The sequence below is a fragment of the Lagopus leucura genome, unplaced genomic scaffold (assembly GCF_019238085.1).
Source record: "Lagopus leucura isolate 7727_CA_CO unplaced genomic scaffold, USGS_WTPT01 Super-Scaffold_100001, whole genome shotgun sequence".
Classification (NCBI taxonomy): domain Eukaryota; kingdom Metazoa; phylum Chordata; class Aves; order Galliformes; family Phasianidae; genus Lagopus; species Lagopus leucura.
In genome coordinates, this window is record NW_024962262.1 from 5593046 (window position 1) to 5732087 (window position 139042).

At 44.0% G+C, this 139042-nt stretch overlaps 1 protein-coding gene across 1 annotated transcript; it reads right to left on the bottom strand.

The window, feature by feature from the left end:
• Positions 1 to 26224: 26224 nt before the first annotated feature.
• Positions 26225 to 83136, bottom strand: UBL3 (ubiquitin like 3). The gene is made up of 5 exons (XM_042867882.1): positions 82987 to 83136; positions 37682 to 37790; positions 33799 to 33885; positions 28377 to 28454; positions 26225 to 27990 (listed from the first exon to the last, which is right to left on the bottom strand). The coding sequence occupies exons 1-5, from the start codon at positions 83011 to 83013 to the stop codon at positions 27938 to 27940; spliced, it is 354 nt and encodes a 117-aa protein (XP_042723816.1). The 5' UTR covers positions 83014 to 83136; the 3' UTR covers positions 26225 to 27937.
• Between the last annotated feature and the right edge of the window lie 55906 nt (positions 83137 to 139042).

The following is a 139042-nucleotide window of genomic DNA, read 5'->3' on the forward strand; positions in this document are numbered from 1 at the left end:
TTTTATTTTATTTTATTTTATTTTATTTTATTTTATTTTATTTTATTATTTAATTATTTTTGCTGTGAGAAAGATCCCTGGGTGTCAGAAAGACCAAAGCTTGACACTGATTTGATGACAGGGAATGCAATTACAGCAGATACACAAGCCAAGAGCACCAAGAAGCAGCAGGAGACATGGCAGAGTCTGGCTAATCCCGTAGGCAACATCAACCATGTTATTACTTGACACCAACCATTAAAGAAACATCAATGTTAACCTGCTTCTGCAGCTTTTCCAAACAAGCTAAAAGCAGTCTGCGTGATGGCAACACAAAACCAAGCCGTTTTTTTATGCATCTGGTGGAGCAGTAGCTGCCTTATTTGGTGGCTGAGGTGGTAAAGGACATAAGAGCCATTAGACACGCATTTGCTTCTTAGAAGAGGGGGGATAAATCATAGAAGTATAGAGATTTTACACTCAGACAGGACAGTCTGTTCCAAAGCTGTGATAGAGATAGATACTCCTGAGAAACTGTACAAATCTTTTCTGGCTCAGTTCAAGCCTTTCCCTTTTGGCAGGAAAATGTATGTACCAAATAGTTCTCTGCAGCCAGGGTCAATATCCAGAGCACCAGTTCAAGATGTTGCCTGCATGGGAAGACATCTGTTGAGCTTAAAGCCTTTTAAATACAACTGCTGAGCTGTAATGTAAGTGAAGAACTGAGCTTATGATAGAGGCTTGATGAGAATCCCAGCTCCAGCTGAGAAGCTGAAGGCAAGCCATAGTTCACCAACAAACCCTGCACAGCTCCAGTTTCTGCAGCAGAGCTGAAAGAGCCTTACAGCACATCGTGCTGCTCTGCGCTGTAATGTGATGCGATTTGTCATCACGGGTCTTAAAGGAGTGGTACCCATGCAAACAGCCAAGCCTGGCAGGCTCAGAGGAACAAAGATTACACTCTTTGCTCTTTCTCCCACTTCCCACACAGGAGATGTTCTAACACCTTATTTCTTTGTAGGTTATTTACTACTGTAGCCTGATTTTCCTCAATATGAACCCTGCACTAAAAAGGACAGAAAAGGCAAGTCTATGGCATGATTCCATGGAAGCTGGTGACTTGCTCATGCAGCTTGGCTGCTGGGTGCTTTCATCGTGGTGACAGCACCTTATGGGTGTCTCTGACAACCTCGACGTCAGGGAAGGCTGGAGCACAAACCACTCACACAGACTGGCAGTTGGGCATGCACCTGGCCTGGTAAACTTGGTGCCAGCAAGATGCTAAATCCTGTGGTGCTTTGCAGGTCTCCCACTCTTATATCCAGGCTGTAGGCTAAATATACATTAGCTGCATTCAGATGTGCAGATATTAATTATTCACCTAAACACGAGTAGCGAGACAAAGCAAGGCAAGGCAAGATGTGGTGAGGAGTGTATGGTTTTCAGGTAGAAACTAAGACATGTGGGATCTTGACTTTTCACTGACTTGTCCATGAATGTACATATCAACACCAAAGACTAAATTGGCCTATCTAGTATTCAGGAGATCTCCAAAACAACCGCCATATTTTCCCTATTCTGGTTACTTTCCTATTCCTGAAGAGTATTTATGTCTACATTTTCTGTCTACATATTTATGTGTACATTTCTCCAAAAGTTGTGGTAAACTGGAATAAATGTACTGATAAGAGGGGATGGCCTTCCCTGTCACAGTAGGCCAGAATAATCATAGAATCATCTTGTAGAATCACAGAATGACAGAATGGCCTGGGTTGAAAAGGACCACAGTGATCATCTAGTTTCAACTCCCTGCTATGTGCAGGGTCACCAACCAGCAGACCAGGCTGCCCAGAGCCACATCCAGCCTGGCCTTGAATGCCTCCAGGGATGGGGCATCCAAAACATCCTTGGGCAGCCTGTTCCAGTGCATCAGAAGTCACACAGTAAGTCAATAATACTTTGTGTTATCAGTTCCCTCAAGCCAGAACCTCACAGACTTCACCACTGTCTCAGTGTGCTCTGTAAACAAGGAAGGCTCACAGTGATGTGGCTACAGCCGCATCATTTTGTGAAGTCAGCTCTCTTCTTGCATGATGCGTCTTGCAAAGGGACACTTTATGTGATTAAAAGCAATCCTAGTTGAAGCTACCCACCAAGTGTGGCTGGCTCAGAGCCATTCAGATGTGAAGGACCATTACTGACTGTTCATGTGAAACAGGTCAGCTCCTGTTCGTTGACAAAGATGTTCAAAGTGGGCTGATTGCCTGACTGCCTTGGGCTCCCCTGTTGTTTTAGATGCCTGGCATGGAAGCCTGGATAAAGCAGGGACAAGGGCTGGCCCTAATGCACTGCATGGTTATACTGCTTGTACTGAAAGTATAAGAGCTCCTCTTCCATGTCACAAGAACTGCACGTTGATGCTGGCACAGAATGGATGAAATCTAAGTAGACCTTATGATCATCTTGAAACCTAATTTATTTTGTGCTCATCCTCATTTCCGGCTCTGAACTACAGTGAAAACAAATTCAAAGACTGCAAGGTGCCAGCCATTTGGGGAATGTTTTTCCAGCAAGTTGGTTGCACTTGGACAAAAGTTCAGTTCAGTGGTGCTGACAGGTCCCACAGCCATGCAGATGGCCTCATCCTGCCAGGGGAGTATTGCATGTGTAACTGAGAGCTTTCTGTTGTGAGCCTATGTCTCGCTTCACCTAACCTCTTCCCTGCCACCCAATGTGGGTTGTAAGAAACAGGATCAGACCAGATCCTGACCCATCTGCCCTCCTCCCTCATGACAATAAGAGAGGGCTACTTCGGTTTGCAGTAACTCCCATCTTCCAGTGTGTTCATCACAGGCTCAAACACCTGCCTATGTGACCGTTTAGAATAGGGAAAATCCTGGGGTAATCCCCTACTTTGCAATGGCAGCAACTGGGAAACCACCCAGCACAGATATATCCACCCCCACCTCAGCTGTCATGTGGAGAAGAGGCACCAGTAGCCTCAGAACCTTCCCATGGGATGAGGGCTCCTAAAAAGCAGGCGTTGTCATTCCTTGGGTATGCAGTTGTCACAGGACATTATCCCTTATGGGAATATCTCTCCTACTGGATATAGTATGAACTTTTATGGCTATGCTTTCTTTTCTTGCAGCAAAATAGCAGTTCCTGTGCCCAAGCAGTTGTTTTCTTTGGTCCTTGTAGAATGGAGGAGGTTCATACAAGTATTTTCCATCCCATGTCCAAAACAGGACGATGGCAATTCTGACAAAGAGAACAGAAATTTGGAGTTTGTCATATTCTTCATCTGGCCAGTGACTCATTTGGCACTGTGCCTCAGAGCTCAGAATTCAAACTCAGATATCTTCCAGTTTGCAACCCATAGAAGGAGGCATTTTCCCCTCTCTGATCCAGGACTCTCCCAGTAGACCACAAAGTGTTCAGCAAATAGAATAATATATCTTCTGTTCTATATGTAATGAAATTATATTCACCACAGTTCCTACTGGGAGTTTTTGAACTCCAGGTTTATTTCTTAAACAGCCACCAAAGGTTTTCTGCCAGAACAAATAATTAAAGAGAGAATGGAGAACCTTGTCTAATGGATCTAAGTATCTCAAAGGAGATAAAATGTTAGATTTTACTCAGATCATTTTCTAGCAGCTCTATTACAGAGACATATGGTTATAGGGCAAATTTACACGAAGCAAAGGTTTTTAAAACTTACACCTGCTTACCCACATCAGAAATTCCTTGAACTGCTCAAAACTAGAATAATCACTCCATTAAAATAATTATCACTTACAAATGCAGCATTAGAGAAAGGTAATAGCATGTGAGCTGTCAGCCTGTAGGATATACGTATGACTTAGCGTGCTGGATCCATTTTTCAATTACAATGAAGCCTGTGCTAGAAGCAAGCCTTCTTAGACAGGCGAGGATTTTAAAAGACCGTCCAAAAATAGCTCCATTATTCACCTTTTTTTAAAAGGATTCTCTCCAGAAACTCTCTATTCTCCAGGGCGGTGACTCTGCACAGACTTCTGAGTTCTACTTGATATTTTTGGTATCTCGGAACTTGGATTCTAATTCAGAAAGAAACTTGACAACATTGGGAAAGTAAATTAAGCAAAATGAGATGGGGAATGATTCTGTAATAAGAACAAATGTAACTGCAGTCAGGAAGTCTTTCCCCTTGAGAAATAACATTCCTACAAAAAAACACAAAAGAAATCAACTCATGCAAAAGTAGAGCGATGAGCTCTTTCTCCAGCGTATAGATAAATCATTGAATCACGGAATTGTTGAAGTTGGAAGGAACCTTTAAAGGTTCTACTAAAAGGTTCTACCCCCCTGCAGTGAACTGGGACACCTACAGCTCGACCAGATTGCTCAGAGCCCAGTCTAGCCTGCCCTTGAGTGCCTGCAGGAACAGAGCATCCACCACCTCTCTGGGCAGCCTGTGCCAGTGCCTTATCACCCTTGTTAGAAACCTTTTCCTTATATCCAATCTAAATCTTCCCTCTTTTAATTTGATACCATTTCTCCTTGTTCTATCACAACAGACCCTGCTAAATAGTCTGTTCCCTTCTTTCTTACAACTCCCCTTTAGACACTGAAAGGCCGCTCTCAGGTCACTGTAGAAGACCGCTGGGTTGGTTGGGCAGTCACATGAACTATAGGTAGGTGACCTTGCTGTATCCTCACAGCTTCTGCAACTCTACATGAGGAGGAAGTACCATCTACAAGAGTCAACCATCATCTTGGACCTCTCAGTAGGAACTAAGAGTTCTGCAGGGAGTTAAGTTTTGGCCAAGCTCCTCTATCGGCATGTAATCAAGTAAGAGCTGAAAGGGGTCAGGGTACATCCACATGCCAAAATGACAAGTCACAGAATCATGGAATGGCAGAGGTTAGAAGGGACTTCTGGAAATCATCCATACTGAAAAGCCCCATTCCAAGAACTGACATGTGAAATAAGGATCACTTCCATGCGTCATCTATAATTCACTGTTTCAGAGCTCTGAACTGATCATTTAGCCTCTGTTTAATATTTTAAATGCAGAGAGGAGTCTATTTTTCTTTTTTCCTTCACACTCAGATAAGCATAATGCTGAGCAATATGCACACAGAAAATCCAGCTTGGTCTATCCATTTTCCTCCTATCAAAGTATGTTTCTGTAAGCGCCCTCAGCACTGGACCCCATGTTCAATCACGGCCTCTGCATTTCAGGTGTATTAATCAAGACACTGCAGAGGTAAGCAGCTCAATGCATATTCCCATTATTCACCTCTTTTCTCATCATCCCTTGTCACAGGAGACAAATCTGCAAAACTGTTCAAAGTTTTGCAGGGTCCTTGGGTACTCTTCTCCCTTTGCCAGAAAACGTTTATCCAATCAAGCAGTTTCTTATGTATCATTTCATGCATTTCATATGCAGCAGCAGCACCAAGGATCTGTTTGGACAAAGCCTTTTGTGTGCAAAGCTGCCACTGAAACTCATCAGCTGCAGATTTTAAAACGAGACGCTCTGTGAACTCTTTGCAGAAATAGAAGTGAATCTCACAGAAAAAGAAGAAAAAGCTCATTTTAAACAATTCCAAAAGAAACATTCCAATATCTTGACTCAGTTTGAAAATAATTAAGGTAATCTGAAAACCAACTTCAAAATGTAAGCAGGAAAGAAATGTTTCCACTCCTAAGAGAAACAGCCTTGTGGGGGGCACTGATGTATAACACAAATGATAGTGCAATGGTGAAAAATTCTGTTGTTGCTGGGCTGTTAAAGTCTGTGTTACAGTTCATAGACCAAGTCTACATTTTTAATCGTTTGCTTTCTTTTTCTCTTTCCTGGGGTCAGGGTACACATCCCAAACATCTCTGCTCTAAGTGCCTCCTAGCACACTGCTACACTTACCAACTCTTCAAGGACATTTTGTTTAAAATATTTAGAAAAAACAGTCGATTGCATCCTTCCAGAAAGAAGCATCAATCACTGGCAGTGGTTGAGCTCACGGCATCCCATCTCCAGCTGGATCCAGACCCTGAGAAGCAACAGCTGGAAAGAAAATCACAGGGAAACTTCCACAGCCACTGCACGTTATGGTTTCCCCCATGACACCACATCATGGCACCACCTCATGGCAGGGAGTCATCATTTAGCACAAGCTGCCTCCAGTCATTTGTTAGCTGGTTCCTCCCCAACTGTACCCATCCTCCTACCATGGTGTTTATCCTTTGCATCCCTTGCTCTCCCACGGTCCCCCTCTTCTGCTGCTGTTCACATCAAAAACGCACTTAGGAGAATGCATTTAAAAGTTATTACATCTGTAAATTTTCTGTGTCAGATCCTCAGCTGGTGTCATCCTTAGAGCTCTGTGCAAATTGATAGCTCTAAGGCCACTTAAGGCCCTGGAGGATATGAATCATAGAATCACAGAATTGTTAAGGTTAGAAAAGACCACTAAGATCATCTAGTCCAGCTGACAACCCATCACCATCATACATACCAACCTTGTCCCTGAATCACTGTTCTCAAGCTCATAGTGCAAGTTCTTTGAGATAGGGACTGTACTGGCAGTAATCAAAACATACATCTAGGTAGATAAAAAGGTGTTTGTGGAGTCTATCTGCAGTCTAAGTGTTCAGGACGAAAAGCTTTTAGCCTTTGAAGTATGAGGCAGATAGCTAAGGAAAGAATTAAACAGGGGCGTGTTTCAGTGGGCAACATTGGTGGTAGGTGGACAGTTGGACTGGATGATCTTAGAGTCTCTCCAAACTTAAAGATTCCATGATTCTACGAAATGCAGCCCCCAGTAATGTCGTGTGTGATTTGGGATTTTAAAAGGCTTAATGTTGGAAACACAAGGAGGCTGAACAGGCCCTGCACCTCTGTGCTCTGAAAACAGAGCCAAGATGCTCTGCCATGAGAGGGAGAGGCTCAGTGGGATAGATGGCATGGCACAGTCCTCCGAGAGGGAAGGGCTTAATGTCTGCTGCTCCTGCTGCTCAAGGCATACCTCTCACAAAACAGAAATGCAATATGGCACAGAATAAAAGCCCTTATTTGGTTTTAATCTGCTGGAACATCAGTATTTGGCAACAGCAAAGGAGAAAAAGATCAAGAAAAATATACTGTAGGCTGTGTCAGATAGCTGTGACACTACTCATTATTTCTCCACTTAAAAACAACTCAAGTATAGGGTTCAGATTTTCTTGCTTTACTCAGAAGTAATTTCCCCGATGATGAATTTTGCCTTTCCATTTACTCCCATTTGGTGTGAATCTCCTCCTGTGACAGACCAGTGCAGCCATCATTGGGATCTGAAGGCACTGAATGAAGGGCTCTCGTTGTTTCCCTTCTCTCCATCACTGTTCTCTCTCTTGCTTTGTTTCTCTTTGATTCAAAAAAGAAAAATCACACCATCAGTGATATGCCAACACGAGATTCACTTTACTGCCCACCCTCTGGAATTGCAATGAAATTGTGAAGTCGGTCTTCAATGATACTTGATTGATGGCCTTTGAAGGTGGGATAAAAAAGTCAATAAAGTCTCATTTCTTACAAATGCCTTCGCTGCTGCTTTTTCATATTTGCCCTGTGGGATATTTGGCAATTTTTCACACAGCACATAACCAAGTTGACTTATCACATGCAGTCCTTTAAAATAATACGGGAGGAATTCAAGGATTTTACTTAGCACATATTGTGAAGAAATACATCACAGCTCTGTCTGCATTAGCTGTAATCCCCTAATAACCCAATGAGTCTCTTCAGCTGTGGCAATTAAACCGAAGTTATTTAGGCAATAATTAAAGTTTTAATAATGATGGAATTTCATTTGGAATTCTTTTTGGAGGGAATCATTCTTTAAGAACCTCCTTGCAGAGCAGCACTATCTGGGGCCATGTGAACATCTCATGGAGACACTGAGAGGCACGTTGCTCCCTCTCAGTTCTGGGGCTGTTGGAGGCATTGGCTGCTGTTTACTGTGATATATGTTGGGGAAGATGAGATGGCCTGCGGGGCATCAAAGCGTGATTAGCCTCTGCCCTTTGAAATGCATGAAATCACAGCCTCCTGGCCCTCACCAGTTGCTTTCTGGCGTTATCCTAACGAAAGTAATTATCCTAATTGCTCACTTGAAGTATTCCAGGTGCTGACAATAGGTGTGTTCTATAAACAGTGGACTGTGTCCAGAGAAAAGCAGTGAAGCTGTGAGGGGTCTGGAGCACAAGTCTGATGGGGAGCATCTATAGGAGCTGGAACTTTTCATCTGGGGAAGAGAAGGCTCAGGGAAGACCTTAAGCTCTCTCAACTGCCTGAAAGGAGACTGTGGTGAGGTGGGGGTTGGCCTCTTCTCCCATGTAACAGCAATAGGACGAGAGGGAATGGCCTCAAGATGTGTCGGAGGAGGTTCAGGTGGGATATTAGGAAAAATTTCATCTCAGAAAGAGTGATGAGGCATTGCAAGGGGCTGCCCCAGAGAGGTGGTGGAGTCACCGTCCCTGGGGGTATTAAAGAACTGTGGAGACGTGGCACTGAGGGACATGGTTAGTGGGCATGGTGGGGATGGGCTGACGGTTGGACTTGATGATCTTAGAGGTCTTTTCCAATCTTCATGGTTCTGTTATTCTGTGTGCTTCATGGAGCTGGTTACAATGCAAGGGGCTATCCACATCCATTGGGGAGCACCTGGACCTGGGGGTGAGACACTGCCGGCTTGCAGACCTTGGTGATGTGCTCACTCCTCCAAATGGCTGCCTTCTGCCAAAGCTCTCAGCATGTGGGAACGACACCTGGATCCACCCTAAGATCCTAAGCAGAAGGAATGGGCATTGCACCAGCAACGGTGTGGAAGGGGTGTCTGGGCAGAGTAATAAGCAGTAGTAGGTGGGGGAAGCTGAAGGAGTGAAAAACTCCCTGCATGTATGTTGTAGTGTAGCATGGGACAGGCCCACAGCCCTCAGTTTCCCTGTGCATTTCTGCCAAGATGCACTAGGGCTCCCATCTGAATCCAGAATAGTTGCTTTGCTGCTGGTGACCAAGTAACGTGCTTCTGTCTTGCTGGGGAGTCCCTGTCTGGGACAAAATTTATCAGTTCCTAATTAAAGTCCAGAATTGTGTGACATGGGCCCTGTCAGCTTTTCCTGCTTCTTTCCATGCTATGTCACTGCCAGTGGGATCCAGTAGTATAACAATCAAGATCCTAATCTGAATTTTATTCCTTATGGAGATTTCAGGACGCTGCCTATCTTCAAGAATATATCACTTTGTATAGCTGGCAATGCTCTGATATGAGTCAGTCTGTGAATCACAGGAGATAAAATCAGAAACCAAACTAAACTGTGCTCTATTTTTCAACCGCATGGAGTTATTTTTCTGTCTGATCAAATGAATTTATTATTTTATTTCACTACTTTTCCCCTTCTGTCCACCAATTCTTAATTGTCCCTGCCTGGAGCACATCCTGCCCAGGTGTCCATGCCAGGGCCAACCCCAGATCCCCAGGTGATGCGACCCAGTGGTTCAGGACAGGAGGTGATGTGCAGAGCCAGAGGGATGCCCCCAAAACACATCACATGTTTTGCTCTCCCACATGTTGTAATGCTGTCCAAAAGGGTTTGCTCACAAGTGCTTCAAAATCTCTCTGTCCATCCTTCTCAGGAGGAGATATCTGACATACGAACAGTCCTACCCATCTGATAGATACAGGTGTCCAGGCAGAGAACCATCACAGAATCACAGGATGGTTGAGGGGGAAGGGAGCCCTGGAGGCCACCTGGCCCAGCAGGGACACCCAGAGCAGCGCGCCCGGAGCCATGTCCAGGTGGCTTTGGAAGGTGTCCAAGGAGGAAACCCCACAGCCTCTGGGCAGCCTGTGCCAGCGCTCTATCAATTGCACAAAAGTGCTTCTTGGTGTTCAGAGGGAACCCCCTGTGTTTCAGCTAATGCCCAAAGCCTCTTGTCCTGGCACTGGGCACCATTGACAGCACCTGGCCTCCTTCTCTTGGCATCCTCCTGTCAGGTATTTACACATTGATGACATCTCCTGAGCACCGCCCCCGGCTCCAGCTGAGCAGTTTCAGCTCTCAGCCTCTCCTCACGGCAGAGGTGATCCAGGCTCTTCAGCATCTCGGTGGCCCTCCATTGGGCTCCCTCCAGTATCACAAGAATCACAAGGCTGGAAACGACCTATAAGATCATCCAGTCCAACCATCTCCTCATCACCATTGCCACCACTAGTACTAAACCATATCACGCAGCACGTCATCCAGACGCGTCTTGAACACTGCCAGGGACGGCAACTCCATCACCTCCCTGGGCAGCCATTCCAGTGCCTGACTACTCTCTGAGAGAAGAAGTTCTTCCTTATGTTCAACCTGAACCTCCTCTGATATAACTTGCGGCCATTGCCCCGTGTCCTGCTCTTTGCCTGGGAGAAGAGGCCAAACCCCTCTTCACCACAACCTCCCTTCAGGTAGTTATAGAGAGAAGTAAGGTCTCCCCTGAGCCTCCTCTTCTCCAGACTGAACAATCCCAGCTCCCTCAGCCGCTCCTCATAAGACTTGTGCTCCAGACCCCTCACCAGTTTCGCTGCCCTTCTCTGGACACGCTCCAGGATCTCAACATCTTTCCTGTAGTGAGGGGCCCAAAACTGAACACAGTACTCGAGATGCGGCCTCACCAGTGCTGAGTACAGGGGGATGATCACCTCCCTGCTCCTGCTGGCCACACTATTTCTGATGCAGGCCAGTATGCCGTTGACCCTCTTGGCCACCTGAGCACACTGTCGGCTCATGTTCAGCCGAGCATCAACCAACACCCCCAGGTCCTTCTCTTCTTCACACTCATCCAGCCACTCATCCCCAAGCCTGTAACGCTGCATGGGGTTGTTATGGCCAAAATGGAGGACCCGACACTTGGCTTTGTTGAACCTCATCCCATTCACCTCAGCCCAGCGGTTCAGCCTGTCTAAATCCCTCTGAAGGGCCTCCCTACCCTCAGACAGATCAACACCACCTCCCAGCTTGGTATCATCTGCAAACTTGCTGAGGGTACACTCAATCCCCTCATCCAGGTCATCAATAAAGTTATTAAACAAGATCGGCCCCAGTACCGACCCCGGGGGGACACCACTTGAAACGGGTCTCCAGCTGGACTTCATTCACCATGACCCGCTGGGCACGGCCCTCTAGCCAGTTCCTTACCCAAAGAAGTGTATATCTGTTCAGACCATGGGCAGCCAGTTTCCCCAGAAGAAGCCTGTGAGGGACCGTGTCAAAGGCTTTGCTGAAGTCTAGGAAGACTACATCAACAGCCCTTCCCTCATCTATCAGACTAGTCACCCAGTCGTAGAAAGAGATGAGGTTGGTCAAGCACGACCTGCCTTTCACAAACCCGTGCTGGCTGGGTCTGATCCCCTGGACACTGCGTACGTGCTGTGCAATCTCATCCAAGATGATTTGCTCCATAACCTTCCCTGGTACTGAGGTCAGGCTGACAGGCCTATAGTTCCCTGGATCCTCCCTGCGGCCCTTCTTGAAGATGGGAGTCACATCAGCAAGCCTCCAATCCTCTGGGACCTCACCAGTTAACCAGGAGAGTTGACAGATGGCCGAGAGGGGCTCGGCAATCACCCCCGCCAGCTCCCTCAGCACCCGAGGGTGCAGCCCATCCGGTCCCATGGACTTGTGACAGTCCAGACAGAGGAGGAGCTCTCTGACTGTCTCCACTGGAATTGCTGGGGGCATATTCTGTGCTGTGTCCCAGACTTCCAGATCAGAGCATAAAAAGCCCAGAGGATAACTGATCTGGCTATTAAAGGCAGATGTAAAGAAGGCATTGAGGATCTCAGCCTTCTCCTTGTCCTCAGTGACCACGTTCCCTGCTGCATCAAGTATAGGATGAGAATTATCTTTGATTCTTCTTTTCCCATTGATATATTTATAAAAGGATTTTTTGTTGTCTTTTACTGCAGAGGCCAACCTGAGCTCAAGTTGGGCTTTCGCCCTCCTAACTTCTTCCCTGCATACCTTAGCTACTTCTTTGTAATCTCCCCGAGCAGCCTGTCCCTTCTTCCAGAGGATGTAGACTCTCTTTTTCTCCTTGAGTCTCAACAGTAATTCCCGGCTTGCAGTATGTGCAAGTCTCTCTGGTACTGGGGGTCCAGCACTCCAGCTGCAGCCTCACCAACACTCAGTACAGGGGAAGGATCACCTCCCTTGAACTGCTGGCCATACTTTGTCCAATGCACCCACAAATACCACTTGCCCCCTTACCAGTCAGGGCGTGCTGCTGGCTCATGTTCAGCTTGGTGTCCACCCCAGGGATATTTCTGCAGAGCCACTTCTGGCTGTCCCCATGTCCTGGTGCCTGAGGCTGCAGCTGCAGAGGAGCAGAGAAGGTGGTCACAGCCTCACATCAGGCAGTCTGGGTGAATCAGGGGTGGTGCAGCCAAGAGCCTAAAGCCAAGGTGAGAAACCAGTGCTGCGTGGGAGCTGGAATTTCCATCTTGCAGGGAATTCCCCGGTTTTGTGGCAGGCTTTTAGTCTGTGTTGGATGGAAACCAACAAGCTTTGGCAATTCCTATCAAACGAAACTTTCCAAAGATGAGCAGATCCTTTGATGTCTGTCAAAGTGTTTGTTGTCATTTCAACAACCGACAAGGGGTTTTACATAAAATGAATTTCAGAACAACGCACTGCCTCGCGAAAAACTAAGCCAAGCATTTCGCTATGGAAGGGCTGAAGCAAAGTACTTTATTACTTTGGTGCAATGCTTCCTCCCAGGCTTCCAGGATCTTATTTGAAAAATATTTTAAGATGTTCCTTTAAAAAATGTCCCATAATATGATATGTTCTCCTGGAAAAAGAGTGATCTGTCCACCGCGTTACTCTTGCTAAGAAATGGAATCAATTTTATTGCTTCTGCAGCCAGAAGCCACCCACACTACCTCCTGAATGTTCAAAAAAACACCACCATGTAACTCAAAAAAAACCCTTTTTCCTTTCTCCCAGATTCTCCTGAGTACGAAGTAAGATGAGATGATTTGCAGGACAGGGGATGCACTTCATGCTGTCACGTTTAGTCATCCAAGGTCCCACCTGGAGTGCGAGATGTGCATCCTGCACCAATGGATGCAAATTGCTGCTTTGGTCTGGCGAATGTTATACACCTGTGCTCTCTGGTGACACGTTTATTTCCATCCATTTGTTCACGATAGCTGCACCTTTCTATCTGCCTCCATGGTTATGTGGGCCCAGGAGGCAGTGCAAGACACCCTGCCAAAGGATGAGCACTCCTTCAACCACGCAAATCAAAGCTAGTTCTTTCTTTCTTGCCCAGATTTGTTTTTTCAACTAACTCAATCCCATCTGAATTCCTGAAAGCCAGCTATCCTCATCTGCATAAAGAACATGTTTTATCTGTATGAGAAGAGTGATGAGATCCCTCCTTTGTATAGCTGTGCTTTCCATTTTGTGTCTGCACTAACTGCTTCCGTTCATTTAATTATTCATTTAATATCCGCCACCCCTTTGCTGCTACCTGAAGTGTACTTCAAAGCAACAAAATATGAGCTGGCTGCATACAAATTTTAATGTAAATCAAAGCAAAGAGGAAATTCAGAATGCTATCATCAAACTGCTGCACAGTAAAGCTTCCCAAAATGTCTTCCCTCCCAGCAGGCAGCTGTGGTGCCCGTGGTTTCTCCCTCCTTCAGAGGCATGGTTTAGTTCTGGGAGAGACACAGAAGTGCCAACTTAGCGTGGGGCTCCTCAGCATGCTGACCCTTGCCTGGACCCAGCTCCTTCCTCCTGTTTCTGATGTAGGTGCCCAAAGTCACATGCATGCTGTTGGGAGGAACCTTTGGAGGCCAGCTGGTCCGACTCATGCTCAAGCAGAGACTCCTACAGCAGGTTGACCAGGACCATGCCCAGATGGGTTCTGAATGTTTCCAAGGAGAAAGACCCACAGTCTCTGTGGCTGTAGACCAGAGACACAATCAAACGAACTACAGACCTCTCCAGCTGTCACATGCTTTAACAAAATAACCCAAGCCATCCATGAATTGTATGCCCCGAGTGCACGTCATTGCGACTGCATGCTTGTGGCCTGGACAAAACTAAAAGCTGCAAGAGAATGCTGGACGCTCACTTTCCAGCCTTGCAGGACCTGACCATAGGCTGCTCCAGGTTATTTGGTCAAGTCAAGTCACAGTTTAACCCTTCAATTAATTAATAGGACCAAGGAAGTTGTAGTAGATTTCTTTGTTTTCATTCCCAGTCCATCAGCACAGTAAAGAGGCTCCTTTCTGCCCTGCTGGATTTGGAGTTGCTTCACTTGTCTCCAAACAATCTAGCTTATTTTTTCTCTTGACTCTGCCTGCCCAACACTCAGCGTTCTTCTGTTTCCAGTGCCCTGTAATCTGATGTGTGTTGCTGCGTAGGGAATCCTTGAGGGGCCATTCCTGAAATGTGTCCAACTTTTCAGTAGCAGGACACTTTCTTCTCCTAGCTGTTTCCCATCTTTTATTTTCTGCAGCTCTGGCCTTCACAGCATTCTTCCCAGCCAGCTCGCTTCCACACTTTCCATCACTGCCTTTTCTCATGCTCCAGCATGCTTACCCACTCAGCAGTGTGGTCTCACATGTGCCCATCCCTGGCATCAGCAGAACATAGGGAGCACAGAATCATAAAATCACCAAGGTTGGAAAAGACCTCCAAGATCATTCAGTCCAACCGTCCACTTACCACCAACACTTCCCCAGACCCTTAGTGCACCTAAATGATTTTTTAACACCTCCAGAGATGGTGAGCCCACCACCTCTCTGGGCAGCCCATTCCAGTACCTAACCGGTCTTTCAGAGAAGAAATTTTTCCTAACGTCCAACCTGAATCTTCACTGGTGCAACTTGAGACCATTCCCTCCTGTCCATTCACTAGTTACGTGGGAGAAGTGGCTGACCACCTCACCACAACCTCCTTTCAGGCAGTTGTAGAGAGCAGTAAGCTCTCCCCTGAGCCTCCTCTTCTCCAGATCGAATAATTCCATTTCTCTCAGCTGCTCCCCACAAGATTTGTGCTTCAGACCCCTCACCAACTTTGTTGCCTTACTGTGGACACAGTCCAGGGCTTTGATGTCTTTCTTGTAGCGATGGGCCTAAAGCTGAACACAGTACTCAAGGTGCAGCCTCACCAGAGCTGAGTACAGGGCAATAATCACTTCCCTGCTCCTGACAGCTGCACTATTTCTGATACAAGCCAGGATACCATTGGCCTTTTTGACCACCTGGGCACAATTTTGTCTCATTTTCAGCCAAGCATCACCCAATGCCCCCCGGTCTGTTTCTTCTACAGTCTTCCAGCCACTCTGCCCCAAGCCTGTAGCATCACTTGTGGTTGTTGTGACCAAAGTGCAGGATGTGGCATTTGGCCTTGTTGAACTCCATCCCATTGACCTCAGCCTAGCAATCCAGCCTGTCCAGATGTCTCTGTAGGGCCTTCCTACCCCAGGCAGATTGACACTTCCTCCCATCTTGGCGTTACCTGCAAATTTATCGAGAGTGCACTCATTTCTCATCAGGTTATCAGTGAGGGTATTAAACAGGATGGGCCTCAATACTGATCCCTGGGAAACACCACTCATGACCAGATGCTGGTTGGATTTAACTCCATTCACTGCCGCTCTCTAGGCCCGGCCCTCTAGACCTCCAGCATCCCCCAGCCTTTCAGTTTCTAGTCCAGCACTAGTTTCAAAACCCTCTTTGATCTTCAGAGCCTGCAAAATTTCAATCTGATCCTCTGGTGAGAGATGAAAAAAGAGAGAAAGATATGGAACTGAAGGGTGGACTGATCAGTGGATAAGGGATTGGCTGGAATGCCGTATCCAGTGTCATGGTCAGTGGCTCAGTGTCCAAGTGGAAATCTGTGAAAAGTGGAGTCCTGGAGGCTGTACTGGAATCCGGACTGCTTAATACCTTCATTAAAGGGAGACTGAGTGCACCCTGAGAAGGTCAGAAAGTTTGTTGATGACACCACTATGTGTGCTACAGTTGATATGACCGAAGGGAGAGGTGCCATCCAGAGGGACCTGGACAGGCTTGAAAAGATGTGAGCCACGTGAGCCCAAGGAAGTTCAACAAGACCAAGTGCAAGGTGTTCTACTTGGGCCAGGGTAATCCCAAAAATGAGTATTAGCTGGGGATATGCACTGGTTCTCTTTTCAAACATTTTGTTCTTTCACTCCCATCTCATCAGTTTTTTGCTACAGACCTTCTTTCTTCAGTGATACGAGGTCAAGATGAGAACAGAGCTGGAAAAATCATAACAAATAGTGTATCTGGCAAGCTCCTTTGTACATCACCGCATACCCGTGAACAGCTTGTCTCTCCCTGGTCTGCATCCAAGCCCTAATCACATTTAAGAAGTCTGTTAATCACATTTCATTATTTACTTACAAGGAAGTCAAACCCTGCAGTGGCCCAACCTAGGCGCCCCTAGTCTTGGGGCTGGCCAGCAGCTCCTGTGCCGATGGATACGCGATGTTCCTTGCCCTACTGGAAGGGGGATGTGAGCTGTTGACTGAGAGACAACAGCTTGCTTCCCACATGCTTGCAGAGGCAGCTTGACCATGAACAAGTACAGCAATGAAGTTCAGTCACATGAATACGTGTAGACTGCAGCTTTGGGGTATTTTGGGGGGCTGCTGGCATGCAGTTGGCAGCTGCCAGATGGCGCCCAGCACAGGCAAACTCCTTGTATAAGCTTCTCACTAAGGAGCATCGTGGGCTTGAAGGTAATTTTGAAATCTAATTTCAGCATCGGTTGAGCGAGTAGGAAGGCTGTCAGGAAGCTGAATAGCATAGGAAGGCCTCTGACTCTCAGAAATGTCAAGAATTAATCAGGGACACCTGTGCATGAGACACTGGTTTCCGAGTAATCCTTTTAATGAAAAAATGATTACGTAAAGGAATGCCAGCCCTTCCTCCACTCATAGCCCTGGTCACAATTCAAAGCCAGAGGAAGGGAGAAAATGCAAGTCGAAGAGCTCTGGTCATTGCTCATGGGTCTCCCTCCTTCCCTGCAGGGACCCCGCTATCTCACTTCTAGTTCCCCTACTGGTTGCAGTGATGACGAACAAGAGGAAGGAAACCCGCCGACCCAAACCAAAGCCCATTACAGTAAAGGGAAGTTGCCCATCAATCTCTTCAGCCCTTCTTCCCACAACATAGTGAGAGCCAACAGCAGCATGGCTGCTTAGGAAATATTTGGGTTGAGAAGGTCATCCAAGGCCACAAACCTGGATTTTTTTGGCAAATCTGCATCTCCTTTAGAGGGATGACCGAATTACAACTCAGCAACCTTTATGCCCTTGAAAACTGTTTAAACTACTAAGGGAGCTTTTCAAGGTTATTTTTGCATAAAAGTACAACTGCCCAATATTAGGCATTTCTTATGCCCATAAAACCAGTGACGTGGCAAAGCAAACCCATGGTAACACCGAGATGTGCTCCCCTCTGCAGCCTCACCATGCAGCTTATGGTGCTTGAAGAGCAAATATGTAGAGCACGTCAATTTATGAGATTGGGAATCGTTTCAGGCTATCTCAGGAAGATGCTTTTAAAGCCAGCATTCGTGTTTAAAGGACTAGAAAGACAGGATTTACTGTTAGCTGTTTAAAATAGCTAACGGTGAGCATCTCCATCTCTCACCAGGCTGGGTGCCAAATCCCAACCTGCCCACCCTATTTGGTCAGTGGCATCAGAAGGGACAGGCAGACACAGATGACTGGCTGGCAAGACAGCTTTCTCTGAAATACAGGCTAAAATTAAGATTCTGTGCTCCAGCAGCAGATTTCCATGGGGGCATAAATAGGCAGCACTAGGGTTTGCTGCAGTCCCTGGGTAACGGAGAACAAAAGGTCAAGTGCTACATGTACAAGGCACAACGTCTGCTTGTAGCACAGACTTCCTCATTTCTACAGCTGACAAAAAATCCATCCTAGAGCGCAGAAGAAGAGTCACAGACAACGGCTGGGAAAGCTTTTTCCCATAAAAGCAGCCTTATGGGTTCTGATACTGCTGCTTGTGGTGTCCTGGGAGCCTCATGGAGTCACCACCTGGGCCAGCATTACCTTCATCCATGCAATGCTAGGGCCAAGCCATTAATGCTCATTCTTTTCCAGCATCCTGAAATAAAAGAGTTTATCCTTACTTAGCTCACAGAACACCTTTCAGCTCCTTTGTCCCTGTTTGAGTGGCTCTCTGAGCAGCAGAAGCAGACAACACCCCATCCCTCCACCCCAAGGAGGACCCATCCCAACCCTTGTTTGTGCTGGACTCCTCCAGGAACCCCAGCGTTTTTTGCTCCTCAGATCTCAGCTGCAGTTCCACTGCACACACACATAAATCTCCTTAAAGGGAGCTTTAAAAATAGATGAGCAAAACCCAGAGGCAGTTCCACAGGCGGGGACAGGCTCAGCACTGGCTCAGAGCTTCCCTGCAGCTGCCACACACAGCACTGCCCGTGGCTTCTGCCCATTTCTGTTTCCTATTGCAGCCTTGTGACATGGCACTCTGTGCAGGGAGCAGCAGGGGCTGCATCCCTCCAGCCATCCCATGCAGTGGTGCAAGGTGACCGTGAGCATCCAAGGCCTGACTTGTAGCAGACTCTTCTGGTATTACATCCCCACAGAGGAACTTTATTATTATTTTTTTGCAGGTGAGCATGACACATCACAGCATGGATCTCCCCTTTCCCTTGTTTATAGCAGATGAACCCCATGCTATGCCCCCACAGCTGGTTGCTGCTCTGCCTGGCTCCACGCCTCAGCTCCCCTTTGGCCACGTTCACAGGCTGCCATTGCTACCAATGAGAAGGTGAAAGCTCCCCAAGCACAGCGGCCCTGACCACCAGCCACACACCCACCGGCAGCCAAGACATGGCTTGGGAGCTTTTGTCCTCCTCCCCAGGACACAACTCTGCTCTCCATCACAGCAGAGCCCCATGCATGGGCTTTTCTTCCCCTCTGCAAGGCTGCAGGCTGGGGACAAGGACAGACAACTGGCTTTTGTACCCGGGATTCAGCAGTGTCACTCTAGTGCTGCTTAAAACAGGGCAATTTTAAATTTTTTCTATTTTTTTTCCAGAATCAAGTAAGAATTTGGTAATACAGAGCCACACCATGATGCTGGGGCCATTGTTCGCACCAAACTCTATTTTGTAGTTCTGAGACTGGAAGGGCCTCAGGCAGCCTGTGCTCAGAGCAAGGTGAGTAGTGAGATCTGGCTGTGCTGCTCAGAATGCAGCTGGGCCATGACAACCCCTAGGGGCAGAAGGTCAGGACCACTGCCCTGGGCAGCCCTACTGAAATCGAGGTCAATAACATCCCTTGCTCTGCCTCCATCCACAAACCCAGTCATTGCCGATCAGATGAATCAGGAATGATTTTCCCTTGGTACAGCCATGCTGTTTTGTCATCTTCTCTTTCTTTGTGCACCCAGAAATGTGTTCCCAGAAAGGTCACTCTGTGCTTTTCACAGGACCAAAGTAGGGTAACCAGTGGAGAGCTGCCCAGATCATTGCTTCGGCCTGTTTTTGAGGATGCAATGCTTGCTTTCCTTCCTATGGTAGGGACATTTCACAAGTTCTATGACCTTACAAAGACCAGCACAGCTGTCACCCCCAATGTGCACCTACAGACTGAAGGTGTGTGGTGTTATACCCACCTGAGTGTGGTGAAACGTCTTCCCAACCTCTCACCTTATGGTTCCAACAGTGACAGAAAATAAATTCATGGCACTACTGCAAACAGGGTCTATATGAAATACAGTCCAAAGCAAGTCCCAGGTGAGGGGAGCAGCCAGGGCACTGTTGCTATCCTTGGGATGGAGGAGCAGGAGAGACCCAGCTTCTCCCATGGGCACAGCGAAGCAGAAGATGCTGTGGTGTCATGCATCAATGTTATGCAGGCAGATTTTTCATGGTGATGAGTTAAGGGACATCGCACAGGAAGAAGTGCATTTTGTTGAATCGTGTTCAATCACTGTGGCTGGTTTCAGTCTAGAAATAAGTAACACCTATCAGATGCTCTGCATCCTCAGTGTGTCATACAGATTGTTTTTTCTTTTGGTTTTCTGTAGAAGAATACTTCTTTCAAGCCAAAACCAAACCAAGTCAATCTACTCAAGCTGACGGCCCACCACTAGGGGGGTTCCCCAGGGCTCTGTTTTAGGGCCAGTTTTCTTTAGCATTTTCATGAATGACTTGGATGTAGGACTAGAAGGTGTTTGAGCAAGTCTGCTGACAATACTAAGCTGGGAGGAGCTGTTGACTCCACCAGGGGTGGAGAGGCCACATAGAGAGATCCAGGCAAATTATAGAGCAATCACCAACCACATGAAGCTTAACAAGAGCACGTGCCAGATTCTGCACCTGGGAAGGGGTGTGCATACAGACTGGAGGATGAGAGACTGGAGAGGAATCCCACTGAAAGGGTTTTTTGCATTCTGAGGCCAAACTGAACATGAGTGTGCCCCGGCAGCCAGGAAGGGCAACTGTATCCTGGGGTGCATCACACACAGCACTGCCAACAAGCTGAGGGAAGGGATTGCCCCACTCTGCTCTGCGCAGCCTCAACTCAAGCACTGCTCTTATTGGCTCTTGGACAGGTCAGAGAGGATCCAACACCTCTGCTGCCATCATCGGCCTCATCCACATCTCCAACAAACTTGCTCTTCTCCCTGGCAGCACTTCTTAACGTAAAGCTACCTGCAATAGCAGGAATAGCACTTTCATCAAGAAATATGCTGAAGAACTGCTCTTCTAGAGGATTATCAGACGTCAGCATTTGTCAGCTGTATTCAGGATTTAATATCACCTCAACACTACACTTTGTGTCATCCCAGTGTGGGGAGCAGCAGTATTTGCAAGCAGCCACTGCCTTCTGATCCCAGTATCCAAGCACTGCATCACCTCTCTCATCCTTTCCCCTTCCCCTGCACCCACTGTGCTACTTCCTGCATTGCAAAGAGGGATCCCACAGCAATTTTGCTTCATGGCAACAAAGTGCATGATCTTTTTACTGCTCCACTTCTGCTTAGCTTCTGCTAGAACCGCTTCTGAGATATTTGTCCAAGCAGCACAATTAGGGATTCAGCACACCTTTAGTTGTACGTATATGCAGAGAGTCTCAGACCAGGTAGCTGCTGAGTCCCAGCTGCATCTGGTTGGTTCCAGCATGTCTGGGGCTGGCGCAGGGCTAGAGGCACACCAGGGCCATCACATTTCACCATCCTGTCACTCAGCAGGCAGTAAGCCCCAGTCCATCCCTCTGCAGCTCCACTGCCTGTCCCCAGGTCTGGCAAGTCAGGGAGCATCCAAAGATACAAGGGCACACTAAGTTCTCTTGCCCTGAAATTTTCATATGAAAAAACACATTGCCTATCTTGTTCTCTCACACACATCCCAGATGTGACAACTGTGAGGTCCCAGATGCACAGGAATGGAACCACTCACATTTAAATGCCTCTCAGCAGCTGAGACAGTGCACTGTGCATCAGATGCCAATTATGCTCTGTTTTCAGGAGCTTTACGATGTCAAGACTCGTGTTTTCTCTGACCCATAAGCACAAAAATGATTTTTGTCTCCATTTTTCTACCCGTGAGAGGGGAGTAGCTCCAGGTTCTGGCACCAGAGGAACACAACAGGCTTCCAGCAGCAGCTGCCCATGGCACTAGGGTGGGTGCAAGGTTGCTCTATGCGGCTTTCTGCTGGCCAACTCATTCCAGGAGGAAGAGTGAAGAAGGTTCTTCACCATTAAGTAAAGCCCTGGAAAGCCCAAATGACCCCAAATCTCACAGGTGACAGCAGCAGTGACCTGCGTTGCTCCAGCAGTTCTCTGAGGACAGGGCTGGCTTAGAGCATCCCAGTGGCACAGCTTCACCTCCCAGCAGCCAATCAAGGAATGGTTTTGTCATCAAGATCCTCCCAAGGGTGAAAGTGCACTGGCAGCAGAGCAGCCCCTGGGGAAATCCCGGGGCTTAGATGCAGATGGTTGCAGAGTCCCACTGCATCCACACCAGTGATGTTTTCCAGCCATTGGTGTGGATTTGGATGAACAGAGCAGGTGTCCCATGGTGATCTCTGCATCCTGAAGTACCAGGCAGCAGGAAATCAGAACGACGGAAGCTGGAAAACTTTCATGGAGAAGAGATGGTCACTGCTCAGAGGATGAGAAGGCAGATTTCCCTTTGCTGGATGCCTGCTGGCTTTCCATGTCAGTATCTTAGCATGCTCGAGACCTACACACTTTAATCCCATGCCAGGGTGCACAGCCACGATGCCAGCTCCTCTTGGGGCTGGGCTGCAGGCTCCCTGCCAGCTCTGCTTCCTGCTACAGCCACAGCAGTATCAGAAATGAGCAATTCTTACTTAGGAACACGCATGAGTTGCAGAAATTAAGGAACTAAAGCCCAGTCACTCCCTCATTTAGCCAGCATAATACATGCAGTAGCACAAAGACACCAGTACACACTTCCCTGTGTCGGACTGTCCATATCAACAGATATCAACAAACGAAAGACATCATGTAAGGAAATGATTCCATGTTTCATCCTGTCTCTATCCAAACAAATTAATAATTGCAATGTAGTTTCTCGTAGAATAGTCGAAATGTTTACTACCTACAAATTCAAAGTTCTCTGGACTGGTAACAGCAGGGTGCTTTGATCTTGCTCTGCAGTCTCAGAAGAGGCATGAACTGCCTCCTTACTGCCTTTACATTCTCCACCATTTAACTACAGTAGCTTATGGCCTCAAATTTGCTCCAAGAAAGCACCAACATCACCTCAACTCTGAGGCGAGTTTGTCAAGATAAATTCCTACCACGACATAGGATACCTCCGCCTGCTACAGGCTAGGGCTCCTATTATGCTGTTGCTTGCACACGATGGAGATGGGATGTGCTGGAAGTGTTCTTCCCCCTCTAAGAGAAGAGCTCTCTCTTAAGTTAGCATAATGGCTGAAGGACAAAAATTAATACCTTGCTGAAAAAAAGGTTTATCATCGTAACTGATCGTAACTGTTCTGAAATTGCTTACTATGCTTATAATAACCCATCATTTTTAAATCCTGCTCAGCTTTGCTCAAAAGTTATTTCTGGAGAAAGTCACTTCCACTGATTTCAAGAAAAATATTCCTGTCATAATTGAATGTCACCTCTACCTTAAAGAGGAATTTATAAACTGGGCCAACAAGACTGAGGCAAAAGCAGACGCTCTCCATCCGTTTCCTCTGTGCTCATCACCAATGTAGACAGCTTAACTCCCATTCTCTTCAGTATCCCCAATACTTCTGTTGCCTGGTCATTTTTGTTACCACTTCCCAAGCCCTATGGAACGTGCAGTACAAAGCATTTGCCATGATGCCCAGAGCTCAGTTCCAGAACGATCCAGATAACTGCAGAACTACCAGTTGTGCAAGTTACTTGGCTTTCTCTAACGATGCCTTACTTTACATTCAAAACTGAACTTGACTTCTCACCGTGATCCATTTAACACAGCTGGTAACATACAGCTGAACTTTCCAGATTTCTCTTAAGCTTCATATTAAAAGCCTTCATAATTTCCTACCTCACTGCCCATTCCTTTATCATTTAAAAAAAATACTAAAAGAGAATCAGAACTACAGGAAAAAAAATAAAACAGAATAAAGTTTGATTGTTTTTTCCCCCCCAGATTTTAGTATAGCATAATAAACTGGTAAACTAATTGGTTACTGCACTGTAGGACATACACATGGCACAGGGCAGCTGTTTCTGGCAAGTATGCTACTACAACATGAGGACTTTAACCAGCTGTTATCACAAACCACGTATTATTGCCAGTCTCCTGACTCTTATTGGGCTCCGAAATGAAACTTGGTTCTCACAAATTATGGTCAAGACTCAGTATCTAGAACATAGCTATCCCAGAAGAAGGAGATAAGAGTTCTTTACTCTTTGCTCTTCAAAGATCTTGATATTTCCTCCAACTTAATTACAGAAGTTCCACCAGTTTCAATAGCACAACTGTTAATGTCTTAAACATCAATTCTGATAGGACGTGTAACCTACAATCTGCTTAAGCTTATCCATTTAATTAGTATAATATTAGTGACTTTAGAGAGGAGCGTATCCACCTTCTGCTTGGCTTCTTGAAGACAGATTTGTAAAATGGATCTTATTAGAGCACACACCGAACCACAAAGCACGTGGCATTCACATCCCCAAGGATCAGCAGCAAAAGCTCCTTCCTGACTCTCAGCCAGCCTAGGAACAGCTGCCTTTCTTCTTACCTACAAAGGAAGAGAAAAGGCTTTTCAGTGTGCCATATATTTTTCTTCTAAATTCAGTCACTGCACCTCCTGTTGTAAAGGCAGTGTGTTAAAGCAGTGCATTTAGACTGCAGAGATCACCACTGGGTTAACAGCAGCACCACCACTAGCACAACCAAACCCAACCAAGCAAAAAAACCAACCGGTGGCCATGCTTTCTCCTTCCAGCAGCTAAACAAGTCCCTAAGGCTGCAGAAACAGTTACATCACACTAACATTTAAGAAAGTGAAAGTTATAAGAGTACTTTCATTACTATCAGGCATAATTCCTCATGTGTACTAATGCTGATTTACAACCCAGAGCACACGTGGTGGTGTGGGAGACAGATGTGATCCCTCCATGACATTTCAGAATATAAAGGGTTCTGATTCATCCTCTCCTCTCATCCTTAATGCCATCTATTAACTTATCCACTGGGAGAATATCATTTCTGTTCAACAGTGAGAATCAAATGTCAAGAGCTCTAATACATTAGCGCACTGTCCAACAGCCCGGCCCTGCAAAGATTTAGCCTTAATCTTTACGGTCTGCAAGTGCTCTCTTGATTCCAATCAACAGAAAAGAGAAACACATGCACGAGCTTTAGCAAGGCAGAGCAATCTGGAATTAAGAACTGCCACTTTTGTTTTGACAAATCCACAAGACAAAGCATCCAAGGAAAACGCGCAGATCTTTCAACCAGCCTCCTCTGTAGTTTTCCATTCGTCTGTCACCACAGACAAAGCGCTGTAGAATGGTCTGTGCTCTAAGAACTTGAGTGAAAATTAAGGCAACAGTCCTGTCTGGTTTCTGCAGGAGCTGCATTTTGACAAGCTCGCATTTTAAATGTCAGGCAGTATTTAGAGATTTGCTTGGACAAGCACATATATTTTATTTGTCTCAACAAAAGGGAACTCCGCATACTTCACTATTCAAGCCTGCCAAATAATTTGACCAGAACCTACTGGACTTCTATGTATTCATACAGCATTAAAGCACCTAACTACTTTTTGAAAACATGCTTATCTTTCAAACATTTTCTAAAATCAATGCATCTTAAAGACTTCTTTAGCTAATAAAACACGTTCTGCCTCAGCCCATTTTTTTTTTCTTGTGTTGTCATAACCAATTCCCAAAATACAGAGATGGGCAACATTCTGGAAAAGGGAAGTTCTACCTTATAAATAAAGATGATAACATGCCACTAGAGGCATACTTAAGTCGATGTTTATCAAACTTTTAAATCAAAACTGGTTTCTTTATAGTTGCCTATTGAGTGACAACACTAAATTAAAAGGAATTCCCTCCCAAGTTCATCTAGGCAATGAACACAGAATGATGCTGTCACCTCAATTGCTAACACCAAGAAGGCATGCACATGCTTTGCATTAAGCCTAAAAGAACTTACAGGATGAGCACACGAAGCTTCTGAGGTACACCAGACACGACAGTACACTCACAACTGCAACTGCCCATGTTCGTATTCTTCTCCAATCAAGGAAAAAAACCAACCCTGTGCCACTTACTGCTGTTCACAAAGTACACGAAATGAAGCCGCACAAGTCACCGCGTGCTTACCGTGAGAGCACACCTAAGCCCTGCCCAGGAACTTGTCTGTGTGGTCACACGACAGGAATGTTCCCACCTTCCATTTAATTACTTGGTGCCGACAACTTCATCCTTCCCCGAGGAGCTGAAGCGCTGTCACAGCATTGGTTTGAAGCACTCAAAAATCTGAGATCACCCCGCCAGCGAAAACAAAACTGGAGAGAAAAATCCCACTTCCCGTTCTCAGCGTGCGTTTTTCTTCAAATGCCTCATTTAGCTTCCAGATTCAGTGCTATTGAAGTTAGCCATGGACCCGATCACAGCCCTTAAAGCACCACCAAAATGCACTACAATATTTTTTTATTTAGTTTACAGGGGAGTCTATCAGTACAGGTTGCAGAAAGAAAATGTTTAGTGCTATTTACAATTTGTTTTAAAACTCTGCTCTATACAAATTTAATTCTGATCAGTATGAACAATATTTTTGTAAATCTACTGCATATAAAGCATTTCATCAAAGCAATAACAATGGATAAAATAACCAGATTGCATTTGAATGATGCCAATCATTCAAAAAAAAATGATTATATAGAACATCTGTAAGAGTTGAGGACACATAAGTACAGAACACAATGTCAACCTGTGACTTTCTTTAAAGGCTAAAGCTATTTATATGGAATACTGTTCTATTATACTACACGCCAATCTATATTTAACTTCTATAGTTAAGTATTTTATAAGATTTTTATTAAATATATTCTACACATATTTGTAATTTCAGCCAGGAAGAATTCCTCCCCAGTGAAAAAAATATAAAATCTTTTATTTTTTTAATTTTTTATTTTTTAAATTTTTTTTTTACAGATTTAGATGAAACTAGCTCATGCTTTAGTGCTGTGCAAATTTCTTTAGCATATCAACGTTTAAATTATTGATATGAAATAAAAGAATGGCATCCTCTTAATTATGTACGCCTTTAAAAATCAGCTTCTGATTTTAATGCAATTGCAAGCACTAATACCAAATGCAGATTACGTAAAGAAACAAAACTAGTACTATGGCAGAGGTTTTTCTTTTTGCTTTTTAAACTTTAATAATTCTTTCTGAAGTCTCTAATGAGTAAGCATGACACTGGACACTAAGGTACAGATGAGAAAGTGACTGAAAAACACCAATTGTCAATATTCAAATACATAAAACTGATTAGTAGATGTTTTCTAACATTTATGCACAATAATAAAAGCCTATGAACTACAGGAAATTACCCCTCCCATATTAAGGCTAGGAAATGCACTCTCTGCACTTGTTTGTGCTGTCTGAATTAAGCACTCACCTAACATACGAGATAAAGAGTGCACACAGTAACGAAAAAGATTAGTTTCATCAGCCCTCTACAGAGTGCTTTTAAATTACAGGCACATCGTTTCGTTTTTGTTTTAGTGAAAATATATATAGTTAGAGTTGGTTTAGTTAGCATTCTGTGCCAGGTCGGCCACCACTCAGGTTGACTCAGGTAGAATTGACTTAAGTTTTTCCCTTGATTTGGCCATAAATGAGATTGACTTTCATTATAGATATACTATTTTCCAGTGTTGCATTATACATTGTAGGTTACTACTAGGTATTTCAAATATTGTTACAGATTGTTGATGAGAAATATGTCAACCATACTTAGTGCAAATTGCATCTAGAAAGCTTGACTAGTTAGATCTGGTTAATAGAGCTTTTTGTGGTAGCAAAATGATTCCTGCTATGGAAAAGAACACATTAAGTTTTCCAGAGATCAAATTCCTTCAAGAACTGTTGTACTGTAGGATTATTCAACAAACAAAAAGCAGGAATTAAAAAAAAAACAATGAAAGTGTTCATAGATCTTTCTCTTTAAAAAAAAAAAAAAGACTAATGAGACAGTGTTCGTGTAATATTTCAGTTCCATGGATTTACAGACAGGCTCTTCCTACAGGTGTTTGAAGCAAGGTAGGGCCTCTTCTATTCCAGCAGCATGAAAGACAAAGACTATATTACATCACACTTAGCAGGTAAAGCTAAACAGGGTTTACAGGATTACACAGCAATTGCTTTCTCCAGTTTTTTCACGGTTCCTTTGACCTGTGGAGCGAGAAGAAAGTTTTGCTTAGAAGCTGTTTCTAAAAAGATTAGATCGTTCTACTTGTGAACAGAGTATGCTTAAGAGAAGAACATACTTGCCACTTTTTTTTGTACTAAAAATAATGCATATTGTTATTATCTACATGCAAACGTGGAGTATTTTTTAACAACAAAAACTGATGTTTCAAAGGTTTGGTTAAGTCTCCACGTTTTACAAAAATGCTAAAACAGAAAGCATAATTTCTTTGTCTTCTATAAATAACACATACAAAAATATTCTGTTATTTCACAAGTCCACAAGACTTCTCTGCTGTGAAATAGTTATTAAAGCCTGAGACACGATTGCCACATATTTGAATAAGAAACATTTCTAGTGTACAGCTTACCTTGAGAATTTGGTTCTGGCAATGTCTCTCTAGCCACCAAATGCATCACTGTTGTTTTGCCAAAAGGAAGTTTTAATGCTGCAAAAGGAGAAAGGGAGATTTATAATACATTACAGTAATTTTTTATCAACTGAAACCAACATTGACCAGATTTGAATCTGTTCAGAAGCTCATATGTAAGCTTTGAGCTACTTACTATAAAAACATATTCCTGTCAAAAGTTTTGTAGATTACCATCTTAGGACGCAATAATAACAACTTAAGCCACGGTGTTCTTAGAAATCATAGAATCATGTCACATCAGAATCATAGAATGGCCTGGGTTGAAAAGGACCTCAAAGATCATCTAGTTTCAACTCCCTGCTATGTGCAGGGTTACCAACCACCAGACCAGGCTGCCCAGAGCCACATCCAGCCTGGCCTTGAATGCCTCCAGGGATGGGGCATCCACAGCCTCCTTGGGCAACCTGTTCCAGTGCGTCACCACCCTCTGTGTGAAAAACTTCCTCCTGATACCTAACCTAAACCTCCCCAGTCTCAGTTTAAAACCATTCCCCCTTATCCTATCACTATCCACCCTCATAAACAGCCATTCCCTCTCCTGTTTATACACTCTCTTCAAATATTGGAGCCACAATGAGGTCTCCCTGGAGCCTTGTCTTCTCCACGCTAAACAAGCCCAGTTCCCTCAACCTCTCCTCATAGGAGAGGTGCTCCAGCCCTCTGAAACTCTTTTAAAGAAATTTAACCATCCTCTTCTGAGCGAAAGAGGAAGGCTTAGACTCAGGCACTAAGTGCCCTTCATTCATAAAGATGGGAAAAATGGCTATTTCAGCCACTACACTGTTAGTTCTGAGACTTTCAAAATACCAGCCACCACTGCAAAACTCATTCTTCTAAAACATACTTACATCCATAATGTGGAGTTCTGAGATGCAAAGTGTCTGCATCGTACTTCTTAATATTAAAGTGTGAGGTCACTGCATGTGCAAAGCATCATATTTAGAACACAAAGTCAGATAAGCTACTCCTCGCAATGCTGTCTGTGTGGGCCTTATTAACAAGTTCCACAATTCATTCTGCTTGCTGGTGAAACATTTTTTTCCTCACTCTGATTTAAATATACCAGTGCAGTGCTGCATCAGGGATTTATCACTGCGCTACAACACTTACCATGGCTTCTATTTCCCTTGAAATCAAAATATCCACTACTGTTCATTACATTTAACAATTTCTCACTGCCAGGTTCAGTATTAAGAACTTCAACTTTTTTCTCTTTTAAAAGAATTTTTACAAGATTTTTTTACATTATTTTAGCTTTGTTTCCTCACTCCTAATCCTACGCACCTTTCTTAGTTATTTTTCTGGCAAATGCAAAGATGCACTCTCTTTAAGGTGGTTTTATTTCTGATGTATAGAAGGAGAAAAGCTGGTGACAAATAGAAGAACAACAATGGCTTCACCCTAAACATGCAAATCATTTTGATTGCAGTAGAATTTTTCCTCTGAAGTTCAATTTATTACTTCTGTTTTCACACAGAGTGCATCAAATAATTTTAAGTAAATAAATTTATGTCTCGTGAATCTGGGAATAATTGAAGACAAAATGCTTTTATTCATTTTAATCACTACCGCATAGATAGAGAACCGTGTAGTAAAAGAAACAAACATGATTTGCTCACTACTTGCTTTTGATACAAGTGTAGATACGACATTGGCAATAAAAATGATTTAGCCATGAATGTGAAGGGAAATCAAGTTCTGATCATGACAGTGATGTAACATTCGGAGGCTACAGAGATAAAAAGCAGCTGAAGGAATAGCTGTCGCTAGAAAAAAACAGGTATCTGAAAGTTGGTTAGTATACCTGAGGCCTGCAACTAGAAGCTGTTAACAGCCCGCAGTCTGACAGGATAAAGTATTTCGGGCACTCATCTCTGTGACACAACTGAGAACTCCACAAAGAGCACATTAAGAGCCTGCTAAACTCAATGTAAAGTATTTTCTTCCTTACATAAATTCCTGGGCTTAACAAAGACCAGGATTTCACAAATTAATCACATTAGGGACATCTTATATAACATGAAGACATTCAAGGAGACTTGATTAGTGAGCCATGGAGATTAATTATTTACAGTAATCAAGCAAAAAGTACGCTAATTTTTTTGTTAATTTATTTCTGCTAATAGTTTGCATAGTTCACACAAGTTCTTATTAACAATTTCCAACTGTTTGCTTTGGAGCACCATGACAGAAAGAAAGCTCCCTAAACTAAGCCCAGTAATCCTTTCTTTGCTATCATCATTGCTCTTTCATTCTTTTGCCTCACTTAAACTAAAGCTTTGTTTAATTCCTTTCTCATACGTAATTCTGCTTTTATTCCAGATTTTCTAATGTCAGATTTCCCTTCTCACTCTCTCTTTAGTACATGTACAGCACAGGGCAGGATAACTGTCCCTCTTCTGTTAAGATATTGCCTACAGCCACTAACAAAGACAAAGAGAACCATCGCTGACGTATTAACTCCCTAATTATTTCAAATATATTATTTCAAATGCAAACTGCAGACTAAACATGTAAGTAAAGGATACAATTTCCTGGAGGCTGAACAAGCAACTCTGTCTCTCTGATTCCCTCGCTCCTGGCACACGCAGGAAACAGGGTATCTGAAGCACCGTGGGTGGCAAGACAAGCTTTACAGACACTTCTCTATTTCTTTTAGCACTTGTAATGCCATAAGCTTGGCTGCTTCACAGAACTGTAGGGGTTGGAGGGGACCTCTGGAGAACATCGAGCCCAATCCCCTGCTAAAGCAGGTGCCCTGCTTTAGGTCTGTAGGTCACACAGACAGGCATCCAGCTGGGGCTTGAATGCCTCCACAGAACAAGACTCTACAACCTCTCCAGGCAGCCTGTTCCAGTGCTCTGTTACTCTTACCATAAGAGTTCTTCTGCATGTTAGTATGGAATTTCCTATGTTCAAGTTTTAAGCCATTGCTCCTTGTCCTATGGCTGTGCACCACTGAGAAGAGCCTGGCCTCATCCATTTGCCTTCCATCTCTCTTTAGATACAAACATTAATCAGATCCTCTCTTCTCATCCAGTTTTATCTTTCAGATATTGCATACAGCATTTTTAATAAAATCACAGAATTGTAGGAGGGACCTCTAGAGATCATTGACTCCAACCCCCATAATCATTTGATAATCATTTTACTAATCATTTCGACAACATACAACCCACCACCCAGATCAGCAATCCATTATGTTGTCATAGCTGTTACATTTATTCACAAGATTTAGGTGAACATATTTCTTGTGGCAGTCCATTCAGAAAAGGTGGTGAAATAAATGATTCCTTTAAAAAACACTTTTCCATTCTGAAGAGTCTTTTCTTTCAGTTTTGTTTTTTTTTTTTTTGAGGATTCTGCATTTAAAGGAGTCTCGGTTTTTATGCATCAGTGAGGCTACAGCAAGAACATTACTATGTCATCTTAAATGTGATAAAAATGGACTCCTGTTTAAAAAGCCACACCACAGTTCCCTTGGAAACTCTTGTTTCACTAGTTGATAAAGCTTCAGTACACAGTAAGTTCAAATTCCAGTCAACATTTCCTAATCACCTAAAGCAAATAAAACACTAAGTGCTATAGCAGTTACAGAGAGCTGCAGATAGAAAAGCATAATGGAATTGTATTACAGTGGCATAAGAAACTAAATATTGTATTTAACAAGAAAGCTTTTTTCCTCCTACTTTTAAAATTCACGAGTTCACTTCAGGTTATTAGTAGAAACTCTGTAATAATGAAATAACAGCCTTTTCAGGCTGCTACAGCAATTGTTGTTGCTCTTTGAGCTGTTTACCTCACTCCAGATAAATTCATTCCTACTACAGTAAGCCACTGTTTTAGATATTATTTTTTATATTTTATTTTATTAAAAACAAGACAGCAGCAAAGATCTTTGAAAAACACTACCATACATGTCAGGTATGTCAGGTGCTTAGGGTAAAAACATGATGATTCAATCTCAACGCAGGAGTGATTAACAATGAACTGAAATGCCCAGAACCAAAGCATTTAGAACACAGGGATTGAGAGAAGGTGAAAGTCAACAGCACACAGCTATTATTTTTCAGCATAGCTTGTTCAACAAATGCTCAAGTCTGCTTCAGGTTCAGACAGATATCAGTGAAGAGAACAAGCACTAGTAGTTAAAAACAACACCCACAGGTGAACGGTAAAGAAAACCCCCTGGAAAATGTAAGGCAAGATCCACGTCTGTAATTGCAGACATGATCCAAGAGTTAACACTTGTCTTTCAGCCTTTCTCCAACCACTACTAGCTACATACATTGGCACCAGCTAAACATACAAATTAAAGAGTGAATAAAAATCTCAGATTTTCCTTTAATTGACAATGATCTTTCCAGTGCATATAGCAGCATTAAAAATTGATTTATATGAGGACAAACCTATTCTAAAAGTACATCATCAGCCAATGTTAGTAATGGTAGGCAATGAATCAATGGCAGTATCGTTCCAATCACTCCATAATGGAAATACCATCACAAGCAGTCCAGAAATATTCCTTCCTGGTTCAGAGGAACTTCAGAAACATTTCATTAGTGATTTTGTATTACATTATCTTCTCCGTACAGCAATCAAGCAAACGCATGAACACCCAGAGAAGGTAAGAATGCTTATTTTTGAAATGACTTGAAGAGAATATATTCATTGCAAAAGTTGCTATTAACTCTGCCAACTTTTCAGAGATAAAGGGAAAGATCTCTGTCACAACTTCGTGCCACATCTCCACCCAAGAGAGCCATCTAAAAAAGTACATAATTGCAGAAAAAATTGCCACAAGGGGGCATAATTGAATTGCATTCTCTGAGTAGATGAAGTGGAGCCATTTACTTTTATTTTCACCTAACCATGCAATTGTATCCCTGGGAGAGCGCTGGACAGCAAGAATGCTGCCCCTCATTCTCATTCATAGGGTGTCTGTCTTCATCGCACTAAGATTTAAAGCACTGTTTACTCACTTATCATAATCTTTATCCAATATTTTAAAACACTGAAGTGTTTATGTAGTAGCTTGCCCTCAAATCAGGGTAAGAAAAATGGAAAAAATATTCCATTTGGCAAGGCAAAAAATAAAAGCAGCATTACCATTTATTTCTGCAGGAGTCTAAACTGACCAGTTGGTACATCCCAAACTGTAACAACTAGTCATAACAGAACAGAAAAACACAAGATAAGATACAACATGGCATTCCATGCCGAAGAGAAATAGTATAAAGTAAATCATACCGTGATCACGAACAGGAAAGTAGTATTTACTGCACTGGAAAAAAAAATAGTAATAATAAAAACGCTCTTTGCCTTGCTGTAGCATGGATAATGGAAATTACTTTCATACCTCCTAGTGTCACATTGCCATGAAGAAACCTCCCTTGATAAATAAGCCGCAAGATATTTGGACTGCTGACTTGTTCCTCTTCCCAATCTGAAAAGTAAGAGAATTTTCAGTTATGTTGCAGTAACACCTCGTTATTTCTCCCACCTTCTGAAAGAAAACCAGGTACAGGACTCTCCTGCATGAAGCACTGCAGAGAGCACAGACTGAAGATAGACAATTCAACTGAAATGCATTCTTAAACTTACTTGACGCTAGGCACTGAAACATTTAATTGCATGCCTGCAAGTGTAAGTAGTATTAACTTATCTCACCGACCGCATGAGACAGTTAAGATGCATATATGCAAGTCCTGAACAACATACTTCAAGGGCAAGCTGACTCCTGTTTACATTGATGCTTAATTCTGCCAAAACTGCCTCTCTCCTCCTTGCACATCTCAGGGGGTTCTCAGGCCACGCTCATCCCCCCCGCTTTGCTGTCTAACTGGAGCCTTTCTCCAGCACTGAGAAGGAGCTGCATCCAGCACTGCATGTGACCGGCCATTTGAAACAGGGCTCCCAGATCACAGAACTGAGCAGACTGTGGGCTGCTCAGCGGCGCTCCATGCCGACCAGCTTGAGCCAGTTCCATGTCCAGAGGCGGCAGGGAACTGAACAGCCCAAACAGTCACTGCGGGAGGCCGAACACAGGGCTCTCACAGAGGAGACATTTACTGGTATGTTTTAAGGAACGTCTCCAAGAACAATCTGGGGATGTTTTTATGGAGCAAATAGCAATTCGGGAAAAACAAGCATACGTTTTCCTATAATGCATTTCCCATAACTCCTAGGCCGTAATAAATCATTTATAAGCTGAGATGATCATTTCCTACTCTTTCACTGTTCCCTGTAAAAATATGAACAAATACATCTGCACTTTGCTTTTGGAATAAATATAAAAACCTTTAAATGTTGCATTTAAATGGGCTCTTTGGGAGCAGCCTCTTCTGTCTCTCAGCTGACCAGATATCTGCTAACAGCTGCTCACAAATGTGCTCTTTTGCAGCTTTTGTAGTGTTTGTATACCAGAATGAATATTCAGCAGGGGATGGTGACCGAAGACAGAGGCCAACCTGTTAACTGGGAACATACAATTAGCACACAAACAGCGGCAAGGCACCACAAAAGGAGGACTGAAAAGGGAAAGGGGGAAAGCAGTGGGCAGCCGGTGGGAGCATGAGGGTGGCCGGGTGGGTAGGCAGGGCAGCAGCTGTAGGGTCACCGGGTGCAGGCCTGGGCTACGAGCTTCGATGAAACTTGGCAACCAGAGCCATTTCAAATACTGCCACTCATCTGACTCAACTGTCTGGCAACGAAAGCACGTGCCATTTCTGCTGCGCTGGGAGAGGGGGTAAACTAAGGATTGGAATTATCACACTGCCAGGAGAAACTGCTTTTTGGAAGGTACCAGGTTTACATAATCATATTTACTCTATAGCATCTGAACTGCACAGAGACTCTGGCTGCAAAGATCAGCCAATTTACAGTACCATAGCGATACAGAACAGCATCCAGAAGACAACAGACTGTATTTTGGCAGAGGTATTTTCTCATTGTTAACCTGCCAATTTACCCATCTTTCTAATTCTTGCTTCTTGGCTTGCAATCTGAAACATTTCTGACACTATTTCAATTTTCAAATTCCAATGATGACTAAGTGAACCAAGGAAAAAATATTTACCTGTGACTTTTTAAAAAATTTCTTCTTATTAAAACTTAACAGATAATTCCTGAACAAAACATCTTTTAAAGTTATTTAGAAGAAAAGGGATGCAAGGAAACAGGAAACCTACCTATATTGTATACATGGATATTAACTTAGCATTCTCCACTATGAGCCAGGAAATCCTTAATCAACAATTGCATTACCAAAGGAGGAAGAGAAGCTTGGCTTAAGTTCGCTAGCATGTGACTAAAGATACTTCATGGTTGGTTTTTTCCCTCCCCACAAGATCATGACAAGTCACAACGACAGTAAAAACAGTGATTTCATATCCTCTCCATTTCAAACACACTTTTGTCCTCGTTCGGGTTTCTCAGTCCTATGGCACAGAGGAGTGCTCTCACTCAAAAAAAGCTGATAGGCTAATAATGTATATGAAAACCTATACACTTTCCCCAAGTCGTTTTTTCCTCAGTCTTTTAAATTGCTGCTATCCTTCTTCGTGCAGGCAATTAAATATTCATGAAGAAGATTCAGAGTGCTCCCGAGGGATACCAGGTAATCGAACTGATGCTTCCCATGCCCAGTTCTGTTTTTCATTTGCTTCAAGATGAGATTTTAAAGGCTGAGTTTCTTCTCAAATATAAACCGAGTCTGCAACTTTCCAGCTCTTCACGTGGCAGTAAGAGCAGATCATATTAGAAACGTATCTGAATAACAAAATACTATCTAACTTTCAAATGTATGTCAATATTTCAAATATATGCCAATAATTGCACCTTTGATGCTGTTCTGTTAACTTACATTATGGCTACCAAAACCAGTGCCTTTACTGGCTTTAAACATTCACTGATGTAAAGGAGAGCTGAAGCAAACCCATATCACTCAATGCTACAACTACTCAACATACTTGTTTTGCTGTAGTGGCATAAAATCACTTCAATTATTATGACTTCCCTTGTTATTCAGTATTAGTTCATATATTACTTCACATGCCTAAAGTAATGTTTGACAAAGACCTCCTAACCAACACAAGATGAAAGCAAAAAGTAACCCTTCGCTTCTGAACACTGCAACATTTTGCCATGCATCTAAAAAGGCATCATACAGGCTTTAGACTGCAAGATCCCATGTTCAGAAATAAACTTTATAGACTCACATTAAAATATGTACAGCAGCTACAAATACGTGACATCAACCAGACTTCTTAGCGTAGAAGTGTTGTGTACCTAATATTTCAGAAGACAATAAGCCTCTTCCTTCATTATTTATTTTACTAAATATATTGTGCTACAATAATGCTACATCCCAGCAAAATGAGCAACTATAAAAACTCCTGTTCTTACTGACCTCAAAGATGGCAAGCTTGAAGTCTAAAATACAGATTATCAACATTAACTTTTTGGCACAGTTTATTATCCCAATTCTGTGACAAAGACACAACAGAAACAGATATCGCAGTGTTGTACTCTTGTGCATATAATAGCCTTTTTCATCATCAAAATAGTAACCCAGACGAAATGCTGTACCAAAGGAAGCATTTTCTTTCATCATATGTAATGCTATGTCTGTGCTTTGGCTATTTTCCCATGAAATCCCGCTCAGGGAAAACAGCAGCACTTTGTCTTTATGGAACTGTTCACATATGTGAATAATACACCTTAGTCTTCAATTCCTGCACAGCACCAAATATATTCATATAAACACTCTTAGTTCCCTCTCTGTCTATTAATTCCTCTTAACATGTTCTTTTATACTTTGTTTTTCCCCTGGAAAATATTAATACAGATCTTCCCACGATAAGGCAGTAAGTGAGAAAAACTTGAGACTCAATACCACAAATGTGTTTCTGTGACACATCATGTTTTCCACTAGCTCTCCTCACGTAAGTAGCTTTGTATCCCCAGCATTTTGAGGTCTTCCACTTATCATATCCTCTACCAAAATCAACCAAGAAAAGTATCTAAAGATAAAGAAGTAACTTCAGTCTGGGAAAGTGAGTTTTAGAAACAAAGAAGAAAACAGTCAAGACATCTAAATCTAAGAAACAAACAAAGGCAAGATGACAATTTTTCTTTACATAAATCTGAATGCTGAGAACACATTTATTAGCACTTCAGTCTGGAAACAGAGGGAAACTTCAAACTTGCCATTAAAATGCCAGAGGCACACAGCTACTTACCCATCGGCCAGTTGTCATACACATGTTTTGCAATATCTGCAGCAGAGTCATTTGGTGAGAACAAGAACTCTTTCGTTTTTCCGCTTACCAAGATGAGGCGCAAATTTATCTGTAAATAAAATGCACTATTAGGAAAAGAACTGGAGAAAGCTTAATCATATATATTTTTAAACAAATTACTAAAATTTGCCATTGGTTTTGGAAAAAAAAAATCCCAAAGTGATCTGACAATATGCTCAGATGGTGTTAAAAACTGGGACAAACTAGGAAGATAAAATTTGAACAGCTGACATTTCTGATGTTGAACACCAGAAGATCGTGATAGGTAATGACCAAATTGAGGGCAACACTGGAAAACCGTTTCAGCAGAGTACGAAAGAAGTCTGCCAAGAACCACTAGCAACACATCACCTTGAATAAAAATATAAACTTGGAAAATTAACCTGTAGACATAGCACTGCAAAACTTGCATTTGAATAGTCTGTGCACTTAAGTAAAAGACCTCCAGTACAATATTTATTAGCCCAGATATTTCACCCACTGCATCTCCTACAAAACACTGTGGAATCAAACAGCATTCTTTCTTGGTCACAGCTGCCATGGAACTCTGTCTTCCAAAAGCAAAGCTTTTTTCTTCCACTGCCACATTGCTACAAGCAAAATTGTTGAGATCCACATGCAATACAGCAATACAACATATCAGAGTTGTTTCAGATTCTTAAAATCGGGTTTCCTTCAGGTATCATTTCTTTCTCTTCTATGCATATGGAATACATATGCATATGGAATACTTTTTTTTTCCATATGGCATTAAGATAACTCATATAAAGAGCCTGTTACGACACTATTTGCATTGCAAAAAAAAATTAGACTTGCGTTCCACAAGCAACTACTAGCAAGGATCACCAAAAGTATCTCCGTAAGCAGCACATGCAATGTCTAGGACAAGTAGGAATCGAATCACGTCAAGTTTTGGCCTACAAGCCTGAATTCAATCAACTTTTAGGAAGGCCTCAGCAACCAAACTGCTCAGACACCTTCTCAGATCAAACTCTCATGTTGCATCCCACGTTCACAAAAACTATACTTCTTGGAATTATTTTTTGTTGGAAATCGGGAAATTCTTCTTCTAGTTCAAACACAAAAGGAATAATTTATAGTGAAGACCAAACTCTCAAGACTTCTGCAGGGTCGAATATCTCACTGACAACCCTGCCTCATCTGTCCATTTTTCTGGTTATTTCCAAAGTCTAATCTATCTTAAATGCTTTGGCTTGGATTCATTTCACCTACCTTAGAGAATCCAGTAGAAGTAGCCAAGTTATGGTTTCCATCACAATACACACTTCATCAAGGCTATCTCACCAAGCACTGTGTGCACTACACTACTACGGGCACTACAACTTAAGAAGGACATCAAACTATTAGAGAGTGTCCAAAGGAGGGCTACTAAGATGGAGAAGGCTCTGGAGGGCAAGGAGTGTGAGAAGCAGCTGAAGCCCTGTTGTGCTCAGCCCAGAGCAGGGCAGGCTGAGGGGAGGCCTGATGGCGGCTGCAGCTCCTCACAGGGAGCAGAGGGCAGCGCTGAGCTCTGCTCTGTGTGACAGCGACAGGGAACGGCATGGAGCTGCGTCAGGGGAGGGCGGCTGGGGGTGATTAAGGAATTATCACACATTGAGTGATCAAGGAATTATTTCCAAATTGCACCAAGATTTAGTAGCAAAAGTAGACCAAGACTCACTATTCCCGTTGACTCCAAAGAATTCCAACTTCAAGTTCTATGACTGCATTTAGCAATGGTCAGGCTATGCCCACTTGTATTTTTGCTTATATCGTCTTTCAGTTGAAATAGTTCCTCCCAGCCCCTCAGCAGTCTCCACCTGTGTATTTATAGGCAACACGCAGACGATTTCTTTAGTTGGACTGCACAAGACACGCTCTCCAAGCTTACTCTGATGAGACACCATTTCCCCCATTCACCTTAGCTGCCTGTCTCTCCACACGCTTCAGTTTTTCTTCCTCTCCACAAACCAGACGACTATTTCAGAAGTGTACCAAATAACGTCTCACCAGCTGCTGCTTGTAACACCACCTGTAATTTCCTCCATCTACTGGAAACATCCTCTGTGACTGCCTCCCAAGAATACATAGACCTCCTTCATAACCGCTCCACGCCGTTAGTTCAATCCCTATGTAGTCCAATCCACCTTCATCCTTTCCATTATTTAGCCTCAGATCTTATAATTGACATTTGAACTGTAATGCCCTAGAGCTCCAAATTTCATCCCACTCTTATTGCTCCCAGGGAAAGGAGGAAGGAGCCTGGTGTTGGCAAAACCTTATTTTGCGCCACAAAAATATTTGAGATCTCCCCAGTTTCTGGGCCCGAGTCCTATGAAATCACCCACACATTTCCATGCAACCATTCTTTCTATGGAGAGAAGATTTTTTGAACTTTGAGTCATCCACAATTTTAGCAGCAACATCCTCTATGTGTACCCTTGTCATTAAAGGAGTAACATGAAGTAAGACTGGTCTAAACATTAATCCACAGAAATTCCTGTAATGAGCTCTCTTGACCCAGCTTCCCCCCTGCTCTCAGCTCCTTTATGTTAGGCCCTTATGCATTCACATTTTCTCTCTTAAATCCTAGTTTCTCCCATTTAACCAACAGTTTGCAATCTGGCATCACATCAGTTGCTATGTACGTATTCAGATCAAACTATAAAAATTTCTATTTAGAAAATCAGCTCTTTTCAACAAAAGTCAGATTGCCATCATCTGGCTTTCAGAAGTGCAGCATGCTGCCTTCCACTCCACTTTCTCTATACCTCATTATCTTTAATTATCCTTTAAGCGTTAACGCATCTCATTACAACCCCAACAGACTGCCAAAAATTTAGGAGGTTTAGACTGCGTCACAAGCTGTTATTGTACTAGGGAATGGGCTGCCTGTTTAACAAACAAACAAACCAACCAACCCCAAATATTCAGCAGTGGTGTCTGCTGTGCACACTCGTAGATAAAATGAGAAGCTTTCTTCCCTAGCAGCTTTCCTCCATCTTCACCTCCCCACAACATCTATGTCCCTTACTCTTGACCATCTTGTTCCCTCTAACCAAGCAGTCGCCCAACTCCGAGTTTATGCATATTATAAAGGATTTATATTCATTTATCAGTATGTAGTTTATCTGTGGTGGGGTTTATATGTTCTGAAAATGAGAACACCTTCCTAGGCAGTGAACATTTCTATCACCAAACTACCAGCTCCTGAGAAGTTTGGGCTCTGGATCCTACAAGGAGATGATTGAAGACGACAATATTCAAAGAATATTAGTCATAGTACTTAAAAATATTATTAGGATACAGCATTAATATAGAACTGAAGCTGTTCTTCAGCTAGCATTACATTAAGGAGACTTGTTTCTTTTTACTTTCACTGCTGAGTTTTGAAATTGCCAAGCACACTGAAGTGAATGCAGAAAGGAGAAGAACATCGTAGAGAAATAACTAAAATTGATGTTGCTTCCTATAAAGTTTGATTAAATCTTACTTCTGCAGTTAATATACAATGCAAAAAAAATAAAAAAATAAAAAAATCAATAAGCTCAACACAAGCACCAGAAGAAAAAAAAAAAACAACAATAAATATTAGCAGCTCCTTTCCCATCCCAAGATAGATTTTCTAACAGTGCTGCAGAATATTTCTTATAGCCTATCAAATACAAAAGGCACATCAAGATAAACTAATAATTCTACAGGATATACTATAAAATGAGTAAGCCAGGAGAGGAATATTTTAATTTTTAAAAAAATTACCATCAAATATTAGCAAAAGCCCAAAATAAATCTTTAAATCAGTAAAACAAATGTGCATGAAATGCAGGGAAACAGCTGCTCTAATAAAAGCTTAAAGTATTTTCTTATTTATAGTACAGCATGCCACTGACATGGAGTTTGCATGTTTGTCTATATATACACATATACACGCATAGAAGATAAATATACCTTTGTATTTCTATTTCTTAATCTTGGCTTGAAGGAATCTTAATCCTCAGTTGCACATCACGTTACCTCCAAGAGTTCGAAGCACAGAATCCCAAAACTTGCCTTGAAATTTAGAGTCTCGTTTTGATCCTCTCAGGAGCAATAGCAAAAGTTAATTGCTTGCAACTGCTGCACTTCTTATTCTATGTGTCTGAGAATTCTACTTCAAACAAACTGTAGGGGAATCTCAAACTTTTTGGCAAAATGTCACTGATGAAAGTCCACATCTAAAAAGAAATGCATGTGTGCACTTATTTAGTGGAAACAGAGAAAAGTCTTGACTCAGTAGAGAAATTTTGACATGGAAGCAGTCAATTTAAAATGTTGAAGTTACCAGATGATTCTTAATGCTTTTAGCCACAGTTCTGTTTTCTGTGTTAGAAATTTTCAAGCATCTTGTACATTTCAAGATAATATGCTTACAGCCCCTCCTTCCTAGCTGAAGGAGTTCTGGTCCTACAATACTCCCAAAGTTCTGGCCCTGACCAGTTTGCTCATTCACAGGGAGTTGACAACTGTCCTGGCTATAGTCTACCAAAGGAAATTCCAGGCTTCTGTTACAGTAAACTGAGTAAGGGTCACAGACTTCCATATCCACATTATAGCAACAACTGCTAGTGAAGACATTAGCTCAGAAGAGTGACAGTCTCAGAAGCAGGATGAAATACAACTTGTGGACGATGTCCCCTGCGTAGGGTTATATAACTGTCCATTCTGTTCGTGATCTCAAGCATGCAAACCTTGTCCTCTCCCCCTACGCACCACAACCAGCACAGATTTCATAGCTACAGCTATAGTAACCACCACACCAGTTGCATTACAGACGTAGTAAAAAAAAATCAGGATGCAAGACTTCACACTGTAAACTGGAAAACAAAAAAGAAAGAAAAAAAAAGAGGCACAGAAGATTGTAATAACAACTGCAACTTCTGGAACAAAAATTTGAGTCATGTACGTGCAGAAGCAAAGAAACCTCACAGCTAAAGTTGAAGGAATGCAAGGTCTCATCACTAAGAAATGGGAGATTTGCAGCCAGAATACTTCTTGATGATTGAGTGACTCTCACCTAAACGAGTTATTTTGTTATCAATTTTAGGCTCTAGTAGCAGCTTAAGATTCCTCCCATCTTATAAATAAAACACAGAAGAGCCTCAATATCACCATACACGAGACAACCTTGCATTAAACAGCTTTTCTTCAGCATGCAAGACTATTTTCCCCCTTTTCTTAACAGATATGAACTTTTAATTAAGTAATGGGCAGGAAAGGGAAAAATAGAGACAACAGCATTCAGAAATAGAGACAACAGCATTCAGAAATAGAGACTGATGTGTCACTTTTCAAAATCCTACTTCATATTTTTACAAGAGAAGTTTGTTCTTCCAAAGATGCATCAATGCTAGATGACTCCAAAAAAGCTTCTCCAAAAAGAGAAACCTGCTCAATTTCTATTTTACTAACTGAATTCCACCAGATTCATTTCAAAGACTAATCCAAAACTGACCAAGACCCTAAATGCAACAGCAGCATTACACAAGCCACATCTGTAGGAACCTGCAAGTTCTTGACTCCCATTCTCTCCTAAAGTAGGAATCTCATGCAATCTCCTCTTCAAATGTATCCTCCTGGATTTAACTATTTTCATTTTCTTTTTCACTGAGAGGATGCTCCAAATCCTGAGTGTCCTATGGAGTGAAACATTCTTTTAATTCTCAGACCACGTTCATTCTTGCACAGGCTATATCCACTGGTGTCAGATTTATTTGGGGCTTTAGTTATAATGGCGTGGTTTATTTCATTTCTTTCTTAACCCCCTTGAGATTTTGAGAGCTTGCTCCTCCATCTGCAGACAAGGATACCACCAAAGTAAAAAAGCAATGGTTCTCCTCATTTACAGCCTGGTCCTGGATGCCATCACTGCCTTCAAAGCACCTAAGCACATCAACAGAGGTTAAGGAACTGGCTTTGATTACCATAGAAGCACCTATGTACCTCCATGGAAATTACCAACGTGATGGTTATTTTGCTGAGGTACATGACAGAAGGTCAAGAGTCTTAAATGGGAGCAATAAGAAGAAAAAGAAATTGCCCTGAGGACATCAAAGCTGCAAAAGAGGTAACCCAGGGATGTGAGCTGTCTTGGTGGTTCTCAAGACCTGAATAACAAAGCCCTTGGCACCCCAGTCTGAATTTTGTCCAAATCTGGTGGTGACCTTGCTTCCAGCAGGAGGCTGGGCTGCAGACCCCTTACATTCCACTTCAAAGTGCATATATCTCAGTTTTGATTTACCCTTCTTAAATATGCGTGACTAGAATTGTACATGGGGTCTCAGGGAACATCGTCGTGAACTTACAAAATGATGAACTTACCATAACCCCCTTAAATCTACTACAAATGCCTTTCCATCTTCTGTATGAAGACCAAAACCATCTCATGTTTGCAATACCGTTCTCTAGCTCAATCAATTCCATGACACAAAACTTCAAACCCACATTACAGAATGTCACATTTGATAATCCATAATGTACAGGATATTTTAATATTAACACAATTAACCTTGTTATTAATTCAGCCTTCCAGATAAGTCAGTCTTTCTCATACAATGGCATGATCTGCTTCTCCACTACTAATTCCTTCAAATTTTCATCCATAAATTTCATCAGCATACTGACCCTGCTCATGTCAAGGGTGTAAATGAGGACACCATGAAGAAAGCCGGTCCCAAGATGAATCGTTAAAGAATTCCACTGAACACTACTGCCAATCTGACACCTGCACACCCACCACTCCATCTCGCATCTCCTGCGCCCAAGGCTCCCACTCTATCAATTCTTGTCTTCCCAAATGAATTCCTTCCTATGCAACATCAACCTCTGACTGAATTCCAGATAGGTTACTCCTTCTGCACTTCTGAAAAACATAAATCTACCACAAAACAAACATAAAAAACCAACAAGATAATACATCTGTTATTATGTAACTTGGGTAAACAAAAATCATGAATTTTGTTTCTTTATGTTTCTCTGCTCTTTCTCAACATCCTTATTGAGGTGGCAGTCAACTTGCAATCAATCAAATATATTAAGCCTATGAAGCCTCTGACTTGAAGAAACACCAAGCCCACAAATTCTTCAAAAATACGCTCCTTATACTAGCCTCATACACTTAATTAGCATTTACACAATTTGAATCCAAAGTCTTTATGTAGGATCCTACTTTGTTTATTCTTCCATTTGATTTAAACTACATCAGCTCATGACTGTTGGATCTAATGTCAGTATTGCTGAATAGAAATCTAGTTGTTATAGGAATTGAGATTTAGGTACATAAGGTAAAAAGAAAGTAAATGAGCAAGGATAAGTATGAATTCGTAGCCCATTGAATCAAGCATTCTCATGAAAGAGAATCAAGAGATCCTTGATTCTAGACTCCATTTCAAGGGTTTCAAGGTAAGATAACACCATATTTCTTCTTCAGCACATTTCTAAACATTTATTTTCACTAGATGCTTTATAGGAAATACAGGTAATTACTAGCTGCACTTCCTTCCTTAACTGAATGCCTAAAATGTATACCTTGTAACAGTCAGAATCCCTTCACTTAGTTTTAGATGCACAAAGGGGGCTTTGCCCTTACAATTGCCTTGCAATGGTAAAATGGACACAGGACATGAAAAGCAATAGGAATGTCCTCGTGGCATGACAAAACTCTGAAGTTTCACTGCCAGCTGGCAGGCACACCTGCATGACTCATCTGAAGCTGCACCACTTGTAAAAGCAGGATGACTCCAGCACGAGGCCACAGAAGTGTGATAACATCCTACACCACTCTGTTCAAGATTAATGGGAACTCCATTACCAGTAGCAGTTACATACTCATCTTTAGATCACTAAAGGAGAAGCAAATACACTTTTATTTGTGAATGGTTTATTCAAATACAGACCGGCTAAGACAACTTTGCACTGCTGAGAGCCATGCAAATTTCAGAGAATTCTGAAGTGAAGGGAAAGAAAACCAAAACAAAGCATGATCAAATTTTATTTGAAGGTGGAAAAAGCAAAATCCTATAACCATTTACTTTGGTAGCTGGGATAGAACAAGCTGTTTCTATAGCAACCAGGCCATTCTTGAACTTAACAGTCATACTTCATCCATTCCCTCCCTTCAGTTCAAACAGCAATGGAACAATAACAATACATTATCCAGGGTTATCTTTTAAGCAGCAGTATTTAGAAGCATCTTTCCTCAAGTTAAATTACTGTTTGGATCATCGCAAATCACAAGTAGAATGCTGCAGATTCCAGCTTCCCAAGAGAGTCCATGTGTCATTTACTACGTTCATTATAAGCATTCTAAGGAGAAGGTTTGGGGTTGTGTTTGTTTTGCCTTTTGCTTTTTTTTATTTTGTTTTTTAGTTGGTTATTATTATTATTACTTTCAGCTTTTTGTGGTTTTTTTGGAAGTGGGACCTGGAGCTAGTTAAGAATTTTAAGTGAAAATCACTTTTAACAGAAAAGCAAAACCAAAACAACATTTTCTTGCAACAGACTATACAGCAGTGAAACCTTTTTCAGTAATTGGATCAAGTAAGAGCCACAAATGCCCAGTCAAAAATAATTCATCTCCTAGTAGCTGGAGATAATGGAGACTCAGAGCAAGACCTATGCTGATAACTCATTAACTGCAGACGGGACAATTCACTATGCACATGCAAAACAGATTTCTATCACCTTTTGAAAGAACTGCCTAAATCCATTGCAATCATAAGGTGTGAATTACAAGATATGGAAGAGCATGCTTGGGAACTGTGATGTAATATAAATTGGAAGAAAAATAGGAACAGAGAGATAATTACATGGCAACCTAGGCTGGTGTTGTGAAAAAGCTCATCCTCTCAATGCAGTGCTGGAATAAACCTATTATCATTTTGAAATAATTTGACTCAAGCAAAAAACAGAGGAACAGACGCATTAAAAGCTAACATCAAATTTTGGTAGACATTACTTCAGCGATCACGTACCACACAGAGGTCGTCATTTCAAAATACAAGAGTGAATTAATAGTGAAAGTGCACCAAGTTACGATGCATACATGAGAAGCTGATGCTTGAAGACCCCTTAGCTCTGGTACTGCTTCCAGGAGAGACTCCCAGGGATCTGCCCAACGCTGGCCTTAAGCACCACGCAGAGGGGAAGCAGCAACACACGCAGGTTTGTGTGAGATTCTTCAGGATGCATACAACATGTCCTGAAGATATGAAACAGAACATCATTCCCAGCTTTGTTTTTTTATCAATTGGGAAAGACAGCGAGTAGGAACATGAAGACATCATCTGTTTCTCTTGTTTCAATCTCTGTCTCCCTAAAAATACCAGCTAGTGACACACATCCCAGCATCTGACTCCAGACTTTAAGAGCAGCATCAGTGCCATCTGTGTTCCCCTCCTGCCGTGTTTTCTCAAAGCTGACACTGGGTAAAGCACAGCAACTTATTTTCACCCTCTCGTATCAGTATATTTAAAGCTTAGAAGTTCATTGCCCATGAATAATGGTAAATCCAAAGGAGAGTAAGAGCCTAGAGTTAATTCTGACCTAATTTAACATCTGATCTGAATTGTTCTATAGAAAGAGCACTTACATGGTATTTTTAAATTTTGTTTAGGACTGTTCAGTCTCATTCTTAAGACAAGAAATGCAAGACCATCAAGTTTGTGAATGCTTTGTTTTGTGAAATGCTTAACAGCTCAGATTCGAAATAAACAGTACTGCTGCTGCTAGCAAAGGAAGAAATACAATTTCAAGGAATAGCTCCATTAATAGCTGCTTTTTCAGGTCCAAGTGGTGTATAGGTACCTCATATCCCTTCTTGATCCCCAATTATTTTTTTCCTCTTTAACCAATTTTATGGGTCTAAATTTTAATTTAACTCACGTTCCTACAAGTTCCAGATGCAGCTGTTCCATGGTTACAAAGAATAAAGAAAAATCAGTGGTGGGCTGGGGAAAGCATATTGAACGGTCTGTTTGTGCACTACGAAAACACAAAGGCAGAAATCTTTATTTCCTGCTGCATAATGGAAATTGCACAAAACGTGGCCAGTATCATGGACTCAGAGGTATTAGAATTTTATAACAGAATAGGTCAACAAGAGCATACACAAAGCTGAAAGCAATCTCTCAGTTACAGTCTGGACAAACACCGGCTTCAATTTATCCAGAAATTAAGTTCAGTAAGAAAAAAAAAAATGAATGAGAGAAATCATTTAAAAAGAAAGAAGAAGCTGAACATTTCAAGAGAAATGCTATTAACTAGAAGCAATCAAATGAGCAATGTAGCAAGCAACACATGGCCATAGGCATCATCTACTTCTGCACACTAATTTTCAGGAAAGAAAACTGAAGCTCTTCCCAGCAAATTTCATTACTTCCGAGAAGAACGCTCACTCATCTTAATTCAGCACAAAAAGACAGATTGATAAAAATTACCACAGGAGATAGACAGGCAATTTATCAGTAAAAGGCAGTACGAAGACTTCCTATAACACCCCAATGATTTTTACAACTTTAGAACCTGGTTTTGGAGTAAGGCTATGTAGAAAGAAGCTGGTTTTGCAGATATCTTCCTCCTAGATGGAATCTAAATGGTAGATTGTATAAATACTATCTGCAAACCCTGTACTTAATTGCAGTGCCTCTAACGTACTGTTAACAGCATCAAAACTCTATAATTCAATAGGTATTGTATGAGGAAATTGAATGTTCATTTTTCACTTTAAGTTATTTAAATTTTAAACATGTATTGGGTTAATCACTATTGCAGAACTCCTAGACCTTGCCCTTCTCCCTACTCCCACTTATCCCCAGGTATTATGTGAGGCAGCAACAGTAATTAAGAACAACTTCAATATTAGTGTATCAGTTTTTCAGTTTTCACCAAGACAAGTAACCAATTCAGAAAATTCCTTCAAAAAAAAAAAATCTTCTAGTATATGGAAAAAAAAAACCCTGCATTTATTTTAAAAGGGAAGTAAGGACACCACCCCTTAGTTCCTTACAACAGAACAAAGATTCCTGACGTGATGGTATTCCTTGGACACCAATCATCTCCCTGCAAAGCCTATTAAGATTTGCTAGTCTTCAGGCCCCAAAAGAGGAACGGTTACAACTAGTAGAACAATTTGGTTTGGAAAAGAAGGGAAATAACAAGGAAACAATCTTCTGAGTCCATTTTTGTTTTCTGTTGTATTTTCTCTTGCAAGACCTGTTGCTTTACATAGTTTTAATGCAGTTTTATTTGTACATAAAAGCACGCTGCAACAGAGTAAAGGGATTACAGCTGATATAAATGCTGTCTGTCATTTAAAACTAGGCACAGCTTGAAATATTGTAGGAAAAACCTGTCACTCCCTAAAGACAAATATAGAGTGACGTGGTCCCCTGAAGTCCAGTCAAATAACATTCCTGCAAAACAGCTCTAAGCTATTAGCAAGACTGATGAATAAACAAAAAAATTCCCTAGGATTTTCAGAACATACATCCCAGTAAAAATGCCAGCAACGTAAGTGGGCAGTTTATCACTCTAGAGTCATTCTGGAACCCTGCTGTCACATCCTTCACTTCATATGGTTCTCCATCTTGGTCAGCATACAACTACTAAATTTTCTAGCCTTGTGTGCGAGTATCAGAAGTAACATGGAAAAAGTCTTAAGTATCTTTTAGACGTGAAAGAGGCAAAGAATCTCACCTGGAATTAGAGGTGTATTTCTGTTCACTTGACTGGAAATACCATAAAATCAAGGTTTTATTTTTGAGCTACAGACCCCTGATTTCTCTGGGCTTATTGTGTAAGATGGCAGACAGCCAAAGTTTTGCCATTCCAAAGCACTATCTAAATCACTGAGCTGTGATAATTAAAGGCAAGAGATAGGGCATCTTTTTTTGTTGTTTGTTTGTTTCTGATCCAAAAGATAGATAGCTTAAATTTTAATCAAAATGAATGTTTCAATGACCACAGATCTTGTTTACTCTGCAAAAGCTAGATATGAATGAGAACAACTTTTTAAAATTGTTTTCCTCCTGGAGAAAACACTAAACACAGGATAAGAGATCAAGGATTGTGATGCAGATGCCAATTTCTTTGGAATAAAACTCGTCAAGAACAACCAGCTTGTCCTTGACTTATGTCTGTACTTTTCAGCACAGAATAATGAACAACTCCTTATGTAGTATTTTTTCCCTCTCCTCTATAAATTACTCTTAATGTGCTGCAAAATTGTAAAACAGGTTTATATAGGGCTTAAATATTTTTGTTCTGTTTAAGCATTGTGGCACAAATTTATTCCCAGGCTAAGCCTGCTGAAGTCAACAGGCTGAAGATAATGGAATGATACCATAAATAAGGTTTGATCCAGTTCTTCTGGTGCTGCTCTGCATTCTTTGTGAATACTAAAAAGCACAGATTACTCACCTTGCTGTGACTGCATGCTAGTCATGTGCACGTGTCCTCCCAACCAGCTGGCAATCTAATAGCAATTCTCATCTTATTTCCATCATGAAGCACACTCACCAATGCAGGCTATCTACTAATGACTAGAACAGTTAAAGCTGCCCCTTCATTTTGGCCTCCTTCTGCTGTTCTGTTAAGCTTTCTATCAAGTAAGAAGCATACAGTTTACCTGCTGATAACATACTGCTCAAGTTCTTTGGCAGATGTAGTTCCAGATGTAACACCTCTGTATGCCTTCTTTACGGTTCCAAAGTGAGCTGGACTGCCTGGCAAGGTGCCATGAAGTCATGGTTCTAACTTAACATTTTTCACCTAGGAAAAGTCCATTCCCAAAAATAGTTACATTTTACTGAGGGAAATCAGGCAAGAGCTTTTCAAATAGCACATCCTTAATACTTCTTTATTCTGTCTTATTTAGACAGAAACTACATAAAAAGGCATCTATTACATACACAAAAAACAAAAACTGGAGGGGTTGAAATGAAGTCATCAATAGACATACATCTATAAAACCAACTAAAAACTTAAGAACAAACTGGTATTTGAACACATTGTATTATTTTGGGTCTTGGATCTCACTAAACCCTTAGCATGAGGGGAAAACAGTGATGCCTTCCTGAAGAAACTAGAGTCTTAATTGGTAGCAATTATAGGCAACACCAGTCAGGGCTCTCCATTCTTACTGCATCAACAACTACGTTACAAAGAGCCATCTGCTCTGTGTCAAAGTAGTGAGTAAGGTTGGCTTCTGTGAATCTGGGGCAACATGTGTTCTAGCTTGCATCTCAATTATGGTTTGCAAAACACTATATATGGACAACTACAGAGGCACATTATTGAAAGCTCCTCAACATATATGCTTCTTACCTTTAAAAATATGGGAAAAAATAATATTGATTCCCTGAAGTAATTTGTTTGAACGTAAACACGTAAGGCAACATAAGAATAAATCATCTAGTAGGCACCTTTTCCCATACACTGTAAGAATAAAATAGTTACACACAAGTCACACTATAAACCCTTAAACCTCCCCTCTATGTTTTTAAGACTTGTGGCCAGTACAGCCAGCAGATGATACTCACCACGAGGACTGGATGCAAAACATCCAGTGCTCACCTACACCAGAAGAACATTCTCTGGCCTTTTGCCATGGCATGTCCCTTGGTCTCTACACGTCTGCATTCCCTGAGATACGGACATGACCTGTTTTTCACCTTCGTGTTTCTCACACAATTACACTGCCTGCCTTTTAAGACAGTTATTTCTTTTGCTTTACATACAACACGTCTAAGCTACAGCCCATTCACAGAGCAAATTTCAAAAACTAAGAGCATTTTAGAAACTCAGTGGTGGATTTCAAAGACCCTCTCACCCTCTTGCTTTACTAAGGTAAACAGCACTACTGTCTAGAGAGATAGCATCAAGGACTGAGCATGTTATGAACCTCACAGGTACCACTGGTTATGACTAACTATAGTTAATGGAGAATTATTCCCCCAGACAGTTACTAAACTTTCCTATCTGCTTGAAGTAAAATCTTACCTTAATGTTAAAGAGCAAACACACTTTCCCAAAACCAAACAAGTCAAATTGTCTTCTTTCTTACTGGGACTCACACATTCAATGCAAAATTTACAAAAGATGAATGTTTTGGTTATGATGACCAATCCGTAAGGAAGGACTAAAAAACAATCTAGACAAAAAAAACTATGTATTTCATTACAAAAAGAAGGATGCCATACCTTTGCAGTTGCTATGATAGAATTGTGAAAGTTGCTTCAGCTACACTGTTGGAGAGCACAGACTTTAGCAAGCTCTCTGCCAGAGACAACTCTTTACTATGACTTTTCCAGTGCTGGAGGGAAATAAGTTTGCAATTATTCGTGACTGAATGCTAACTGTGTATACAACTTGTTGACAACACTAACATAGCTTACAGCCAACTGATTTTCTTGATATGTAGTAAGTCACAAGTGCAGCACTGTAGTTGAATTGTGGATATGACTACTTTTCGCAAAGGTTCAAGCATGCATTCACAAGACAGTATAGAAAATACAGCTGCTCTCCATGAAGAGAATGGAAGTCTACACAGAACTGTTTCATTCTTCCCAACAGTTTGGGAGACGAGTCATTACACAAAGCTGAAAGGAGGATCTGGCATTTAGAAAGAAAAGTGCATTTGTCACACAAAGTAGCTATCAAGAACACTATTGTCTTAAGCTACCCACGGCTCAGGCAAGTATTCAGCTGAAGAGTCAATCTGCATCAACCTGAGACTAGCGATACTGGCACTCAGTGGTGCTAAAGGCACCAGCAGCATCATCTGCTTTTCACATTAACATTCTCACTCAAATTAGTTTACAAATAACATAATGAATTCTCATGTGCATATAACTGTATTTCATTGATTACCTCAACAGGCAAGACTGTTTACTTAAAACAAACAGCCTCTCAAATTATTCAAAGTAAGAGCTGCGTGACTACTGTGTAGCATTTGTATTACAAATTGAGGGCTTGTGTCACTGGATGAGCAAACACTGTGCCAGATATGGCCTGGAACCCAAACAACACCACGTTATGGGGAAGTGCAATCTCAAGTGCCACTTGGGACAGTTGAGTTCTGAGATAGACTAAAAAGAGTCTGTGAGGCTCTAAGTTACGAAAACGGCCACAAACAACCATGGCCAAGAGTTACAAATGAATAAAACCAAGGTACCAATTATCTCAGACTCTTAAGTTGCAGGTCTTCCACAGAAATATCAGTTAAATACACATAACATATTATGACCCATCTAAAGGCTCTCAAAATACCTGTGCCGAAAGATTTTGGAAATTTTCAAACAACTGTCAAAGATTATACTCTATCTTTGCAAAAACTGGTTTCATACTTTAAGAACAGAAGCACAGAACAGCAGAGATAATAAGTACTACTTCTTCCCAAAACCCATGGTATTTTGGACCTTTCCAATGCACGCCTCAAAGGTAGGATTAAAAACTTCAATTAGCTTTACATGCAAGTACTGAAGCAGCTGATCATCTGCATCTTCCTCCCCAATGTGTCAGCAGAATCATCAGGGCACTGTCTGCACTCTGAAGGACGGGCTATTACTGCCCTTACCTGTAGACTCTCTAATGACAAAAGTCTGTGCTGTGTTCTTATAACCACGTAGGAAAGATTGCTCGTACCCTCATATATTAAGCAGCACTGACCTCACAGTCTCACACCCACCTAAATATTGAACAGAGAACTTTCTCTATAATCCATTTCTCTTAGATGCAAAGAGAATGGACGCCACCCATATTAATTAATACTGCACAAGGATTTCAGTTCATTATTTACACTGCAATCACATACGTGGACTATAGTGGGATATGTAACAAATGTAACAGAACACTGACTATCAAAAAAAAGAACAGGCCTCTGTCAAGACATTTTACACAAGTCTGTGCAAGAGAAATTATCTGAAGTTTCAAAACCAATCAAACAGTGCTTTTAAGAAAACTGACAGTGAAAATGACATCAATGTTTCAGTTTTTACTTATTTCCCACAGAAACTACAGCAAATAAAAGAGCACAATAACACTATCTGGTAGTGCAAATTCTGAGCTACAAACCACTATTTTTCAATGTAGTCACCACCACTGGTTCTGCATTTCCACCAGCGATGAACAAGAGCCTGCATGCCACACTCAGAAATCTGCGCCAGTGGAGGTGACCACTGCCACTGTTGTCACCCCTGAAACGCATCACCCACCGCCTCACTGTGCTCACACACCCACTGGCTGGTCTCCATAAACATCCAGCCAACATCAGGGAATATCAGCGGGTGCCATTTCTTCTGCACGGTGGAACTCAGTGACACACCTCTGCTTCACCTACACTTTCATGTCAGATGCCATTGTGTCAGGCTGCCCCTCTGCTGCCATCTGTCACAAACATGAGATGCTGTAGTGGTGGGAACGTACCCACCTCTACTGCCATACCTCCAACATCCACTTCTGACACTGCAGGCCAAGACCATAAAACAGGAGGCATTGCTTTCAGAATGTTTCCTGTGTATCAAGTCAATCTGACTGCAATATAATGAAAAATAACACTTGATTCACATTCGGCATCTGTGAAAGACTTACGTACATGACCTACAGCATTCAATTTAATTAATACTTAGATTCTACCTATAACATTAAGAATTTGAAGTTTCCCAAAGAGAAAGGTAAACTGAGGCAGTAATTCAGCCCTTCATGCTGGAATGCTCGTCAGCTCTCAAGTCTGAACTTCTGAAGCTTCTGAATATTCTCTACAACTCAAGTATTACTGAAGTTCTGCAAAAAATCCCTCTACCTTTCCTCACTAAAGCCTCTGCTGAAGAAAAAAAAAAAATGAATAAAGAAAGCAGCAACATACTATCAAACCCTGCCATTATTAATTACAATATTACTTCCATCTCAAGACACTACCTGAGGTGGATGCTGTTTTAAGCAAATTTCTGCACAATGTATTTCAACACACAGTCAAACAAGTGAACCCAACACAACCTCCCCTAAAATCAGTTACTACAAATTTCAGTTTTGCAAGGTCTAACTTCTAATGGAGGATGTAAAATTACGTGAACGTGATATAGAAGAGTGCTGCACCATTGTCCAATGCAGAAATGGAGTTAAAGAAACAGAACCAAGGAGAAAATATGAAGTTTAACAAAAAGAGGAAGGAAACATTCTTAAATGAAAACAAAGTATCATCCAAGATCATTACTAGCACCTAACATCCCCAGAGTGAGACTTCAGCACAGCCTTACACTGGATACCTGAGAAATGAAATCTGTGTGGGGTGCCTCAATTCCACACTGCCATGTTTTCCTGCCTTTAACGAATGACTTTGCACTTGAAAATGAAGAGCTGTTTGATACAAGTCATGATGACTTTCACAATGATTCTTATTAAATTACATCTTTTGCTTCATTAAAACCAAGCACTAAGCTCTACTAACCACTTACCTCATGCACCCTATAAGCTTCTTCACTCTCACGACTCATCTGCCTCATTGTACAAGGAACATGTCAACTTCTACAGTGCTTTCCCATCTTTTTTCTTGTATCAACTTAAGGATTAAGCCTACTTATGTCCAAGGAAGCAGTAAGTCTGAATGTGGCTCATTTGTGTTCACTCTGTTTTGAAAGACTGTATGTAATATATAAAACAGTGTTATTTTACCACAAAGCAGTATCATCACGCTTGCATACATATATACACACACACCTGACTTTCATATTTTCCCTTGAATGATTAATTAAAAGCTACTCAGAACACATCATTTTCTATCTTAGTGTTCAACAGTAAATAATTCACCACATGAACATTTCCATTACAGGTCAAGCTGAAACCGAACACCGGAGCACCAAGTCTGGGCTGCAGGGAGTTCTGAAAGAACACAACTTCGATCTTTATTTTAGTGCTCACCATCAATACAACAAAACACAGAGAGGAAGGAGAGAAAGAGAGAGAGAAATACATTTATTCAGAACACTGCAAACTGCATCACAAAATCCAATGTCTCTTGCCTACTAATTATTTCTTTTGTGGTCTGGTAACAGCGCTTTCACAGAGGGATGGTACTTGTGGTAAGCTAAATGAGTAGCAGGACACAAACCAAGAGTATTTCAGCCTGCTTCTCTGTAAACTACACTTGCAGACACTCCTTAGTTAAAAACTTCCACGGTTTCCAAACAAAGATACAATGGTAATTAATACTTCCTCTGCATTACACTGTTTGTTTCATCAAGGAAGGAAGTATAACTGACACTGCAAACCACAAGAGTGATTTTCATTTTTTCTCTCTTCATCTGCTAGCTGTCCTCAGGATGGACACTGAGTTTCTGAGCAGCCAGCAGTCCCACAGGAGAGGATTGCAGGACAGCCCTGGCAGCATCCCTGCTTTCTAGTGGGGGCAGGCACTTGGACTGCAGGCCGCCCCAGAACCACACCCTGAGCCAGACAGGTTCTCCTATGGAGCTGCTGCTTCATCAGAAAGCATTAAACAGAGAACCAAAGAAATGTGAGTGCTAACGAGGCACTAGATGTTATCTGGACATTGCTGTCAGTTACTTCAGAAATGCCCACAATGTTCAAACCATTTCTCACCCGTTCATCTGCCGCTGGCTTCTGTACACTATTAAATATACATAGGGAAAAATATACAACCTGTAAGCAAAGCAACAAGATTAATAGGTTTCAGTGGACCATTTTTCAGCAGTGTCTTTCCGAGGCACTGGCTCCCTGCACAAAACGTGGAACTACTGAACCAACAACTTCCAAAATGAACAGATTTTCCACCAACAGTTACAAAGCAGTAACCAAACGAGTAGCATAACAAGCACTCTGTGTTCAGACACAGCCAAAGGTCTTACAGCTTCTGAGCTCAGGATGGAGACGAACCTTCAGTTACTCCAGCAGCACTCCAAGAATTGAAACAGTTTGTTGTTTTGTCGTTTCTTTTTTAATTTATATATATATTTTTTAATGTTAGAGCACATTGTTACTAATCCAAGTGTTTTTTCCCCTCTGCACACATTCACCATGAAAGCAGTACCAAATGCAGAACAAATATATAATTTCTTGGAACAACACCACTTACATACCCTTCCATAAAAGAGAGCATTAAGTGCCCATAAACAAAAAATAATTGGTATCTTTTCACAGATTAGATCTTTCTGCATACAATCAAGGGTTGCAGTTATTATTTTTTTAAAACAGTCACAATGGTTTCTGTTGCTCACAAAACACTAAGATTACATTTTTGGCATTCACTGGAGATGTACTCAAACATTTTTAGAGGAACGCAGACCCAGCTTCACTGCATTACTAATACACAGTACCACAAGGAAAGCTGCATTACAACTGACTGAGGCTTTCCCTTTAAGCCGTCTGCCATTGATCACACTCAATATTCAGACTTCTTACTGCCACAGCTGACATTTCCTACAGGGCTTCTCACTTAAAATAGCACCCGCTTTGTCAAACGGGACCTGAACAAAATAGCCTCTTTCTGGAGCAGTGAGCAGATGAAGAAAAAGGAGATCAATTTTCATGTGTTTTAGGTAGAAAGATTCAGATTTAACAAGTTCTAAACAATTGGATCAAGAGAAATAAACTAAAAGATCCAGTGATAAGGTCCATATGATAATCCACATGTTCAACTTCCGCAGGTAATGGATGCTTAGCCTTCTAGATCAGGAGGTAAGTCCATCTATTTACAACTATCTTGGCAAATGTTAGAAAATGCTGAATGCATCTTTGAATTCTTCCTAGAAGAACTGCACCTAAAGAGGAGCTTCACAAATTTCTCTTTGCAGATGGCACTTTATCTGAGAGGTTTCCAAATAATTCATTGGGAAACATCTCTGTCTATTTCAACTGACAGTTAATCAGATGTAAACTCTATAAAGGAGTGAAAATAACTCAAGAACCTATCCACCACCATACAGAGATGCACACAGAACTGAGTCAACCTTCACAGGAGCTTTGCAAATCAGATTCCTTCATGAATCATCCCATACCATTATCTTTGTTTTTTTTCTAGGTGGGTAAGTTCTCGTTCCCTTGGGAATAAAACAGTACAAATCACCAGAAAACTTATCACATTGCCCTCCTATATACTGTCTAGTGATTGGTCAGGAAGCCAGAAATTAATTATTTCCAAAAAGTGAACAAGAACTGCTAATGCAGCACTCCGACAGCCCCACTTAATCCCTTGTCTTCTCCCAGTTGCAGAGATGCTGCTTGCACTTCGCCCTCCCCACCTCTCCCAGCTCTTCAGCTTCCTATCACTGTCCTTATTTCTTTTCTAACTTCCTCTTTCAGCAATATTTCCTACTTTCCAGCACCCAGTGCTGGGTGACTCACTTGTGTTCGTACACTTATCTGGCATTATACATTGAAGCACTTTCCTCCAATTTAGTCTCCTACATACCTGACAATTCATTTCACCTGCAGGTAGCTCCGTTTAAACATAATGCACAACACACTTACATTTTCCTTTCCAACTCCTGTCCTCCCCATTTTCGCTGCTGCTGTGAGCAGCTGCTCACCACGATTTTCATGATTCACACCCATTTTACAATTTCAAGACAGCCTTGATTATCTTTCTAACCTCTGTAACCAGACAGAAGCTGGCCAAGTTTTCCTTACCAGAAATCCGAGTCTAACACAGTGAGGTTTGTCTGACAGAACAAAGAAATTGTCCTTGTAACTCAAGGCCAACAAGGAAATAAAAACACCCTACAGATAAACCACAAAAAGATAGCACTGCTGCCTATTATTACACCCAATGATCTTAGAACATCACCCATGTGTTGTTAGTTTTCTTGCAAATATCACAGAAAAAAAATCAGGAGGAAAAAAAAAGTGAATAATGTTAATTTTGCAGCTGTCATACCCAGTATTCTTTCTGAAAAGAATGGCAGCAGAGGATAAAGGTTAAATGTACACACTGCATCATTAAGTGCACATGCAGGAGCAGCTGCCAGCATGACACAAGGGTAACCAATCTTTCCATGAACTAGGAAAGGAGACAGTGAATGGATATATTAAGAATACCAGCATTCCATTTATATCTTTGCAGATCATTCTGGGAACACATAAAAGGGGCCAGAGAAAAGAATGCAGCAGTAACTAAATGATGAGACAAGAACTTGGAGAGCTTGAGCTGAAGAAACAAGCAAAGAAAACCAAAGTTGCTCAGCGTTGCTCTGAAAGAAGAAATTGCAGGGCTTTAGATAAAAAATCTCATTAAGGCCTTTCAATTGCATCCACTCAAAATTGGCACTCAGATGACAGGCCCAAATGATGGTCAGGAAACTGATGCTGCCCTACAAAAGGGAAACAGGGCTTCGGCTACACAAAAACACGTCAAAGAAGAAGTGAGATTTGAGCTGGACCAGGGAACAGGCCTGCACTAAAGAGGTTTTCACAAAGTTGGCTGTGGATTTCCCTGTCTGTGCCCAAGGAAAAGTTTGGCAAGGTCGCAGCAGAGAGTGATGGAGCAGGAACACATACACAGACGTGACTGAGGAAAGCATCAAGGATGGTGTTGGGAAATCTCTGCAAGGAAGCCGTGAGTGAAAAGGAGCTAATGAGTCATTAAAGGAGGATGCAATAAAGATGCTGCAGAAGGAACAGGAGAAAATAATAGGATAGATACCTCAAATCTGTTATCATCTCAAAGCTGTTATTTATGACCATGTCGGGTTCCAAATCTACAACCAATAGTGAGACATTTGTCTCATTTAGAGGTTAGTAACAAGTGTGCTATTTAGTGGGTGCTGGACAAAGATATAAGTTGCAGCTGAAAAGAACATTTCTCTCAAAGATTTACAGGCTTGAAAAGGCATAGAAGGAAGAACAAAAGTTTTACATTATCTTTAGTTGCTAACAGCAGGACAAAGACTTAATAGGAAACAACAGGTTACAGAACAAAATTTCCATCTTTTAGGTTAGATATTAGGAGGAAGTTTTTCACCCAGAGGGTGGTGACGCACTGGAACAGGTTGCCCAAGGAGGCTGTGGATGCCCCATCCCGGGAGGCATTCGAGGCCAGGCTGGATGTGGCTCAGGGCAGCCTGGTCTGCTGGTTGGTGACCCTGCACATAACAGGGGGTTGGAACTAGATGAGCATTGTGGTCGTTTTCAACCCAGGCCATTCAATGATCCTATGATTTAAGGAAACAATGCTTGTCTTTCACTGTGCTGACACAACTTCTTAGGATAAATTAACAAGTTTCAAGGGAAAGATTAAATATGTTCCAAGAGAAGCAACTACAGATGGAAGGCAGCACAAAAAGGCAGCATCTCCGTTAAGGTGGGTTTCCAGAAATAAAATATGGCAAACCATCTGGATACAAGAAGAGGGAAGTCATTCAGGTTCAGTCTCAATGTAGATCAATTAACTAAAACACCTCGTTTCTGCACTTATGTTCCTTATATCTTATTTTCTACTTGAAATATTACAGTATGCTTTTAAATTTCACCCAACCTACATTACATTGAAAATTATCTCAAGGTAACTTCTTTCAACTTAAGAATGTGCCAAATTTATCAGGCATCTTGACTTCCCAGCATATTCTGCTGGCTCGCCAATAAGGATAAAATACATACCCTCACAGAAGTAGTGCAGAGGAGGGGGGTGGTTTCACAATGAGTCAGCAAAAGAAAACTTTCATTTACTTGTGACTACATGATTTCTCCAATAAGCAACAAAATAAAGTAAATCAGAACACCAGAAGTGTGTTGCAAGTTTACAAAAGGGTTAAAAAAATTATATATAATGAATGCAAGAACATAATGCCACCAGCTACTGTTACAGTAATTTATCTCTTATATCGAAGTTCCTTCTTTCCTGTTTATGATCACTGCCCTCCACTCTCCCATCTTTTTATTTCAGTAAAGAGCCTTGGCCTATCGTCCAGATGACTTCCTTGTAAGTGCAATTACATTGCTGGGGCTGGCATTAGGTGTCTCCAAAGCCACCTTTTCTCCAGGCTGACCAAGCTCAGCTCCCTCAGCCCTTTCTGGCAGCGTCAGTGCTCCAGCCCAGGCTATGCAGGTGCCTTCTCCTCGCACCAGTGGACTACTGTATCTCCTGCATCAGAAAGGTATAGGAAAAGTCCTAAGCCAGGAGCCCCCTGTTTAACCAAAGTGCTCTCACGGATCCTCTCCTCACACTCCTCATTACTGGCACAGAACATCCTTGCACTCAGCAGATCTTGGAAGAAGCCCTGATGAAGGAAGCTCATTAAAAGGAAGATGCAGCAGCTTGGCAAGGAGCACAGCAGTTTCCACCTGGCACTGTGGGCTATGGTAATCAACAGAATCTCCATCATTACCTAATAAATAAATCAAAAAACAACACAAACACCTCTGTTTCTCTCTCACCACATGACAGTCTTCACAACAGCTGAATTAAAACAGCTTTTCCCATAGCTGGCCCACGGATCTTAGGATTCAAAGGGCAGGCAAAACTACAAGGAAGAAAGGCATGTTTTATCAGAATTTTGTCAATTGTTCACATATAAAACTGCCTAAAAATTATTCTCCTTTTTCTCATAATTATCTCTTGGCATGGGAAATTACATGTAAATTTAAGAAGTCGTGACTTGGATCTGTTTAGAAAGAAACATTGCAGGGAATAAATACCCACTCAGAAAATGATTTGGAGTTTGAAAGTGTTTATGTTTTCTCAAATCATTTCCTCCTGGGATTATCAAAATTACTAAAAGGCCATTTTGCAAATGCATTAAATCAGCATGACCTTCCCTTCCCATGGCTTCTATTTGAAAGAATATATGGTACCATTCTCATTAAAATGCAGAATTTCCAAAGCTTTACTTTCCCAGAATGCTACTCAAACTCCTTATTATATCTATAAAGCTTTATAGATGGTTTCTGTGTTTCATAATTCTTTATTTCCAGTACAGAAATTCTACCTTTGAGCAATAGGCATGGATGATTTTTTCTGTAAATCCACAAAGATCAAAAAAGTCACTGGTTACAGGCAGTCATTCACGTTCCCTTGATATGTAAATCCTACATGAGTGGCTTTTCTTTATTCACTCACTGCATGCTCACACTTAGTACTGGAACAGCAAAGCAAAAAGGACACATGCAAGCAGTTCTTAGTAAGAACATCACCTAAAATGCCGTCAAATCATCTGAAATACTACTTGGTAATTTCACAACCTGCCACAAGAATGACACTGATAGCACACAGATGTTGGTACTGTATATTTAATGTGACATCATCTGTATGTGAGAAGCATGGGACACAGTGCCTGACCTTGGCAAATGAATCCAGAGAATGCTAGCTGTGTTTTATCACATATCAGAAACCTTAAGTTGTTTGATAAAAATCAAAGAACAGATATTTAAATACAAGATTCCTTATTTGACAACAACAGTGAGATCCAGTGACAGCTTGGCCACTCAAGTGAAGCATCCAACACGAAGCACAAGCCAATGTTCACCCAGCCAGAGACAAAACCACCACTCACAGATGACCCTTCCCTCTTCTGTAACTAAAACAGAACACAAATATTCGTTCCAGATCTTCTTCCTTTCTAGCAATTATTACTAAACTCTGCTAAGGTGCATAATTCAGAGATGAAAACCAACCTTGTAATATCTATTCTCAGAAGTTTATCAAACAGGCAGCCTAATGGTTTAGAGAACTGAAACAGAAGTTGAACTTCTTAAATATAAGACATTTTGATGGTGTCTACACCTTTTCCTTTTTTTCAGCTCCTTTCATGAGCCTCAGTGCTTAACGTAATGTTTGGAACAACACCAACAGAAACTCATTAAACAGACTATATACAAGTTCACAATACACAGGTTAATACATACAAAAGGAATAAAAGGTTAACTTCTGACCCAAGAAGATGAAAGGAAGAACATAACATTACCCAAGCCTTATTAAACTACCTTTTTCCTGTTATGAGCATCAAAAACAAGAGGAAAAAACCCTGCCCTTTCTTATTATTTTTGCCTTATGAAGTTCTCATCATTTACCCCTATCCAACACTCCACGCATACAAGAGGTTATTTTGCATTTTGGGAGAACTATTTTCTGTCCTTGTTGAGCATTTTAACTGAAGTGCCTTGCTATTTAAGTGCTTCTTAACTTAAAAAACCCAAAAAACTAAGACGTAATACAAAGAAAAAGATATTGCCCAGCTAAGCCAAGTCTCCCAGTGAATGTATACGTAATCAAAAGTGTTCCATCTACAGTAGAATGCAGAAATGCTAGATTATATTAAAAAAATTTCACAGGTAGCTCCTCAAACTACTATTCCCAGACAAACTTGCTTGAAGAATTACAAAACATTTAATTACTTACAGACCTTAAAACATAAGGAATCCTGAAGTAGTTTGGTTGGAAGTTCTTATTCAGAGCTCTTGGTCTATCAGCGTTACGAAACATTCTAATACTCTCAGGTTGCAGCAAGGGAAATTCTGCCTGCACATACAGATGAACTCATGGTTTATGCACTGCCACAGGTTGCCCCAGGAGGCAATGGGACAGCATGCAAGACACACAGAACTCCAGCAGGTAAGGCCCGGGTAACCCAGTGGTTACTTTGAGCTGCTCTGGTAGCTTGCTCTGCTTTGGGGCACAGGACCTCCAGAGGTCACTTACACAGTACAGAGTCCATACAGCCTCCTATGGAGATACTCAAGACCTGTCTGAACACCTACCTGTGAGACCTGCTGTAGGGTTCCTGCCTTCGCAAGGGGGTTGGATTCAATCTCTTGAGGTCCTTTCCAACCCCTGCAATTCTGTGATTCTGTAAATTGCTCTCAGACTCTGTCATCTATAAATATGGATTTTCTTGATGATATCTGATGATCATTTGTATTAAATGCATTCCATGCACACCACTCAACTGTGTAGACCTTCAAAAGCCACATTTAGCAGCTCCACCACCAAGTCCAATGTAAGTTATAAAAAAATAATTTGCAGGTAGAAAACTATATCCATGTACAGCCACTACTGACTCACAAATTTTCTGACATTCCAAGAGTCAAAAAGGAGAAATCCTTAACTCTGCCTTAGTTTCTATAACTATCACACTACTATAACTGATGAGCTATAGGAATACATAGAAACAAAATATTTACAGGAATAGGTGAGCACGTCCAATGCCCTCCCTGTCACACCCCACACTGCTCATGTACGTTAATACTCACATCCTCAGGCAGACTGAAGTATTTTTATTGCTACAGATTTTTCCATGTTTCTCCCACCCCTCCATAAAGTGGCACTGGTAGGGGGACAAATGTCTGATAAACGTGGCACCAGGAATGTGAGAAAGGACCAACTGCTACATTTATGCATCGACACTACATCAAAAAGGCATTAAGATTAAACAGCTTTATTTCCTTAATTATCCTGTTGGTTATACAATTCCAGCTGAAATTCAAAACAGCAACAATTATTTTAAAATGAACACCATTGAGGTATTCACGTGCCTTTTACTATTAATATCTGATTTATGAAACAAAGCAAAAAGGAGTACTTCTGTTATGCCTGACAAGCAGTTAATCCTTTAAGCCATGCTCATTGTTACTGCCCTACTTGGACATCAGTATTGTCTCAGTACATCAGTGGTTACATAAATCCAAGCACATGTGGATCTCCAGCATTCAGCCAGCTTGTCTTGCTGATGGAGAGAGTGTACATTTTCTGGTACATCTAAACTGTGACTGCAAGCTATTGACAAAATGGACAATCCCAGACTCTCCTTGCTTCCGAGATGAGATCTAGTGACTGTATTATTGGATGAATAGTTTCAGCCTGGACACAGAAAAGCTCTGGGAGAATTCCTAGCAGATTACTTCTCCAAATCAGCCAATGACTGATTCTTTTCTTGCCAGTATGACCAATAGCTAAACCCTGCTATAAGATCATGGTGGAAACACAGCCTTGGAAGGGCAAGTGTTGCATGGCTAGTCATGTCTACACATAATGACTACACAGCAAAAAAGAAGAGGGAAAAAATGAGTGCACAGAGCATTTTTTCCACCGGTTCATTAAAATGTTTGAATGAAGGCATCTAAGTTTGCCTTGGCTGCAGACTCTCCAGGAACATATAAATGGGCTCTCCTGCAATAACACGATATAGCCAGGTTTCAGCTACAAAGCTTCCAGTGACACTTTGAAGATAGCAGCTGGGGCAAAGGAGATTTTAAAAGCATAGATTTGAGTTCCTTGATCTTCCTACAGTAAGCCTCTGGTAAGTTGGGCCAATAAAGTTAAGCCAAAGCACACCATATACAAACAGCTGAAGCTGGATGTGATTAATTCAAGTGCAGTTTATCCAACTGATACATAGATCTAAGAGCAAGCATTTTGACTATTTTGATGCTATAGCTTGATCAGTATCACAGCTGTCTTCCATACAGTAGCTTCAAATTCTTGTTCCCATTTCACATGCTTGTCTATGCTTCGGAGCCACTGTCAAACACCAGTCCATCAAGCTGCAGAGAACCGGAGTGCTGCTGATCAGAGACGGCTGGATAACAAAGCTGAACAGGACGAGGACAGGCAGGAGCGCTCCCACACGACACTGAATTCAGAGGATACATGCTTTTAAGAGGCACAGACACCTCTTGCTAACTCTGTGAGGAAGAATAAACAGACAGATTCCCACATGAAGTGATGCCAAATCCTTTGCCAGCCTAGCAGTCTCAAGCTGACCCAATGTGGAGAGCCTACAAAAGGAGATTTGCCATTCTAAGTGGGAATGCTCAGCAGCAGCCCAGAAGGTATCTGATGGAAAGCCAAATCAGAAAATGCAAGGCATTGCTTTGGGTAGTTTCCCGATCTCTGCTAGGGTTAAAATTATTCTAAATTGCTTTAATAATGCTTAAACAAACAAAACTCCTGTGGAAGTCAGAAAGATGAATTTCTAAAATTACATTTCAAATCCAGCTCTAAATTGTAGTCAACTAAGAACTGGATTCTAATTTTAATCAATTTTCTATTTATGATTTTTTTCCTGAACACAGTTTATTTTGCTGCAGACTGAACAGCAAAACAGAATGATTAACTGACCTGCAGCAATCATCTTCCCAGATTCTGGTAAATAACAAATTTTTCCTTAAGTAGCCCTTATATGAAATACAATTAGTCATAATAGCAACACAATACTACAATCTACCAGCGCAACCTAGCAGCAATTTTGAGGTTGTCTTATTTATCATAAAGACAACATCTCAAAAGGGAAGATTTCAGTAAACTCCACAAGTGTGCCATTACCATCCAAAAACACTCATCTAAGAGAAAATGAAGTCACAAAAGGCTGTATCATCTCACCGGGTCAGACAAAGTAAGAAGAATACCAGACAGATTAACTAAATGCTGCTTGGGTTAGATGTCAATAGGATTAGGGTGGGCTTTGGGTTGCAGCTAGCAAATACATCCGCACGCCTCGCTGCACGCTCACTGAGAGCACATGTCTTGTGCTGAGCAGAAGCTCCAGCCTAAGTGGGAGAAGATGAGAGCATGAACTAGAGGAAAGGAGTGCAACAGTAATACACTCCTCAGCAAGAATAGATGTGGGGAAGTGTCAGACAAGCTAAAGGAGTCAGATTAGAAAAAAAGCTTTTGTGTCGACTCACAGAAAGCCTACTGTGTTATTCTTAAATGCATGCCTCCATCCAGGCAGCAGTGCAAAATGGACAGCTGGCTAAAGCTCATCCAGAAAAAAAATAAGCTCCTCGTGCATTTAACAGATGGTGGTGCAAGTTATGAAATTGGTCTCTGCTTCACTCTGAATATAGTTTTTTAACTAAACAGATACAATATTAAAAAGACTTCTAATATTTCTCAAATTAAACAAAGCTAAGCATGTGGTATATACACTGAAGTTTAGAGTAAGCATCATGTTCCTACAGATTACATCTTAATCTACTTTTCTAACATCTGAGATAAAAATTCTCCACGCTCAGAAAAATGGGAAGTTTCACAATTACTTCCTTGTACTGCGACCCAAACATCCAAGACACGAGCATGATACTGATAATCGGGGGAGGGAAAAAAATAAACGTTAGCAACAGAAGTTCTACCTTCCTCTCATTGAGACACCCAGAAAGCTGGATTCTATACATGTTCCACTGGCAAGTAGTGCCATGCTAGCATACCCAATTTTTACAGAGAAAATATGAGTATCATTGCATTACCCTCGTTTCACATCAGAGTGCTGAGGGGAAGGAGTCTGTTTCAAATAATTATAATTCTCTTCTACCACTTTATAAAACAATGTTGTTTTTTTCACATGCTGTTAAGAAGAGCAAAGGGACCTGTGTCAGCAACAAAGCCCTCTTCAGCACTTTCCAAAGCCTTGCAAGATACTGACAAACTGTCTTCTATTTCATACTCAATGTGACAAACAAGCTGTGCAGTATCCTGGGCTGCACCCAAAGCCAGCAGGGCAAGGGAGTGATCCTGCCCCTCTGCTCTGTGCTGTGAGGCCTCACCTGGAGTACTGCATGCAGATGTGGAGCCCTCAGTACAAGAGAGACATGGAGCTGTTGGAGTGCATCCAGAGAAGGGCCACAAAAATGAGCCAAGGGATGGAACACATCCCTGTGAGGACAGGCTGAGAGAGCTGGGGCTGTTCAGCCTGGGGAAGAGAAGGCTCTAAGGTGACCTAAGAGTGGCCTTTCAGTATCTGAAGGAGGGCTGTAAGAAAGAAGGGGACAGACTCTTTAGCAGGTTCTGCTGTGATAGGATAAGGGGAAATGGTTTCAAACGAAAAGAGGGGAGATTTAGACTAGATATAAGTTTTTTTGTTTTGGTTTGGCTTTTTTTTGCTATGAGTGGTGAGGCACTGGCACAGGTTGCCAGAGAGGTGGTAGATGCCCTGTCCCTGGCCAGGCTCGAGGTCAGGCTGGACGGGGCTCTGAGCAACCTAATCTAGCTACAGGTTGTCGCTGTTCATTGCAGGCAAGTTGGACTAGATGGCCTTTAAAGGTCTGTTCCAAGTCAAACCATTCTGCATCTGAAAGTCCTCTCTATTTTCCATCACCTGAACCAGAACCATACAATTATTCAGAGCTACTTACAACAAGATGCAGCAACATTTGAAAACACACAAAAACCTTGCAGAAGCTGTGTCTCTCAGGCACAACATTCAACACGACCTTCGCTTTGGAAAACCACTTTTTATGACAACCTACATCCTCCTAAAGGTACTGATGCTGAGCTGCCACTTTGAAGCAAGACATGGCCTTGGGGAGCCCTCCCACACTGCTCAGCACCAGCAGGGACCCAGGGCAGGAAGGAACAGGGGCTGCTGACAGCTGGGCTGGCTTCCAAAGCACCACAGCCAGCTCCACAGCCCCAGCCCCAAATCCAGCTGTGTCACAGCCTCAAGCAGCTTTCACTTCACCAGCTCTTACGTAGTTTTCGTCACTATTTGACCAGCCAGAGGTGGGCAAATAGCACAGTGACTTGAGAAAAGCACATAGCAGGATTTTTTAAATAAAACCTCCTCAACCTCTGTATTGGAATTAAGGAAAAAACAAACAAACAAAAAAAACACCCTTATAACCTATATGATAATATGTCTGTAAGAATTCCCTGCTGACAGAAAGCTTTCTTCTCACATCATTCTGAATTAGTATTTTTATGTGAATTTGCAAATGAACTCCTGTCAGTCCTTGAAACTGTTACCAACATGTTTAATGCCACCAAAACAAATAAACAAATAGAAATTGAACCCAGTCTGAGGCCAGCCTACGGTACACCCAGGGCCCAGCCCCACTGTACCAAGTTAGAAGCAAAGCAAAACACAGAATGTAATTGAAACTCTTCATTCCTAGCTTCAACATTTGTAGTATCGATAGATTTTAATATTAAATTTGCTCCCTTACCAAGCTTCCACCATCATTAAAGAAAGCAGAAAACCTCACTAAATTTATAAAAACCAAACAGCCATCGTTACAGATCAGGCACAGAATTTTCCTCGTATATGCAGAGCGCTGATGCTAGAAGCATGCAGGGTACTTTGCTGAGAGCCAGCACATGGGCTGGGCAGGCTGAACTTTTCTAACATCACAGTGGGTGAAAAATTCCCCTCTCACAAAAATGAAACCCTCAAAATTAACATTGAATAGCATATCGTGCCCACTCTATTCACAGAACATGTGAGCCATCAACTAAAAATAAGTAATTAATCAATCTTCAAAAATGAGGAAAGGAATTAAAGAAATACACATGCACGGGTTTGGCAAAATAATACTTTCCAAAGCCTGGAAATCTGGAACTAGGTCACAGCTTTATCCCACAGATCGTTTTCAGCTTAGTTTGAACAATAGGAGTCTTTGGAATAAACTGCCTGCGTTCAACCACTGTGATACACTCATCCACAGATAGAAGCCGTATTAGAGGTGTAACAGCCCATGTAACACAGCAGAAAAGGGATGGAGTTGAAGGAAAGAACATAGCTGTGGGCTGCCACCTCTGCTTCGGTCTTCTAGACATAAAGAAGCATGTACAGCACTGCTTCCCACACGTACTGCATGCTGAACCTTACAGAGGAATAGTATAAATGCTTCATACTTAAAAATGATAAAGTCTTCTGACTCTTTAAGTCAAGTATTATTTCCAGAGCTCCCAATATAGCAAGTCTAATTTGCTAATTTTTGATTGATCTCTCAGTAATGAAATCTAGCCATCCAAAAGAGGTCTGCCAACAGCCCAAATGCAGAGATTAGTCTTGTCATATGGATGGAGACTATATTTAGATAGATGCCTGTATAGATAGGTGCTATATAAAGATTCCTCCACATGAAATTCCTCCAGACATTTTTCAATTTCATTATTTGCGTTGCTGCAAATAAGATATGGCCTTAAGCACCCAGAGAAATATATGTTATATTTTGAGACAATCATGGCAATTCTTTCCTTTTACAACAGTTTATGCTGGAAAGGCTTTACATATGATCATTAGGCTTCTACCATAAGGTTTTTTTGAAAACCAAAATAAAACATCTCAAAAATTGTAGAGGGCAAAGAGTAAAGCAGAAAAATGAAATACACTTGGGTGAAGTCTTTGCACTCTAAGTCAGCTATCAGAAGCTGCACTCCAAAAAAGAAATACACTTCTCAAGTACGAGGAATGATATTTACTCTGGTGTATGATAGAAATCTCACCAGAGAAGTGATACGGTATGAATACAAGGAAGTTTGTTATTTAATGCCAAAGAATCTTCATTATTTAATTACGTATGCATAAAGTCTCAGCCTGCTCATTTGTTTCTGCTCTGAGAATATGAAGTACCCTGCAAACATTTCAGGCCAAATGTCAAGAGAGGTCTGTCAAGCTCCAAAGAGTATGCTTCTTTCTTTTAACCTAGTAAAACAAAACCAAGCTGAACTTCTTTGTGAAATTTCATTACAAAAACTTCAGTATCTTTAAAAGAGAACATATGGGCAGTATTCTTCCCTTCTGCTACACAAGTGTAATCGTAATGCACCAGAAATACACTGCCAATTTAATACCACAAGTTACAAAGCTGGTAGGATAAGGCATTTTCAAGGACTTGGGATGATTTTCTGACCTCATCTGGTTGTGTGCAAGTTCTCAGTGGACAAATTACTTTTAAACTCACCTTATTAACTTGTCTCAGCTTCCAGGTTTTTTTTCTTTCCAACAGGTTGTACGTAACACTCCGACAGGATCTCACTTGGCCCTACATCTGCTATCACACAGTACCTACTTGGCCATGACAGGCACAGCACACCTGCAGCTACCCATGTTTCCATGGAGCTGTAATTAGGAGAAATTCTTCTATGTTAAAAGGAAGGAAATGTGGGTTGACTACAAGAAACCTTCCTTTCTGCTGCACTATTCACAAACATAGATGCTGAAGCTTTCTGTAGGAAATCAACTGCGTCAAACTGTGATTTAGTGTAAATGAAAACATTTAACATTTCTGAAGTACAACTTAATAAATTTAAGCTAAGAAAAGGCAGCATACCAAACAAACAACATGAAAATACTGCAAATGGGACTTTGCAGAGCCCCAACAGCTCAAACAAATTACCCAAACACAAACCTCTGGTGCTGTCTTCATGTCTTGGGAAGTATCTCCCCTCTATGTGCTGCAGCTGCTCCTCCAGAAGGACACTGATATCACTCATGGGAGCAGTCTGCCATGCAGACACCCCGGGCCATCAGCACATGCTAAATGGCACTAAAAGCCACACTGAGGCAACTTAAGTCTTGGGAAGTTTCCAGCTTTAGAACTCGATTTGGAAATGCAAGATTCAACTTTGCCAAAAGGTGTGATATCGTGTATACATACATCTCATTTTTCCACCCAGAGTAATGCACAGTGCTTTTCTACCTCTATTGAGGACCGATACCAAACATACAAATACTAATTAAGGGATGGGTTTGGGTATGTTTGCATTTGGCATACAGAGACAGGGGTAAGGATGGCCATGAGAAAACTTGCCACTGAGCATGCCCTACATCTGTTAAAAACTTCACATAATAGAATTTAATTACTTAAGAGTACAAACCTATGCGGTATGAGGAAAATCGTGCTAACTCCTTGACAGTTTGCTGCTCCCTGTATGCTTGTATGGCAAATTACTGCTCATATTCCCAAATGCTCTGACACCACTACACGTACTGCCTGTACGCTCATCGCTAGATGGTTGTGCAACCATGATTTGGCCTCTCCCTGTGCTCCTTTCAGCTGCTACCACCACCCTCTTGCAAGCTACTACAGCAGTTCAAAATGCCTACAATAAAAAAAACAAGTGCCATCTTTTCCAGAAACCTGGCCAGAACTATTTTGAAACGACTCAGAAGACTTTCTCTTCCCTCTCCCAGCAGCCCCAGGGACACTGTAGGGTTGGGCAATACAGCTCCCAGTAGAGCACAGCTAACAACTGCTGCCTTCACCCAAAAGTCAGACTGAACAAAAAACAGTGCTGCTGTATTTTAAGATTCTGGATACATTTCGTCTGCATATTAAATTTCAAACAACCACAACAAATAGATACGGTTCTTCCTGAAAACTGTACCACATTTTTTGGAACGTGTTGTCATCTGATTTTCTGAAAGAAAAACTATTATTCAATGCAAAAAGACTGCAGAAAATGCTGGGTTTATTTTGGCATTATCTGTCTCCTCCATCTCCTGCAGAACAGCACTTAGTAAAGAGAAAAACTTCAAAACTATACTATTGGTGGCAGAAGAGACCAAAAACCTAAATGATCTCCCCAGTAATTTATTTCCCTCTGGGCCTCATGTCTATATGCTGACAACAAGAAGATATAACAAAACAAGTTTCTCTTTTTTGGCAGAAGATAACAGAAACAAAATTATCTCCTAACCACATGTTCATTATAAATAAAATACATAACCTTCCACTTTAAGGCATCAAAGTCAGGACTGATGTGCAGCAACAGAACCAACTTATAAAGGCAGGAAACTATCTACCTTCACTCCACCTTATCTGGTATTACTCAGCACTCTTAATTATTCACTTTGGCAAATTTCAAACCCAGTTAAAGGAAAAAAAAAAAAGCAAGCACCAACCAGCACGTCTGCAGATAAAGGCACTGACTGATAATCATTCCGTTCCCCTTGGATAAGGCTGGTTACCTTTCCTACAATTTGCTTACTAAAAAAAGTTAAGAGAACTCAGGAGAGAACTTAAGCATAAAACTAAATCCCCACATCCTTGAACACAGGAAACTGCTGTGGATTTGTTCTTTTCTCTTAAGATCACCTCAGGTTTTAAACAGATCTTTCAGAAATGAAGGCAATTTTCTGAAGTACTTGTTAAAGAGACTGGTATCACAGGAAGACTCATGGTGAATTAAGACCTCTTCTAAACGAGGTTTGAGCAGTTCAAAGAGGCAGTGGTCCAGTCTTCGAATGACAAGTAAGTGCTGGATAAGGAAGGCGTATCGTGATAGAAAAACTCACATGCCTCTGGATAAGAGACTTAACAAGAACAGAGCTGATGCAACAAGACAAAAAATAGTTAAACATGGTGGTTTAGCAGCCAGTGGGCAGCTAAGCAACACCACACTGCTCTCACTATCTCGATCCTTTTTATTTCTGAATGCTTCTGTCTAATAGTTCCCTCAAAGTCAGTTTTTCACGTATGCCGTAAATAACACAGCAGTAGATGCACCATACTCAGTTCATTATGTATATTTTGCCATACTATTTGCTTAACACACAGATGGATACAAAAAAAGACAACCTCAGCTTAGCAGCGCCTGCCTCTGAAGAGACATTTTACACCCTTTATAGCCAACTGAGGGAAAAATGCAGCCATGGCTCTTACTTTGGGAAAAGCCCAACCTCATCAAAAATTCCAGCCTCATCACTGAGGTCTTTCTGAGTCCTGCTTGCCTCCTGCTCTAAGTATGTATGGCAGCACCAAGTCCTGCACCATGCTGGAACAAAGGGAGGAAGGGAAGGCTCAAGAGAGCCATCATCATTGCTCTCTACAGCTGCCTGAAAGGAGACTGTGGCAAAGTGGGCGTGATACAACAGCAAATGGCCTCAAGTTGCATCAGGGAGATTCAGATTGGATGTTTCTCTGAAAGAGTGGTCAGGGGCTGCAATGGGCTGCCCTGGGAGGTGGTGGAGTCACTGTCCCTGAAGGTGTTCAAGAAATGCTCGGATTTGGTACTGAGGAACATGGTTTAGTGGGAAGTACTGGCAACAGGTGGACAGCTGGACTGGATGACCTTGGAGGTCTTTTCCAACCACAGTGATTCCATGATTCTATAAGTGTTCTGCACCCACATTACAGCCCTCTTTAGGGATTTCCCTGCGTGAAGAAATGGGTACACACACAGCTCATTTTCACACCCATCAGAAGCAGAATGCATGAGGAAGCCCCAGCACCCTTGCTGAGGTAAGCAGTGAGAGCTCAGCCCAGAAGTGCATGCTTTAAGCTTTCTGTTGAGGCTTCTGAAATTGATATCACAGGCTAGCCTCCTTCGCAAGAAGAAACACAATTCAGCCAACAACCTGCAAGCTAAAACGAGTCAGCAAATACCCTCTGCCACCTTCTCATGGCCCCTCATACAACCACGCTTAGAGTTTACCTAGTATTCCACCCACTACAATGGAAATTTTAAACTACCAAATAATTCTAACCATACGTACTTAGAAATCAATCAAATAAAATCCTCATTTCCAGATTTGTATGAAACCCCAATTCTTATGAAACTATACTGGCCAGAAGCAATTAAGCAGACAGAAATCAAACGCTATCGCAGTTTGTTTAATAAGAACTTCTAGTCAGTTTGCTGTTAGAAAATGAGATCCTTAAGACTAAGTCAAATTTCTCAGTAACAAGCTGTTCTCTTGGTGCCAGGATCTGACATACTGCATCTTAAAGCTTTGCTCTTAGTGTCTAGACAGCTAGAAATACTCACTAGTGTATTTTGGAAAAATGTTTCTCTTCCTCAGTAATTTACATTGAAGCGAACTAGCAGAAATTCCCATAAAAATGCTTAACACATCTTTAAGTATAACACTGGTCTTTAAAATAGCCCTTCTTAGAAACTGGCAGCACAAGGAATATATATTACAGCATACTTTGGTACAAAACCTTTGAATGCTTGAGTCAAAGTTCATATTTTTATGGCCTAAGGTTCCATGCCTTGCAAACCTCACCTTGTGAGCATGGGGCTCCTGACCAGACAAACTAGCACGCTTCAGAGCAATATTACTGTGTCATTTGCGTACCAGAGAAAGCAGTGCACCTCCACAGCTGTTCACACGAAGGGCCAACGCACTGATCCTGCATTCTTGCCATGCTCACCAGGTTTATTGGCAGCGCAACCCATGCAGGCAGCCATGGCACACACGTGATGCTCCATCCCTGCTAGCCCTACCTGCTGCAGGGCAGTGCAGCCCAGCGTGAAAGCAAGAGGAAACTTGGGAAGCCTTCATACCAGAAGATCACCATTCCATTGGGCCAACAGCTTATTTAATTTTTCTCATAAATGTACACATTTTTTTCATAAAAGTAACACACTGCACCCGCATCGCCACTTACGTGCTATAATACAGCTAGCAACAGCTAATAACTGTGTGTGATTTTTATGTTGATTTCACTGTTATGAATCACATAGGAATAGCAAAAAGGGGATTCTCCTCCCCCTCCTTCATTAAAATCTTTTAACAAAGCTTACTGAACATTTCAAGTTCATTGCCAAAGACTGCTGTAAGTATAAAGCGCTCAAACATGCAAATCCAATAATATCTATTTCCATTGCAGATCCATAAACCGAGTTCAAGAACGAGCTAAGCTTTCATTATCACACCCCACAAGTGTTATTACCAACTTGTTTGCCCCAACTACAAGTGTGTTCATTCACAGCCAAAATGGCAGAGCTATTCAGATTTGGCATGCCCTAAGCAACGTGCCGCACGTCATCTACAAGCACAGAGCACCACTCCAAGAATTAACTTAATTCCGGTCCTTGTGAGGCTGCCCATGCTAATCAGTTATTTCAGACTTTAAAAAAAAAACTTCCACACCCTTCTAGTCCGCCACTCGCAGTATAGTAGAGATAAGCATGTCCAAAGAATGTTTGACAGGACCTTATCTTAAAAGAAATACCAAAAAAAGAGAATAGTTATGTTATAGCAGTATAGTTTAAAATAACTTTCCTGAGGCTTACTAAAATATGCCATATACATTCCCATGTAGGCTGACTCTAATCTACCTTTAAAGAGGCAATCTTAAATTCATAGCCCCAGATAAGAAAGACTTTTGATTAACACTGAACTTCTCTATTTTATCACTATTCTTTTATTTCCCTGTATTAAAAACTTGTCAGATTCCAGAGATAGACTAAGTAGTCCTATCTGGGGTATATGCTAAGCATCAGAAACAGATTATGGTGATGTGGATCTCTGCCAGACCACAAAACGTTACCATACCATAACTCCACTGCAGAGATACCAACCAATGCAATACAAGACTTTGAAGTATGATTTTTTTTTTGAGATTAGACACTTTATTTTTTTTCTTTCAGAGACTGAAAAAGAAACCCATTTCCTCATGCTTATTTTGAGATTGGTACTAAACTTCCATCAATTAATACTGCATTACAAAGACCATGGAAAAGCTTTCACAAGAGCTCAGGACCCCACTTTATGAACAATAAACAAGTATATGTGCTTATTTTTAAATCAGAATCACAGAATGGCTTGGGTTGGAAGGGACCTCAAGGACCATGAATCTCCAACATGGCCCCCCCCGCCACAGACAGGACCACCAACCTCCACATTTAATACTAGAGCAGGCTGCCCATGGCCCCATCCAACCAATCCAAAGAAACTGCCAAAAGTCTGACAGATTAAAGTCCAGATCCTGGACTGCAGCACGCTCCAGGATAAGACCACCTTTGCTTCTCAGCATCAGTCAGAGCCACTGACAAAAATGAGATGGGCCTAAACAGCAACGTGTGCCAGTCATCAATGAGAAAGTGGAACCACCACGGCAGGAAGCCACCAACACCGGCACTTGCAGACGGCGTCCCTGTGCTGTTTGGTACCCACGTCCCACTAAGCTATCCACTTCCTTTCATGGTGGAAGAACTCTGGCAAAACAAAACCAGAAATGTATGTTTTTACTCTCCTGATTTGTATGGGATACAGAAAACTCATGGAGTTTCCTGCTTATTTCTGTCTCCATAACAACAGTATTATGGAATAAAATCTCATCTGAACTCTGCCACGATGTTTCCTTTTAATTCTAAACTGAATCACACACAAAAATTTAAGTTAAACCAGCAAACTAACAAAAACACTTAAACCCACACAAGTGTAATGAGCCACTGGCAAGCTATTCTCAGATTTCTTTACCAGAAAGTAGAAAAAAAAACTTACAAGACACTGACGGTAACGCCACAATTGTGCAGCACAATGGGGATTTGGCTGAATAAGTTCCTAGTGGTGGAAAATACACACTACATTTTTAAGTCGGATTTCAACATATGTGCAGAGTCTCAATGCAAACTGTGGACGATTTACCAGCAGCAACTCATTTTGCCTCTGCGGAGGAGCCACACCATCGCAGCCAGCGCGGCAAAACACTGCATTTCCACAAACACGCAGCAATGCTCACGTGCAACAACACTGAAATGTTTCCACACAACTCTATTGCCGAGGCCCAGCAGACCCACAAGTCCGAATGTCTTCACCTTTTCTTTAAATGTTGCATTCAAAAATAAAAAGACCTCCTGTACGCTTTCAGAAAGCCCATTTAGCAACTTTTCCCCCACCTCCCACATATTTCCTTTCAGATACAAGAGCTATCGTACTGAACTGCATAAAGCTATCTGCAGAATCTCAGCTGATGCCTCCATTTATTTATTTATAATTGTTGCAGGCTGTTGATTCTTCATTCTTCTTTTCCATTAGTTTTTCCTTCCATCTGTCAATTTGTATTTGTCTGGATATATTCCCAATAAAGTGATGAAGGGATCATTTTTCAAGAAGTTCTGAAGGCTGTCCTTCTAGCTGAGTTTATAGGGTATCTTCTAAACAATAAATGAACTTCTAAAGCCATATCTTTGAATGAGGCTAAACCCAATGAAGACTTGGGGCCTTAAAGTTTAGACTTGACGTGAGAACAGCAACATTACAATTCCTCATTGACATTCTGCTCATTTCCAGCAGCTTCTAAAATGAAAGCATTGCACTCAGTCAGAGTCCTTTAATAATTATCATGAGCTGAAGTTTATGCATGCAAAATTGTGGCAGGGAAGGCTTGCCACTTTAGCAGGCTCAGTTAACTGCAAACAGACAATACTGAAAAGAGGACTGATCAGCAGCTCTGCCTTTCACTGTACTTCGAATGAGAAAGAACCAAGTCAGAGGATCCAGACCTACACAGAGCAAAGATTGAAATAAGCCGTACTATCTCTTCTGCATAAAACCACAAGAATGATTAGTCACAATCCAGATATTTCTGGATTCCTGCAAAGTAGAGTAGCACTCAGAGGCTGAGTCAGAACTGAGCTCTCCGTTCTTTTCCCTATTGCATAAGCACATGTGGGACATCAAAAGTTGACATTCTGACTTTTGCTCAGAAACAACAGTGAAGTATGTTGTTTCTGAGCCAGAAGTATAAAACCAGAAGTATAAAACAAAGCCCTCCAACTGCATACACCGTGACCAGGACTTTCAACACTCACGGAAGTTGTCCTAAGAAAGAATCCCACATTAAAAATAGAGAAGTCCATCTTTCGTCACTTCGTAGACACTCTCATGAAGCTCTGCCTACTCGGTCTGCTGTACAGGCTGTATTCAGGCAGGCTCACCTTCTATACAGCCTCAAGCCAAGACGAGGAAGAGAGAAATGGGCCTGGAATGGTCTAAAATAAAATGCTGATGGGGAAAAGTTAAGTTTAGATCCATGCAATCAGCAGCACAAGCACCGATGCACCTGAAGTTGGCACCAATTCCTTAGAGCCTCCACTCGTCCCCTTCTAGTCCTGTTCTGTCTGTATTCCTCATTTAAGTCTGGCAATTTGTTTTTAACGTGCACAGTTCAATGTCTCTGCTGTAGAGGTGATCATTTTGCTACAGTCAGACACTCGGCATTTAGTTTTTGTCTTTCCATCCTGCTGGACCCTGCCAGCAGTCACTGCTGGCTGCCCTGTGCTCCCAACAGGGGAGGAGCTGAATGTCCTTCAGTACCTATTCCCTCTCCTATTTCATGGAGTTAGAGAACAAAACTGGAGTGAAAAAAGTCAAGTATCAAGGTCAACAAGGGTGAAGGGTGAGCAAGAAAGAACGATTTGCTCAGCCAGCCTAACTTACAGTGCTGCACAAGCAACACCCACTGTCCCATCCACAAGTTACAGCTGCCTCTGCCTGAATCAATTAAGGACATACAGTCACTGTTCTGAAGTGTGTTGAATATATTAGAATGCCATGGAGTTTCCGTTAGTGCCCTGTATATAAACAGTCACTACCAAAGTGATTTTTGTGCTGCTGTTAGATCCATAGGTAAGACTTTCTTTTCTCTGTGGAACAAAAGAAAGGGGAGAAAGGAAAAAATATAAATCCTACAGAAAGATACTCCTAATACACAGATTCAGTATCAAGCTCTGGCAAGTGTATCCCTGGCGCTACCCTAGGTAACAGAGAATGTGCCTCCTGTTACAACAAACCCTGCCTTTTACCACCACGGCCGGCTCATCCCACATGGAGCCAGGAAGGAGCTTCTTCAAGCTCTGCAATTTTCAAAACAAAGGAAATGCATCTGCTGAAGAAAAAACAATTCCAACAGAACTGTTATGTGACTCCTTTCTTATATTTTGCTCCAATCCACCACAGTGCTATGAGTGTGCCAAGCATGTTCTGTGTTCCAAGCATATTATAAGGACACTTTTAGGCTGGATGAGGGACATTAAAATTCAGTTGACATTCAACCAGGTTCCCCTTTAAGCCTCTCCTGCCTGAACCTTATTCAAAGATGCAGAGATGCTCCTAGTGCTGTGGGACCAGACGTTTGCATACCCATCCTTTTCCTCTTAGCCATCACTGAAATGGATTATGGATGTTACACATACTATACACTAAGCTAATCATCACCATTCTGCACTAAACCTCCAGAACAACATGCATACAGTCTTCCTTCACTTACTGCCCTCTTCTAACACTGTACACAAGGATTTCAGACCACAAACCTCATTTTCTTGCATATCTGCAAACACCAAACATTGTTTTGTTAATAATCTCCCATGCACCACCACCATCTCTTAAGTTCAGCATACAGATTCAGTAGGTACAAGTAATACAACTGAAAACACTCAAGTTTATCAACTCTTGAGGATTTATTTAATGCCACACCCAAAAAAAAAAAAAAAAAACCCACATCAAAAAACCAAATCCTCACCATCAGCCAAATGCATTACTCTTCATTACCACTCAAATCCAAAAAGAGTTTGGAATTTGATATCCCAGAGGGCACACAAAGAGCAGCCCAGGAAGAAAAAGCTGGCAGAGCCTTTTTGTACCTAACGAAAATGCATCAATGAAGGAAACAGCAGACAGCACAATGCTTTCCAGTCATATGAAGCCATTTCTGCAATGTTCCAAAGCCCCTGAAGAATTATGCACGTAAGGGGAAGAATCGTAGGAACGTAAAAAGGAGATTCAGCTTCCCAAATTTTTCTGATAATGCCTAAAAAATAGATACTCAACTGAGTAAGAACTTCTGGACTGAACCTAATTGGTGGTGGTTTTCAGTGTGTTGTTACGCTGTGGTTTGTTGGGTTTTATTTTAAGAGTTTGTTTTGATACAGTTGGCTACGGTTTTTAAACTAATAGCAAGCCATTTTCTTTTTGTCATCTTAAAAAATAAAAAAAAGTCATTGGCTTCAAGTCCATAAAGCATCTCACAATGCTTCACTAGTAGGAAAGAAAATGCAACTTGGTAGCAGTTCCACTATCAGTCCCTCAAACTGTAGCTGCTACCAAACGGCAACAATAGGTTATCTGATGAAATTATTCAACACGTTCAAAGATGCCCTGCTGCCACCACAGTCACCAGTAATTATGGGGGGAGTTAAGACTAGAAATGCAGTACAGTGTTCAAAGACTACTCCATACACGTCTAGTCCTCATTAAGTTAATGAAACTACACAAATATAGAGGGCAATGGCAGCAGGTCTCATTCCAGGAGTAGAGTTTTAGCCTTTAAGTAGAGTGTATTCCTAAGGAATAATGCAACACAAACTTATGATGCCCGGAATGCAGTGTGTCACCAGCCAGTTTATTAGTGGAATGCAAATGATAAAATGCTATGTTAATTATTTGAGAAGTGATGCTGAAATGGTAAGCAGGTACAATCTGCTGTAATTCTGGAAAGAAGTCAACCAAGCATCATAGAAGAGAAGGCTGGATCAAACTACATCTGCACACGAGCACAAAGCTTACTGAAGGAATTTATGTACAGCAGATCCTCAGCATTTCAAAGGTAGGACAGGAAGACCACATTTTAAGAAGCATCAATTACAATAGCTTTATTATTATTATGAGAGGGTTAGTTCATGCATCTGATACTTTGAAACATAATTATAACAATACTTAAGTAATTCATAGCAGATTTAGTAAACGTGACAGAGCCTTCATAATACAACACCCCACCACAATGATGCCATCTCCTACAGAAGAATGTTGTGTTGTTTTTTTTTTTTAAAATGCAAATTACAGAGCGGGTGGATAAAGAGAAATGCAAACTGCAAAATCATACAAGTAAATAAAAACATACATAAGCAAGGTGACAGCCTGCAAGTGCTTCTCTTTAAAAAGCAATCAAATAACAATACCATTTTCTCTCCTGAACAGGCTCCTTTGAAATAAGGACAGTGATTTAAAAAACAAAAAAAAAAAGGGACTGAAAATGAGTTTTCAAGTGCTCTTTCTACAAATTATATATTAAGTTACTGACTGCATTTAGTCATCTTAATTTCTACAGCACTTTGAACTTGATGAGGGAAACTGCAGCTAAAAACGCAGCAACTGAACAGAGTGATCCTAAGACAGATCAGAATATGCCTGTTCACTTGGTTAAATTATACTGACACTGGTGACATCTTCATTCAAATGTCTTTGTAATGACTCAATATTTAAACATTGCTATGGATAACAAGCTTCTTCCTGACCTGAAGAAACAGAGCATCTCCAGGCCTACACATCACTATCCTCATTACATCATAATGACAGGAAGAAACAGTTTTAATAGAAGCTAACTATTTTTTCTCCTCTCAAGATGCGTGTATCATCATAAAATGGAGTCCTTGCATATGAAAGGTGCATCCCAGCCCCCAGGACAGAGGGGTGCCACACACTGAGGCCGGGCTGAGAGGAAATCAGCACTCCATGACACAGCCAAGAGCTCCTCTAGCTGCTCTGAGAGCTGAGCACCCAGCTCCAAGCTGGGCAGGGGCTGCAGCCGGGCCATAACATGCTGACATGTGGAAGTGGGGAAGGGGCTCAGAGCACAGACAGGGAGCCCCTAGCAAGAGATGAAGGAAAATAAACAGCTGAGAGAGTTGAAAATCAGTGATGAGAACACTCCCTATATTTCTTCCCAAAAGGCAAAATATATTTTTAGTGCTTGGGGAGGGAGGGGCTGGGAAAGCTCAGTACTGTGGTTGTATTGCACTGTTCCTGCTCTCTTGACAAAATTCACTCCTTTGGGCTGCGGTAGAAAAGCTGTGAAGGAAACAATGACATGAAGCAACCAGACAATGCCATTACTTCAACAGCCTATTTATCCTACACATGGACTGTGAGCTGAAACAAGGCTCCGTCTTTCTATTACCACCACTGCAGGTTATGCTCACAGAACAGAATTTCACCCTCAATAAAAGAAAAAGCACAGAAGAGCTCACTGCTTTCAGACTGAGTGCCTATAAACGTGAACCAACACATGGGGATAAAAGAAAATATTCTGCTGCAAGAATAAGGAGCAAGCTATCCAGTCACAGCCGTGACATTCCGTTCCCCCTCAACTGAGCGATGTACGGAAATGATGGTTGGACAAGGTGATCTCGGTGGTCTTTTTTAACCTTAACTATTTTACGATATGCGGGCACACCACCGGCAGAGCCCTCTGAACGGGCAGAGTTCCGCCATCCCTCCGTCACAGCACCGCGCAGGCTGGCGGCAGTCCGCCATCGGGAGCACCAGGAGTGCCCTTGAGAAACGTCCAGGCTGCAGCGGGTGCACAAACGCTCTCCCTGGGCAAACAGCGCACGGGGATTTCTCTTTCTGCTCCTGACCCGGCATCACGTAAGGGAGATTAACTTCACACCAGCGTCAGAAGACAGCGTCGGGAAGGAACTAGCGAAGTTTGCGTGAAGCAGGCGGCTGAGACGAAACGCGAACAGGTTTAGGAGGGGGAAAAAAAAAAAAAAAAAAACCAACACAACGAGCAGAGGCAGGAACCCTGCGGGCTCGGCTTCGCTTTTCTGTTCCCCAACTCGGGGCCCCTCCGCCCGCTGAGCCCCGTTCCGAGCCCGGCGCCGCGGAACCGCCGGGAACCGCTGGGTCCTCCAGCGGGCAGCCGGGATTTCTCTCTCGTCTTCCCACGCCCCTCTTCTTTCCACGTTCCCTGCCAAAAGGGGCCCCAGTAAATGCTATTCCACGACAACGGCACGAAGGAAGGAGCGCGGCACTCACCATGTCAGCCGGAACGCTGCTGGACATCTTGATATCCCTCTGACGCTTTAACACCAACTTTGAAAGCAGAACGAGCAGCAGCGAGCAGAGATCCCCGGCCCGAGGCCGGCGTGGGGCGGCGGGGCCCTGCGGAGCTCCGGGCCGAGGGCTGCGCCGGGGGCGGCGGCTCCGTCAGCGGCGGTGCCAGGCGGGGCGGGCAGCACTGCGCCGCGACATGGGCTGCGCGCGGCTTTTCCCCCCTCGCGCTCTTCCTTCCCGGCGAATAACGACGGGGTGATTCACGGATAATGGGGCGGCCGTCACCTCCTCATTAAGCGCCGCGCTGCCGGCCCGACTCGCTGCCCTGGGGCCGGCGGGGCCCGGGGGAGGACGCCGGGCTCGGGCCTCCCCTAGGCGGGCTGCCGCATGCAACAGGCTCCGGCGGGGACGGCCCTGCGGCTCCGGGGCTTGGCGGGGCCGTTCAGCGGCTGTCGCCTCCCGCAACCTCAACTCTCATCGCCGCCTCCTCCTCCTCCTCCTCTTCAGCCCGCCCTCGCTCCCTCCTCCCCCTACCCCCGCCGGCACGGCAGGCTCGCCCCCTCCCCTCGAGCTTTAGCGGCGCTGCCTGGTCGCGCCGCGAGCCGAGGAAAAGCCTCCGCTCAGCGCGATGCCGGCCCACAGCCGCCCCCTGTCATCTTCGCCTCAAGCCAACATGGCGTCTGCCGAGCCCGGGCAGGGGACGCGGCAGGGGAGAGACGGAGCCCCCCACCCCTCCTCCCGCCGTCACGCGCCGCCGCCCCGCGGCACCATGGGGCTTGTAGGCGGCCGGGAGGCGTGGCACCGAGGCGCGGCCCCACCCCGCCCCGCCTCTCAGCGACCGTTGCTAGGGCTGAGGGTCATCCCAAAGCGTGCCGTTTTATGGACGAAAGGGCTCCTCTGAGGTTCACGGGGGAACTTATGACTTCCGTGAGGCTAAGAGGATGAAAAACGCGTCCCACCGCTAAGGCATGCCTGCAGGTCTTTTCAGGGTGCCCCGTGATGAAATCACAGAGATGCAAGGGACCTCTGGGGATCATCGAGTCCGACCATGCCTCAAGCAGGTTCCGTACAGCAGGTGCAAGAGGCCGAGAAGCAATTAAAAGCCACTAAATTCAGACTGAACGTAAGAACATGCTGGTTTTATGTGAAGGTGGCCAAAGACTCACAGAATCGTAATCATCAAGATTGGAAAACACCACTAAGACCATCAAGTCCGAGCATCAGCCCATCCCCACCGTGCCCACTGACCACGTCCTTCAGTGCCACATCTCCATGGTTCTTGAATATCTATGGAGATGGTGACTGCACCACCTCCCTGGGCAGTCTGTGCCACGTCATTACCACTGTTTTGGACAATCATTTTTTCCTAATACCCAACCTGAACCTCCTTTGGCAAAATCTGAGGCCATTCCCTCTTGTTCTGTTGCTGTTACATGGGAGAAAAGGCCAAATCTTGCCACAATATCCTTTCAGGCAGTTGTACAGAGCGATAAGGTCTCCTCCGTGCCTCCTCTGCACTGAACAATCCCAGCTCCCTCAGCTACTCCCCATCAGTGCTCCAGACCCCTCACAGCTTCGTTGCCCTTTTCTGTACACATTCCATGGTCTCAATGTCTTACTCATAGCAAGGGGCCCAAAGGTGCAGCTTCACACATGCCAAGTACAGGAGGTGCTCTCACAAGTTTCCCGGAGATCTACCAAATAAATTAGCAAGGCTACAAAGGTCCACTAATTAGAGGAGTGTGTGCAGATGTGTTTGTATTCCAGTGCTGTCAAGCCAACAAAGAAAAAAAATCAAGAAAGCAAAACAAGTGGATGGAGCTGTGACACATGCAGTCTAGTTCCCTCAGGAGCAGTTCTCTTGTAAAACCACAGGAAATTGGGCAGGTTTGTTTCCTTTCAAAGGGAACCCCCTAGAAGTTGGGGGCTGTTGTCCCTCTTTATGACTTCCCACTGTGTGCAACAATCCCCTACAATCCCCTGCTGTCCCCTACAGAGGTTATAACTCTTTAAGAAAAACTCCAAAGCAGTATGAGAGCAGTATTGGCTTTAAAGGACATATCTGATGGCAAGTATTTTGGTTAAAGGCACAAGAAGAGTTGGGGGGTTATCAGAAGTGACCCCACATTGCTGTCCATGCTGTTGCACTGCGTGACTTTAGTCTTTATCTCCCTGGATTGCTTATACTGCGAATTTCTGCAAGGGTTCTCTGGCATTTGAAGAGGTTGAGAGCAGGGCCTTGTCAGCCTGGAGAAGAGAGGGCTCAGGAGCTCTCCATGACATGTATAAATGCCTGATGGGATGAGGGAATGAAGAGTCTGTAACCAGGTTCTTCTCAGTGGTTCCCAGCAACAGGCCAAGAAGCAATGGGCACAAATTAAAAACTAGTGAATTCAACCCAAACATAAGAAAATACTGTGAAGGTGGTCAAAAGCTAGCACAAGTTGCCCAGAGAATTTGTGGAGTCTCTGTCAGTAGAGATACTCAAAATCCATCCAGACACAGTCATAGTCACCAACTGGGCATGTTTATAGTCAACCTGATGGGGCTGACCTACAGGTAGATTTGACTATGTGACCCTTCAGAGGTTGCTTTCAACCTCAGCCCTCCTGTGTCTGTGACTGATGTTTTTGTACTGTGTATAGTCATCACCAACCTGTCGGGTCTTCAAGCCAAAGTGATAACAAGGCTTATAATTGCAGCAGTAACAGCATATTGCCAAAACATTGCTTTCTTTTTCTTGAGGGACAGAAAAAGTGAAAAGGTTCCTCTTTTTTTCCCTAACTTTTTGTAGATCTAACTAATAATATCCATAGATGAAGGCTGAAGGGGTGAGCTATGAAGGATGTCTCTTCATCTCTTCGTCCCAAATAATAAGCATTCCTGAGTATGTATGTCTTCCTGGCTAAATCAGGAAGATATACATGCTGTATAGAGATTATACTTAGAAAATTATCAATTAAAAAACAAACCAACCAAAAAAAAAAGAAACCCCAAAAAACCACAAACAACTCAAGTATTTATTTATTGTTGTATGTTGTATGCCTAACAGCTTATGTGGACTCCCAAGATCTACTTCAAAGATGTCTTACAGACCAACCCATTGCTCCAAGATTACAGCAACCTTATACGAGTTCCTTGAAGGGATCTCGGGGTGCATTAGGAGGTGCCCTGCCTATGCCCACTCATATTAGGGATGAGAGCACAGGCATCACATCTGCTTCTCAGAAACCACAGCTGGGAGCTTCCAGCTGTCTCCTCATGTAACCTGAAGTTCGTGGCAACTCAAAATGATGTCCTGACCCTGCTGTGACGGCTGGGGGGAAAGATGCATGACCCTTCCCATCTCCTCTGCTTCCAGGAGGCAAGGCATACAACAGGGCAGTCTATCCTTCTACAGCACACAGCATGAGTTGTCAAAGGCTATGTGGAAGTACCCATCAGTAGAGCAGGGAGAGGTCCATGTGCCCAAGCACAACAAGCAACCTAGAGTACCAATGAGCACAAGAAAACTGGGTGAGGGATTGGCAAGGCAAGGAGGCAGCAGTAGGACACATCCATCCATCGGCGAAGGCTCTTCTGAATTATTTAGATGCGGCACATTTGTGCTGCATTAAGATAAGCACATCCATAGGATGGAACCTGAGGACAGAATGCAGAAGACACAGAGACCAAATCAGCATGACTGTGTATTTAACGTTCTCCCACCTCTATTTTAGCAATCCATTAAAAGGAAGGATCACACCTTCAGCGCTGATGAAGCACTGCTGTACGTGAAGAGTCAGGGGCTATCATTGTCACTTCTGTTGGTACACTCAGGTCCGACAACTTTTCTGCCTTGCACTGTGCAAGTCAGTATCAGTTCCTCTCTTTGACACACAGCTGAGCTTTCCAAAAGATAGCATGAAAAAATACCTTTTTAACTCATTATTACAAATATAAATCCACAATTATAACTTCAGGCCAGGACATTTCTACCTTAGGTGCTGCACAGTATAAACAGATAAAAGAGTTTCTGTCCTGAAAGGTTGACAGTACTGTTTTTACTCCAAAGTTGACATTTGTTTCACATTTGTGTGACTTTTTTTCTCAGCTCTCAGCTATGATGATACGACACAAACGAATGGAGGACCCAGCACAGGTGATACATGCTGAAGATCATTTAAGGATGGTTGAGTGCTGGGCAAATGAATAAAAGGAGAAGCTGCACAATTATCCTCTTAGGAGTAGTGTGGGCCTGTGCCTTACACATGACAAAAGAGATAAGCTCCCACTGGATTTGTAGAGGGAGGTAATGTATTTGAAATACAGCGTGGTCGAGTATAAAACAGAAAAATATCTTTTTCTCCTTGGAACGTATTAAAAAAGGCTGTTACGATAGCATTCATTTCACATTCACACAGAGAGGAAATGAGAGTTGTGGTCAGCAGTAGTCAGCTGGAACAAGGGACCCTGAAAAAGCACAGCTACAGCCTTGCATATGGGATCAGCTTGCAGCTAAACACTGAGCAAGTGCTGCAGGCACACAGAGCTGAAAAAAAATCTTTCCCACATCCAAGGACTAAGCAAAAAGGGAAGTGCTGTTTGAAAGAAGTGCTTGTAATATGAAGAGTTCTGTTTTTGGGGCCTAATTCTGTACTCAAACACACAAATCCATTTCCATTAGCTGTCACTTGCAGAACTGGCATGTGAATTTAGACATCAGGATACAAAATTATTCATCATCATCAGCCTTTGTCAATTTATAGAAGAAAAAGATGGAGTGTACAACTCCTGTTTTTGCTCCTCATTTGAGGAATCTGACATGGCATGCATAGATGAGTTGAATCTTGCAGTGCTGTATTTATGTTGTGCCATATCTCTTTGGGTAGGCTGGGCTGTATTTTAGTGTTTAATTGCCACTGGTGCAAGTTGAAATCCAACTCTGTTTCAAGATGTGTTTAACAGGAATAAAAGATCTGCAATTCTAAATCTGATCAATAGTCCAGCTGATGTGTTATCCTGTCTGTAGCAGTGGCCAGCATCAAATACTTCAGAGGAAGACACACAAAGCCCCAAAGTGGACAATCACGTTATAATCTGCTTATTTGGTTAAGTTTCTACTGCTGCCAAGGATGCAGAAGAGTCTGGTTTGTGCCCTGAAGCACAAAACTTCATGCCCTTTATATCCTTAATGGCAGAATAACCCATCAATAACATGTAAGAATGACCACCATTTTTCAAAAGAGCAGTGCTGTCTCCTGTTGGCTGTTGTTGCTGGGGCTAGAGAACACATTGAATCCTTCCTCCTAAACTGACATTAAAAGCTTTCAGACCCATAATATACTCTGGTGTTTTTCATTTGAGGCAGGCTGCAAACAGGAGCATCTTCAGGAGAAGGAGCAGTGACAGAAAGGAAATTACTTTTAAGGCAAGAATAGCCATGGCTTCTGGTCTCTCTGCAGGTTTTTAGAGCAGCTTGGGAGGTGAAAGACTCCTTAAACAAAGGGTTTAATTCTCCCTGGTTTGGCTGAAGGACAGATCAGGATTCCTTCCCTCTCTGGCAGCCACAGAAGCAAGATACCTAGGGCAGCAAGGAACACATGGGGCTAGTCAGCAGGGTACTCAGCAGGGTACTCTTAATACCTTTATACAAACATGCAGGCATTTTTTTTAACTCCTACTGAGCCAATCTGGTGCTTCTGTAAAAACCTCAGATTTTGTGTTTGCAAATAATTTTTTTCTTACTAAATTGATTCATTTCCATTTGGAAGCACATTGATTTTTGCTTCTTTGTCTTTTCTGTGTCAAGCCAGAGCAGCATGGGTGTCCTACCACATCTGATGTCAGCAGGCTTCTGGGAATAGCATTTAGTGGCTCTCACCTGTCTCAGAGCTAGTAGGGATGCCAAAAAAAAAAGACCTTTGAGGTTTTGCAGGCTTTATAATACATGGTGATGACCATAATTGTGGCTTATTTATTTACCTTTAAGTTACTTGTTATGCTGATCTTGCTGGAAAATAAAAATCCACAGCTATTTTAACTCACACTGTACCCCAGTATACTTTAAGGATTAATTCCCCTGCCTTTTCTTTGTAGCATCTGTATACAAAAACAAGATGGTAGGAAACAAACAAGTAATACTTTGTGCCAGGGATTATTTCTGGCCTTTCTGATCCAGCCAAAGCTGGCAGGAACAGTGCTCTGACAATCTAATGGGCGTAGCTGCAGAAAAGGAGATAGGGCGTATTAGTGTTCCAGGTACCAACGTTGTAAATTGTGCTGGGAAACTCCTAAGAGGGTGTGAGGACTGACAGAAGAAGGTACAAAGGTGGAATACAGGTGAGGGAAGAATACCCTGAATAAGAACAAGAAGTCTCTGTGCCTGTATTTGAAAGGTTCAAATTGCCAGCATCTAGAGGTAGTTTAACTACTCATAGCTCTATGAACATACAGAAAAATTACTGAAAGCAAATGGAAGATATCCTGAATTCACATGGGACAGAATTAGTTTTCTTTCTAGTAGCTGATATGGTGCACTGTTTTGGATTCAGGGTGAGAACAATGTCTATAACACACTTATGTTTTAACTGTTATAAAGCATTTTGACATAGAGCCGTGCTCTTTTCAGCTCCTCCTGCTGCCTGGCCACAATGGAACTGGGGGTGTGTGAGCAGCTGTGAGTGGACAGAACCGGGGCTGCTGATTCAAACAGGCCAAAGCGATGTCTGATACCATGTGGCTCAGCAATAATGCTGGGAAATTAGCCAGGGGTTGCTTCTCACAGACTGGCTGAGCATCGATCGGTGGGTGGTGAGCAATTACATTGCGCATTCCTCATTTTGCATTTTTTTAATCATTATTATTGTTTTCCCTTCATTTTCTGTATGTTAAAACGTCTTCATCTCAGTGCACAAATTTTAACTTTTTTTTCTCTTCTCCATTTTCATTCCACTGTGATGGGGCGGAGTAAGAGAACAGCTGTGTGGTGCTGCACTGACTGCTGAGTTAAACCACAAGAGTTCCTTATTTTATCACAGATAAGGATTATAAAGTCATTAAGGTTGGAAAATATCTCTAAAATCATCTAATCCAACTGTCAACCCATCACCACCATGTCCTTCAGTGCAACATCTCCACATTGCTTGAACACCTAGGGACAGATTCTACCACCTCCCTGGGCAGCCAGTGTTTCAGTACCTTAACACTCTTTCAAAGAAGAAATTTTTCTTAATATCCAACCTGATGGGCCTTGATATCTTTCTTGTAGTGAGGGGCCCAAAACCGAACATAGCACTCAAGCTGCAGCCTCACCAGAGTAGAGTACAGAGGGACGATAGTTTCCCTGGTGCTGCTGGTTACAGCGCTACACTATCTTTGATACCAGCTAGAATGCTGTTGGCCTCCTTGACCACCTAGTCACACTGCTGGTTCATGTTCAGCCAAGCATCAACCAACATCCCAAGATTCTTTTCCTCCACGCAGCTTTCCAGCCCCTGCCTCAAACCTCAAGTGATGCATGGGGTTGTAGTGACAAAAGAGGAGGATCCAGCACTCGTTCTGGTTAAAGATCATATAACTGGTCTCCACTCAGCTATCCAGCCTGTCCAGATCCCTCTGTAATGCCTTCCCACACTCAAGCAGATTAAAGCTTCCTCTCAACTTGGTGTCATCTGCAAATTTACTGAAAGTACACTCGATCCCCTTGCCCAGATTATCAGTGAAGATATTAAACAGTGCAGGCCCAGTACCGACCCCTTGGGAACACCACTCACGACCAGACACCAGCTGGATTTAACTCCATTCACCACCACTCTCTGGGCTCAGCTCTCCAGCCAGTTCTTTACTCAGCAGAGTGTACCTGTCCAAGCCACAGACTGTCAGCTTCTCTTGAAGAATACTGTCGGTGACAGAATCAAAGGATCTGCTGAAGTCCAGGAAGACTACATCCAAAGCCTTTTCCTCATCCACCAGATGGGTCACCTGGTCACATGAAGAAGGAATTATAGCAGAGAAGCATCCTAGATCTGCTTCCCACTAGCAAAAGTATACTAAGTGAAACACTGAAATAACTCTCATGCTTTAAACTAGAAAATTGAATTTGTCAAGCGATTTACAGAACATAACAACAAAATGGTAATTCGTATCAGGAAATCAAATAAGTGGGAGTGAAAGATTCTTGTACAAATAATCAGAAGAGCAGTGGGGGCAAAAATTATCAAAATCTGCCAGACAAGGAGAGGGCAAAGCATCTCTGAAAGTGCTGTTTCAAATTAGATGACAGCTCTTCAGAGAAAGGAGAAAGAATTTGAGACTATGGGGAATGGCTCTCGTAAAAACAAACTTTGCAAAAGAATTTTTCTGGAAAATGACTAAGAAAAATACACGAAATGCACACAAGTATGTAGAGGCACTGGAGAGATTACAGTGAAAGAACATCATAAATCATGGTTGGTCCAACCAAGGATGCAGAAGGAGAACGGCTTTGTTAAAGTGTCAAGCCATGCAGCTGTGCTTGGGTTGCGTGCTGGTGCTACCAGGCTCCCAGCCCTCCCTTCATCCTGCAGAGAACGCAGCCCTTCAGCAGCACAGAGCCCAGCTCGCTGGAACGTGAAGCGCACCGCCTGTTGTTCCTGCTTCCTGCTGACTCCAGCAGCTAATTTCTTACATTAGTATCAAAAACACGAAACTGAAGTAAGAAATCATTCTTGCACGTATGCTTTCTGAGTCTGTTATCTACATTACTTTAGAACTCTTCTGGTGGTTGTTGTTTTTAATTTTAAGATCTTCATACATTCTTTATCAAAGTCTGTGAAGTATATACATGGATATACACACACAAATATATATTTGTTTATGTTTTTGTAAACATTTGTTTATACAGACTCTATATGCACACACAAGTATCAAATATCTGAACATTAAGTTAACTGTATCACTTAAATAAATTGCACTCCAATCTGATTGTTTAGCCGAAACAAAACCCAGCTCAGAATTTGTGAGGAGAACCTAATTCTTGTTTACATACATTATTCTAACACAATATAGCATTTAATCTGACTTATTTTCTAACACTCCCTAGCACACCAGAAACAGTATCTGAATGAGCCAGTGTCTTGAAGCGCTATTCTCAATTGGCTAAAGAGATTGTCTGACCTTGGGTAACTGGTCACTGCTGTTGGGGAGACTTTCCATGAGCAACATGGCACAGTGGAAACATAATGGGACAAGGGTCTCATGTCAGCTATAGGATATGGAAACACCACTGTTTTGTGCTTCTTTTGCTTTATTGTAATACATAGGAGGCACAATCAACAAAGACTTCCTGAGGATGAATGTTGTCAGTATATGAAACACTGAATAACCACTTTTTGTATTCCTGAATGGTCCCCATTCTTTCAGATTTAGAGGGGAAAACACAGGAAAAACAGCTCTGGGGAATGGAGTCTTGCATATAGGAGATTTTGTTTTTCAGTAGAAAGACTTTTGGCTACTTTGGGATCTTACACTAGTTTTATATGAGTTTAACTTAATTGACATAACCTGAATTATTCACTTTACAATAAAGTGAGAGAGGCATTGGACAAATTAATAGGAGCACAAATTCCATATTACTTACAAGGTCACAGTCATCTGGGTCCTGAATGCTGCCAGTGTTGGGATTGATTTTTTTCTCTATTTTCACTTTGTTTCATTATGACCATAAAAGCCCAAGAGGGCTTGTTTTCATTCCAGCCTCTCTTTCTCTTTTCAGTCCCCGGGCCTACATGTACAGCAATAGGTTTTTGTGTTATATAGGTGAATGCTCCCAAAATAGCCAGCACTAAAAGTTGCCTAATTGGTTTACAGTCAGCAAGAGACTTGCAAGAGAGCAGCGGAATCCAAAGACTGAGCAAACAAGTTTTCCAGCATTTGAGTTGGTCATACTTTTGGATAGTCACTTGTTTCTGTTAAAGTCACCTGCTTCATTAGTTTTTACTCATCTTAGCTTTATTAATTTATTAAAATGACTGTTGCTAGAAGGTAAAGAAAAGGAGAAATCATCTGACCCCAGTCACCACTGATAACTGTTACATCCAGTTGACAGGAGACGAGTATCTGAAATGTTAGCTACAGGCAGAAGTTACTGAAAAGTAACAGTGGAAACATTTGGCCACATGCAAATATTTAAACTGCATCTTCAGATTTTCTTTATCAGACATAAAAATAGGGGTTACATTCACATAAATTCAGCCCTTTACAAATACTGGGTATTTTATGTAAGCTACTCATCTAGCCTCCCTCAGTCATCAGTGAAACAAGGTACATCCACCACCCTGACAACTTGAGTGCTGTGCTTAAGTTCCCTCCACTCACTATTGAAAATTATTTTAGAGATGTTTAATTTTCAGCCAGATGAAATGAACCAAGATGAATCTGACTCTTATCTCTTCTATTTCTTCCCACCATGCGGTGTTTTCAGCTCCACAAATGAAATGAATCCACAAATGAACTCCACAGTGAATTATGACTTTGTGCTGCTCTGCACCAACCATCAGACTTTGGCAGTGCTCCTGTTCCGAAGCACTGAGGTCCAAAGCCAGAGATGCTGCATGCAGGACCTTCAGCACAAAAGTAGGGCTGAAGTCGGCAGGTGCAGGCTGCACGAAGTGCCTAGCACTAACCATGTGCAAACATGGGTTGAGCAAGCGCAAAACTTTGGCAAGATCAAGGCTTAAATATAATCACCCCAAGGCAAGAAAATGTTCTTCTTTTGTTTCCCTTGCAGAACAAAACTTGCTATTGTCACTTAATTAACTTGGTTTTCAAACTGGTGATTGATGAAGTAACTTTGGAAGGGTTACAGTCATGGCATCACTTAAAACACCTTAAAGCTCTTCAGGGAGAGCATTACGAGAAAGCAGTTGCCAGGCTGCTGCACTGAATGAGTGCTCCATGCTCACAGGGCAAGCACTGGGATCTGATGCATCAGTTCCTGGAGCGTCGGCCTGGCTGCTCCTAAACTGCACGGGTAGTGCCCTCTGGACAGGTGAGTGCTGCATCAAAGCTTTCATTATTCCAGAAGGGTTCTTAGCTAGAACACTGAGGGCACAGTGAAGGAATTGGTTGTGAAAGGGTTGATGAAAGAGAACAAGAACAGAAAGTGAAAGCCTGGAGAAACATGTATGGATCTTGCATCGTCACAACATTAATATGGCATTTAATGTGGCTACACTTTTCTAGCTCAATGTTGCAAATTCCTTGCAGTTGCAGCAAAAGGTAGGACTTAAACTGAGACAGACTGCATAGAATATTACAGAGGATTTTCAAGAGCATGGAGCATGCCACCAAACAGAGATCTTGTTCACTTCTCCTGCCCTTTCTGTGACAAATGACTGCAGTAAAGTTGAGCTCCTGCTTTTCCTTATTTATGAAACACCTCTTCCCTTTTGTATGAAAAACTAATTTTCCTGTGCTTTAAAAAGTGCCTAAGTGGCAGTTGAAAACACAGGAGAAAGCCTTGCACTAGAGTGGAGGAACAAGGCAAGCACTGTAAAACAAAAAGCCAATCACTGTTTCTTTCTCAGAAAGAAACGGAACGAAAACTGTCATCAGAATAAATTGTTCTATTCCTGATTATTGTATGTAACCCAATGAAACAAAAAAAGGCATTTCCATTCTCACTTTCACAGGCAATCTATGTCCTCAGAAAGAGCACATTTCTGTACTAGGTCAACAATTCAGCAGAGTTTTCACACTGCTTTGACTTTTCCAGCTCCCAGGAGTATCAGACCTTTACAATTCTTTCTAAGTTCCCAACAAATTTAATATTACGGGCAAATTTTTCCATAGATTGATTGCAGACATACAAGGCTTCTGGCACCATGTATTGCTCGCTTGCATAGATGTAGCTGATAGGCAGAATCTACGCATTGGTTTTGGATGAAATCTCATTTAGACAAAATAGATTTTACTCGCCATCCTCTCCACAGCTGAGACTGGAAATGTATCACAATTGGCCATAAACATTTCTTCAGGAAGGAACTGGTCTTGAATAAGTCAGCTTAAATAAGATCAGCAAAGCCATCTCCAGCACTACCATCTGGTGACTCTTAATCACATCCGAGAGTAGAATGCAGCAAGAATGAGTCAGGTTAAAAAAGACACGAGAAAACAGTGGGAGCGTGGAAATGTGAGAGTATTAAGTTAGAGTAGCTTGCAGCTTGCTTGAAGAAGAGCAATAAAGAGGAACCTGCAGCCAAGCGATCCGTGAACTCAGGCACTAACGCAGTACTTTCCATACACACCCATTCACAAACACCACCCTGCCCCTTCTTGCCTCTGCTTTTGGTTTTGCTCTTACGCTCCACTGCTAACACAGGTACAGCATGTTAAGATAACCATTCAGAGCACAGTTCAGCATCATGTGCTTGTCACAGCCCTCCTGGCACCAGTGTGTCGCCTCCCTGACTGGTGAGACTCGACAGCTCTCTGAGCCCTCATAACTCTGAACAGGGATGCGTGAGAGCAACACTCACCTTTTCTGTATTTTTTAACCACTGGCCATAATTTGTAGAATTTAAAATCTTCAATGCAAAGAGGAATACTTTTTCTTTTCTATGTTCATTGTTCCTTTTTCTGGAACTAGACTCCTAAATAAACAGCCTGAAATAAACTCTATCAGGAGTTACAAGCAGAAAAAGTAGGCAGCTCTGGGAACTGCACCGGTTTGAGGACAGAAACCATTTGAAAAATGTGCTTTTAAGTTCTTTTGCAAAGCTTCTGTTATTGTTGTTGTTGCTGGTGTGCATCATTAGCATTAGTTTGTTTTCACTGACTGTAAAACCATTCCCACTTTTTTAATGAGCAACTGGATGATGCATCACAGCACGACTCTATGAAATGCTGACTTCCAAATATAAGCTTTCTGGTCAATCCTCTAATCTAAAGACAGATGTTATCCTAAAATGGATTGTCATGCTAGCAAATATAAATATGCATTTAAAACACTGGTACAGTCATGATTCACAAAGAGTTGGAAATTATTAGAAAAAAAAATGAAGAAGTTGAGTGTACAAGAGATAAAGGTTGGTGCTTTGATGAGAGCAGTTTTCCCAGTTCAAAAATATCTTTCAATCAGTTTAAAAATATTTGTTGTGATGTTTTCTAGGCTTACAAACAAATAGCTGAATAGTTTGGGCAGGGCGTGTCTGATCCTGTACAAAATGCTTTTACATTAAACTTCTGGAAGAGCATGCATCTCTTCATTACCAGTCTCTATTCTCATACCTTTTCTTTCCCTCTTCTATCTCCCTCTTCAAATCTAGCCAGCAACATGGCGTTCTTCAATACCTTTATCAGTGATGAAGACAGTGAAATTGAGTGCACCCTCAGCAAGTTAGCTGACACCAAGCTGAGTTGTGCAGCTGATACAACAAGGGGAAGGAATGCCACTGAAACAGACCTGGCCAAGTTTGAAAACTGAGCTCACATTAATCTAATGAATTCCAGTAAGATCAAGCACTTTTGTGGCCTTTGCTGAGCCTACTCAGCTCCCCAGGGAATCCCATCCTCTTCAGGGAAAACCCATACTGTGTGTGCTGTGGCACTGGGTTGGTGTCCTGCATACAGTCTTGTGTATATATGTATTTGTATATATATATATTCCTACACACACATTTATATAAAAATATAGAAAGCATTTATAAGAGTATAGGTGTTTCTGCATGAGTGAAATAAGTTATGTCTTCTTCCTGAAATCCCCTGCCTGTGAGTGCTATTGTGTGGTGTGTGGCACTTTGGACATTTTGAGTTGTTGTAGAAGTAATTGGCATGTTTGGTAGAGTCTCCTAGAGAAAGGAGGGCATTTGGGGTTTTTTAGTTAGAGTCCAAAACCTGCTGGAGCCCCAGGGATGTTTTATAACTGCTCTCACTCTTTGTACAGAGTCAAATATACATTGTGCAAAATAAAGCACAGAGGTATACAGTTACTTTTATGATTGGTTCAGCTTGACGAAGTACGTTAATGGAGAGTTTCTTTGTCCTTGTACAGGACAGGTTTGTTGTTCTTCAAGCACTTTTGTGAGCAAATGAATGTGTTAAATTAGGTCCTGTAGAGACTTGTTGGCAATTTTAAAGACATGGCATAATGAGGCTTGCTTCCAGCTCTGCGGGGATAGCTTCCTTTGTTAGTCTACCAAATGAAGTATTGGATAGGCTTGTAAATGGGAGAGAAGACTTCAAGAGCCCTATTCTCTTATCCTCCTGCTTTTGGCCCTGTGACAACCCCCCTGCTCTAAATAGGAACCAAATCTGTCTTCTGAGGAGACAGTGCGAATCTTTTCCAAAATAAGAGCGCATCTCAGATCAAACAACTCCAATGGATCTTGTAGTCAATATTGGTGGTAAATGGACAGCTGGACTGGAAGATCTTAGAGATTTTTTCTAACCCTTGTAATTCTATGATTTTATGACTATGAAGAAAGAAAAGCGAGAGCAGGGAGCCAGTCATCCCATCCACGCTGCCAGTGATCACTGGAGGGATGACCCATGCTTTGGCAACCTATCTCTCCTCTGTCCAGACAAGCAGCCAATATGACCAGCTTAGATTAGATACCTAATTCCTGAAAAGCTAAATTTAGGCTCAAGGAACCCAACTTGCAATTTTAAATCTTTGGACAAAATCTACTGTTCCTTTTCAAGGAAAGAAACAAATATTTCATGTCATGACAGATGGTTTTAAAAAATGATGGTCTCTCAGCTGGGATGTAGTACCACAGAACTGCTCTGCTGAAAGGTGAATAAAGAAAATTACCCATTCCAGCAACGAGAAACCTAGAGCTGAGAACAGCAGCATGCCCAAGTGATTTTGGCCAGTGCATCTGAATAAAATAAGCTCCATTATTTTAACACAATGTACACTATGCTGTTCTTTGAACAACAAAAACAACAGCAGCAAAACGATTCTTGCTGGAACGTAGTGATATCTCAACAAGAGAGCCGTGCCCAAACTTTGCTGTGATAATCACTGGGATCGCCTGCGCTACCCTTTTATTTCTGCATTAGGAATATAGCGGTTGTATCTGTACATAGTGAATGCAATGGAAAGACAAAGGAGCACAGCCCCAGGTAGCCTGTGTACCCTGCATAGCAAAAGCTGGCAATGTCTGCTTATAAGAGCTAAAATATTCTGCAATATTCCGGCAGCAACACGCAATGTTATTTCTGGTACTCGTGCGTTTACTGCTTCTCACTTTGAAGCCAGAAAATGCTCATGCATTTTAACAACCTAAACATACATACACAGAGCAGAAAATGCAGTTGTTTAATTTTGATGTGAGATCCAGATGAGGAGCAAATCCCACATTTCACATGCAGAGCAGCCACTTCCCCAGCTTGATTTCGGCTCCTAGCACTGTCCCCAGATGCCTTCTGGCTCAGATGGGAGAAAGCCTCTAATTACCTGCAGGCTTTCCCTTGGGGCAAGGAGCAGAGAAAGGACAAATCTGTGTTAGCACTGGGGAAAAGCTGAGCATTTTGCTAGAAGTGCGAGCATCCACCTCTCTGGAGAGAATAGCAGAAAGTCCACAGCCATTCCCACACCCTTCTAGGTGTGAAGAATAGAAGGCAGCAGCGGTGGGAGCAGGTATTTCCAGAGCCATCCATCACTGCCTGTCACTGCTCTCATCCAGGTTGTAGGCCCAGTGGAAGCCTTCTAACCCTGCTCGGTGCGTGTAATGTGGGTCATGGATCTGATGGAGGGTAAGGGATGAACTAGCTCACTATCTCCATTTCAGACTGCTGTTACCTGTCTTCATGTAGACTTACAGTTGTGCCAGGCTCCAAATTTGCAGCCAGCATCCCAGACGCTCCCAGCTTCCATGCAGTTCCTCCCAACATATCAGCATCAGAGAGGGGAGAAACAACTTTCAGAAGAACTGGACTAAACCCTAAGGTTAATGCTTGCTTCATGGGGCTGATATTTCATGCAAGGTCAAGAAAATGATCCTTAGGGCTCACAAAATGCCTGGGGGCAGCAATCTGTTGCTGGAAGCCCATAGGAAGGACTCCTTGCCTTGGTCCCAGCTAAGGAAAATGATTGACTTTTTGTGTCACCAAGCCAACACCATGGAGTATCAATCTCACTCCCCTCTTACTTACCTTTACGTGTGTACAGCTTGTGCACAGAAGCAAAGGGTACAGCCGTGAGACAGAAGAGCACAGATGTGCCGAGGTGCTGAATGAGGATACCCAACATGGGGCTGCTTTAACGTGAAGCATGATCCAGGTAGAATTGCAGCTCAGATTGCAGCTCAGACAAACGTGTGCTTCAGCCACAAAATCACAGGTGAGAAACTCCATGTTCTTTTTTCAGAAGTCATTCTTCTCCTTTGGCATAGCTGAATCCTGCTGTCACCACATGCCTTGCTTGTGATGCTGAGGAAGGGAAGCTCGTGGAGGTGATTTCCTTCTGCTTTTCAGAAGCTTTCCAGTCTGAACAAAAGACGTATTGCTTCTGACACTGTAGCCCTGTATCTGATGAACCCCTGACTTTTTTACTCAAATGAGTAGTTTAATTCACAGCAGACCTGATTTCATCATGCTGAGCTGTTGTCATCACAGTATCATTCAAAACAGGATAGGAAGATGACCAGGAAAAACTGAAATTAATAGTACTTTCATACAGCTTTCCTAGGAGAGTGGGAACAAAGAAAGCCGTAACTACAGAGGAGATATTGCAGTGTCTATATGGAGTGGATTCACGCTGCCATTTGCTCTCTGGTTCATTATATTTGCTTCTCACTCTCTCCACCCTTTACTGTAAGACAGTAACTTGTCAGAAGCCTCCTCTCTGTTGGCATTTCACCTCTATTTCAGTGGTTTAGACAATCTGCAGTGACTTGGATAACATTTATTCAAAGAAAACTCTTGGATAAGATTAAAAATGCTTTTATTTGACAGAACTCTTACAGGCAAACCAACAACACTATATGTGAAATATAAGGTTGGTATCATCATACAGTCTTTGTTTCGTTAGACTCCTAAATGACAGTGATTGTAAAAGAAGATACAACAGAACCCTGTATGAACATATGGTGATTTCTTTCCTTCTGAGAAGGCAGCCTGAGCCTGTGTGATGCAGTTAATGAAATGAGCCTTGGCGCTGGAGGAGCTGTGCTTAATGGTCGTTGTCAGTCACCATGAGGTCTCGCACTCCTGTGACACCTCAGCATGGCTGCAGCAGGGAGATTAGCCACTGCTTGGAGAGGGCTGGAAGAAAGTCCTGGATGGCAGGAAATGAGGAGATGACAGCAGCAAAGAAATCACAGACAGCTTTCTCAGCTGTCTTTCTGGAGCAGATGATTCCCCTGATCAGATATGAGCCAGGCCTGGATACAATAGCCAGAGGGAAGAGCCTGAGGGCAGCCCATGCCTATAGGTGTGCCTCCCACATAGCTCCTTGCCTTTTGCCCTTGCAAATTGGCCATGCAGAAAGCAACGAGATGCAGGGGGCAGCTGAGGAACCCCTGTGCACACTGCTCTCACAAAGACGTGCTCTATACTGCTGCATGACCGGCTGCTGAGCCCGTCAGCCAGAGAAAAGGCTTTTCATGCATTTCTAGTAATAGCCACAAGGTCACTCAGCACAGGGACAGGCAGCAGGGGATGGGGTTTGGATCTTCTGCTGCAAAAGCCCTTCATCTTCGTCTGCTGAGGGTCACTCCAGCTTGCAGAGAGGGGAAGACAAATGGGATGCAGCCCCAGGAGAGCTGGAGCAGGAGCACGGAGCAGCTCCCTGCTGCCTTACTGGGATGGCGGTGGTGATTAATGATGTTGGCTCTGCCCCATAGGCTGCCCACCTTGGAGCAGCCCCTGCTCCCAGGATACTGCTGCTGCCTCCTGGTGCTCCTTCTCTGTCTGCAGCCGCACAGAATCAGAATGCCCGAGGAGAACTCACACAGTGCAACACAGCCAGCACAATGCCTGTGGTCCTGACCTTAAATGCCCAGCAAAGCAGGCATGGATATACCCCCGAACATTAAAAAACATGTAGAAAGAAAGTAAATAATTGACCTAGAATGGTGGAGGAAGTGAGAGAAAATGCAGGGTTTGAAGTTAATTAGCCCTTGAACTGTCGGGGCAAATTACTTCCAGCAGCTCTGACATTTCGAAGACTAATTAGGGAGTTGGCTGTCATGCTGCACAAAGGGCCATCATCATGCCGGAGAAGATCTACCTGTGCTCTGCACATGGTTTCTCAAAGTTTTGCAGAGAGAAATCACATCCAAAAGCTAATTAGGAAAATTTGGTAAGAGCTTTCTGATTATTATATTCATTTTGAGGAACGCACGTTGTTAAAATACAACCGTCAACTTGGAGGGACAGGTTGAATTGATAAGATGATGATTTCAAATACTTGTAGCTCTCAGGCAAATGGCCTGTATACCATCTGTTTGCTTTGCAATGCTCTCTTTGCATTCCCTATAGATTATACTACACTGCCACACTCTCTACATTTCAGCTATTCAGCATGTGCCCACTCCCAAATAGATCCAAGCATATCACCTGTGCCTGAAATCAACCCCCAGCTTGTTGGGAGTAGCAGGAGCACAGCCTCCCCCACTTGCCAGAGGGACACAAAGCAAATCCTGTGCTGAGCTGGAGCAGGGACACGCCATGTCACCACACTCTTCCCAGCAATCCATCAGCCCAGGATGGACAAAAATGCCCTCGATTCGAGAGACAAGTTGAAAAATATCCATGGGTTGTACCATCAAAAGCATTTTTTGTAAGCACCTCAGAACAGCTGAGTGTAAAGCACCACGGTAGAGGGTTGTGGAAAGGCCTCTTTATAACAAGTGGAACAAAAACAAAAGAAAGGAAAAGGAAATGGAAACCAGTTTTAGACACAAAATGGTTTCAGGCTTACAGTCGCCCAGATATTTTTAACATGTCCCTCAATACAGTCTCTGTGTGCAACAGATCTGTGAATTCGACTTTGTCCTTCTGCTTCTCTCCCAGTGACCAGAGGCTGTGTTTAATGGAATAATGCTCTGATCTGGTTTTATTTTTCTTTATCATTGGGGCATACTTTTCACAGAAAGCTGAGCCATGGGCCAGTGGGACCTCTTGGGGCAGTTCCTCCTGCAGTTCCTCTGATGTCCTTGGCAGGGGCAGACCCTCGCCCAGAGGAGGGCTGGGGCATTCAGACTGGGGCATTCACTTTCTGTGAGTATCTTGAAAAATAAAGGCATAAGACAGAAGGAGATGGTTCAAGAGTCACAGAATTCCAGGTCAGGAAGCATAGAATATCTCGAGTTGAATGGGACCCCCAAGGGCAGATTCCTGAAGCTGAAGGTAAGGCCTCACCCCAGCCATCTTCAAGAACCTCAAGATTGGACAGCAAAGACAATGCAAGAGCCTTTCTGTTCTAGAAGCCTTCCTAGCAGGTTCCCCAACAAGCAACTCATCTCCTCCCAAGCAGATGGGATGATTCACCCTGTGCTGGCTGTTAAGTCAACCTACACAGCCACCTGTGGTTTCTGTGGGGTCCAGCCCCAGAGCTCAGGGGATGAGCGTGGCTGGTGCCAGTGGTTTGCTATTTGCTATTGCTGGGAGCTGGACGTGGGCTTGCAAATGCCTTGAAACAGGAGTGATATCTTCTCCCTTTCCCCTGCTGGTGACCTGAACAAGGTCACACTGATCTGGCAACCGGAGCAGGAAGAGATGTACCTGACCACAAGCCTGCTCCTTCCCTCACAATTTTCTAACCATTTTCAAACCTACCAGGAACAAATCAGCTTTAAAAAAAAAAAAAAAAAAATGCCTGAAATTCCAGATGCCTGCTAATCTCCTGTACCATCAATACAGTAGTCATAAACACCCGCTGGAGCCAACCCAAGGCTGGTTTTCCATTTCATCTTTCAAGTTTTAAAGCCAAGAGAAAAACTAGTTCCTCTACAGACAACAGTTAATCATTAATGCTATGCACGAAACGTAACATACTTGACCCTTTGATGTGCTAAAAGAAGCATGCAAGTGGAGGTGACGGGGGGGGGCACTGGCTTACACTTCTGCCAAGCAAATCCTGCCTCGCTGTGAGAAAGAACAAGCTGAAATCCTCTTCATCACCTGAGCTCAGGAGGGATGCTGCATTCGGAATGAGTAATGGGGTACCTTAAGGCTGCTCGCTTTAGGCACGGCAGTAGCTCCGCCTAATAAACGCTAAGTCACCGATGCTCGGTCGATGCCCAGGGAAGCGCTCGGTCAGCCTTATTTTGCTGACTCACACAGCCTGGTGGAGGCACAGCCCCCGCTCCCACGGCGCCCATCGCAGCGTGCAACAGCCGGGCTGCAGCGGCCGCCCTCGGCACCTCCGGGCACGTCTCAATGGGGCTCAGCAGTCGCTGCGGGGCTCCGAGCGCCCTCAGCTCCTCGGGTTAGGTGGATGGCAGGGCGGAGCGCCCACAGCCCTGTATTTCCCAGGAGAAAATGGGGCGGCACTCCTCGCTTAGTTTTGCGTGAGCAGACCTTCCAGAGAGCATCACGTTTTATAAGCTTCCCCATCGGGCGCTTCTCAGCCCTGGCCTCACCTTTTAGGGAAAAAATAATAATAATTAATAATATGCTACTAACAACAACAACAAAAAAGCAGTTTGCTGGGGCTGGTTCCGGCGGGGCTCTGCGGTGAAGACGAGTGGCGGTGCCACCTGCTGGCGACAGCCCGCCGCGTCCCCGCGGCTATCCCATCCAATTCCATTCCATCCCATTTTTACCTGTTTCGTTCTGCTTCATTTCACTTCATTTTATTTTTAATTATTTCATTTTATTTGATGACGAGGTGCCGCGCTGGCCAGGTGTCACAGTGCTAGGCTGAGGGACTGCTGTTGTATGGATGGGAGCTGCAGTGCACTCAACTATGGCATAGGTCCTGATGATCATTTGGAAAGCTGAGTACTTACAGGCATGAATGGACATACTGTAGGACTGGTTTTAGGGTGGAAGGGGCAATGCTGGGGGAGGATGCTGTCAGCTCAGACCTGCTGGGAGAGGAATATGGGCAGCATGAGCTCAGGCCACTCAATGGGTACTCTTCCTCCAGGCCTTGAAGGCAGGAGGCACTCTACTACATGCCCATCTGATGTGCTGCGACCAGAGTCAGCCACTGTCGACATACACTTCAGCTTCATCCACAAATCCATGGCTCACTCAAACTCACACAGGGAAGCAAAGTCACAGATGGGGCTGGAATATGGCTGCCCGTTTCTTCATCTTCCTGAATTGGGAAATTGTGACCCTGTGCAGTTTGCAACACACCTCACACACAGAATCTTGCCAAAGATGACGCAATGCATGGAGTCATATCTGGCAGGTGAGGCACACTCTGGTACAGTAAATATTGCAGCTGTTATTCAGAGCAAATGGTTTTGAAAGAAATTTCAGCTGGTGAAACGCATACAGAAAATCTGCCAAGGTCCCTGTTCTCTGGCAAGACAGAAAACGCTGGAGAGTACTACAGAGTGACCGTATGGCCATGGGGGATGATGGAAAAACCCTGGCTCCTTCATTCATCCTCTCTGGAAGTGGTGCTCACTTGAGGAGCAAGAGCATTATGGCACATGGGCACGAGCTGTGTGAGCCAGGTATAGGGCTGGAGAGCAGTGACACCTTAATTTTGATGGGATAACATACAGCACAGAGTCACACGATAGAAAATAGGAATGTGGGGGTGGGTATAAAGCATTTAATGCCTTGCAAAAGGCAGCTGAGGAAGCTGCAAAGGAGAACTCACCACTCTTGACTGCTTGCCTGGGGCTGTGCGCAGCTGGGTAAAGGAGAAGTGAGAGGACAGGGGTCTGCCTGGGGCTGGAGGAGCCATGGCTTTGCTAGCAGTAAGAACTGAAGTCTGCAGTAATGAGGCAAAAAGGCACACAGCATGGCAAAGCCTGGAGCAGCCCTGCCTGATGCGGGTGGCAGGAACACACAGTGCCAGGGGCAGCTGAGTTGATCTCTCCAGGTTCTCCCTAACCTGCACGGTGACCTTGGGCAGTGCCCATCAACCTGTCCTCCTCATGCTCCTCTGTGGTCTGCTCAGAGTTCAGAATTAGCCCTCACTGATTTGATCCCTCAGTTTTTCATCAGTGGCACTCTTCTCTATCACCCTCCATGCTGTACATTTGGGTGGACGGCTGAAAGGACTCCTGCTCCCTTTTGATCACTGTCAGCTCTCCCTGCTTATTTGCTGCCCTCATCTCTCCTCCTTCCTGAGCAGCTCTGAGTTCATTTAAAAGAAAGCAGTCTTTTACTCCATTTATAAACATATCTGGTGGTACAGCATTATCACTGTGGATGCAAATAATGACTTTTACTTCACTTTTCTAACACCTGTTCCATCCTCACCCAAGATCCTGACTGCGACTGGTCCTGCCCCCATCACCCTGGGGCTGAACGACACTTACATGCGTTATTTGACTGAACACTGCATTAGATGGGAAAAACAAGCACTGGACTGAATGCTAAGTACATGGAAGAAGCTTTCCTGCTGGCAGCCTGTAGAGGTGTCACCCAGCCCATCTGAACGTCAGAGAGACACTGGTTGTCCCCTGGGGCTGGGGCTGATGTTCAGAATTGAGAGTCCATTCTTCACAGCAGAGCCTAGTGGGCTCCAGCCAACTCTCCACAGGGGATATTCAGATTCCTCCAGGGATAAAAACTGTCTGAGGAGATACTGACATGGACATACAACCTTTGCTCCTGTGAACCAGGGAATTAGCAATGTCACTACCAGAAGACCACTGAGGGGTTTCCAGCCTCCACCTTGTGAGGCTTAAGGACTTCAAGGACATCACGCTTTGATGGGAAAAAATCTTCACTCTGCAGCGTGAGTGCATGCAGAGAAGTTATAAATCTTCTTTTTCTAGTGCCAGCATTTACCTTAAATAACATTTCTGCCTTTCTACAGCAGTGACAGCTCAAATTGGCTTTTCTCTGGGTACAGTACAAACTGCAACTTTCTACTCACGACAGTCTCTGTTTCTTTGGTTGACCGTTCTGTCTGGTACTAGTATTCTTTGTGGGGCACTTTGCTTTTGTAGCTAACAACAGCGTTTATGTAGCACTCAAGCAGGCATACTGAGACATACTGTACAGCATTATCATGGAATCATAGGATGGCCTGGGTTGAAAAGGAACTCAAAGATCATCTAGTTTCAACCCCCCTGCTATGTGCAGGGTCACCAACCAGCAGACCAGGCTGCCCAGAGCCCCATCCAGCCTGGTCTTGAATGCCTCCAGGGATGGGGCATCCACAGCCTCCTTGGGCAACCTGTTCCAGTGTGTGTGAAAAACTTCCTCCTAATATCTAACCTAAACCTGAAACTCCTCCTTCCATGAACCTCTCCCCTAAATTCCCTATTTGTCGTACTTGCTTGGTTTTCTAATGGACAGGGACTCATAATCCCATAACTCAATCGTTATTATTGGCAAATGGATCCTTGTGTAGTTTTTCAGGTGAGATACTGACAACCAGATCCACTAAACCCTAAAATATTTCTCTCTCTAGGACAAGAAAATAGATTCTCCCCCCTTTCCAAATTAATTCTCTACACTTCTAAAAATACGTGAAAATAGATTTTGCTGGCCTGGTTTGTCCCCTCATGGAAATGCAACCAGCAGGTCATTCAACATCTACTCCAGGGTCACCTTTGTTCAGACATTCTGTTTATTTTGGAATACATGTGGAAATGCTTCTCTCCAGGTGTAGTGTCCTTTTCTCCACCCACTGTAGTTCCAGCTGCTTTTTGTGTTATTTTCATTTGGAGAAAGTGTTGAGGCACAACTTAGGTTTCTGGTGAACCTCTCAGGTTGACATTACACTGATGTCACAGAGAACAAGGTGAGCCTTGGGCTGAGGGACGAGGTCACTGGAACTAAGGGACAAAGAGAAGCAGTTGTTGGCACAGGGCATGGTGTGAAGGAGAGCACCTCTAATAGAAATGCACTTCCCCAACACTATCTACTGAAGAGTTGAAATAACCTCCTTTTTGTACTTCAGGGATTTCTTTTGATTACTAGGAGAAAAATACATGATTACAGGTGAGAAGTGTCTTGGGCTGAATGGAAAAGCATCACCTGGAGATGGAAAATGTGATTGTTAGAGAGAACTGTCCCAGAAATAGGTTCCTGAGAGGACAGAAGAGGAAGGTTAGAAAGAACTGATGGCTGTGGGTTGTTGTCTTGTTCTTTCACTTGTTTTAACAGATAAGACCTATGTCTTGTCCACAGTATCTAAACTTAGAGGGTACTCTTCCAGACTCAGTCCAGTGCCTGCTTCTGCTTCTCTACCTTTCATGGTGTAAGATCTTGGGAGGGTTTCATTTCATGCCAGGTGGGCAAGTTCTTGCAGTATTCGAAATTTACACTATCGAGTGGAAGAGAGCAAATCTGGATTTACTCTGTAAATTTATTTGGGATGAGAGCCTGTGTTTTCTTTAGGCACCTCAACATGCTATAAGGGCAGTGGAAGAGCAGATACTGCTGAGGTATTCCTCATAGTCTGGGCACACTGACCACTGTCAACCTGAGCATCTGAAAAAAAAGCGATTTTAGCTGGGATCCTCTTTGTGCACCATTGGCTCTTCGAATAGCTGGCATCTCCTCTGCAAGCCATCACATATTCATCTGCAGCCAGTGCAGTAAGATGGGCCCTGGAATAGGCCCTGCAGAGCAGAGGTCATGGCCCTGAGCTGCTGAAGTTCAAGGAGCATTTAGATAGCACTCTCAGACATGGAGTTTGAATTTTGGGTGGTCCCATGTGGAGCCAAGAGTTGGACTTGGTGGTTCACACAGGTCCCTTCCAACTCAGGATATTGTGTGATACCACGGAAAGCATATGGACTATTGGATAGCACATATGAAACCTAACAAGGAAAAGACACGAAAAGAACTGAATGCACCTGGCCTGGCCTTAGTTCAGCAGTCACTCCAGTGGCACCAGAAAGGCACTGCTGCCCCGCCAGCATTTGGATCAGAGGATCTCACAAATGAGCATGTTGCACTTATCATATATTGAACACCCCTGCCAAGAATGCAGGAGCTTTAGACAGGAGCCCTTGGAGATGAAGTGCCTCTTAATGTGTTTTCCTATTTAAACAGAGCCATGCACTCACACAGCAAGGAAAAGAAGAAACAGCCCCTGGCAAGCAAGCCTATCTGCAACATGTTCCCTGAGCATTTGCTCAGTGGGTCTGAGAAGTGTACAGAGCATATTGACATTGTAAGGCTGTGCTCGTCATGCATCGTTTGCAACTGGAGGGAGTACTGATGATCTAATCACAGGCCCCAGAGCTACTCAAACGAAGGACTTAGTTGTTTCTCTGCAAATAGCTGACACTTGGAGGAGCTGGATAAATCTGCAGGCAAATTTAGAATGAAATTGCATTGGGCTAGAAATCAAAGCTTCAATCCAAAGAAGAGAGGAAGGATCTTGAGGGGTGGCTCAGAAGCCCCAGCTCCGTGTAGATAGGTATCACCAGCACGGCCCAGGAGAGGCACCATCTTCAATGGGTAAACCCAAAACAGCACACAGATGTAAGTGCAGAGGCAAAATCTCATCCCGAGGCTGTACAGTCCCCTACAAAAAATGTCCTTCTGCTTTGTGGGGAATTTCAGTACCAGCAGTATGGCCAACCACCAGAACTCACCCTTCTCCTTCCTCCTACTCCTTCCTCCTACAAAGTTGACTTCAAATCCTGCCATTGGAAAGAATAATGTACTCAGTGTTCCATGCTGTGATACAGCAGTTGCACCCTTTTCACCAGCTTCAGGACTGGAGATCTCAGGCCTTCTCCCTTCACGTCTAAGAGAGAAAGAAAAAGTCAGAAAATAAAAAATAATGGCATACTGCTCAGACTGCATGACTGCAGTGCTTCAGCCATTAGCAAAAGCTTCAAACACTGGAATTCAAGAGAAAAAAAAGAATCGGATTGACAGCTTTTTATTAAAAGCACTAAATAGGGTTTTACTGTTGTTATTCTCTGTGACCATGCTTGTGATGACAAATCTTGCTGCTCAGATAAGGAACCAGGCTTTGAAGTCAGGATTTGAGTTAGGTTTGGGGTGGGTTCTTTCGGAGGGAGCTCCTCCTATTTGGTTTGCCTCTTCTCGCATTAAAAAGAAATATCCTCCAACCAGGAAAGCTCCGCTCTTCCCTCAGTTCCTTTTCAATTCCAACTCGTTTTAGCTCAGTGCCTCTTTACAACCCAACACATCACCCACAAAGAACAGAAAAAGAGAAATCCGTTCAATTTGAAAATAAAATAAAATGAAATGTGCTCTGGAGGACAGATGTCAGAACCGAGCTCAGCTCGTGGCTCTTATGAGTTTGTTAACCTCGGGGATTATTAACAGAAAAATAATTTCCTGTTCCTACATAGATTTCATCTGCAATTTGTTGTTTGTTTGTTGCTTTTTTTATTTCATTTCTGAAAATATTTCCTTTTCTCTGTGTACTGAGAAAATTCCCATTGTATCTCCCAAGAGAAAGCAATATCTCAATTAAAAGATAAGCTGTAGCGCTCCTTCCCCTCTTGGCGCAGAAGGAATTGTGTGGCCCTGCAGTGGCCACCCCTTCCAAAACACACATCACTTTCAAGGCTTTAGAGACTAGGCAATGTCTGGGTGGTTTTGCTTCTTTCTGTGAAATGACCTACATCAAAAGGGGAAAAAGAAGAAAGAAATCTTCATTTTTTGTTGTTTATCCCAGCAGAAATGAAGGCATTGCATAGTTTTACTAGACTAAGGTAGGATGGAGTCTTTAGGATGCTCTTCCTCTTATGCAGTGCCACTGCTCTCATCCCAGCTCATGGGGAAATTTGGGGAAGAGGGATTCCCATCACTGGGGATGCTCTCCATCCATCCAGCACAAAGCCTCCCTACCTGCTCTGGAGCTAAACCTGATAAAACGTCTCTCTGAGGACAGTGAATACATATGGGCATTTTTCCAAAGCTGCTTACTTCAGCGTACAGCAAATTAAATTCAGTGTCAGCTTTTGGTCTGCTTCCTGCAGGGTCCCTTTGAATGTTCCAGCTTTTATGTCGTGCCTCAGACTTGTATGCAGTTTACTGCAAAATTGGTTGGTTTTCTTTCTTTTTATCTTCTTTTTTCTTTTTTTCTCCTAACTCTTTGTCTCAGAGCACAGTCTTTGCCGTGTCCCTGAAGCGTCTGGAGCAAAAACCATGGCAATACGATGTACCCCCACAAAATGACTTAGTTGAAAGCAGAGGAAAAAGCTGGCTACTTCATCTCCCAGCTTTCTCACCCCTTTGGAATCTCCACCGAAGCCCACCAGGGACAAGCCGTGAGCCTGCAGGGCTTTAGAAGATGCCCTGAGAACGTGGGGACACATAGGAAAGCTCCGTGCATCCCCTGGGAAAGGTGAGCACCCCTCAATATATTCTCTATGGGAATGCCTGGGAAAATTCCTGCTGGGGAGAGTCGGAGTGGTGCCCGTGCCCCAAGCAGCTCTGGCTCCAGCTTTTATCTTTACGAGAGGGTTTTTATGGGCTGGGAGAATGAAGTTTCTCTGACGGCAAAAGCAGTACTGTTAAAAACAGCCAGGCGTGTGACTCGAAACTTGAAGCGGGCTGCCCATAAAATGTTGGATTCGTGCTTTAATCTGGCGAGACTGGTTCATAAAGGAACTCCAGTTTGGATTCCCTCTTTAATCTCTCTGCACAGCCAGTGCTGGAGGACTGCAAACGCTTTTCTGCAGGCTCTTTGTTTGCAGCTTCTCTCACGCAACCCTTAAAATCACAAAGCGAGTTTTTCGATATCCCATTAGTCACCTAAAAACACCACTCACACTGAAATTCAATATTTGCGGTTTAAGAAAGGGCTGCGATGCGTGGTAATTAAAGCTCTATTCAAAGTTATTTTTCCAAGGAAGGCTGCATTTTTCTAATAATATTTACGATTAACCTCTATCCACCCAAAAAAGCGCTCATTATCATCTGGATACACTCATGCTCAGGTCTGTGCACACACACACACTCATACAGTTCATGTTACCATTCATTTGAGTTGCAGCGTGCCTTGAAGGGCCAGCTTGTCCAACCTCCTTGCAATGAGAGGGGACACCTACAGCTACATCAGGTGATCAGAGCCCCATCCAGCCTGAATCATGACTGCACCAAAGCTCTGCATAGATTGCCAAACACGGATTTGTCTTAAGGTGATGTGTGGTTGTAAAGTTTGTGTTTTTTAGGAGCCTGGCCAGTTGCCTGGGCCTCACATGATGTGGAGCATCTCCTGCGGTCAGCAACAGCGGATGAGAGCAGTTCCCTGGAGGCATCTCACAGAGTGAGATCCATCTGCCGCTGCTGTAGTTTCATGCCCTTTCACGGCCACAGAAGAAAGCTCAAGCAGATATTTCAGTATACTGCAGAAATGACCTGAGTGTGCTGGATTCTGGCTGGGTTATCTAGGGTCTTTTCTGGCCGGTAATGTGTTCTCCTACAGGAGAGCCAGAAAAAGGAGGGCCAGAGCAACTTCACTTGAACCCTCCAACCCAAAGTCATTTCCAAACATGGTGAGGCTGGATTTGGAAGCCAAGTTTTGGTGTTCAGGAAGAACTGATTGTTACTCCCTTTCTTAGCCTTAAATTCAGTAAGGTGCTGAAAAAAAAAGCATAGGTATAGGAAAGTGTCAGCTGTGACTCTTAACAAATGAACTGGACTGCCTGATTACCTGTTGATGAGCCATGTAATTGGAGCTCAATTACGTGCTCCGGAAGCCTGGCTCCTCAGGATGCAGTTACCCAAATTTCCTCCCTCCAATGGTGCTTTGCCTCCCAACTCACCCCAACACCATAGGTACCCTGCCAAGGCAGGTGTCCACGAGCACCACACCAGCTTGCAGGGATGCAACACCCAGCCTCAATGACATTAATGTGATCTGGCTGGGCCTCGAAGCTCTCACAATTATGTGTGGTGGAGACGATCTGCTGTATCCGGTTTATATTTAGGCCAGGGTTGTGCAACCTGTTCTCATGCTGCCGGGCATGCACTCACTTCCTTTGACATTCATGGCAGGACTCACATGAATGAGGACTTGCTAAGGTGAGCAGAGCTGCTCCCAGCTTTGCACCACACTGTGGGATGGGGCAAAGTTGAGAAAAGCCGGGCAGTGTGGCAAAGGGTTTCCTCTTCTCAAGGGTTTTGCTCTCAGTGTTTCATATCACAGCCAGGCACAGCCCTGTTGGGTCATGGCCCTGTCTGGAAGGACACAATGCCAACTCTGGGCAGCTGCTGTAGGGTCTTTGGTAGAATGTTTTAAAAGCTATTTCCTTGCTGCAAAGCGATCTGTTCCCTGATCTCGCTCTATCAAAACAGAATGAGCAGGCATAACGCAAACATAACTGCCACGAGAGTAATTCCAGCATCACTGTCGAGCAAAGAGTAGTGTTAAGGCATACACCAAGGGCAAGGTGTTCACGTTATTGAAGGTGATTCGAGCCCGATATGGCTTTTTGCCATGGTCTACAGAAAGTGTCAAATGTATATACTTAAAGATTGTATCATGGCAAGCTATAGTGCAAACAGTATTTGTTGTGAAAGTATCTGAAAGCAGTTTTCAAGAACTGTGTGGATGTGGCTCTGAGGGACACTGTTAGTGGTCATGGTGGTGGGAGGAGGGTCAGACTTGTGATCTTAGTCATCTTTCCAACCTTAATGATTCTGTGATTCTGTCATTCCGTTCTGCTGCTACAAGCTCATGCATTTTGAGGCTGGAGAGTTGGAGCACAGTGACAGCAGGCTCTGCTCTCACTTCTGCATCCGAAACCACCACCGTGACAGCCTCGGATTTTTAGCCCAGCTCCTGGGATAGCAGGTCTGGCTCTGCAGTTTGCCTTATTTAATGCAAAAGGGAAGAAAGGGAGGAAAAAACGGCAGCTCTCCATTGTTGAAGTCAGATTCGTGTGTCCCAGATTTCCATGGCAACCATATGCAGTGCAGCACTGACACCAGCACATCCACAGCCCTCTTATCAGCACCCACCAAAACCCAGCAGCTGTGACAAGATATGTCCAGCTATCTTGAGAGCACAGGGTGGGAATTAAGAGTTTCCAGCAATGCCAGAGCAGTGCCAGTGGGAATGGAGCAGACCAGAGTAAAGAGGAGAGCCTCAAAGGTGCTGTGCTCCCAAACAAGGGAGTAAGGACCTTGCTGCCCGCAGCACCTTGCCAGCCCCAGGGAGGAGCTGCACCACCTCCTGTGCTGGGGAGGCAGCAATCTGGGCTTTGAGGCAAAAAGCAGGGGGTTCAGTACTGTCCCTCCTGAGGGCTGGACGTGTTTGTCCACTTCAGTCTTAGGAGATCTTCAGTGTGCATGGGAACTGATGATTCATGTCACCTCCAGTGAATGTTTGTCCTTATCTTGTGCTGAGGCTGAGTGCCTGTGATAGATTGTGTCCCTTCTTTCTCAATTCTCAAGTCATCCTCTTCATCTTATTCTAAGCAAATATAGGTCTTAAGCTTCCTGAGAAGACAAATATTGAAGCAGCTCTATCAGAAATGGCTTTTCCCCTCCTAACTCTGTGACTGTTCTCCGGAGAACCTCAAAACGAAGGGCTGGGCAGCCTGACCTAATGGCTCTGAAGCCATTCCCGGATTAAGGTTTTATTATTCATGTAAATAAATTACTACAAAAGTAAAAAAAAAAAAAAAAATGTTGTTTCTGTTTAAATTCTGAATGCAATCATAAATAAAACAGCAGCCTTGACCATTGCTCTGAAATTATTCAGTCCAATGAGTTCGCTGCTGTTTTTGCATGAGAATAACAAGACCTACTGAGCATTGTTTATTTTAAACCTAACAGAATGTTTTCCCTTGTTTTTTGTCTGGAGTTTCCAGGGTCACACTGCCTCCTTTGCTGTACTCATATCACACAGGAGCTTTGCTTTGCTGTATAGGAGCAGAGAGATGGCACCAAGAAGCTTGCAGTGACAGGGTGGCCATAATGTCTATTTCTGTCCTAGAAATGAAACAAATCCCTCTTTTGATATATATATATATTTTTATAGCAGACTTGTCATTACACACCTGTGCACACATGGAAAGGTTGGCAGCTGGGCCCCAGCAGTTCTTTAAAAGCTCGTGAGACCTCTTAAATCACCTAGTTTAGACCCCTGCAGTGGACAGGGACACCTACATCTCCATCAGGTTGCTCAGAGCCCCATCCAGCCTGAACTCTAGTGTCTCCAGGGATGGGGTATCCACCACCTCTCTGGTCAACTTGTGCCAGTGCCTCACTGCCCTTATTGTAAAAAACTTTCTCCTTATACCTAACCTAAATCTCCTCTCTTTTAGTTTGAAACCATTTCCCCTTATCCTATCACAATAGACCCTAAAGAGTCTGTCCCCTTCTTTCTTACAGACTCCCTTCAGATACTGAAAGGCCACTCTCAGGTCTCCCCACAGCCTTCTCTCCTCCAGCCTGAACAGCCCCATCTCTCTCAGCCTGTCCTCATAGGCGAGCTGTTCCATCCCCTGAATCGGTTTTGTGGCCCTCCTCTGGATGCACTCCAACAGCTCCATGTCTCTCCTGTACTGAGGACTCCACATCTGCATGCAGTACTCCAGGTGAGGCCTCACAGCACAGAGAAGAGTGGCAGGATCACTCCCTTGCCCTGCTGGCCACGCTGCTTTGGATGCAGCCCAGGATATGGTTGGCTTTCTGGGCTCCAAGGGAACATAGCTGTTCATGTCCAGCTTGCCAGCCACCATTACACCCAGGACTTTTTCAGCAGGGCTGTGCTTAATCCTTCCATCTCCCAGCCTGTACTGATGGTAGGAGTCACAACAACCCCACGTGCAATGTCTTACACTTTTTGCTTTGTTGAACCATGTGAGGTTCACCTGGGCCCACTGCTCAGCCTGTCTAGGTCCCTCTGGATGGCATCCCATCTCTCAGGTTTGTAGACTGCACTACACAACTTGGTGTCACCCACAAACTTTCTGAGGGTCCCACTATCGATGTCATGATGAAGATGATAAAGGGAACTGGTCCCAGCACTGACCCCTGGGGGACACCACTCATCGCTGATCTCCATCTGGACATTGAACCATTGACCATCATTCTCTGGGCATGATCATACAGCCAGTGAATCTGTGCAAAATATTACAGTCTGCAAGATCTTTGAGAGCACATTTTGGTGCCTTTCTTTTTATAATTAGCATTTAGAATCACAGAATCATTTTGGTTGGAAAAGACCACTAAGATCATCAAGTCCAACCTCAATCCATCCCCACCATGCCCACTGACCACATCCCTCAGTGCCACATCCACATGTTTTTTGAACACCTCCAGAGACAACAACTCTATCACCTGCCTGGACAGCCTGTGCCACCGATTCCAGTTTCTATTTGTCTCACAGATATCTGTTACATTGGTATCTGTTGTGACTGTCCCACAGATCAGCTGCCAGCTTCTACCAGCCATGAAGAGCTAGATCTAGTAGGATGAATCTGTTAGCTGCTGAGAGTAATCCTTCAAGTATGGCACTTCTTCATGGCAGGAAGGGAGTCACTCTCCTGATGTGTCCATCAGCAGTGACAAGAGATTAGGAAGGAAGAGAGCTATTGTGGTGATGAGCCATATTCACACAGTGTACTGCAGCACACATCCATGTGAGGATGCTGCCTCAGAAACACAGAAACAGCAATGAGATCGCCTGGCTGGCCAGAACACAATCACAAATGTGGATGGGTCATTCTGAGAGCAATTACAGGGCTCTTGGGGCAGGATGCTGGAGGGCACCAAGGCAGGTGACTGCCCCTCTCTACTCTGGCCTTGTGAGGTCCCATTTGAAGTACAGTGTCCAGATGTGAAGCTCCCAGCACAGGAAAGATGTGGAGCTGTAGGAACGGTCCCACAGGGGCAGCAGGGAGCGTGGGATGATGCAGGCAGACCCGCGGGGCTCACCCCAGCCTCTGTGTGAGGGGGATGCTCAGCCAGTCAGACAGTTCCCACATGCTCCTTTCTTTCCCTTTTACTATTTTTTACCTCTGCCAAACAAAGAACAAAGCCAGCACCAAGGAAACACAGCCCACATCTCTCCAAAGCAACGTACCAGGGAGAAATCTGTGTGGGATCCACACACCATGTGGGATACATCCCTATACATGTATCTATACATATCCTGCCCTGTGAGCTCTCTGTGTGTCACCAGCAGCCCCAGGGTGAGGTGACCACCCCACCACAGCCCTGGCCCAGCAGCCTGGCACAGGGACGTGCCTGTGCTCACTCCAGGTGTTACCTCCAGAAAGGAGGCTGTGGCGAGGTGAGGGTCGGCCTCATCTCCCACATAACTGGTGACAGGACAAAGGGGAATGGCCCCAGGTTGTGCCAGGGGAAGTTCAGGTTGGATATTAAGAAAAATTTCTTCTCTGAAAGGGTGGTCAGGCACTGGAATGGGCTGCCCATGGAGGTGGTGGAGTCACCATCCCTGGAGGCGTTCAAGAAACGTTTAGATGTTGTAGTGAGGGACATGGTTTAGTGGGGAAGCATTGGTGGTAGGCGGACGGTTGGACTGGATGATCTTGGAGGTCTTTTCCAACCTCGATGATTCTACCTATGATTCTACGAGGACACTGAATCCAGCTTGTAGGCAGCTCTTCAAAACCTCATTGCATAGGGAAAACTCTCAGCCCACCTACTCGCTATGTGTGAGCGCTGCCTCAGCATCTTAGGAGATGTTGCTGATCATTAGGCAGGTAACGAGGAGTGAAATTGCCCACCTTTCTCCTCCCCCACCTGTCTTTCACAGAATGTGCTCAGGGAGCCAACACAATGTTTTTATTTATTACCCACTTGTCTCGGACTTATACAATGAGTGATCATGGCACACAGGAAAACAGCAGGAAGAAACAAGCATGTAGGGCAGCGAGCCTGCAGTCTGTGTTAGTTAACTGCAGAGCTGTGCTTTAAGCTGGGTGTTTCACGGCTTGCTCACCACTTCATTATAAAACCTGAGGAGAGTGGAGGAGCCCAGTGACTCATCCTCACACACAGCTCCCTCCCAGCACACAGCTCCCTCCCAGCTCAGCTGTCCTGGTCCCCACAGCATGGTGCTGCTGGGACCAGCAGGGAGGGTGCTGGTGGCTTTCAGAGGCATTTTTTCTTTCCCAAGGGCTGTTTGCTCAGCCAGGTGGCTCAGCAATGCACAAAATGGATAAGGTCTCCTTCCAAGCACGTGTCAAGGATCCAAGGGCAACTCTCAGTGGGTCAGGGTCCAGATCCAGGCTCCTGCTCATGACCATGAATCAGCAGAAGGGTTATAGGTTCCACAGCCTGAAGTCAATGTGAGACCAGATTCAGGGCACAGCAGCTCAGTTATTTAATGCATGCATACACCAGAGCTCAGTTAACCACCAGCGTGTAAGGAAAAGGCACCGAACATTACCAGTTCCTCATGGAGACAAGCACAGCACACACAGTGTGTTCCTCTAAATAAATACCAAGCCCAGGGAGGGTCGTTTTATCTCTGCCTCTTCCCTGGAGTAAGTATGGCCCACAAGTGCCAACAGGCTGCAAAGGCTGCATGGTCAGATAACCGGGCTGAGAGCAGAGAAAGGCACAGGGAGGAGGGTAAAGTCACTCTGAGCACTTGCAGCTGAAGCACTTATTGCAGTGTCTGCAGGGAGGAACGATGTGCTTTAGTAAACTGCAACATCACAGAAAGGAGTCAAATTCAGCATTTTTAATTTCCCAGTTTAGACCGGATTTGGAAGAGGGCTGTCAGCCTTTCCTGACCTTCTTCTAAGGGGTAGAGTTTTCTGCTCTATGGTTCACGCACTGCTAAGGCTTCAGGCAGAGCTGCCACTATTTCTGTTAGGTTTTGTACTCAGTTGCACAGCAGCAGTCCCTGGCTGATACAGCCTGTTTAATTAGTTATTAAAATGTAGGCTCTTTTATCATCACATCTCCTACCATTCTGGAACCCATCCACTAACAGTAGACACAACTCAGATTAGCATCTATTACTAGGCTGTGAATAGAGGGAACAGTCTGGCAAGCCAAACTTTGTCTTTTGAACTTGCTAGGCATCTAACTTGTGCTAGCATGTGTTTTAGGGATGTGCAACTGCCAGCCCTCTGCATGGCCCCCCAGTACATATCCCCCAACCTTCCTGCTCCCCCAATTTGGGGCAACGGCTGTGACAAAGCACGATGATGAGCCAGAGGTGTCTCGTGGCAGGGTTTCCTGTTTATTTCGCTGCGTGCTTCATTATGAAGAGCACATGTTTCTGAAAAACGTGTCCTACCAGGGCTGCAGCTCTGGGGGAGCAGGACAGAGCTGCAGAGCACAGGGATGATGGCTCAGGTTCGAACAGGGAAAGAGAAGGAAACACCCGGGAGCAGCTGCAATATGCTGTGCAGGGAGAGACCCCAGAACACCTCTTCTCACCCACAATATCCCCTGTCAGCTTTCCATAAGTGTCCTGGGCGCAGATGAAAGCTCAACTATACCGCTTTGCTGGTAAATGCTGAGAAAGAGGAGCTGGATCCTGGCCAGGCACTGCTGGGGTGCACATGGGGAGATATGGGTACATACCTGCCAGGCCACAGCAGCAAAAGCTACTTGTAAGCTTGTAATTTCAGAAGAACTCTTCAGAAGAAGAGTTTGCAGGACATTTGACCAGCAGGCCAGCCCACAGCTGAAAGCATTGACAACAGCATCAGCCACAGCTGCTTCCTCTTTCAGCCTCTGCTCGAGGCAGGAAAATCCCTCCATATTTCATTTCTCGTTTTGATCCTTATTTTGCTTACTGTCATGACTGGCAGAGCCCTGGATCATTTCCCAACATCACCACACAGCTGTCACACTGTGCCTTGTAGCCTCGCAAAGACTGTGGTGACATTCATGCTGGATGTAGGTGGACAGACAAAACTGCCTCTGTTGCACAGGTAGAGTTGCACCCACACATAGCAACTGACCCAGCAGAAGGATCCTCTGATGCTTCAAACAGATTGCAGACAATGGAGTAAGCTTACACTGAATTTCATGACCTGAGAAGGCCACAGAACTTCAGACTCTGTGTGAGAACCCCTCGTGCTGGATTAATGTGCTGTTGAACCCTTGAGTGTTGACAGGTCAAGAGAAAAGACTGCCTTGCTGGAGGCAGTTATGGTTAAATCAGGTACTGAAAAAGTTGCTAAGGGTGCCACTCGCTTTCTAAGGACATCAGTGTTGCCAAAAATGTATTGAAGGAATATCAGAATTCGTTCCCTGCATAAGCTTGGAATCAATAATGTATGGAGAAGGAAAGGAGAGGCGTGTGTCTCCTAGGATGCCCCAGGGGTAGGTTTGCTGCTAGGGGAAGCAAAAATCCCCAAACAGCCCTTCATCCATGGCTGCAGAGCCAGTGGGAGACCCTACCACAAGGCAGTGGCGGTCCTGGATGACAGTGGAGATCCTCTGGGCTGACCCAAGGGTAGGCAAATATCCTGTTTTTAAAGCGGGTGGATTCACATGATGCCTTCACCATCTTGATAAGACTCTCAATATGTGTGTTGAGTGTATTGGCCAAGAATGCCCCACACCAGGCAGTGGGGTGTCCTCTGGCAGCACAGCACAAGCTGATGGCATTGGCAGCAGAGGGGCAGCACGTGGCCTGCCCCACAGTGCCCATCTCCATCTGGGATTGTAGCAGGGATCCATTCAGGTGCCCGCTATCAGGATGGTCTAAAGCTCTGGTTGGTTAAGCCTGCTGGCTTTCAGCAGGGGTTATCCATCAGCTTTGGAAAAGCTACATCTCCACAACCTGCCTGTGGCCATCACACCTCTGCAAGAAAGTTGTCGTGCAGAAGGACCCCTGTCACCAGGCAGGAAGCTATCATTACCCAGCCTATAATAGTCCTGCTAAATTAATGGTTTACTGAGGCGCACCATGAAATCACCACCATGGAAGAGTGGTGACAGGGCAGATGCTGCAGTGTTTCTCCCTGCTTTGTAAAGCCTGATGAAGGTTGGTATCTTTGCTCGGGCAATGAGGATCACAAAAAGTCTTTCCCCCAAAGCAGTCATGATTTTGATGAACACTTTTAAAGCCTGAGTCTCCCTGTAAGCGGTGCCTATCTGCAGTTTAAAACCTGAGGAGAAGCTAGATTTAGACAGGTCAAAGCAGACAGGAAATAACAAGAAATTGAAGTCCCCCCAAAACCTGATACATCAGCATTTTAAACCACTACTTTCATCTTTTAGAACATGTTTCTGCTATCATGGTATATGCCATAGTCTCTCTCTCCAGGCAATCACATATATCACTTAGCAGTACTGCACTGGCTCACAAGTAAAGTTGCTTGTGCAGCTTTCATCTAATCTGTGCTTTAGAAACAGTAATGACATGGTCGTACACTGGAGTTCTGCTGGGACCCTGCTCCCATCCGTGAGAGGACAAGTAGTGCTCAGGAAATGTCCCTGGGCTGCATATGGCTAAAGCTCCTGTCTGCTTGATGCAGTCAGAAAGGGAAGGAGGGGGCTGAGTGGGGCTGGAAGGGGAAGAGTGACCAAAGGGAGCCAACACCCCAAAGAAACAGCTCTAGCCCTGCTGAAGTTGTGACATTTCTAAGTGATGCCACCAGCCCATCAACCTAAAGTGACTTGGCCTCCCCATTTCTCAAACACACAGCTGCAATCACACATGCTCCTCACACCAAAAAAGTCATGCTCTGTGTGTCCCAAACTGAGCAGCAGCCACAGTCCTCTTCTTGGTGTCCAAAATCCCCATTACAGCACTGAGAGGAGCGGCTTGCGAGGGACAGGGAAGGTGGCTTCCTTAGTGGCTGCAGATTGCTCAGTTCCCACAATGACAGCATTGGAGAAACACCTGGGAGGAAATTAACCATTGTAAAGCCTGAGCAGGGATCACCTGGGGGACACACAGCCCAGAAAGTGGGCAAGCAAAGCGATGAAGGTCTCAGACACAGCCCCAAGCTGGCTAGGAACACCAGGCTAAAGCCTCCTCTCCTGCCATCTCCCTCCTCCAGGACATCCCCACCCCAACCCCACAGATGAGCTGGTGTGTCATGGCACAATTAAAGACTGTCAAAATGTGTCAGCACTGAGTGGGTGGGAATTCGGGCTCCACTGACATCTAGCATTTTTCTCATTTTTGACAGTCTGACTAATTTCAGACTAATTTGGTGTCCTCTTCTGCTCTGTCACTTAGGTTTTCTTGTTTTTTTTTTTTTTATTATCATTATTACTATAATTACATTTATGCATGTTTCTATTTGATTAAACATCAGATAGTAAATACTCGCATTTGGCAGTCATAGCAAGAAATGCTGAGATTTGCTGTCCTGTCCCCAGCTGGCCTCAGCATACCCAGCACAGGACTTGGGACTACACCTGGGAGCAGTGCATGAGATCAGGAAATGGAAATCAGAGCATCACCTCTGAAGAAGCCCAGAACAAGCCCTGGGAGTCACTGCTTTAGGTCCCCCTTTCTTTCCTCTCTGCAGTCATCTGCTGCTTGTTGTTTCACAGTTGTGTTTCAGAAGGAATTAGAATTTCCTCTTCTGTTTATTTATGCAATCTCTCAACTCTTAGGAGTTTTAGGATGCCTAAAATTATCTTTTTAAATTGTCTTTTTTTAATCTTATCACGAAGATACACGAGCACCACCAACAGAAATATTCAATAAAACATCTACATCTTGGCCATGACCAAGTCGTATCTTCTTGGACACAGTAATTCTTCTGGTTAATGGACCTAGTGAGTTTCAGACAACAGCAGCTCAACCTCAGGAGTTATTGACACACATTGGCTATTCTGTGACATCTCACTGTGGTGACAGTCACCAGATCTGCTTAAACAGTAGTATTTTCCTGGGAAAGCCAAGGTGACACATGTAGGTCAGTGCCCCAGCTCAGCCAGCGGCAGCGCACACCCATCTGTGGGCATCGCTGCAGCGTGTCCATGGTCATCAAAGGTGGGTGATGTGGGGCACTGCAGGCTGGGGGCACGAGGGAGGGCATGAAGGAAGGAAATCGTTAAGACAGGAAGTGTCATTATTGCTGCTGGGTGGAGGTTGCTCTGCAAAGCAATGAACGCAGCATGCTCATGAGCTGTCTCACAGCCCTTAGGATGGCAGGACTCTCTAGTACTGCTTCATTTTTGGTTGGTTCCCATTTCTTGTAACCACAGAGATGGCGAAACCAGAGCCCTTTGAGCAGCTGTGAGCTGGGTCTCCCCATGGCAGGAACGGACAACTTTGGCCAGCCCAGGAGACCTTCACAATGCATGGTTGCAACCTGCCATGGAGGACAAACCTGCCCAAGAACTCAGGACTCCAGTGTGTCTGAGACCAGCAGCACTGCACAGGACTTGATGAGGACCACGCGTGACCATCACCACACACACACACAGGCAGCAGAAAGAGGAACTCGCCTACGAGAAAATGTGCAGAGTCATTAAACCCTAGAGCTCTTTATCAGCCCAGTTGGACCAGTCACAGCCTGACTAATAAGAGGCCAAGCCTATATTTACTGCAATTTATATAAATCACGGAGATCTCATGGAAGACAAACAACCGACCTAATTGCTCTAGGACAAATTCCTCTGACACACACGCATCTGATAACATCAATTACCTTGCAAATAGACTGATTCAAATGCTGTGGTTGTTTTCAGAGGTGATAAACATAATGGGAAGAGGCTGGAAATACACTGGGGCAAAGGCATAGACCTGTAAGGGACCACATCCATTGGAGTTTGGCCCCTACACTCCTAGTCAACAGAAACCCCAGAAGGACTCTTTCATGTATTGCTACATATCACAGCCCAAAAAATCTTCCAGCATCTTAAAACAAATCTCAGAGCTCTAGTAAAAAAAAAACAAAACAAACAAATTCAAAGCTGAGCTGTGCTGAAGCACACTGCCAAGTGAAAAACTTCTGTAACAGCGGGGAATATGTTGAATAAACAACATTTCATAACACGTGAAGATTTCTCCTCCACAATTCTCTTTAAACAAACCATCCTGCTCTCCATCAGCATGCCTGCAGTTCAGGTGATGAAAGGTTCCTTTTATTTAGTAGGTCAACAGGAGGCCAAGAAGAGCCAGAGGAGAAGTGGATTTCTGCCTGGCGATATTATTGCGCCCATTATTATTCATGGTCGTTTACAGAGCAAACCTCCCCATTGGCAAACACCACCATGAGAACTCAGCCACACCACAGCTTTGTGAACAGAAACCTCCTCACTGTGGTTGGGTTGGTGTCGTAGGGACTATCCTCTCCCTCTTCCCATCCATATCCTGTCACTATTCCCATCCCCATCCACACGCCCACCCCCATATCCAAACATATCCCAACTCCATCAGTTGAGTACCCTCAGTAAGTTTGCAAATGATACCAAGCTGTGAGGAAGTATCAATCTTCTTGAGGGTAGAAAGGTGCTGCAGAGGGATCTGGACAGGCTGAAGCAATCTTAACAAGGCCAAGTGCCAGGTCCTGCACTTTGATCACAACAACTCCATGCATCACCAAGGGCTTGGGGCAAAGTGCCCGGAAAGCTACACAGAGGAAAAGGATCTGGGAGTGTCAGCTGACAGCAGGCTGAACACGAGCCAGCAGTGTGCCCAGATGGCCAAGGAGGCCAATGGCATCCTGGCTTGTATCAGAAATACTGCAGCCAGCAGGAGCAGGGAGGTGCCCTGTACTATGCTCTTTCTGATGCCCTGTACTATGCTCTGATGAAGCTGCAGCTTGAGCACTGTGTACATTTTTGGGCCTCTCACCACAAGAAAGACACCGAAGCCCTGAAATGTGTCCAGAGAAGGGCAAGGAAGCTGTGAGGGGTCTGGAGCACAAGTCCGATGGGGCACAGCTGAGGGAGCTGGGATTGTTCAGTATGGAGAAGAGGAGGTTCAAGAAAGACCTTATTGCTCTGACGGGAGGCTGTGGTGAGGTGGGGGTTGGCCTCTTCTCCCAGGTAAATAGAATGAGACATAATGGCCTTAAGTTGATCCAGGGGAGATTCGGGTTGGATATTAAGAAGAATTTTCCCTCTGAAAGAGTGGTGAGGCAGTGGCACAGGCTGCCCAGGGAGGTGCTGGAGTCACCATCATTGGAGGTGTTCAAGAACTCTGTGGATGTTGCATTAAGGGACGTGGTTAGTGTGCATGGTGGGGAAGGGATGATAATTGGGCTATATGACGTTGCAGGTCTTTTCCAACCTTAATGATTCTATGATTCTGTTCTATGATTCCTCATCATTCCTACGTCCATCCTTATCTCCATCCTTATCCCCATCCCATCCCCATCCCACTCCTGTGCCCATCCCCATCTCAATCTGTTCCCATAGGTGGATTTGTTAGAACTGGCCTGGGCTTGGGGCCCCACTGTGCCCCACTGCTGTTGTCTGTGGTTTTCCTGTTTCAGAGTTCCTGAAATAACAAGAGGGCTGTGTCATTCCCTGCCAGAGCAGTGCTTTCTCAAAGCATGGCACCACAGGTGTGTTTTGCATGCTTTGGGGTCCAGTAAAAGGCTTTTGGGGGGCAAAGAGTAGGGCAGGAAGAAAGTGAAGATTAAATGATTCCTAAAGGAATCTGATAAAACTTGGGGAAGAAGAAGTTGGAGCCTCTCTTTCAGCAGAAAGGAGCAGCAAGATGCCCAAGAGCACTTCTGTGTCTTTGAGAAGCGGATGCCAAAACAAACACATCACCACCCATCTCCTGCACTCAGAAACACCACAGAAAACCACGTCACCATGAGGACTGTCTGTAACTGAGGGACAGAAGGACCTGAACATCCTACAGCCCGCCCCAGGTGAAATGCAGAAACAGAAGGAGAGGCGTATGGAGCTAATTGGTCCCGATTGGAAAGAACTAAAAATAAATCCAGGGGGAAGACCTGAGCCAGCAGCACGTCCCTGGGGATGCTGACTCAGCCAGCAGCAGCACGATGCAGTGAGCAGCGAGGCAAGCCGTCCTGAGCACAAATCTCATTACAGCTGCTCAGCTATTCCTGCTAACCTGCCTGCTATTTACTGCCCCTGGGGCTTAGGCAAAGAACATTAAGAATGAAATTAAGAAAGGAGAAATGCGGGCTGAATGACTGAGAAAATTGCCCTGACACAGCAGGATGTGCCAAGTGTGTCCGCAGACAGATTTTCCAACATGCTCTGGAGCAGAACGCCCCAGGGGCTGCCCCTGCCTTCCCTGGGGGCTCCTGGTACCTGTGGGTGGGCAGCAGGAATACACGTCCCCCCTGAGCACCCCTGGGCAGGGATGCTCCTACTGGGCAGGGGGAGATGGGCTGTCAGTTCCAGGTGTGCTGGCAGAGATCCTGTTCTGTCTGTGTTGTAGCAGTGGATCTTGAGCACATGCTCACCCAGCCAAACTAACACAAACATGAGAAAATAAAAAGAAAACCACCATGGAGCAAGCCCTGGCCATAGACAGCACATCTCCTCCTGCTCCTTCAGGGCTGTGCTCTCCAGCAGCAGTACCTGCACCCAGCACCCAGGCTGTTGCTGCAATTAGAGGTTGCCATGTGCTGCCTGTCCTCTAATTTGCTAGGTTGGCACAGGCACCCGTGTTGGTAATTATGCACATAGTGGGATCTGCAGCATTACACATCACTGCTAGCATGAGCAAAGAGCCAAAAGAGTGAGGCTTTGAGAAATTGTAGCGGAGAGAAAAAACTGGTGTGGCCAGAGAACTTCATGCTATGTGTGTCAGTGCCTCCCCATGGAGGCCGGGAGAGAAATGCCTGCAGATATCCACTCCTACAAATGAGAATGCGATAGCAGATGCATAAATAATAGCATTGAGGCTGAGCCTGGCACAGATGCCCAGAGGGCTGTGGATATCCCATCCCTGGAGGTACTCAAGGCCAGGCTGGATTAGCCCTGGTGGCCTGAGCTGGTGGAGGGCAGCCAGCCCACAGCAGGGCTTGGGGATGCGTGACCTTTAAGGTTCCTTCCAGCCCAAGTCATTCTATGATTCCATGTCCATACCAGGGCACTGTGTAGCCTCCTGCCTTGCCCCTGCCACTGGCCATCCATCCCAGGGGCTACAGCACGGCTACAGCTGCTGGAGGTCCATTAGGCAGGAGATGGCAATAAGTCTTTCTTCTTAAAAGGATTCTGCCCCAAAGACCTACTCTCCACAGAGAAAAATGCTGGTATCCAATCCCTCCAACCAGACCTCAGGATCTGGTTTCCTCCCCTCAGGGGATGTCCTGCATCAGAGCCAGGGCAGAAGGGATGCACAGGGCTTGTGCTGGGGTGAGAGTAGGTCCTGCCACTGCAGCACCTCACAGCACTGGGGGCAGACTGCAATGCCCTGGTGTCAACCTGGGAGCAGGAGCACAACCCTCATCTGGGCTCTGGTGGCTGACTGTGGCTGAAACGATTCTCTTTTCCATGGCTTCTTGCCAGCCTAGACCTGAGCTAATACCTGTGTTCTCTGAAATAGAGGCTATCCCTGAATAGCTAATCCTGCTAACAGAGAAGCACAGTGATTTATAAAGGATGGGAACCTCATTTCTATCTCCTGCATGAATTGTTAAAATAATTAACTACTTCCAGGCACTTTTAATTAAAACTCTACTGCATTGCTAGTTATGTTTGACACATTTAAAGTTGAACCATTCCATCTGCAATTTCCTGAAAGCAGCACCTGCTTTTAATATATCCACTCCAAGGTGCCCCGGAAGTGTTATTTTTATTCACTCCAGTGGATAAAATTCAATGCCTCAACAACACAGCATTTTTCCCATTCCCAGAAATGACACCAAGGTGTTCATACAACTGTAGAACCATTAAAGTTGGAAAAAAGCTCTGCAACCCTCCAGTCCAACCATCACCCCAGCACTACCATGCCCACTAAACCACATCCCTAAAGATTCATAAAGGTTGCATCTGTCCAACCAAAAGACATCTGATATTAGTGAGCATAATGGGTTTGGGTTTAAGTCATTGGTTTTGGCCCAAGACGAGCAATGGAAATAAAGCTTTTATACTTCCCCAGTAGCACCCCCAGGGTTCCCTCTGGTTTTTACTGTTGATGCCCTACAGGTGGCTCCAGGTGTGGGGATGCTGCTTGGGAATGAGAAATGTTTGGAGAAGGTGTAACTTTGCCCACCCCACACCCAGCAAGCTGCTGCCTTCTCCAGTCCCAGTGTAGGATGGGGAGCAGCATCCCACAACAGCACCAAATTCAAGGCATCAGCAGAGGCAACAGGGAAGCAAAGTAGGATGGATGATATTGCCTCAGTGAGAGCTGAGCCTGCTGGGAGCCACTGCAGAGAGAAACAGAAGGGAGCCGAGTTCTGGTAGAAGTTACACACACAGAGTAATCACCACACACCATGGTGGGCCTGAGGTGGCCATTGGATTTTGTAGTGGAACATCTCACCCAGGGAGCCCTGCACACCCATCACACACCCACAGCATGGGCTTTTTTTCCTTCCAATGCCTTCCCAACATGGGCATCCTTTGGGGGTAAATGAAAACCACGTTTCCAGAGCTGTCCCTGCACAGCCTCCGCCTGGCATTGCGCACAGCGATCTGTATGCGTCCTTTTCAAAATAATTCTAGTCAGGGGACTTATTCAAGGGCTTCAAATCCCAACAAACCAGCCCTCAGCCAGCTCTCCCTGCTAAGAAGAAGGTCTGAAAGCGAGCATACAGCCACCAGCAAACCCCGAAGCACCAGCAGAATGCAGGGGCACTGAAGCACTGGGAAAGCCAGGCCAGGTGCCTCTCACCCCTCCATGCATCACAGCTCCAAATGGATTTTCTCCGTGGTCGTATGGCTGTGGCTGAGCTGGGGAGGCACCGGGCAGCAAAGTGCCATCTCCGTGTGCCTTCATGACTAGAGGAGAAGGACTGGGTTCCAAACAGCCCTGTTGGAAGCGGATCAGCGTGCCCAGGCTGGGTTTTAATCTGAGTTACAAACAGGCAGCTGTGCAGAGCAGAGACAGCAGAGGGCAGCTCCGCCCTGCCTAACACGAACGTGGGTTACATGGATGCTGTCTGCGCTGCACGCGAAGGTGAGGCAGGAGGTGATGTGCTGAGAATTGCATGGAGAAAGTCTGTGCTGCTCAGGCTAAAAATCAGCTATATGTACTGAGATCTAAAGGGAGGCCATAAGAAAGAAGAGGACAGGCTCTTCAGCACATTCTTTTGTGACAGGACAAGGGGAAATGGTTTCAAATGAAAAGAGGGGAAATTTAGATTGGAAACAAGGACGTTTTTCACCATAAGGGCAGTGAGGCATGGGCACAGGCTGCCCAGAGAGGTGCTGAATGTCCCATCCCTGGAGACACTCAAAGTTAGGCTAGATGGGGCTCTGAGCAACGTGATGGAGCCTGGTAGGTGTCCCTATTCATTGCAGGGGAGTTGGACCAGGTGACCCTTAAGGATCTCATCCAATCTGAACAATTCTATAATTCTATGATATATGATATCATATTATTATATGATAATATAATATGATAATGATAATATATATTAAAAAATAGCAATAAACACCTTCCTTCATGCAAAGGGTCTGGGCCTCAGGTGGGGGCACATTGAAGAGAGGAAGTCACAGTGACAGGACTGCCTCCTGCTCACAGAGCTACGGGAAAGGACACCCTCATTGAATATGTGTTTTCTCCAAGCATTCCTTGGTAAATAGCTCAGAGGAGCCCAAATTCTTGCCGCAGCAGCAGCAGCGAGGGGCAGCAGCAGGGATCTTAACCAGAAAGGATTTCTTTTCTTTCTCAATACACATAACTGAGACAGTTTGTTGGGTGAATGGCACCCATGGAAGACAAATAATGATAGGACAAGGGGGAATGATCTTAAACTGAGACAGGGGAGGTTTAGGTTAGACATTAGGAGGAAGTTTTTCACCCAGAGGGTGGTGACGCACTGGAACAGGTTGCCCAAGGAGGCTGTGGATGCCCCATCCCTGGAGGCATTCAAGGCCAGGCTGGATGTGGCTTTGGGCAGCCTGGTCTGGTGGTTGGTGACTCTGCACATAGCAGGGGGTTCAAACTAGGTGATCATTGTGGTCCTTTTCAACCCAGGCCATTCTATGATTCTATGAAATAGACTCAGCTCCTGCTGACTTCAGCACTAACCACATCACCTTCCCTGGAGCTAAGGTGGGCACATGCCATGGGAACCTCTTCTGCTGCAAGTGTCTTCCTTCTCTGCTCTCCTCGGGCCCCAATTCCTGCCTTTCACCACTCTTCAGCTGCAGTTGCGATGCTTCTCAGCACGGTTTGGCTGATGGCAGAAACAGACCACAACCAGCCCAGGCCTGCAGTGCTTGCAAAGCTGGAGAAGCCTCCAGGGCACCTCAGCCCTCAGCTGGCACACAGCACTGTGTGTTGCCATTCACAGGGGCTGAACTGGAAGGGAGCTCCAGAGGCTCTCTGGCCCAGCCCTGTTCCAGCAGGGACACCCAGAGCAGGGTGCCCAGGGCCACATCCGGGTGGCTTTGGAAGGTCTCCAAGGAGGAAACCCCACAGCCTCTGGGCAGCCTGTGCCAGTGCTCTGTCACCTGCACATCATAGCAGCACCCCGTCCGTCCGACTTCCACCCCAGAGGCCAACCTCTCTGGTCATGCAATTTCCACGTGGCCCCAGGTCAGAGACCCTCACATCTCTCTCCTGGCTCTATCCATAAAACACGGAGCCGTTTCCTCCATGAAGCATCACATCCGCATGAGCATCACAGCCCACAGGCTGCGTGCAGAGCGACTTTCCATGAGTCATTAAGCTGCTCTCCCAAGAGACACAGCTCGCTCTCAGTTACACGCCGGAGGTGCGCGTGCCTCCGACAGAAGGTGGGAAGAGGAAGTTTTTAGCTCTCAAGTGTAAAATGAATGTTCAATAAATAGAACCGTTTTTCAGACACGAAAATGCGGCGTCGGAGTCACTAGCGCCCCGGGGCTATTTACTTGACTGTGCAATTGGCGGTGTGCGGAAGGCAGCAGCTCCTCGGCTTTGTCATGCACGCTGCGGGTTTTTTTTGCCTGAGCATCTCTTCTTCCTTTCTGCTCGGCTTATAAATAACTGTGAGGCACAGCCCACCGCTGGGAAGCACCTCGCAGGGGGTAGCCCTCAACCGGGAGAGCAAGGTGTGCTGGGGAGGTGGGGCAGAGCAATGGCCGGGTCTGTGGGCACCACCACCTCTCTCTTGCAGTGCCCCTCTGTTCCCTTCCTCCATCCTAGGCTGCTCTTCCTCTGTGCCTGCAGCCTGCTGCAGGAGCAGCAGCAGCAGGGCCTGATTCTGTTTGGTTTGAAGGCAAAGCAGAGCTCCTTACCTGGGGTGTGGGCAGAGCCCTGCTCTTCCAGCAGTTCCTCTCAGCATCTGTGATGCCAAGGTAAATCCAGCAACTTCACATGGCTCCTGCAAACACGTATTCGCATACATCACGGCCTTCTGACAAAAGATGCACGCATGCTGGATCAAAAATTGCAATATCACTTCAAACTGTTGGCCAAATCTTTGATGAGAAATAGAACCCAAGGGAATGGCATGGAGCTGCATCAGGGGAGGGCAGCTGGGGGTGAGGGAAAGGGTCTGCACCACAGGGCAGTGGGCATGGAAAAGCCTGCCCAGGGCTGTGGGCACGGCCACGAGTACCAGAGCTCACGGAACATTTGGACAGAGTTCTCAGACACAGGGATTGGATTTGGGGTCGTGTTGTGTGAAGTAATGAGCGTAGCTTGAAAAAGAAGTAGCACAGCCAGCAGAAGAAAGGTTTAATTATCATCTCCCTGTACTCAGCACTTGTGATAACACACCTTGAGTGCTGTGTTCAGTTTTGCGTCCCTCATTACAAGTAGGACATTGAGGCCCTGAAACATGATCAGAGAAGGGCAATGAAGCTGGGATGGGTCTGGAACACAGGTCTTATGGGGAACAGCTGAAGGCACTGGAGTTGTTCAGTTTGGAGAAGAAGATGCTCGGGGGAGACCTGATTGCTCCGTACAACTGCCTGAAAGGAGGTTGTGGTGAGGTTGGGGTAGGTCTCTTCTCCTAGGTGACAGCAATACGACTAGAGGGAATGGCCTTAAGTTGCACCAGGGGAGATTAAAGTTGGATATTAGGAAAAATTTCCTCTCTGAGAGAGTGGTCAGGTGCTGGAATGAGCTGCTCAGGGAGGTGGCACTGCCCCTGGAGGTGTTCAAGAAACATTTAGATATTGTACTAAGGGACATGGTTTTGTGGGGCAACAGTGATGGTAGGTGAACAGTTGGACTGGATGATCTTGGAGGTCTTTTCCAACCTCAGTGATTCTATGATCCTTTGAACTATTACCAGTAGGCAGCTGGAGTGCAGCCACACTGTTTTGCTACCAGGCCACCCTGATCCAGCTACTACAGAGCCAATGGATGGCCCTGGGTATGTTTCCATCATAGATACAGCCACAATGTCCTGTGTCAAAAGGAGGTCCAGCATTACATATCTGTATGAATTTTTATGAAGAATTAATCTAGAAGAGCATTTTGGCTTCGTGCAACTGCAAGGTCCTGGGCTGCTGCACTGGAGGCTCTGCCAAGAGATCCCACCTTGAGTTCCAAGCCCTGACAGAAACAAGACAACTATGAAAGCACTCATCAAGCATCCTCTGGAAGCATGGCCAGATAAACAAGGTATTTTACCCCTAGATGTTGGGAAGCCCCTTGGGGAGATGGAAGAGCACTGGGTGCCTGGGCTGAAGGCCCACCTGGGGCATAGGTAGCAGTGTTGGACACTGTGCACACATCCTGAGCTCCTGGTGTCAGGATGAGACAAGTGGAGCACAGCATAGTCCACTGATTGGTGGTGAAAGCCATGTCCAGGACACCTTTGCCCACAGCTCCCCTCCTGGCCCCTTTGAGCTCACCATCAATTTCCATATCCAACTTCCTTCTTCTGTCCCTCCACTCTATGCCACAATAGCCCATCTCATTATTTTCACATAAGAGGTTATTTTGCAAGGAAGGCTGACCCATGCTGAAGACAGGTTAAGAACTGTCTGTTCGCCCTTTATAAAAATGCTGCTGTTATTTGGAAAACATGCACCAAGCTCCTAACTTTTCGTGAAAGAAGACATTGAATAAATGGAGCACAAAAAAAGATTTTAGACCAAACCTTATTATTAGTCCAAACAGAGGTTTCTTACTCTCTCATCCTAGCTGTCAGGGTTGTCAAGGACATTCAAGAAATGAAGGGGCAAGCTCCAGCTTCTGGATGGCTGTGATGCTTCATGCAAAAGGGACAAATGCTTCATGCAAAGAGACAAATGGGGAGGCATGGAGCATTGGCATCATCAACATTGGTGCTCAGATTGTAGCCATGCTGGGATGCTGCCCACCAGATGCACCTTCACCATCGTGAGAGGATGTATAAGGAAGAAGATGAACTCTGACCGGCAACTGTACACTGTGGGGTTGTAGGATATCATCAGGAAAATGCCAGGGCTCATGGGTAATATGGGGCTTTTTGAGCTTCACAATTAAATGCTGAACTCCTCATCTAATTTACTACCACATTAAGAATACAAAATGACAACTTATTGTTTTATGATTGCTCCCAGGGGAAGCTAAGTTATTACAGCATTCTGCAAGATCTTCAGTGAAGGCTGGATGTTGCTCCAGCACAGCCTGTGACCTCACTGTGAAAGCCAAAAGTGCAGCAGCACATTGCAGCCATTAGGTTTGTGCCTGCAACCATGACAGCCAAATCTCTGCCTTCGTCCAAGCATGATGGACACCTGGTCACAACATGTCTGTGGGCAGCCTCCCAGCTGCTCTGAGACAACAAAAAGTGAGCAGGTTAGAAAAAAAAAGACAAACACACATGAGCAGCAGCTGCTAAACAACACCCATCCCAAGTCAAATGAGCAACACCCATCCCAAGTCCACCAAACAACACCCATCCCAAGACAATTGAACAACACTTGTGCCAAGACTGCATTGCTGCTCGTATATGTTCACAAGATTTTCAGGATGCATCAAACAAGCCCCAGGATGCCAAACACTGAATGAGCATCACCCCAAGGCAGCTGTTTGATGGGCAAAGGAAATGGTTGGGACACCAGTCCCATTTGACACTTGTTTGTGATTGACATGTGTTGCATGATGAAACTTTGATATTGCCATGGTTTTCTGGGTTTCAAGGGGTGCTTTTACTTGGTATTGTTAGTTTTTCACAATCTGCTATCTTAATTCTTGAAATAGGTTTATCAAAAGGACTTAAAATGGGGGACACACTTGTAAAAATTCTCAAAAATTAGTGCCTGTGATGCACTGAGTGGTAGATGCTCTCAGGAGATGTCAGAAGTGAAAAGCATCTCCAAATGGCATAGATGGGGCAATGTTTTAATGTCATACTGCCTTATTCTGCAAAATTGTGCCTTCAGGAATTAAATTGCAAGCTATCTGCTTTCCCTTCCTGTGAAGTCAGGAGCCTACAAGCAGACATCTCTGCCACCTGTGTTTCTGTGAAACTGTAATACTTGTGCCTGAGAGCTCTGCAGATCCTTTGTAGGTCTTTTAGTTTCACAAATAGCAGAAAGGCTTTCCTTGCATAGGGACTCTTTGCTAACAATCTCTCTGCTCCCTTGCTCTTACCCCATAGAAATGCCTCCCATGGCTTTCACACAAGATTCAAAAGTTTCCTCTTAGGTGTTTTTTTTCCTTCAATCTAATTTTTCCAGCTATCAAGTGATGCTTAATGCAAATGTCCTCATAGGTCAAGTCACTTCAGATGCTGAGCTATTGGAGATGAGAAAAGTAACAACTTGTTGTCAAGTCTGTGCAGTTTCTATGGCAGCAGGGAGAGCTGCCATTAGGCTGCCATTAGAGCTTCCATTAGGCTCCACTTTTGAGATGCTGCCTCCAGAGCAGTTCCTATCTGACCTGAGACCTCAGGACCTGCCAGACCAACAGAGATGCTGGTGCTGGGCCTGGCTGGCAGCTCGCCGCCTGGAGCACGAGACATGCAGCTCTGCAGGCTTGCATCTCAGCTGGGAGATGGGTCAGGAGCAGGAGCCACAGGGCTGAACTGCTATCCAGAAGACATTCGGGTGGAGCAAGTGAAGGGACAGGAGAACCCGGGGAGGATGGACTAGCAGATGAACTAGATGAACCAGCATTTGTGATCCTTCAAGCTGTCTCATCAGTAGAGGACGCTCTTTCAATCCATATGACCTAACCAAAAAAAAGTGTTTTTACAAAGATGTGAAATACTGAAGAAGCAAAGAGAAGCAATGAAAGCTTTTTTCTCCGCGACATTATGCTGGAACTGAAAAATACATAATCAGATATTTAAGAAACAAGAAGACCTTTGCTTTGCAAGAGTGGGAACAGCATCTGTATTGCGCATCTGATTTCACATATCTTGTGAACAAGCACAAGTCTGCTTTTCCATTAACATTTTACAATGAACAAAAGCTCATTGGGTGTCAGGGCTCCCAGCAGTCAGGGATCTGGTTTTTGGTAGCCTGGCCAGTGCAAAGCAGGCTGAGGGGCAGCTCCTCTGCCAAAGGAAGGCTAAGGTGCTTTTCTTAGCAGAGAGAGCAACCGTTCAGCTACCTGGTAAGGAAAAAGGACTGAGAGCAGAAGTGCAGGATGGTGGCACACTGTATTGGGAGTGAGACACTTTTTCATTAGCTTTAGCCATCTAGAACTCTGGTTCCTGATCCCACAAAGGTGAGATACAGGCACGGTGCTGGGCCTGATGCCCATGAGGATCGGGGGGATTTAGTCCCCTCCCAAGGACAAAGAGCCATGGAGCTTAAGATACACCTACCATCAAACATCAAAATGGCCAAGCCAAAGCTGGTTTCCCCTCCTGATCTCCTGCTTAGAGTACCTCTCCCTAGCCAATAAAGACAGAAAACACCACGTACCATCATCAGCACTACCAACTCACCATCAGACACATATCTTGGGTTGAGCTGAATCATCCCATGGGGGTATCTCTCCTTCCACGAATGACAAGGAGACCAGGATGCCCTGTCCCTGGGAGCTGAGCTGAGTGAGATGACTCTCACCACATGCCTCATTTCACACTATCCCAGTCACCCTGTCTAACAATGCGTGTTGGTCTTCTCTTCCCTGCTAGTGACCTGAGCATTAACAAGGATGAAGAGCCATTCCAGCTCAAAGCAGGCTCTGTTACAGCAAACCGATCAGGGCCACGATGAGTTTGAACACATCCAAGGGCACAGATATCCACACCTCTTTGGGCAACTTGTGCTGTCATACGTTCACCATGCATCTCCAGGAAGGTTCTGGCTTCCCTATTATCTCATATTGGGTCATTGCAGGCAAAGTCAGGCCACTCCTTCACCTTCTCTTCCTATGCTAGAGCAAGAGTAACTCACCATCTCCTGGTACTTCATGCACTCCAGCCACCTTGGTGACCCTCCAACTGGTGTGCCCAGTGCATCAGCCCCCCAGCGTTTCTCTCTATATGAGAGTGTTCATCTGCATGGCTTTCATCCCCCTCCAGAGGGAATGATGCTCTTCTGCACAGGTTCCATGAGAAGCACACACAGCAAGTGGAGGACTGACAGTGTCCTTGGTGTCCAGGTTCCCTGAAACAGCCACAGCACAGGCTTCTAATAGGCTCTGAAGTGGAAGAAAGCATTTTCTCAGCATTTTATTTCAACTAATGTGTTCAGGCTAGTGTCACACTGTGCTATTAACGCCACCCTGGTTTATAATTCTGCTTTTATGTTGGCTTCATTTTTCTTTTTTTAATACAGCTATCTAGCTTTTTGGTTCTTAAACGTGAGACCTATTTTTCTGGCTGCTGTAGCAGAAAGAGCTAATTTGGTCCTTCTGTGTATAAGCAACGGGTCTGTGAAGTGGAATAGAAGGTGATTTTATCTCCGTGTCCGTCCTTGGTCAGGCTGACACCAGAATACTGCATCCTGCTGAGGTACCCATATTTTAAAGAGAACATAAAAAAAAAATAAAATGGAGCGAGTGAAGAAAAGAGCCATAAAAAATGGTTTGAGAGCTGAGGAAAACTACTTACAGGGAGAGACTTCTGGAGGTCAGCCTCCGTAACTTGTCAGAAAGAAACCCGAGAGGTGATTTGATGATGTGTGTAAGTACATGCGTGGAGAGAAAGCCCCTGGTGGTAAGGGGGACAAAAATTGAGACCAAGAGAGGCACGCAGCCAGGCAGTGGTGGGCGATGGAGAACACTGAGCTGAATTAGAAACCAGACACACTTTTTAACCACAGGGACGTTCGCTGTCAGAGCAAAATTGCAAAGTGAGTGATGGGTTCAAGACAAGTTTGGATTTTAATCTAATTCTAATTCTGCACTTCAGGACAGAGGCTGGGGTTCCTGGGGGGAAATCAAGGTGAGTTTGCTCAAATACAGCCTGGGAAGGGATACAGTTTGGAGAGGGATATGGGGAGGGAGAACCAGGGCTCTCACCATAAGTGGGTAGGAAGATAGATGCCGTGGAGCTGCTCCCATGTGAACACCTAAAGGGCCAAGGAGCTAGAGGATGAATGCAGGCATTTCGGCATCCCTGAATCACAGAATGGTGAGGTGGGGAGGGATCTCTGAATGCCGCCTGGCCCAACCCCTGCTCTAGCAAAGACACCAGAGCAGGGTGCCCAGGGCCACGTCCAGAACTTACATGCATCGATGCTCTGGCCAGCATGGCCATAGCTAAAAGGCTCATTTTTCCTCTGATGGCCATATGGCCAGCATGGCCATAGCTAAAAGGCTCATCCCCTCTGATGAGGACAATGTCATTGCACTCATGAAATTTAACATTTCCCACACCACTGCGATGAACAATTTCTGGGCCATTTCTGATGCTGGGACACTTGCAATTCTTCCCCTTGCTATTTAACACAAATGTCCCATATATTAAAGTCAATTTTCCACTGTTTTACTCCCAGTGGACACAGAGAAGGATATAACCCCTGCATTCATCCTGGGCTTATCGGGGAGGATATCTGCACTTTGCGCACTGACTTCTGTGGGGATGCAGCTCTGAGCTCCAGCCCTGAGCTCTGTAATTGCATCCAGGCCCATCTGTAATGGCCAGAGCTGCCCCGAGCGCTGTCTGAAGGGCTGCTGGGCATGTACAGCAACGACTAAGCTGCTTCTAACCCTTAAAACTTCCTCAAGTGTTTAAGAATCTCAAAAACATTCAGAACACTTTTCTTTCTCTGATGATTGCTTGGTTTCTTAAGGACGTGTTTGTGCAGATGGGCACAGTTGGGAGGACTCTATTAGCTCAGAGAGTCAAGTGGCCTTCAAGAATTCAGAGCTCAGCACGGCTTGGAGTCCTTTCCAGCTGAGCTCTCGTGCTCTGCAGCCTCTGTGCGGTTTAAGAAATCTCAATATTTACGAGTCTGCTGCAAGCACTACATGCCGAGGAGCCCTATAGCAAAGGTTTATAAGCTCTGCATACATGGCTTAGACTCCCTCCGAGGGACTGCGCTGGCTGAGTGCTCCGTCCCGCAACCCCAATAGCTGTGTGTTCCTCTCTGTACGGAAAAATTACATGGAAAACTCTGAGGCTTAAATAAAAAACAAGGCTTAAACATAAATTCATAATGAGTCCTGAGAGGCCAGAGAAGATATTGAAGCATTTGTTTCCTAGTGCGCTAAGCTCATTCTCGAGGAAGAAATGAATTTGTCTGGAGGTAAAAACGATTTTGAAGAGCACAGCATGCAGGTCTCTGAAGAGATGCTGTGCCATGGGAACACACATTTTCTCAGCAATTCCCCTGCAATGGGACTGCTATGCCTTGAGGAGAGTGGGGTGTAGGGTGTCCCCCCCTGCAGAAGGGGACAGGTTTAAGCTGGCAGCCGGGATGGACATCTGCTGCAGGAGGAGACTCCATGGATAAAGAGAATGTTCCACCTGCCTGTGCTTCCAGCTGCCCATTATCCCCTCCCCAAACTGTGTCTCAGTGGCAAGGAGATGGCAGTACCCCTGCACAGCATCTGGCTGACTCCAGGTCCCTGTCCTCAACCCAGGCTGCATCCCACAGCTCCGCTGTTTGAGGTTTCACAGTGAGTTGGAGGAGAGGGTCTGGAAAAATGAAAGTAATGAGCCTTAAGAGAAGAATCTGTCCCTAACCATGCGGCTTGATTTCCCTCCCAGCAGCTCACTCAGCAGCTCGGGTGTCCCCGCTGGCAGCCAGTTTTAATTTCCAGCTTGGTCTTGCTGAACAGAGCAAGGCAGAAAGCCAAAGGCTGAAACTGTCATGCATCAGGGGATGGGTGCCAGAGGATTTGCTGCAGGACACTTTGCTCCAGGGTTAACAGAGATCATGGCTTTTCATGCCACAGACACCTCGCTCTGGTAAAGCACAGGGCAGACACTGTACCATGCTCTGTGGGTGACATGAGCCCTTCCATGGCCCAGACCCAGGGACCGCTTTCACCATGCACTGGCTGTGAGAAACAACGGTTTAACCACCAAAGCCACACAAACTGTGAATCTGATCTGCATCAAAAAATCCAAGCAGGTGCAGGTGGAAGGAAAGGCTGCTGAAGAGGATCTGTCTTACAAAAAGAGACAGAAGGAGCTTTGCTAACAAAGCACAGGGTGTTTGCTCTATGTGATGACTCTATAAATATATCTATATCTGTATGAGGGAAAAAGAACTATCTGCCACAAGATGGTATTAGCAGAAGATCAGACAGATACAAATCAAATGTGGGTATGTGTAGACTGGAAACTGGCAGCAAGTTTCCCATCCGCCTGTGAGAACACAAAACATCTGGCTATGCCACAGAGCTGGAGGAGAGCTCCGGGTTGCTGGTGGCAGTGGGCTCCACTCCACCTCCAAACTGCTGAGCTTCTTACTCATTCATTTTAAAGCAGGTTTCCTGCTCTTCTCCCTAAGTGGGAGCCTGTGGGAGTGCTTCTCCTGTCCCCACCATCCCCTTGTTGGTGAACATGGGTACGCAGCACACCCACAGTTCCTCTCCTCTCCTCTCCTCTCCTCTCCTCTCCTCTCCTCTCCTCTCCTCTCCTCTCCTCTCCTCTCCTCTCCTCTCCTCTCCTCTCCTCTCCTCTCCTCTCCTCTC

What these genes read in the sequence shown, in the direction of transcription:
- UBL3 (XM_042867882.1), bottom strand. Translation starts at nt 83,013, where the DNA reads ATGTCCAGCAGCGTTCCGGCTGACATG. An exon ending in GTATGACAACTGGCCGATGG is followed by an intron (nt 33,886 to 37,681) that starts GTAAGTAGCTGT and finishes CTTACTTTTCAG; the next exon opens with ATTGGGAAGAGGAACAAGTC. An exon ending in TGGCAATGTGACACTAGGAG is followed by an intron (nt 28,455 to 33,798) that starts GTATGAAAGTAA and finishes CTCCTTTTGCAG; the next exon opens with CATTAAAACTTCCTTTTGGC.